We start from the raw sequence: 105,467 nt of genomic DNA on the forward strand, positions 1-105,467 counted from the left end.
GGCCCAATGGGAGCAAGTAAGCTCTATCCTAATGAAGTTTCCTCCCAAACCTCCTTCCTTTCCCCTAGTCAGGACTCACAGAGCCCCATCCTGAGGCCCCGAGACTGGAGGCCACGGGGCTTCTGACTGGGGACAGCTATTCCTGGGGCTGTCATCATTGCCCTGGTTCATGGGTGGACATGGCTGCTAGTTCCACAGAGACTGGGCAGCAGAATGAGTTCTTTGGTTTTGTTTTTCAATATATTTTACTAGAGGCCCAGTGCACGAAATTTGTGCATGGGGGTGTGTGTCCCTCAGCCCAGCCTGCACCCTCTCCAATCTGATACCCCTCGAGGGATGTCCGACTGCCCGTGTAGGCCTGATCCCAGTCGGACATCGCTCTCACAATCTAGGACTGCTGGCTCCCAACTACTCGCCTGCCTGCCTTCCTGATTGCCCCTAACTGCTTCTGCCTGCCAGCCTGATCACCCCTTAACCACTCCCCTGCCAGCCTGATTGATTCCTAACTGCTCTCCTGCCAGCCTGATTGCCCCTAACTGCCCTCCCCTGTAGGCCTGGTCACCCCTAACTGCCCTCCCCTGCTAAATTGATCACCCCCAACTGCCCTCCCTTGCAGGCCTGGTCCCTCCCAACTGTCCTCCCCTGCTGGCCATCTTGTGGCAGCCATCTTGTGTCCCCATGGGGGCAGCCATCTTGTGTGTTGGAGTGACGGTCAATTTGCATATTACTCTTTTATTATATAGGATTGATTTCAGAGAGAGAGAGAGAGAAATATGAATGATGAGAAAGAATCATCAATTTGCTGCCTACTGCATGCACCACACTGGAGATCAAACCCACAACCCAGGCATATGCCCTGACCTGGAATTGAACTGTGACCTCCTGGTTCATAGGTAGACCACTGAACCACAGCTGGGCCAGAATGAAGTTTAAAGTCACAAAGACCCGATTGAAACCCTGGCCCCTCCTTTTCCTAGATCTGTGGTTTTGTGCCAACTCCAACAACCTCAGAATCTCATTCAAAAATGGGAATAGGGAATAGTAAAACGCGGGGGGTGATAGTTCCTGCCTCACAGTGTTTTCTAAGGATTAAGTGAGATTGTGTTAAGCACTCAACCCAGTGCCTGGCACATAACAAGTGCTCAGTAAACGGTAGCCAAGAAATAGGTGAGGTGTTGGTGCTAGATATGCATCTTCCCTGAGTTCCCTGGGTCAGTAGGGAGCACTGGCATCTGTGGAGGTGGAGATCTTGAGGCCTGGGGACAGGCAAACATCCTTTTGGCTTTAAGCTTTGCCACTTCTTGGCTGTGGGCCATTTGGTGACCTTGTGTGTTCTCTCTGTAAGGCCTGTAGTCTTTTGTAAGCCCATTTGTAAGGCTTTAGATTCATATTTCCTACTGGCTCATAAGGACGCTTTTAAAATGTCATAAACATTAAGACACACCTCAGTTAGCGTAAGTGCTCAGAAAACCAATTATTGTCATTGCCTGCGCTGCTCTGCGGCTGAACTCATGGGACGGGGGATGAGCAACTCCTCCTCTCCCGTGTTCCTCCACTAAATGAAGCTGATTTCATTCATGTCGCCCTGAAGAAGGAAAGAAACAAAAACTGGAAAGGAGCAGATCAGACTCTCAGATCAGATACTGTTTGCTGTGGATCAGCCTCTAGGCCCAAATTACTTTAAGAAACTCCCCCTTTCAAACAAGGAAACTCCACTGGAGCAGAAACAGATGCTTCAGGAAGTCAGTGTTTGTGCAAAGCTGTAGCAGAGAGTATCAGTTCCTCTCCTCCCGTAAGCTAAGAAAAGCTTTGGAATCACATAGGAGATGAGCCCATTGACTTCGCAGTCTCTCCAGATCAGAGAATAAGTGCATTCAGGGTTATAGCATCCTCTATCCAAGAGTTGGGAGCAGGAAAGCTGGAGTCTGATCTCGTCCCATCAGTCCTGGGAGCCTCATACCAGAACCTAACCCCAGGTCTCACAGCCTGGCTCACTGGGGGTGAGCTGGTGCCCACATTGGCCCAGTTTCCCAAAGCCACAGGGATGCCAGGCTCACTACTGATCACCAGAATGGGTTTGATCTCCAGCCCCAGTGAGGGCGTGTGCCAGAGGCAACAAATCAATGTGTCTCTGTCACGTCAATGTTTCTCTCCCTCTCTCGGGAAAAAATTGTTTTAATTAATTAAGTTACATTAAATACAACAGCATCAACATTTAACTTAAAAATAACCCATTTGTGTTCATAATCTATTATTTGTCCCATCCACCCACAATCCTTGGGATAGTCTTTGCCTTGCTGGCTCCTTGCAAGTGCTTACTGATTACCAGAACTGGAAATCAGTAAAAATGGATAAGCAACATGTAGTATATAAGTGCATTCCAGTCCCCAAAACAGCAGGTCTAATGTATAAGTTTTTGTCCATTTCTCAGATGAAGACTTATCTTAAGGGTCATCCTTCTCTGATAATTGCTCACCCCTTCCTGGAGTTCCTATCTTCAAAATATGTTGTCTGGGACTGGTGAACTGAGCAGCCAGTTAGGTGTTTGAATGACTTGGCAAGGATAGAAAATGACTCTTTGGAATATGAAATTCCAGGAAAAAATGGAATTCTAGCACACTTAGGAGTCCAAACACAGAAGCTGCTGTACCCTCAAGGTCGCACAGGCTAGCCTGATTAAAAAGGAAAAGAAGCTCAATGGCTGCATGTGTGAAGGGTAGGTTTTGTAGGCTGAGGTCATGTAGGGATTTCCAATGTCTAGACTCAGTCGTCTTCCTTAATTTAATAAATCTTTATTGTTCAGATTATTACAATTGTTTCTCCTTTCCCCCCACCCCCATAGCTCCCCTCCACCCGGTTCCCACCCCACCCTCTGCCCTTACCTACCCCCCACTGTCCTCATCCATAGGTGTACGATTTTTGTGCAGTCTCTTCCTGCACCCCCCATACCCTTTCCCCCTGAGAATTATCAGTCCATTCCCTTTCTATGCCCCTAATTCTATTATATTCACCAGTTTATTTTGTTCCTCAGATTTTTGATTCACTTGATTTTTAGGTTCACTTGTTGATAGATATGTATTTGTTGTTCATAATTTTTATCTTTACTTTTTTCTTCTTCCTCTTCTTAAAGAATACATTTCAGCATTTCATATAATACTGGTTTGGTGGTGATGAACTCCTTTAGCTTTTTCTTATCTGTTAAGCTCTTTATCTGACCTTACATTCTGAATGATAACTTTGCTGGGTAGAGTAATCTTGGTTGTAGGTTCTTGCTTTTCATCACTTTGAATATTTCTTGCCACTCCTGTCTGGCCTGCATAGTTTCTGTTGAGAAATCAGCTGACAATCGTATGGGTGCTCCCTTGTAGGTAATTAACTGTTATTCTCTTGCTGTTTCTAATATTCTCTCTTTGTCTTTTACCCTTGGCATTTTAATTATGATGTGTCTTGGTGTGGTCCTCTTTGGATTCCTCTTGTTTGGGGTTCTGTGCACTTCCTGGACTTCTAAGTCTATTTCTTTCACCAGGTAGGGGAAGTTTTCAGTCATTATTTCTTCAAATAGGTTTTCAGTATCTTGCTCTCTGTCTTCTTCTGGCACTCCCATAATTGGGATGTTGGTACGCTTGAAGTTGTCCCAGAGGCTTCTTACACTGTCATCAACTTTTTGGATTCTTTTTTCTTTTTGCTTTTCCGGTTGAGTGTTTTTTGCTTCTTTGTTTTTCAAATCTTTGACTTGATTCTTGCGTTCCTCTAGTCTGCTGTTGGGTCTCTGTATAATACTTTTTATTTCAGTCAGTGTATGTTTAATTTCTAGTTGGTTCTTTTTCATATCCTCGAGGGTCTTGCTAAATTTATTGGCCTTTTCTAGGATATTCTTGAAAAGCCTTATAACCATGGTTTTGAACTCTATATCCAGTCGTTTGTTTTCCTCCATTTCTTTCGTTTGTGATCTGTTTCTTTGCCTCCACATTTTTGCTTCTTCCCTGAGTTGGTAGGGTAGCTTTGTGTGCTACGTTTCCTATATGGCCCAGTGGGTCGGCCTCCCCAGTTAACCTGAGGTGGACACTCTTGGTGCACCCCTTTGTGGACTGTGTGTACAGCCTTGTTGTAGTTAAGTCTTGATTGTTGTTGGTATCACTGGGAGGAATAGACCTCCAGGCCAGTTGGCTGTGAGGATCAGCTGTGTCCACGCTGGGAGAAGTTCGGTGCTGGAGACAACCTTATAGGATTAGACTTGCAAAATTGCAAAAGCCTTTGTGCTCAGCTTGGATGGGGCGGAGTCTCAGGGTGGAGCAGACAGTCTTGGCTTCCCGTCAGGCCTGCCCTAGTGTGGGCGCCCCCAGACCTCTGCCTTCCGCGACTCCCCTGAGTTTCCGCCTGACAGTCCAGATTCCCCCTGTAAGAGTGTGGGTCCCCAGGGGCTCGCCCGGAACTGGGGTTCAGTGCAGTTGTAACTAGGGTTCAGTGCAGTCAGGAGCTTCCGACTCCCTTCCGCTAGGGAATGCCTGTGGCAACCTCCGCATTCAGCTTTCTCTGCGAGCACTCACGTGTGCGCGCGCACGCAAGCCTCCAGACCCCCGGGTCTCCAAGTCTCCGTGTGCCTTTCTTTCCACCTGACAGTCCAGACTCCCCCTGTATGAGCCTGGGTCCACGGGGTTTTGCCCGGAACTGGGTTTCAGTGCAGTCAGAACTGGGGTTCAGTGCAGTTGGGGGCTTCCTTCCCCCTCTCGCCAGAGAAAGTCAGCCAGGCACTCAGCCGCCCTTCCTCTCTGCACGCGTCTCCGTACCTCAGCCCTCCTTTGCTGCTCCTCTGATTCTCCGTGAGCTTTCCTCTTTCCTTCTAGTTGTAGAATTTCTACTCAGCCAGCCTTCCTGTGGTTCTGGATGATGTCCATTCTGTCTTTTAGTTGTAGTTTTGAAATTGTTGTGCGAGGCAGCAGTTTAGGTGCTTACCTATGCCGCCATCTTGGTTTCTCGAGCTAATGTGTTTTTTATTGTGTTAAAATACACATAACAAAATTTACCATCATAACCATTCTTATTTATTTATTTTTTTAAATATATATTTTTCTTGATTTGAGAGAGGAAGGGAGAAGGAGAGAGAGATAGAAACATCAATGATGAGAGAGAATCATTGATTGGCTGCTTCCTGCACACCCCCTACTGGGAATCATGCCTGCAACCTGGGCCCATCATATTCATTTTTAAGCCTATAGTTCAGTGGTATTAAATTCATTCATGTTGTTGTATAGCCATCACCACCACCCATCCCCATGACCCTTTTCATCTTATAAATCTGAAACTCTATACCTATTAAACAACAACTCCCCATTCTCTCCTCCCCTCCAGCTCCCAGCAACCACCTTTATACTTTCTGTCTCTATGATTTAACCTCTCTAAGTACCTCGTATAAGTGGAACCACACAGTATTTGTCTTTTTTGTGACTGGCTGATTTCACTTAACATGATGTCCTTAAGGTTCACCCATGTTGTGGCATATTGGAGAATGTCCTTCCTTTTTGAGGCTAAATAATATTCCCTTATATTTATATACTACATGTTGCTTATGCATTTATTGGTCAATGGACACTTGGGTTGTTTCCATGTTTAGCTTATGAATAATGCTGCTATAAACATGAGTGTACAAATAGGTCTTTGAGATCCTGCTTCCAAATCTTTGGGGTATATACCCAGAAGTGGAATTGCTGGATTATGTGGTAATTCTATATTTAATTTTTTGAGGAACCTCTCTATTGTTCCTCACTTAATTTTTTTATATATGTCTGATGGTTGCTGCAGACACCTGGATATTATCAAGTAATAATATGTCATGAGAACTTGCCAGACTTCCAATGTTGTGAATGTCACTAGAAATCAACTATTTATGGAGACATTTTGTTTAGCGCTTCACAGAAATACTGGTTTTATCAGGTAGGTGAAGTGTTCCACACTTCCATGTACGTGAAAACATTTGAGGAGCTTTTCTGAACTTCACCATTAGCAGTTCCCCATTGGTGGGTCTGAGATGGGGTCGAAGAGTTTGCAAAACATGGACTTCCTTCATGTCTCAGTCCCTTCATCTGTGACATGTGGTTGCCAATGGAAGCGACCCCACAGCTTATGAGGCTTGGGTGAGATGACAGGTGTGAAGTACAGACCCAGGTGCTGATGTATAATCGCATGCTTAATGAAAGTCAAGTATCATTGTTATGGAAGGGAGGCCTCCTTTGCAACCTTGCAGCTCCCATTCTTGAAATGCAGACGTCAGCGAAACCATTATGGGCCATAACTACCCTTGCTTCATACTGGAAACTCCAAGTGCTAGAGTGGCAAATCCCAGACTATATTTTCATATGTAATTTCCACTCATTAGATTTTTTTCATAACTGTCATGGGAGTTCTTTTCCCTGCATTCCCAACTGGGTTACATCCCAAGGAGAATATGGGAATATACACCTTGAAATATTGCATCAAAAATTTAACTTGGGAAAGCAAGATTGCAAATGCATCAGGTCAGTGTGTGGGAAATCACTGAAGGAGGAAGTGTAAATGGGTGCAGCCTTTTTGGAGGACAATTTGGCAATTATCATCCAACTCTACAGTAAACATATCCTTTGTGTTTCCATGTTTAGGCATCTACTCAGGGAGAAATACTGGCATATATAAACAAAGAAGCATATACAAAGTGTATTATGCATATAACAGCAAATTGCTAATGATACAGAAACCGCCTAAATGTTCAGCAATTGAAATATGTTTAAATAAATTATGAATCATTTATATAATAGAATATTAGATAGCGGTTGTTTTAAAAGGGGCGATACTAACATGGAAATCTCTCCAAGACATAATGTTGAGCCCAGCCAGGGTGGCTCAGTGGTTGAGCATCGACCTATGAACCAAGAGGTCCTGGTTCAATTCCCAGTCAGGGCACATGCCCAGGTTGCCAGCTCAATCCCCAGTAGGGAGCGTGCAGGAGGCAGCTGATCCATGATTCTCTCTCATCATTGATGTATCTGTCTATCACTCCCTCTCCCTTCCTCAGTCAATAAAAAATATATTTAAAAAAGACACAATGTTAAGTGAATAAAGCAAAACAATACTGTACAATATAACTTCATTTCCGCAGCAAAGATACACATTTGCATATACATATGTGTGTATGTAAAGTATAGGAAAGGACTTAGAAAAATACATACCAAACACATGAGAAAAAAATTTTAAAGTTTTTGTTAATTAAGTGATAGTAGTCCTGTCTAAGTCACTTTTAGAGATGGATTAGGGAGTCCTCCCCTTGCCCACAGGGCTCTGGAAGGTTCTCCTGCAAGTTCTTTGGGGCTGTCCACCTTGGCCCCACTCACCAAGGCCATGCTACTCAGCAGTCTGGCACTTGGCCAGACACCTCAGATCTGCATTTGGGCTTGCTCTTTGTTGTGCTCTGTGCTCCTTGGGCAATTGATCTCCACCCTGGACTGGGCTGCCATGTACTCTGGTCCCTCCTTCAGACTGAGGGGTCTTGGGTGCTGTACCCTTTGAACATCCAAAGAGTCTGAAATGCTGGGTGTGAGCTAACTACCTGGGATGGCCGGTCTGAGTCCTCCTCTCTTAGCTCGCTTAGTGTTCCTGTGCTCTTAGAGTGCCTTCTCCAGGCCTCCCCATAGGTGCTCATGAGGTGCTTGTCCCAGATCTGACCACCAAGGACAAAGCAGGCTTTCTTCATTCCTATAGTCATTGGAGTTTTACCTCTATACCCCCTTCTCTGAAATTCTCTAATTGGGATAAGAAAGAGGGCGGGCTTCTTACTCAGGTCTCTGTGCAACTGTTAACGTTCCTTTCCAGTAGTTCAGATCATTGTAGCTCACCCACACAGGCCTCTCTCTAGGGACCTCTTAGTATGGAGCAGGGTAGACTTAGAGACCACCAGCCATCAAGAGTGGACCCTGGCCCTAACCGGTTTGGCTTAGTGGATAGAGCATCGGCCTGGGGACTGAAGGGTCCCAGGTTTGATTCCGGTCAAGGGCATGTACCTTGGTTGTGAGCACATCCCCAGTGGGGAGTGTGCAGGAGGCAGCTGATCGATGTTTATCTCTCATTGATGTTTCTAACTCTCTATCCCGCTCCCTTCCTCTCTGTAAAAAATCAATAAAATGTATTTAAAAAAAAAAAAAAAAAAGAGTGACCCTGTCTCTCAATCCCCAAGGGCCCTGCCTGCTTGTGATCTTTGAACATCCATCTCCTCAGATGAGCGACCTTACTACCCACCTTTGTGATTAAGGGTGGTCCTCATTCCACCCCTACTTAGGGATCTCAGCCCTGGGATGGCTCCAAAGCACAACCCGTTCACCATCTCTCCCAGAAGCACATTGAGTCCTCCTGGAACAGCACCTCCAGGAGGCACCAGATGGGATAACACCTAGCCTTGTAGTTTAAGCTCTTACTCTGCAATTCTAAGTTATACACAGAAAATTCTTTCCTTTGGTCACTTTTTCTAATGACACCAGGGAAACCAGTGCCAAGTTGTGAAGTAGCAATGAACAATCCTGTTTGGATTTGCATCTACAAGAAAACTTAACCTAGTTAGAGAGACATCAGTTATGAAATAGATCATGTTGTACATTTCCTGTTCTACTGCCTCACCCCACACTCCTCTCTGGTCACACTGAGGGTATAAATTGGAGCTGTGCTCAGTGTTGGCATTCACATCAAAGGCCAACATGAAGACAAGTACAGTCTTTGTCCTAGTGGCTTTCATCATCTTGGGGATGGAGATGGCCTTCGCTCAGAGACATCATCATGGAGGTAAGGGTGCTGAGGCAGTCCTACCTGAGAGCAGAGGAGGCTCAGAGCCCAGCTTCTTACCTGGGATGTGTGGCACAAAAACAGGCTGCAGAGTGGAGATTTGGCATTGATCAGACCCACTTTCTTTAACCTTCAGGAGTGATCAACCTGCATTATTCCTTTCTTCTTCTCCTTCTCCTTCTCCTTCTCCTTCTCCTTCTCCTTCTCCTTCTCCTTCTCCTTCTCCTTCTCCTTCTCCTTCTCCTTCTCCTTCTCCTTCTCCTTCTCCTTCTCCTTCTCCTTCTCCTTCTCCTTCTCCTTCTCCTTCTCCTTCTCCTTCTCCTTCTCCTTCTCCTTCTCCTTCTCCTTCTCCTTCTCCTTCTCCTTCTCCTTCTCCTTCTCCTTCTCCTTCTCCTTCTCCTTCTCCTTCTTCTTCTTCTTCTTCTTCTTCTTCTTCTTCTTCTTCTTCTTCTTCTTCTTCTTCTTCTCCTTCTTCTTCTCCTTCATCTTCTACTTCTTCTTCTTCTTCATTCCTTCTTCTTCTTCTTCTTCTTCTTCTTCTTCTTCTTCTTCTTCTTCTTCTTCTTCTTCTTCTTCGCCTCCTCCTCCTCCTCCTCCTACTCATTTTCTTTCTCCTTCTCCTTCTCCTTCTCCTTCTCCTTCTCCTTCTCCTTCTTTCCTCACCTGAGGATATGCTTATTGATTAGAGAGAGAGACAAAGCGAGAGGTGAGAGAGAACATCGATTGGGTACCTACCTACGTGCCCTGAGAGGGGATTGAACCTGCAAACTTTCAGTATATGGGGCGATGCTCTAACCAACAGATCCACACCAGCCATGGCCCCATTCTTCTTATCAGATCAGGTTGGGCCTTATGAAAAGTTGGGGCTCTCTCTAGGTGTGCCTTGGATGTAGGGCTCTAACAGGGAGTAGCCCCGGGATGAACATGGGGTATGTGCGAGGTGGGAAGACGGATGACTGGGATCAGAGATTTTTCTAATATCTTCTAAGGTGGAAAGAAGAGGATTATGACAGAGCAGGTTTCTTGCCTGCGGGACAGGGCAGCCTTTGCAGCAGGGAGAACATTCTCCTAAGGGCCTGACTGTGAAAATGTGGGCTTCAGTGTGAGGGTGGAGCTGCCAAGGCTGAGGGAGGGGTCCAGGAGTACAAAGGAAGAATGGAAGAGGTGGGAGTCCTGCCAGCAGTGAGCCCGTCGACCTCTAACAGCAGTTTTTACACCTGTTTAGTGACTATTCCAGACTCCACAAACACCATTGTATCTTTCAGGGGGCAACAGACCTGGACACTGCCCCAGGGTGCCCAAACATACCTCTGGGATTTGTTCTGAAATGTGCTCAGGAGATAACTCATGTCCCAAGGGAATGAAATGCTGCAGCAATGGATGTGGCCATGAATGCCTACGTGCTATCCATGTGGTGAGTCTAAATCAGTCAAGAGCTGACAAGGGTGTTAACAACTCCCCAGTGGACTTTCCTGGGGCCGATGGATGTTCACATGTCCACTGCACACAGAAGTCTAGGTAACTCCAAGAGAAAGAGGCTGGAAGTGAATAGCAGAAGGACACCTGGCTGCATTATCTAAGACCCTCTCCTCAAAGAGAAGCCCTATCCCTGTCTCTGTCCCTGAGGGGGCTCTCAGTTGAGACAAGTAACCACGATCCTAGATTCACAGTTCATTATTGACCCAGGGTTTGTCACCCTCCTTCCCCTTCCCCACCAAGAGGGCTTAACTCTTCCTGGAAAATGGGTGATCTTGGGAGGCAGAGGGAAAGGAAAGACAACCCCAATTCTGGAGTATCTCCTGTGTCAGTCAGGCATTGTGCTGAAGTTGAGATAAAAAGATAAACGCAGCTAGCTCAGGGACAGACCTATGTAAATAATTACAACGCAGAGTGACCACAGCTTTGTACACATTTCTACTAAGGTCTGTGGAAGCACAGGAGAGAGTTGTTGGTTTTGCCTGGGTGGGTGGATCAGTGGGGGTTGGGAAGGTTGTCAGAGAGTAGAGAACATTTAAGGGAGAGCTTAAAGGAGGCATAAAGTTTGCCACAGTAAGGAAGGGCAGTACAGATGATGGGAAATGTGGGCCCTACGCTGGAGCTGGGAAAGTGATTGAGATTGTGCTCAGTAGAAGTTCATCTCAGTAGAGGATCATCCAAGCCAGGGTCCAGAAAGGAATGGGCTGCCTGCCAAAGAGTTTGGTAGACTGCTGGGGGTTTCTGAGCAGAGGAAATGTCATGACCAAATTTCTATTTTAAAAGGATGATGTTGATCACCATGTTGATGAGCATGCGGAAGAAGAATGGGGGGTGTAATCGAGCCTGGAGACCAGCCCCAGAAGATTTCTCATGAATCCAATGCTTGGCATAACAACACTCTTTAACAAACCATTCCTGGCAGGTGTTTATTTTTTGATGTGCAGTCCCAGAAGATGAAGATCTAAAGTGATGGAGTGGCCGATTCTAAAGAGCTTGTGTCCAAAATAAAACTTATCTGTGGCATTATTGAGACTGTGTCATTCTTCCCATTTAGACATTCTTTCTAGTGGACCCTCTGTGGATGAACAGAACGGACTCTGTGCCCTGTACCGAGTCCATGAATACAAGGCACTCAGGAGAGATGAGAGGCAAGGTGTGCCAGCTAGTTTCTTTCCTCCTTCCATGTCCATGTCTCTAAACAGGGCAAAGGGCATGACAATATTTTCTCAAGCATTCTGTGAATATGATTTTGGTCAAGGAAAAAATGACCTTCTAGCACATAGCAGGCCTATAGTAGCAGCCTTCATTAGGGCAAGACTCAGAAGGAGAAGGAGCAGAAACACCTGTGAAGATACCCTATTCTAAGGCAACACACCGACATGTAGCAGGACTGGATGCCTACCACTAGGAGAGCAAACCTGGCCCTTGGGATGTGGGGCTTTGAGTGGCGTGTGCTGGGATGTACCGGCTGCTGCCCTGGAGTGACTAGGAGTTAGCATAAGTTGGGACATAGGCTCTGTGGGTGGAGTCTTTGATTCAGAGTTTTCCTGAGGGGGAGGATAAGCCTCGGTCTTTCAAAGAAGCCCTGAGAAAAATGATGGTCTGGGCTGACCCTACAAGCTCCATCACCCAGCGCTCTCTGTTCACTTTTCCACCTGGATCGCCCCACTTAGCCTTCTGCCATGGTCTGCCATGCCTGCTTGTCCTTGCCACCTAGCACATCTTATAACCCCAGTGGCCCATGGCCTCACCAGCCTGTGCATTGGAATGAGGGCATGTTAGCTTTGATACCTTCTTTTACTGGCTGGTCATCCACATCCCAAATCCCATCGTGCTTATGTCTCTCTTGGTCATTTATGGGGGTTCATGAGCACACCCATAACATGTTCTCAAACAATTTCACCTACTATCTGCCATTCTGAATGCCAAGGTAGGACCTTCCCCTGCAAAGATACTTGAGGATGGCATCCTACAACGTCCACTTACGTTTCTGCCCTTTAGTTAGTCCTGAAGTCTATAGCGGTTCTGTAGGCATACAGACTTGTCAGACTCTGTGGACACCCAGATTTTGGAGACATATGTTAGGGGAGGATAATTAACACTCACCATGCACAGGCCCTTGCACACGTAGTAGCTCACTTTACACTCACCACAACTCTATAATATCATCTCAGTAGCAGAATTTTTTATAAATTTTACAGATGAAGAGACAGAGGGTCCAAGTAGCTAAATGACTTGCCCAATGTTACACTCTTTTTAAAAATATATACTTTTATTTATTTTAGAGCTAGGAGGGGCAAGGGAGAGAGAGATAGAAACATCAATGATGAGTGAGAACCATTGATGGGTTGCCTCCCGCATGCCCTCCACGGGGACTGAGCCCACAACCTGGGCAAGTGCCCCTATAGGAATCAAGCCATGACTTCCTGGTTCATAGGTTGATGCACAATATCTGAGCCATGCTGATCAGGCCAAAGTTTATTTCTTAATCCCAAATGAGCCCTTGACTTTGAGGAAAAAAATCACAGATCCCACAAAGGGCCTTTCGGTGAAATGAACCAAAAGCCTCATTCTCTTGGAACTCATATGCACTCCTTGCAAAATGATTGAGAAAACAAAAAATGATACCCATAGCACTAATAAGCCAATAAAAACCAGTCCACTCTTGTACTTAACAACTCTCCCAGCCCAGTTTACACAGAAGGTTAGCTTATTTCCACCTTCTTCCTCCAAATAATCATTTAACCAAATCTCAGTGTGTGAGGCATAGGTGCAGCACAAGCTGTTTGGACAGGCTGTGTGGAAATTGTGAGTAGATCAGAATGGGAATGTTGGCTAAGGAGTTGGGAAATGTACTATTTTATTTCACGAGGACTTTCTCACTGAGGTATACACTCTGGGGCACAGTCCCTTCCGGACCTGGGAGAAATTTTTTTAAAAAAATATATTTTATTGATTTTTTACAGAGAGGAAGGGAGAGGGATGGAGAGTTAGAAACATCAATGAGAGAGAAACATCGATCAGCTGCCTCCTGCACACCCCCTACTGGGGATGTGCCCGCAACCAAGGTACATGCCCTTGACCGGAATCGAACCTGGGACCTTTCAGTCCGCAGGCCGACACTCTATCCACTGAGCCAAACCTGTCAGGGCCGGACCTGGGAGAAATTTGACACGTTCTATTTTAATCCAAGATTAATTAATAGAGCTTTGTTTGTAAGGACAAATGGTTTATTTTTAAACTTTTTATTATGGGAAAATGTAAACACATACAAAGCAGACAGAATAGTATAATGATACACCACATGCCCATCACCCAGCTTCAACCACTGTTAATGTGTAATCATTCTTCTTTCATAATCCCATTCATTTCCCCTCATCTCATGCTATTTTGAAGAAAATTGCAGACATTATTGTATTACATACTAGAGGCCTGATGCACAAAATTCGTGCAAGAGTAGGCCTTCCTTCCCTGGCTGCCAGCACCAGCTTCCCTCTGGCACCGGGGACATGGGCTTCCATCGCAGCTCTGGCTTCATCCGGAAGGTCGTCCGGAAGGACATCCGGTCTAATTAGCATATTATGCTTTTATTATTATAGATTATTTCTGTATGTATCTTCAAAAGATAAGAACTGCTTTTAATTGTGATTTATCATATTATTTCCTCTTTATTAGCTAGATGATTTTTCACTGTGTAACCTATTTTATTGGTGTAATCTGTCTGCCTTTGTCTCTCTCTTACTATATGTTTTGTATTTAGAAATGTTTATATTTTTGTTGTAATAGTTATCTTATACTAAGACCTTTAAGTATTACCTTTGCTCCCTTCTTTTTTTTGGATAATTATCTATAAGTGAATACTATGAGTAATTCTACATAAACCTCCCCACTTGGGACCACTTCTTCCTGCTCAGACCCATCTTTTCCTGTTCTCTGAGAGGCCCAATGGGAGCAAGTAAGCTCTATCCTAATGAAGTTTCCTCCCAAACCTCCTTCCTTTCCCCTAGTCAGGACTCACAGACCCCATCCTGAGGCCCCGAGACTGGAGGCCACGGGGCTTCTGACTGGGGACAGCTATTCCTGGGGCTGTCATCATTGCCCTGGTTCATGGGTGGACATGGCTGCTAGTTCCACAGAGACTGGGCAGCAGAAAGAGTTCTTTGGTTTTGTTTTTTAATATATTTTACTAGAGGCCCAGTGCATGAAATTTGTGCATGGGGGTGTGTGTCCCTCAGCCCAGCCTGCACTCTCTCCAATCTGGTACCCCTCGAGGGATGTCCGACTGCCCGTTTAGGCCTGATCCCAGTCGGACATCGCTCTCACAATCCAGGACTGCTGGCTCCCAACTGCTCGCCTGCCTGCCTTTCTGATTGCCCCTAACTGCTTCTGCCTGCCAGCCTGATCACGCCTTAACCACTCCCCTGCCAGCCTGATTGATTCCTAACTGCTCTCCTGCCAGCCTGATTGCCCCTAACTGCCCTCCCCTGTAGGCCTGGTCACCCCTAACTGCCCTCCCCTGCAAAATTAATCACCCCCAACTGCCCTCCCTTGCAGGCCTGGTCCCTCCCAACTGTCCTCCCCTGCTGGCCATCTTGTGGCAGCCATCTTGTGTCCCCATGGGGGCAGCCATCTTGTGTGTTGGAGTGACGATCAATTTGCATATTACCGTTTTATTATATAGGATTGATTTCAGAGACAGAGAGAGAGAAAAATCAATGATGAGAAAGAATCATCAATTTGCTGCCTACTGCATGCGCCACACTGGAGATCAAACCCACAACCCAGGCATATGCCCTGACCTGGAATTGAACTGTGACCTCCTGGTTCATAGGTAGACCACTGAACCACAGCTGGGCCAGAATGAAGTTTAAAGTCACAAAGACCCGATTGAAACCCTGGCCCCTCCTTTTCCTAGATCTGTGGTTTTGTGCAAACTCCAACAACCTCAGAGTCTCATTCAAAAATGGGAATAGTAAAAAGCGGGGGGTGATAGTTCCTGCCTCACAGTGTTTTCTAAGGATTAAGTGAGATTGTGTTAAGCACTCAACCCAGTGCCTGGCACATAACAAGTGCTCAGTAAATGGTAGCCAAGAAATAGGTGAGGTGTTGGTGCTAGATATGCATCTTCCCTGAGTTCCCTGGGTCAGTAGGGAGCACTGGCATCTGTGGAGGTGGAGATCTTGAGGCCTGGGGGCAGGCAAATATCCTTTTGGCTTTAAGCTTTGCCACTTCTTGGCTGTGGGCCATTTGATGACCTTGTGTGTTCTCTCTGTAAGGCCTGTAGTCTTTTGTAAGCCTATTTCTAAGGCTTTAGATTCATATTTCCTACTGGCTCATAAGGACGCTTTTAAAATGTCATAAACATTAAGACACTCCTCAGTTAGCATAAGTGCTCAGAAAACCAATTATTGTCATTGCCTGCGCTGCTCTGCGGCTGAACTCATGGGACGGGGGATGAGCAACTCCTCCTCTCCCGTGTTCCCCCACTAAAAGAAGCTGATTTCATTCATGTCGCCCTGAAGAAGGAAAGAAACAAAAACTGGAAAGGAGCAGATCAGACACTCAGATCAGATACTGTTTGCTGTGGATCAGCCTCTACGCCCAAATTACTTTAAGAAACTCCTCCTTTCAAACAAGGAAACTCCACTGGAGCAGAAACAGACGCTTCAGGAAGTCAGTGTTTGTGCAAAGCTGTAGCAGTGAGTATCAGTTCCTCTCCTCCCCAAAGCTAAGAAAAGCTTTGGAATCACATAGGAGATGAGCCCATTGACTTCGCAGTCTCTCCAGATCAGAGAATAAGTGCATTCAGGGTTATAGCATCCTCTATCCAAGAGTTGGGAGCAGGAAAGCTGGAGTCTGATCTCGTCCCATCAGTCCTGGGAGCCTCATACCAGAACCTAACCCCAGGTCTCACAGCCTGGCTCACTGGGGGTGAGCTGGTGCCCAGATAGGCCCAGTTTCCCAAAGCCACAGGGATGCCAGGCTCACTACTGATCACCAGAATGGGTTTGATCTCCAGCCCCAGTGAGGGCGTGTGCCAGAGGCAACAAATCAATGTGTCTCTCTCACGTCAATGTTTCTCTTCCTCTCGGGAAAAAATTGTTTTAATTAATTAAGTTACATTAAATACAACAGCATCAACATTTAACTTAAAAATAACCCATTTGTGTTCATAATCTATTATTTGTCCCATCCACCCACAATCCTTGGGATAGTCTTTGCCTTGCTGGCTCCTTGCAAGTGCTTACTGATTACCAGAACTGGAAATCAGTAAAAATGGATAAGCAACATGTAGTATATAAGTGCATTCCAGTCCCCAAAACAGCAGGTCTAATATAAAAGTTTTTGTCCATTTCTCAGAGGAAGACTTATCTTAAGGGTCATCCTTCTCTGATAATTGCTCACCCCTTCCTGGAGTTCCTATCTTCAAAATATGTTGTCTGGGACTGGTGAAATGAGCAGCCAGTTAGGTGTTTGAATGACTTGGCAAGGATAGAAAATGACTCTTTGGAATATGAAATTCCAGGAAAAAATGGAATTCTAGCACACTTAGGAGTCCAAACACAGAAGCTGCTGCACCCTCAAGGTCGCACAGGCTAGCCTGATTAAAAAGGAAAAGAAGCTCAATGGCTGCATGTGTGAAGGGTAGGTTTTGTAGGCTGAGGTCATGTAGGGATTTCCAATGTCTAGACTCAGTCGTCTTCCTTAATTTAATAAATCTTTATTGTTCAGATTATTACAATTGTTTCTCCTTTTCCCCCCCATAGCTCCCCTCCACCCGGTTCCCACCCCACCCTCTGCCCTTACCTACCCCCCACTGTCCTCATCCATAGGTGTATGATTTTTGTGTAGTCTCTTCCTGCACCCCCCATACCCTTTCCCCCTGAGAATTATCAGTCCATTCCCTTTCTATGCCCCTAATTCTATTATATTCACCAGTTTATTTTGTTCCTCAGATTTTTGATTCACTTGATTTTTAGGTTCACTTGTTGATAGATATGTATTTGTTGTTCATAATTTTTATCTTTACTTTTTTCTTCTTCCTCTTCTTAAAGAATACATTTCAGCATTTCATATAATACTGGTTTGGTGGTGATGAACTCCTTTAGCTTTTTCTTATCTGTTAAGCTCTTTATCTGACCTTCCATTCTGAATGATAACTTTGCTGGGTAGAGTAATCTTGGTTGTAGGTTCTTGCTTTTCATCACTTGGAATATTTCTTGCCACTCCTGTCTGGCCTGCATAGTTTCTGTTGAGAAATCAGCTGACAATCGTATGGGTGCTCCCTTGTAGGTAATTAACTGTTATTCTCTTGCTGTTTCTAATATTCTCTCTTTGTCTTTTACCCTTGGCATTTTAATTATGATGTGTCTTGGTGTGGTCCTCTTTGGATTCCTCTTGTTTGGGGTTCTGTGCACTTCCTGAACTTGTAAGTCTATTTCTTTCACCAGGTAGGGGAAGTTTTCAGTCATTATTTCTTCAAATAGGTTTTCGGTATCTTGCTCTCTGTCTTCTTCTGGCACTCCCATAATTGGGATGTTGGTACGCTTGAAGTTGTCCCAGAGGCTTCTTACACTGTCATCAACTTTTTGGATTCTTTTTTCTTTTTGCTTTTCCGGTTGAGTGTTTTTTGCTTCTTTGTTTTTCAAATCTTTGACTTGATTCTTGCGTTCCTCTAGTCTGCTGTTGGGTCTCTGTATAATACTTTTTATTTCAGTCAGTGTATGTTTAATTTCTAGTTGGTTCTTTTTCATATCCTCGAGGGTCTTGCTAAATTTATCGGCCTTTTCTAGGATATTCTTGAAAAGCCTTATAACCATGGTTTTGAACTCTATATCCAGTCGTTTGTTTTCCTCCATTTCTTTCGTTTGTGATCTGTTTCTTTGCCTCCACATTTTTGCTTCTTCCCTGAGTTGGTAGGGTAGCTTTGTGTGCTACGTTTCCTATATGGCCCAGTGGGTCGGCCTCCCCAGTTAACCTGAGGTGGACACTCTTGGTGCACCCCTTTGTGGACTGTGTGTACAGCCTTGTTGTAGTTAAGTCTTGATTGTTGTTGGTATCACTGGGAGGAATAGACCTCCAGGCCAGTTGGCTGTGAGGATCAGCTGTGTCCACGCTGGGAGAAGTTCGGTGCTGGAGACAGCCTTATAGGATTAGACTTGCAAAATTGCAAAAGCCTTTGTGCTCAGCTTGGATGGGGCGGAGTCTCAGGGTGGAGCAGACAGTCTTGGCTTCCCGTCAGCCCTGCCCTTGTGTGCGCGCCCCCAGACCTCTGCCTTCCGCGACTCCCCTGAGTTTCCGCCTGACAGTCCAGATTCCCCCTGTAAGAGTGTGGGTCCCCAGGGGCTCGCCCGGAACTGGGGTTCAGTGCAGTTGGAACTAGGGTTCAGTGCAGTCAGGAGCTTCCGACTCCCTTCCGCTAGGGAATGCCTGTGGCAACCTCTGCATTCAGCTTTCTCTGCGAGCACTCACGTGCGCGCGCGCACGCAAGCCTCCAGACCCCCGGGTCTCCAAGTCTCCGTGTGCCTTTCTCTCCACCTGATAGTCCAGACTCCCCCTGTATGAGCCTGGGTCCACGGGGTTTTGCCCGGAACTGGGTTTCAGTGCAGTCAGAACTGGGGTTCAGTGCAGTCGGGGGCTTCCTTCCCCCTCTCGCCAGAGAAAGTCAGCCAGGCACTCAGCCGCCCTTCCTCTCTGCACGCGTCTCCGTACCTCAGCCCTCCTTTGCTGCTCCTCTGATTCTCCGTGAGCTTTCCTCTTTCCTTCTAGTTGTAGAATTTCTACTCAGCCGCCTTCCTGTGGTTCTGGATGATGTCCATTCTGTCTTTTAGTTGTAGTTTTGAAATTGTTGTGCGAGGCAGCAGTTTAGGTGCTTACCTATGCTGCCATCTTGGTTTCTCGAGCTAATGTGTTTTTTATTGTGTTAAAATACACATAACAAAATTTACCATCATAACCATTCTTATTTATTTATTTTTTTAAATATATATTTTTCTTGATTTGAGAGAGGAAGGGAGAAGGAGAGAGAGATAGAAACATCAATGATGAGAGAGAATCATTGATTGGCTGCTTCCTGCACACCCCCTACTGGGAATCATGCCTGCAACCTGGGCCCATCATATTCATTTTTAAGCCTATAGTTCAGTGGTATTAAATTCATTCATGTTGTTGTATAGCCATCACCACCACCCATCCCCATGACTCTTTTCATCTTATAAATCTGAAACTCTATACCTATTAAACAACAACTCCCCATTCTCTCCTCCCCTCCAGCTCCCAGCAACCACCTTTATACTTTCTGTCTCTATGATTTAACCTCTCTAAGTACCTCGTATAAGTGGAACCACACAGTATTTGTCTTTTTTGTGACTGGCTGATTTCACTTAACATGATGTCCTTAAGGTTCACCCATGTTGTGGCATATTGGAGAATGTCCTTCCTTTTTGAGGCTAAATAATATTCCCTTATATTTATATACTACATGTTGCTTATGCATTTATTGGTCAATGGACACTTGGGTTGTTTCCATGTTTAGCTTATGAATAATGCTGCTATAAACATGAGTGTACAAATAGGTCTTTGAGATCCTGCTTCCAAATCTTTGGGGTATATACCCAGAAGTGGAATTGCTGGATTATGTGGTAATTCTATATTTAATTTTTTGAGGAACCTCTCTATTGTTCCTCACTTAATTTTTTTATATATGTCTGATGGTTGCTGCAGACACCTGGATATTATCAAGTAATAATATGTCATGAGAACTTGCCAGACTTCCAATGTTGTGAATGTCACTAGAAATCAACTATTTATGGAGACATTTTGTTTAGCGCTTCACAGAAATAAAGGTTTTATCAGGTAGGTGAAGTGTTCCTCACTTCCATGTACGTGAAAACATTTGAGGAGCTTTTCTGAACTTCACCATTGGCAGTTCCCCATTGGTGGGTCTGAGATGGGGTCGAAGAGTTTGCAAAACATGGACTTCCTTCAAGTCTCAGTCCCTTCATCTGTGACATGTGGTTGCCAATGGAAGCGACCCCACAGCTTATGAGGCTTGGGTGAGATGACAGGTGTGAAGTACAGACCCAGGTGCTGATGTATAATCGCATGCTTAATGAAGTTCAGGTATCATTGTTATGGAAGGGAGGCCTCCTTTGCAACCTTGCAGCTCCCATTCTTGAAATGCAGACTTCAGCGAAACCATTATGGGCCATAACTACCCTTGCTTCATACTGGAAACTCCAAGTGCTAGAGTGGCAAATCCCAGACTATATTTTCATATGTAATTTCCACTCATTAGATTTTTTTCATAACTGTCATGGGAGTTCTTTTCCCTGCATTCCCAACTGGGTTACATCCCAAGGGGAATATGGGAATATACACCTTGAAATATTGCATCAGAAATTTAACTTGGGAAAGCAAGATTGCAAATGCATCAGGTCAGTGTGTGGGAAATCACTGAAGGAGGAAGTGTAAATGGGTGCAGCCTTTTTGGAGGACAATTTGGCAATTATCATCCAACTCTACAGTAAACATATCCTTTGTGTTTCCATGTTTAGGCATCTACTCAGGGAGAAATACTGGCATATATAAACAAAGAAGCATATACAAAGTGTATTATGCATATAACAGCAAATTGCTAATGATACAGAAACCACCTAAATGTTCAGCAATTGAAATATGTTTAAATAAATTATGAGTCATTTATATAATAGAATATTAGATAGCGGTTGTTTTAAAAGGGGCGATACTAACATGGAAATCTCTCCAAGACATAATGTTGAGCCCAGCCAGGGTGGCTCAGTGGTTGAGCATCGACCTATGAACCAAGAGGTCCTGGTTCAATTCCCAGTCAGGGCACATGCCCAGGTTGCCAGCTCAATCCCCAGTAGGGAGCGTGCAGGAGGCAGCTGATCCATGATTCTCTCTCATCATTGATGTATCTGTCTATCTGTCCCTCTCCCTTCCTCAGTCAATAAAAAATATATTTAAAAAAGACACAATGTTAAGTGAATAAAGCAAAACAATACTGTACAATATAACTTCATTTCCGCAGCAAAGATACACATTTGCATATACATATGTGTGTATGTAAAGTATAGGAAAGGACTTAGAAAAATACATACCAAACACATGAGAAAAAAATTTTAAAGTTTTTGTTAATTAAGTGATAGTAGTCCTGTCTAAGTCACTTTTAGAGATGGATTAGGGAGTCCTCCCCTTGCCCACAGGGCTCTGGAAGGTTCTCCTGCAAGTTCTTTGGGGCTGTCCACCTTGGCCCCACTCACCAAGGCCATGCTACTCAGCAGTCTGGCACTTGGCCAGACACCTCGGATCTGCATTTGGGCTTGCTCTTTGTTGTGCTCTGTGCTCCTTGGGCAATTGATCTCCACCCTGGACTGGGCTGCCATGTACTCTGGTCCCTCCTTCAGACTGAGGGGTCTTGGGTGCTGTAGCCTTTGAACATCCAAAGAGTCTGAAATGCTGGGTGTGAGCTAACTACCTGGGATGGCTGGTCTGAGTCCTCCTCTCTTAGCTCGCTTAGTGTTCCTGTGCTCTTAGAGTGCCTTCTCCAGGCCTCCCCATAGGTGCTCATGAGGTGCTTGTCCCAGATCTGACCACCAAGGACAAAGCAGGCTTTCTTCATTCCTATAGTCATTGGAGTTTTACCTCTATACCCCCTTCTCTGAAATTCTCTAATTGGGATAAGAAAGAGGGCGGGCTTCTTACTCAGGTCCCTGTGCAACTGACAACGTTCCTTTCCAGTAGTTCAGATCATTGTAGCTCACCCACACAGGCCTCTCTCTAGGGACCTCTTAGTATGGAGCAGGGTAGGCTCAGAGACCACCAGCCATCAAGAGTGGACCCTGGCCCTAACCGGTTTGGCTTAGTGGATAGAGCATCGGCCTGGGGACTGAAGGGTCCCAGGTTTGATTCCGGTCAAGGGCATGTACCTTGGTTGTGAGCACATCCCCAGTGGGGAGTGTGCAGGAGGCAGCTGATTGATGTTTATCTCTCATTGATGTTTCTAACTCTCTATCCCGCTCCCTTCCTCTCTGTAAAAAATCAATAAAATGTATTTAAAAAAAAAAAAAAAAAGAGTGGACCCTGTCTCTCAATCCCCAAGGGCCCTGCCAGCTTGTGATCTTTGAACATCCATCTCCTCAGATGAGCGACCTTACTACCCACCTTTGTGTTTAAGGGTGGTCCTCATTCCACCCCTACTTAGGGATCTCAGCCCTGGGATGGCTCCAAAGCACAATCCGTTCACCATCTCTCCCAGAAGCACATTGAGTCCTCCTGGAACAGCACCTCCAGGAGGCACCAGATGGAATAACACCTAGCTTCATAGTTTAAGCTCTTACTCTGCAATTCTAAGTTATACACAGAAAATTCTTTTCTTTGGCCACTTTTTTTTTTAAATATATTTTATTGATTTTTTACAAAGAGGAAGAGAGAGGGATAGAGAGCTAGAAACATCGATGAGAGAGAAACATTGATCAGCTGCCTCCTGCACACCCCCCACTGGGGACGTGCCCACAACCAAGGTACATGTCTTTGACCGGAATCGAACCTGGGACCCTTCAGTCTGCAGGCCGACACTCCATCCACTGAGCCAAACCAGTTAGGGCTGGCCACTTTTTTTAATGATACCAGGGAAACCAGTGCCAAGTTGTGAAGTAGCAATGAACAATCCTGTTTGAATTTGCATCTACAAGAATACTTAACCTAGTTAGAGAGACATCAGTTATGAAATAGATCATGTTGTACATTTCCTGTTCTACTGCCTCACCCCACACTCCTCTCTGGTCACACTGAGGGTATAAATTGGAGCTGTGCTCAGTGTTGGCATTCACATCAAAGGCCAACATGAAGACAAGTACAGTCTTTGTCCTAGTGGCTTTCATCATCTTGGGGATGGAGATGGCCTTCGCTCAGAGACATCATCATGGAGGTAAGGGTGCTGAGGCAGTCCTACCTGAGAGTAGAGGAGGCTCAGAGCCCAGCTTCTTACCTGGGATGTGTGGCACAAAAACAGGCTGCAGAGTGGAGATTTGGCATTGATCAGACCCACTTTCTTTAACCTTCAGGAGTGATCAACCTGCATTATTCCTTTCTTCTTCTTCTTCTCCTTCTTCTTCTTCTTCTTCTTCTTCTTCTTCTTCTTCTTCTTCTTCTTCTTCTTCTTCATCTTCTACTTCTTCTTCTTCTTCGTTTCTTCTTCTTCTTCATTTCTTCTTCTTCTTCTTCTTCTTCTTCTTCTTCTTCTTCTTCTTCTTCTTCTTCTTCTTCGCCTACTCCTCCTCCTCCTCCTCATTTTCCTTCTCCTTCTCCTTCTCCTTCTCCTTCTCCTTCTCCTTCTCCTTCTCCTTCTCCTTCTTTCCTCACCTGAGGATATACTTATTGATTAGAGAGAGAGAGAAAGCGAGAGGTGAGAGAGAACATCGATTGGGTACCTACCTACGTGCCCTGAGAGGGGATTGAACCTGCAAACTTTCAGTATATGGGGCAATGCTCTAACCAACAGATCCACACCAGCCAGGGCCCCATTCTTCTTATCAGATCAGGTTGGGCCTTATGAAAAGTTGGGGCTCTCTCTAGATGTGCCTTGGATGTAGGGCTCTAACAGGGAGTAGCCCCGGGATGAACATGGGGTATGTGCGAGGTGGGAAGACGGATGTCTGGGATCAGAGATTTTTCTAATATCTTCTAAGGTGGAAAGAAGAGGATTATGACAGAGCAGGTTTCTTGCCTGCGGGACCGGGCAGCCTTTGCAGCAGGGAGAACATTCTCCTAAGGGCCTGACTGTGAAAATGTGGGCTTCAGTGTGAGGGTGGAGCTGCCAAGGCTGAGGGAGGGGTCCAGGAGTACAAAGGAAGAATGGAAGAGGTGGGAGTCCTGCCAGCAGTGAGCCCGTCGACCTCTAACAGCAGTTTTTACACCTGTTTAGTGACTATTCCAGACTCCACAAACACCATTGTATCTTTCAGGAGGCAACAGACCTGGACACTGCTCCAGGGTGCCCAAACATACCTCTGGGATTTGTACTGAAATGTGCTCAGGAGATAACTCATGTCCCAGGGGAATGAAATGCTGCAGCAATGGATGTGGCCATGAATGCCTACGTGCTATCCATGTGGTGAGTCTAAATCAGTCAAGAGCTGACAAGGGTGTTAACAACTCCCCAGTGGACTTTCCTGGGGCCGATGGATGTTCACATGTCCACTGCACACAGAAGTCTGGGTAACTCCAAGAGAAAGAGGCTGGAAGTGAATGGCAGAAGGACACCTGGCTGCATTATCTAAGACCCTCTCCTCAAAGAGAAGCCCTATCCCTGTCTCTGTCCCTGAGGGGGCTCTCAGTTGAGACAAGTAACCACGATCCTAGATTCACAGTTCATTATTGACCCAGGGTTTGTCACCCTCCTTCCCCTTCCCCACCAAGAGGGCTTAACTCTTCCTGGAAAATGGGTGATCTTGGGAGGCAGAGGGAAAGGAAAGACAACCCCAATTCTGGAGTATCTCCTGTGTCAGTCAGGCATTGTGCTGAAGTTGAGATAAAAAGATAAACGCAGCTAGCTCAGGGACAGAACTATGTAAATAATTACAACGCAGGGTGACCACAGCTTTGTACACATTTCTACTAAGGTCTGTGGAAGCACAGGAGAGAGTTGTTGGTTTTGCCTGGGTGGGTGGATCAGTGGGGGTTGGGAAGGTTGTCAGAGAGTAGAGAACATTTAAGGGAGAGCTTAAAGGAGGCATAAAGTTTGCCACAGTAAGGAAGGGCAGTACAGATGATGGGAAATGTGGGCCCTATGCTGGAGCTGGAAAAGTGATTGAGATTGTGCTCAGTAGAAGTTCATCTCAGTAGAGGATCATCCAAGCCAGGGTCCAGAAAGGAATGGGCTGCCTGCCAAAGAGTTTGGTAGACTGCTGGGGGTTTCTGAGCAGAGGAAATGTCATGACCAAATTTCTATTTTAAAAGGATGATGTTGATCACCATGTTGATGAGCATGCGGAAGAAGAATGGGGGGTGTAATCGAGCCTGGAGACCAGCCCCAGAAGATTTCTCATGAATCCAATGCTTGGCATAACAACACTCTTTAACAAACCATTCCTGGCAGGTGTTTATTTTTTGATGTGCAGTCCCAGAAGATGAAGATCTAAAGTGATGGAGTGGCCGATTCTAAAGAGCTTGTGTCCAAAATAAAACTTATCTGTGGCATTATTGAGACTGTGTCATTCTTCCCATTTAGACATTCTTTCTAGTGGACCCTCTGTGGATGAACAGAACGGACTCTGTGCCCTGTACTGAGTCCATGGATACAAGGCACTCAGGAGAGATGAGAGGCAAGGTGTGCCAGCTAGTTTCTTTCCTCCTTCCATGTCCATGTCTCTAAACAGGGCAAAGGGCATGACAATATTTTCTCAAGCATTCTGTGAATATGATTTTGGTCAAGGAAAAAATGACCTTCCAGCACATAGCAGGCCTATAGTAGCAGCCTTCATTAGGGCAAGACTCAGAAGAAGTAGGAGCAGAAACACCTGTGAAGATACCCTATTCTAAGGCAACACACCGACATGTAGCAGGACTGGATGCCTACCACTAGGAGAGCAAACCTGGCCCTTGGGATGTGGGGCTTTGAGTGTCGTGTGCTGGGATGTACTGGCTGCTGCCCTGGAGTGACTAGGAGTTAGGATAAGTTGGGACATAGGCTCTGTGGGTGGAGTCTTTGATTCAGAGTTTTCCTGAGGGGGAGGATAAGCCTCGGTCTCCCTAAGAAGCCCTGACAAAAACAATGGTCTGGGCTGACCCTACAAGCTCCATCACCCAGCGCTCTCTGTTCACTTTTCCACCTGGATCGCCCCACTTAGCCTTCTGCTATGGACTGCCATGCCTGCTTGTCCTTGCCACCTAGCACATCTTATAACCCCAGTGTCCCATGGCCTTACCAGCCTGTGCATTGGAATGACGGCATGTTAGCTTTGATATCTTCTTTTACTGGCTGGTCATCCACATCCCAAATCCCATCGTGCTTATGTCTCTCTTGGTCATTTATGGGGGTTCATGAGCACACCCATAACATGTTCTCAAACAATTTCACCTACTATCTGCCATTCTGTATAAGGATTCTCTCTTTTACCGTGTCCACCACGGCTAGAGAGCAGACCATGAATCCTGAGTGGGGGCGGCTGGGGATTGAGAAAATGAAAGAAAGAGACAGACACAGAGACAGAAGGGAAAAGCTGGGGCCTGGTGGGACAGCAAGCCCTCTGATGGAGAGACAGTGACCCAGAGCCGGCACAGTGCATTTATTTTATACAGTATGATACCAGGAAGTTTGACTAAAGTTTAAGATAAAGGAAAATATGGGAAATCATGGTTAAAAAATCAAGCTGTAATTCTTCATTCTTGTGGCTTCTTTGTAAAGGTCACTTCTGGCTGGGCCCAGATAATTGCGTCCGTTCCTGGCGCCTAGTTGAACTTAGATAATGAAACCCACCCCTGGCGCCTGAGCTAAAGGTCAGGCTGAAAACACACCTGCCTCTGGCAAGGTATGTTTCCAGGGCATGGCTCTGCCAGAGGCCACTGGATTCAGATGACAATCAGCTCAGGGGCCTTTCCCAGGCGCTCTCTACAATTCTGAATTCCAAGGTATGCCCTTCCCGTGCAAAGATACTTGAGGATGGCATCCTACAACGTCCACTTACGTTTCTGCCCTTTAGTTAGTCCTGAAGTCTATAGAGGTTCTGTAGGCATACAGACTTGTCAGACTCTGTGGTCACCCAGATTTTGGAGACATATGTTAGGGAAGGATAATTAACACTCACCATGCACAGGCCCTTTCACACGTAGTAGCTCACTTTACACTCACCACAACTCTATAATATCATCTCAGTAGCAGAATTTTTTATAAATTTTACAGATGAAGAGACAGAGGGTCCAAGTAGCTAAATGACCTGCCCAATATTACACTCCTTTTTTTAAAAAAAAAAAATTGGTTTCAGAAAGAAGAGGAGAGAGGGAGAGAGAGATAGAAACATCAATGATGAGAGAGAACCATTGATTGGCTGCCTCCTGCATGCCCCCCACTGGGGACTGAGCCCACAACCTGGGCATGTGCCCCTACTGGAATCGAATCATGACCTCCTGGTTCATAGGTCAATGTTCAACCACTGAGCAAAACCAGCCAAGCCCAACACTCTTACTGGTAGAGGGGCCAGTCTCCTCCTCCATGTCTGTTTGGCTTTCGGTCAATGCTCCGTGCCTTGTACCATGCTGACCTTCTCTCTCAAAGAGGGAAGATGTTCACTGGCAGGGCTCTGTTACAGTCTCAATAGAAAGACATGTATGGATTATCTATGCTTCATATTTAACGCCAGGACAGGGAGGGTGGAGCAGAAGGGCATTGACTGGGTCTTTTCTCTTTCCACACTGCCATCTGCAATGGGCTTTATAAGCTTTAAAGGAAAGTTTGCTCAGAACCCTTTGGGATTCCCCTGCCCACCCATATTTTTAAAAATGAAGAATTATATATTTTTGGTAGGCATTATTCAATCAGTCAAAGCTCTTTATCACCTCTGGGCTGGCTGCCTCTCCCGTGTACAGCCTATGTGGCCTCTTGACCACCCACCATAAAACTAACTGTACCCCTGAACCTACCTAAGGGCACTAACAATTTATGAGGTCAATAGTTTGCCCAAAGGACCTCCAACTAGTGGCATTTCAGAAACTGGGACAAATGAAGCATAATTGGAAGAGTTTCTTCATGCAGCCCCACAATTTGGAACCAGGGCCCCTGGTGAAACATCAAGTACTCCACATTCTAAAGAGAAGCCAAACCCTAGCTGGTTTAACTCAGTAGATAGAGCATCAGTCTGTGAACTGGAGTGTTCTGGGCTCGATTCCAGTCAAAGGCACGTACCTTGGTTGGGGGCTCGGTCCCCAGTGGTGGGCATGCAGGAGGCAGCTGGTCAATGTCTCTCTCATAATTAATGTTTCTACCTCCTTCTCCCTTCCTTTCTGAAATCAATAAAAAATATTTTTTTAAATAAAATAAAGAGAAGTCAACTGTCACCCCAGGGCCTTATTAAGAGGCTGCAAACTGGTCCTGCCATTCCTAATCAGCCCAGTCATCCTTATCTCCCATTAAGACATTTTATTGGACATAGTGTTCATGGCCAAAAGATATCCATGCCTCCCACCCATCCCCACTACCATTGGGGAGGGAAGAGGGCATATTTTCCCCCCAAAATGAAGTGTGCTTCAGAAAATCACTCATCTAGATTAGAAGTGCCTATAAGAAGTGGGGGGAGGGGGAATGAAATCTCACTCCCCAGCTGATTGGTTACTGCAGCCCTACCCCTCCTCCACTCCAATGCTGCCTGATGACAGACGTCCTGGAATAGTTTAACATCAGGAGTTTGGATTGTCAGAAATAAAAGACAGACAAGATAAGGTGGAAGTCTATGCTAGGAAAATTACATATATCAAATGGGCAAAGATACCACACCTGCCTAGGTACCCAGCAGTGGAGAGAACCAGGCCAAACCAGGAGACGAAGGTCACCTCCTTACCACCTGCAGCTGACTTAGGACCACCCCTGCCTGCTCTTTTACTGCCTCTCTCTGCCATCAATCTCAGAGGCTCGAGAGCTCGGAACATCAAGAGGAGACAGGAAAGAATGGACTGTACCCTCACTAGCTAGCACCCAGTTTCTAGGTTGTAATTTCCATAGGGATATATTCCTCATTCCTAGCCTGTGCTTGGCCCAGAGAAGACATTTGGTAATTGTGTTAAAAAATGAATTTGTGAATGAAAGTACATAATAAAAGTTAGTGCCCACCTTCCACCCCCTTTCTCAGTCACTCATGTCTTTCCTAGTTTAGGAGTTTTATTTGTCAATCAGAGGAGGATGTCCTGTTGGCTCAGAGACTTGCTTAGGTAACAATGTGGTATGATCCAGGGTGCACGAGGTGTGTGTTCTGAAGGACTATCAGTCTGGGCCGGGCTTAGGCTCCCACAGTCCTTAGTCCCACCCTTAACCTTGCATTTCAGCTCAGTGGGCAAAAGGGAATACTTTTCAGCTGTTCTCACTCAGCTCAGCTGCTGCATTTTTACCACAGACTTCCAACAGCACCATGAAGTTGGTGGGCTTCCTCCTCCTTGTGACCGTCGTCACCCTCAGCCCAGAGGTACAGGAGCTTCAGGCTTCGGTGATACCATTGAAACTGTTGGGTGAGTCCAGGCAGAACGCAGCCCTGTTTTTTTTTGTGTGTGTGTTTTTTTTTAATGAGGGAGCCAGGAAGTTGGACATCATGGCCCAGTGTGTGCAGGAGCGGGGTGGGGGAGAAATAAGAGAAGGATGAATATTCTAGTCAAGGAGACATTGCAGGGACCCACTTTGACTGCAGAATCTTTCTTCTTCTGCCTCCACTTTCTCCCCCTCCTTTCCCTGGTCACCCCTCCACCTGGACTCTCCTTCACTCCCTCTCTCTCCCTACCAGTTTCTTCATCTCTTGCTACAAATAAATTGGATTGTCTAGAGAAAATATGCTCTTAATTATGTTAAACACTAATCACCTCATTCTCTTCCTTTCACCATCGACATTCTCAAAGAAGTAATCTTAATTCTCCACCCATACTTCATCCCTTAAACCCCTTGAAGCCTGACTATAGTCTCCATTGCTGCCCCCATCACTGCTGAAACGTCTCTCTTGGATCCTGTTGACAAATCTCTTTACTCTCTTTAGTAGCCAAAGTCTTTAGCCTCTGCCGCATCTGACAATTTTTGCCACTCCACCAACTCGCAAACTGTATTTCTTTCTGCCCCCTAAAAACTATTAGATTCCACTCTTACCCCTCTCTCTTCTTTGCTCTCCTCCCCCTCCATGCAACTGGTTGCCTATTAGTGTCCATTTTTTGAAATTGTCTCTTGCATATGTTCCTTCCTTTCCACTCCCCACTGCCACGCTGTATTTCCAGCCCTGATTACCCCATGCTTGAGCTTGTGCCATAGTTTCTCAGCAGCTCTTCCTGCTCCCCTCTTCCTCCTGAAGTTTAATTGCTTGTTGAATCCTGGTTCACTCTGTGCTGTGACACTAGAATGACCTTCATAAGCAAACAGCAATCACGTTTCCCTCTTGGCTTGCCAAATGAAATCCAAATTCCTCAGGTATTCAAGATCCATTCTCTGTAACTTTGTGCCCTGCCTACTTTTCCTGCTTAACTTCCAACAGTTTTCTAATGCTTATCCACCTTCCATTTGCCATTCCTCCTGTATTCCTTGTATTTCAGAGTGAGAAATGAGGCAGATGAGGCACCTAGGGCACAACGTTTAAGAAGCTACGCATTCTCAGAGTTGTGCAAATGCCTCCTTAAATATTGTGCCCATGGCACCTTACCTGCCTGTTCGCTTTTCCCTTTGTGGACTTTTGCTGGTAATTATTTTCTCTTCTCACAATACGCTATTGCCCCTCTCAATTCTGCCTTTAAAAAATCCTCACCTTTTTCTGGTTAATCTAATTGGAAATAAATGTCTTCTCTCTTCGGAGCCCCTTTAGTCCTTTGGATATACTTTTCTCAGGACATTTGTCACAAGGTGCTTTGTCTTTAGTGCTTTAAACGTGTCTTATTTTCATTGTTAGACTCTAAACTGTAGGTAATGACCCTACCTTACATCTTTGTATTTCCTGAGTGACTTACCTCTATGATTTATACATAGTAAGAAATCAGATATGAGTGTTCAAACTCCATGACCACGGACAAGAAGTTTTTAATCCTCTCATCTAAATCAACAACAGCTAATAGAAACATGGAAGGATAGTACTGATTTGCTCTGAAATCTGCAAGTACATTGTAGACATCCCACCAGGTCCCCTTCATACACATCTTTAAAGTAGTCCTTGTTTTATTGTGATTATGTGAATGTATTATTTTTAACTAAAATATATAAGATGTTGCCTGGCCAGTGTTGCTCAGTGGCTAAGCATTGACCTATGAACCAGGAGGTCCCAGTTCGATTCCTGGTCAGGGTACATGCCCAGGGTTTGTGCTCAATCCCCACGGGGGTGGAGGGGTTTTGCAGGAGGCAGCCAACCGATGATTCTCTCTCATCGTTGATGTTTTTAGCTCTCTCTCCCTCTACTTTCCTCTCTCTGAAATCAATAACATATTTTTTTAAAAACTTAAAAATAAAATATATAAGATATTAATGAATATTATTGTGAAAGTAATCATTTAAATTACATTATGTATTAAATTAAAAGAAAAAAAAAGGTGTAACTGACTCCTTAAACAAGGGCTGTCCTCTCTAGCCCCTGTGCCTAATGGTATTCAGCTGGTCTGTTCTAATGTAGGCACCTGTGTTGAGCTCTGCAGCGATGACTGGGACTGTGACGTAGGGGAGCACTGCATCAGCAATGGGTGTGGCCACACCTGTGCTGCAGACTAAGGACAGGTAAACACATCAGGCCCTTGCTTTCTGCCTTCAAACCGTGTCCAGGCAGGCTGTACACTTGGCCATGATGGGACTTTCCAGAAATGGATGGGACAGAAGCCTGTCTCTCTGTGGTCTCTCCCCCTTCACCAATACTCTCCCCCCACCAAAGAAGCATCTATCATAGAATAGCGGTTTCCAATTTAAAATAATTTAATTACCCAGTATATCCTGGAAAGAAATCTGACTATTTGATCAAAAAAGAGATAAAAATCACCCAGAATCCCAAAAATGGCACCTGCTTAACACTTTGGTGAATACTTTAAACACATACAATTATATAATGTTTATGTAAAAATAAGATAATCTTTTGATTTCTTGGTTATTTCACTTAGAAATAGCTCATGAACAACTCTTCATGTCAACACCAATGCTTTTCTATACCATCAACTTTAATAGCCTTATAGAAGTCCATCATATATGCTCATATATTTAGCAACCTCCATTAATACAAATTTATATATTTCTTATTTTTATATTATTAATATGGCTGTAATGAATAGTAAATTAATGTACATGCCCTTACTCATTTTTGTTGAGATAAATTCTAAGTATAATTAATGACCAAAGAATATGCTAATTTTAAGCTTTTAATGTGCAGTTCTATATCAACCTATGAAAACCCCCTTCCTCTAAAAATATTTCAGGGTCCTCATGGGATAGTGTTTTTCATTTTTTTATTTGCAGTAGCCATTACATGAAAACAAATCATAATTAAAAGCTACTGTGATTCAGTTTTGATTACAAATTAAGTTGAATTGGTCCTTTGGGACAGAGCTGAATAAGCTGGAACTTCTTTCTCTCCCCTCCCTCCCTAGCCTTCCCTGCTAGCAGAAGTGGCAAACCTCAGCCTTGCTCTTTCTTATTTTACCCCCTTCTTCTTCCTTTTAAAAAAATTTTTCCCTGCCCTGACCGGTTTGGCTCAGTGGATAGAGCATCGGCCTGCGGACTCAAGGGTCCCTGGTTCGATTCCGATCAAGGGCATGTACCTTGGTTGTGGGCACATACCAGGTGGGAGTGTGCAGGAGGCAGTTGATCGATGTTTCTCTCTCATGGATGTTTCTAACTCTCTATCCCTTTCCCCTCCTCTCTGTAAAATATCAATAAAATATATTTAAAAAAAATTTTTTTCCCCTTCCTCCCTTTCACCATTTCCCCTTGGAAAAATTTTTTAATTAATTAAGTTGTATTAAATACAACAGAATCAACATATAATTTTAAAATAACCTATTTGGGTTCATAATCTATTATTTGTCCAATCCACCTATAATCCTTGGGATGTTTTTTGCCTTGCTGGCTCCCAATTGTATAAGTGTATTTGGGTCCCCAAAACAGCAGATCTAACACAAAATTTTTTGTCCATTTCTCAGATGAAGACTTATCTTCAGGGTCATCCTTCTCTGATAATTGATTACCTCTCCCTAGAGTTCCTATCTTCAAAAAATGTGGCTGTTTGGAGCTCCTTGCCCAGGAAGACAGATGAAAATGGGGGCCTGTGGATGAAGATTACAAGGGATGTGGTGGAGAAGAAAAAGAAATCTATTCCTCTTAATAAATCAGCATTGTAAAAAAGTACCCACACTACCTGACTTATTTGGGCAGGGGTGATGAAGAGAAGGAGAAGGTGGGGGCTGGATAACATTTGTTGAACACTTGTTATACAACAAGGACTGTATTATATTCTCCACAAGCACATCCAATTTATCCTTACAACAGCCTTGTGACTATGCTTATTATCATTGCCATCTATAATAATAAAAGCATAATATGCTAATTAGACCAGACGTCCTTCCAGATGACCTTCCCGATGAAGCCGGGGCTGTGAGGGAAGCCCGGGTCCCAGGTGCCAGAGGGAACCTGGTGCTGGCAGTTGGGGGAAGGAAGGCCTACTCTTGCACAAATTTCATGCATCGGGCCTCTAGTTTTATGTAAGGATACTGAGGTTTGGAGAAATTAAGTAATTTGTTCAAAGTCATATGTATCAGGGTCTTAACTATGATCCCATGCAGCCTAAGATGAGCTACGCCAAACCTAAATCCTTTTCACAGTCTCTTTTATGCCACTTCCACTGTGATGATAAACAGGCCTCCCATCCTTCTAGCCCAGTATTTTGGACATCTCTTATACACTACTTCAAATACTCTTCCCCTTATATTCCTACTAGTGGCCCAGTGCACAAAATTCGTGCATGGGGGGCACTGTTTCTCAGCCCAGCCTGCACTCTCTCCAATCTGGGACCCCTCAAAGGATGTCCTACTGCTGGTTTACAGGGATCGGGCCTAAACCAGCAGTCAGACATCTCTCTCACAATCTAGGACTGCTGACTCCAGCTGCTCACCTGCCTGCCTGCCTGCCTGCCTGATTGCCCCTAACCACTCTGCCTGCCGGCCTGCTCGCCCCCAAATGCCCCCCCAGCCTGATCACCCCCAACTGCCCCCCATGCCAGCCTGCTCACCACCAACTGCCCCCCCTGCTGACCTGCTCGCCCCCACTTTTCCTCCCCACTGGCCTGCTCACCCCCAACTGCCCCCCTGCTGGCCTTCTCACTCCAAACTTCCCCCCATCGCTGTCCTGATCTCCTTCAACTGACCCCCACTGATGGCCTGCTCACCCCCAACTGGCCCCCCTGCTGGTCTGCTTACCCCCAACAGCCCCGCCCCCCAACAGCCTGATCACCCACAACTGCCGTCCCATCCTGGCCTGATCACCCCCTGGCAACCCAAGCTCCCAGCCCCTCCTTTTTTTCTTTTCTTTCTTTTTTTTTTTTCAGCACCTCCCGCACCGAGATCCACCGGCTGGAAGCAAATATCTAGGATTTATTTATCTTCTATAATTGAAACTTTGTAGCCTTGAGAGGAGGCCAAGGCCAGCAAGGGTGGGCGGGAAGCTTGGTTTCCTCCATCACTGGGGCAACCCAAGCCTCCTGCTCTTACCAGCTCCGTGGCCACTGCCATCTTGATTGGGTTAATTTGCATACTCGCTCCTGATTGGCTGGTGGGCATGGCTTGTGGGCGTAGTGGAGGTAAGGTCAATTTGCAGGTTTCTCTTTTATTAGTGTAGAATAGATTGTAATCATTGCTACAGTAATCAGTTTATCTCAGTCATCTATCAGCTTAGCATAAAATAACTATGGAGCCTTGCCTTGAACTTGTACTCTAGTACACCACACCTCTAACTTTTGCCTCGGGGCTTCTTTGACTATACAATAAGAGATTCCTGCAGGAGCCATCACATACTGATGATTGCTCAACTCAGAAGCACTGGAGAATTCATGCTTGATGGGGCAACATTTGGCAATAGAGGTCAAACACTTACAAATATGTGGTTACCCCTTCCATTCCTGGGGTGGCGGGGGGTGGTGGATTCTGAGCACATTCTGAAAGGCTTTTCAGAAAATCCTGAGGATTGGGGAATCACTCACCCCATGCAATGGCCAACTCAATAGCATATATTTGTATTGATTCTTCTTTCTTCCATGTTCATTCCTGAATAATTCACTCACATAATAACCTTAACTGAGGCTCTGCTTTTTGAGAACTCAAACTAAAACATCAGTGACTAGATATCAATTCCTGATCTTCTCTGAGCAAATGCTTAAATATCACAAATACATATACATACATCACATACATATGCACACATCCCAAAATAATAATAGCAAGCAAAGTGAAATCTAAATTCAAACAAAAAATAAATATTTCTCCCCAAAGAAACCCAGTCTTCAGAGAATTAGCTCTTCCAGAACATACGCCCAGTTTTCATTGCTAAACAGAAGTGCTTTATTCTCAGGATAAAACATGTACATTCAGGTGACTTCAAGGTTTCCCTTCAAGAGCCATGGGTGAAAATTTGCTTTATATTTGCATAACTCAAAGGTTTTCCCAGTCTACCCAAATGTAAATTCCAAGGCTTCACCTCTTGGGTGACTGAAAACTGTTCACAGCTTTAAAAATGGCTCTTTTCTTTTCCAGCATTTTCCTTTTAAGGTTTCAGGAAACCTTGAGGGTGTCCAATCTCAACGGGTTATATTTTACACGGTTCCGTTTGAACTCCTGAATTACTTGTGTGGTGAGATGTCTCAAAATCCACAGCAGGGGCTTCCCAACCAGCCGCAAGGAATACTGGGGAATGTAACCTTATTCAGGGTGGTGTTGTGCCTGGGAAAATGTCAGGGGTTGTGATAAGATGTAAGTAGAGGAATGTAGTAGAACTAGCAGTTTCTCCCACTGCCATCCACAAGGGCCCCGCCCTCTCCAATTCTAGCCCGAATCTGAAACTCTGGTACTAAACAGGAATGTCATTCCTGCTCAGAAACAAACTTTCTGGGAGAACAAATACAGTCTCCACCTTTCAGTCAGGGCTCAGGGAGAGGTGAGCGGGGGAAAAGTCTCCGAGCTAAATGTGACAGGTATTTATTTGCAGAGCACGTCTCAGGGTCTGTTCCCCCAAGTCTTGGAACCCTAAGGCTTTGGGTTCTGCTCTAAATAAGGTGTTTCCGGAAGTGGAGCGCGGAGCCCAGGATGCCCCGGAAGTATTTCCCCACGTTTTACGTAGGAAACATGGCGACCGTGCAAGTGGCCTGCTCCCCTTTGGGCGGGCCGCCGCGAGAGGCGCCGCGCGAGCTGCCCCGAGAGCAGGGCGCTGGGTTCCGCCGCCTGTCGGCCAGGCTGCGCGCCCTGCGGCCGGATGACAGCAGCGCCTCCCGCACCGAGATCCACCTGCTCTTAGACCAGCTCATCTCCGAGAACTACAGCGCGGGCGGCGGCGTGGACCCGGAGGTAGGCGGGGTGCCGGCGGAGAGGACTCCGGGAGTCTGCTGGCCCCGGCCCCACCCCTCGGGGACCCTAGCCCGTAGCTCCCGGCTGCCTGTCCGGGCTTCCCATAACCCCCACCCCCTCCCACTTCGCATTCCTTAATTCCAGGCTGGTTTGCCCCTTCCGAGCATGGCTCATTGTCGTTCCTCTGCCTGGAAGACCCTGCAGTGCTTGCCACACTTGCATCTTTCAAAGCCCGACTGGATGACTTCTGCTCTGATACCAACGAAGATGTCATCTCTGGTTTCACCTTCCCGGCCCCCCCGCGCTCCCCTTCCCGCTCCACTCCCTGCACCCAGAATACTTTGTATATAAAATTCACTGCTGCTATTTATTGAGCGCATGGCGCAGGGGCCACGTACTGTGCTTTTCCGTGTACGGTTCCGGGAACTTGAGAGCGTGGATAGTATTAAGTCTGTTTTACTGATAAAAACACCGAGGCTCATAAAGATCCAGTGTCATATTGCTGGCAAAGGCAGAGCTAGAATTGGAACCTAAGTCTGTCACGAAGTCCCTGCCTTTTCCTGTTCCTTCATGCTAGCTCTGCCTCTCTCTGCCACCCCTTTAGAAGCACTTTGAGTAATGTTATTCACACACATCAGGCCTTGGATACTATCAGCAGCATTCCCTGAACACTTGACCCAGTCGCACTGGTGTTCACAGGCAACTCAGGCTTGACAGTTCCTCACAGTGAGTCCACATGCCATGCCCCACACACCAGCACAGGCACAGTCTGCCAAGTTACACGGGTACAAACCGGTTCTTCCCCTTTCCTTCCTTCCAGAGCCTATCCAATCCGGATTCTTTACAGTCTGTCTCCTAATAGTTCTCTGTCCATCCCCTCCTCTCTATACCAAATGCCAATGCCGTCGGCCCGCAGGCCAGGGGGCTCTTTCTTGGACTATTCCACTTGTCCCCTCTAACTTATCTAAGCCTGCCTCCAGTCCAGCCCTTCTACAGCCCATTCTTTGCTTGGCTGACAGAGTGATCTTTTCTTTAGTGGAAGAAAATCTGACTGGAGAAGTAAAACTTTTGATTTGGGAAGGTCTTCAATACTAATATATATATTAGTAAGTGCTCAAAGCAAATTACAGAACAGTTCATACCGTGTGTGACCAATATAGGGTGGGGAGATTTAAAAGTGTATGTACATTTTATAGATACAAAGAGTTCACAACAAAATAAGAGTTTGGCCGAAACCGGTTTGACTCAGTGGATAGAGCGTGGGCCTGCGGACTGAAGGGTCCCAGGTTCGATTCCGGTCAAGGGCATGTACCCTGGTTGCGGGCACATCCCCAGTGGGGGGTGTGCAGGGGACTGCTGATCGATGTTTCTCTCTCATTGATGTTTCTAGCTCTCTATCCCTCTCCCTTCCTCTCTGTAAAATATCAATAAAATATGTTTTTTTTTTTAAATAAGAGTTTGTGTTACTGGGGAGCAGAGTGGAATTAAGGGAATAGATGGGGACTTTTGTTTTATTTGTATGATTTGATATTTTTGTACCAAAAATATGTGCCTTTCCAGTTTCCTGTTCTGTAACTCCTCTTCCTGTGCCCTGCGTGCGCAGTCATTTACAACTTACTGTTCCTCAAGCACCTATTGGTATTTCACTCCCACTAGTATTTCCAAGTCTTTACACTCCATTCCCTTTGCTTCCAATGTCTCTCAAGCCCTGTCTGTCTACAGATTTTTACTCATCCTTCAAATCATTCCACATTCTGCTTAAAACTCACTTCCACAAGACCTCCCTAATTACCATTATCCCGGAGTTTGTACTTAATTCTTTCAGCGCTTAGGTCACTTTAAGTATTTGTATTTCATCTCCCTCATTAGATTGTGAGCTTTTTAGGGCTCAGAAATATGTTTGTTTATGTTTGGAGCACAAAGACCTGGCACATAGTAGGTGCTCAGAGCCTTTTTATTCAATAAACATCAATGAATGAATGGTGCAATTTTTTTTTGTTTGTTTTTCAGAATTCCCTAATTTTACATTAAATTCATGCAAGCGTCATTTCTGATTTTCCCAGTGGCAATGAAAATCTGGTTTGCTGCCCAACTGGCATGGCTCAGGGTTGAGCATCAACCTATGAACCAGAAGGTCACAGTCTGATTCCTGGTCAGGGCACATGCCCAGGTTGTAAGCTCGATCCCCATTGGGGGGTGTGCAGGAGGCAGCCCAGTGATTCTCTCTCATCATTGATGTTTCTCTCTCTCTGTCTTCCTCTCCTTTTCTCTCTGAACTGTATAAAAATACTTTTAAAAAGGAAAATCTGGTTTGCTACTTCTTGGTATTTTTTACTTCAGTGTGTGCTTTTATATTATGGAAGCCTTTCTTTAGTTATTAATTATACTTATGTGGAGACTCTGGAATCTTTAACCTGACAGAAACCATATGAATTACTTCCAGCACACCCTGGTTTTGTGCTGTCATCTCCTACTTTCTGCCTCAATTTTGAGTGTAAACCATTCACTTTCATTTTGCCGTTTGCCTTTTGCAGAGGGGGCTCTTCACTTGGCTCTGTCACCTTTCATTGTGTTTTGTTTTGTTTTGTTTTGGTTTTGGTAGGATGTCAGCACTCTTCTTGTCCAAGCTTGCCGCCTGGTGCCTCTGAATCAGAATCATCTTGTCAGCAAAGTGTCTCAGCTTACCCACCATTTACTTAACACATTACAGGTAATCACTCATGGAACTTTAGAATTCAGATTGTGCGCTTTGAGAATAAGTAAGTACCTTTGAAACACTACATCTGTGGTAGGTATGATAGGCTGGTCTTTTGAGAAGCTAAAGAGAAAGGAAATGCCTGCTAAGAATGATATTAAAACAAATATAACTGATTTTTTTTAATTCTGTACAATTCTAGAAGTTTCTCCAGATATCCTGTATAATTCTAGAAGTTCCTAAAGAAACCAATTTCATTCAGGCCCCCAGGTCTTAAATTTTTTCATGAAGGTATATTTGATCAACATATATCTTAGAATAAATTGGAATAATACCCTACACCTTTCCTATCAATTTTTTTTTCCTTTTTCCAAAAACTGTCATTTTTTGTGGTCTACTTTTAGTATTTTTTAAACATGAGAAGTAGCTTAGAGGTAAGAGGATGCTAGATAAAAACACCCCTTTTTATATCAAGATCTATACTATAGCTCCCTTTCTAGAACCATTTCCAACTTGCTAAACAAATTTATTATTTTTTTACGAATGGTTAAAATATTAAAGTTATTACTATAAGATACTACATGAGTATATGAATGTAGTTCACACACAACTTATTAATTTAGGGTGCTGTTGGCTTCAAGAAACAGAAAAGCCAGCCCAGGGTAGCTAAACAACTTTTTTTTAATTATGCCCCAAGGGAGGCAGCTCTAGGGGCACTTAAAATAAGAGGGTTAGCCCTGACCAGTTTGGCTCAGCGGATAGAGCATCAGCCTGGGGACTGAAGGGCCCCAGGTTCGATTCTGGTCAGGGGCATGTGCCTTGGTTGCAGGTACATCCCCAGTGGGGGGTGTGCAGGAGGCAGCTGGTTGATGTTTCTCTCTCATCAATGTTTCTGACTCTCTCTCCCTCTCCCTTCCTCTCTGTAAAAAAAAAATAAATAAAATAAATAAGTAAATAAATAAAATAAGAGGGTTACTAGTATCTTTCAATTTTGCCACCTGCAGTATATGGGTTATCTCTCACAGTCATAAGAAGACTGGTAACTGCTTCAATTCCAGGCATCAATGCAAAATAAAGAACACCCAGCAGAAGCAAAAGAAGTGTTTATTTTATGTCTTTTTTTTTTTTAAGAGTGAGGAAATTTGGCCCACAGGTTCTCCAGTAGACCTCCCTTAATATTTGGCTGGGGAGACGTAGGTCATATGAAAACTTCTCTGCAGCAGTTTGATCAGGGAATGGTATGACCCCGTAAGTGGCTTAAATCAGGAGTTTCAACCTTGACTGCCCATTAGAATCACCTGGAGGGCTTAAGCTCCCTAGATCAGCGGTAGCCAACCTTCCCGACCTCATGGACCACCAGTGGTCCATGGACCACCGGTTGGCGATTGCTGCCATAGATGACTGATTACAATGTGAAGTTGAAACCTAACATCACGGTTTCTCGACCTCAGCACTATTGATTTTGGATTGGATAATTCTGTCCTGTGCATTATAGTATATTTAGCAGAATCCTTGCCCTCTACCCACTAGATGCGTGTAGCATCCCTCCAGTTGTGACAAGTCATAAATGTATACAAACATTGCCAAATGTTCCCTGGTGGACAAAATTGACCCTGGTAGAGAACCACTGTCTTAGGTTAATTAGGATTTACCCTCAGGTCTCATGTAGAAGAGGTGGGCACCCAAACAAAATCTAAAAAAGAGGAAGTAAATGGTGGTAAGTTACCAACAGTGTCTGCTGCATGTGATTTCATAAATGGAATAAGGCTGGAGGTTTTCAAGTTTAGAATTTTTCAGACTGGTGTGATAGCTTCTGAATGTTTGCTGTTCTTAGATATGTCATCTTTGTCACACTGGCAGTTGGCATCATTTCTAATCACCTATGGCATCTACCCTTAACCAACTCTCTAGCATTTAATGATAGTTTATCTCAGTTGTCTGTGAGTTGGTATTTGGGTTAGCCCGCTTTTCCCCAACAAGATTATAAACAACTGGAGGGCAGGGATATGCCATCTCTTCCTGTTGTATTCACCACTTTATGGTGGAGACCTTGTAGCTATTTAGTAAACATTTATTCACAATGTTTCTGTTGAGCATTTACTTACTATGTATAAGGCAATTTAGTTGAATTAAGAAATTTCAATGGTTTGAGCCTTACATATCTGTATATTTACAGCTGCCAATGTCTGGTTAGTTCAAGGAAAAGTTACAAGGACTTTGCCAGATTCTACTTTGAGTAGAGGGAGTAAAGGGGAAGAAATAAACAAGATTCTGAGGCAAAGAGAAGGCCCAGTCTTGATCAAACTTTTAAGGCCTATAGAGCTGATCTTTTTGACACAAAAAAGATGGACACACCACACCCTCTCTCTTACACAGCTTAATTCAGATGAGCATATGTGTCTGAAAAAGATGAAAAAATTTTTTGAAGTAGATCATACATATTTTTTTCTCTATCTATAGGTGATAGTTGATGAGCGAAACCTGGATTTTCTGTTGGCGTATACAATTTCTGCAATTCAACAGTGCAGTTCCTGGACACATGTGAAAATTCTTCAAGCCCTGGCAGCTCTGGTTTACGGCAATGGCTCAAGATGTCAAAAGGTAATTTAAACTGTGTTCTGTTTGTTTTTTTATTTTTGTTTTTTGAAGGGTTATGAGCACAGGTTCTGAACCAACAGGCCTTTTTTCAGGTGTCTGTCCTGCCATTAATTAGATGTGTCTTAGCAACCCTTGACTACTCTGAGGCTCATTTCCTCTTGTGTAAAATAGTTCCTCGGGGATGAAGTGAGACAATACTTGTAAAATGCTTGGCACTTGGTAAATGTTAACCATTATTATTTATTACCATTACGCAGCCAAGACTAAATACTTTGGCAACTACCTAGGCTGGGAGTGATGATCCTTACTGATGTCTTTGGGCATATCTTTGCATCCCCATCTAAAAGATATCTAGCCCTAGCTGGTTTGGCTCGGTGGATAGAGTGTCGGCCTGCAGACTGAAAGGTCCCAGGTTCGATTCTGGTCAAGGGCACATGCCAGGGTTGTGGGCTTGGTCCCCAGTGGGGGGCGTACAGGAGGCAGCTGATCAATGATTCTCTCGCATCATTGATGTTTCTATCTCTCTCTCTCTCCCTCTCCCTTCTTCTCTGAAATCAATAAAAATATATTTTAAATAAATAAATAAAAGATTTAGCTAGCAGCTAGTCTCTTGGTATTTACCTGCCCTTTAATTTAAAAAATGAAATCTGTCTAAAGAGTAATATTTTTCAGAAGCTGTTCTTTGACCAACACCGGCTGTCATTTTGTTTCAGTATCTTCCAGACTTATTAGGCAAGAGTGGACTCTTGATGAAGTTGAGTGACTTGGCTCAGTCTGACCCTGAAGTTAGGAGAGCTGCAGTGCATTGTATGGCAAATTTATGTCTCAGGTACGTGGGTCCCATCAGATTTCCCAGTTGTAATAATATAGGGCCTCTCGTGGGCTCCTTGTAGGTGATTCAGTCTGTCTGAAGCCAGAGCCAACTTAGAAAATCAACCTACTTTGCATTTCCTATGCTCTTGGCTAATAATATATTGCTTATTTTTAATTTTCATATTGTTTGTAAAGAAAGCTTGTAAAGAAATGGAGGAAAATAGACTAGGACCTTATTCCTAAAATATAGTAAAAGTGATATATGTGCAGTATGTCAAGTTTTTGTTTTCTACTGGTATAAATTCTAATCTTATTCATGTTTTAGAAGGATCTAGTCATATGGATTTAAGCTTTGGTGAGATTTGTCTGTCAAGGCCAATTTCTTCTAAGAAAATTGAACCAATCCCAGAGGCCCATTTCTAGAGTTACGCAGAAGGAAGTGAGCAGCACAAACTTGAACTGTCTAGGATATTTTGTCTCTACATTGCAGTGTTGTCCAGGGACTAGGAAGGCACGTTCAGCTGTGTGATTCCGACTTGACAGGACCTGTCGGCATGATTTCCCTTGCAGGATTAAATAAGATTTCTCTCTCCAGACTTCTTCCACTACAAACTTCTGTAACTTTTCCCTATGGAACCATTCTTCCTTCTTCCAATTCATTTCAGTCTTGGGCCTGTACCCAAGTGCACCGTCTTCCATAGTACAGTTTCATTAGAGAGTACATTCCAACTCCGTTGTTCTATTATTGCTACTTTTAATTCTTATTCTTTTGCAAGACCCATTTTGAAGGAGACTGACTTGCTTTCTGTGTGTGTGTTTTAGTGTGCCAGGACAGCCGCACTTGGAGGAGCCCTACCAGAATATCTGCTTCCAAGCTTTCTTGACCATTTTACAGTCTCCAAAATCATCTGATATGGATGATATCACATTTTGCATGGTAGGTGGGACCATCACTAACCTTGTGACTGTAACAGGCGAGACTAGAAGCAGCAGTGGAACCAAAGCCGTTACCAAAGATTTTAATTTGGTTGCTACTAGTATATTAGTTTTGTCTGGAGATCTAGGCATAAGTGGAATGTGGATAACCTAAAAAGACTGACATCATATCTTTCAAGTTTAAATTACAAGAAACTTTTTGTTTGTTTTGTTTTGCTGTTGTTTTTGTTTTGCAATTCTAGGTTTTTAAAGAACACTATTTTTCCCCCTCCTGACTATAAAAGTAATATAGTTTCAGACTAGTGACTTTTTTATTTGTTTTTACTTACTTATTTTTAATTTAATTCTCACCTGAGGTTATGTGTATTGATTTTTTTTTTATAGAGGAGCAAAATGGGGGTGGGGGGAGAGTTAGCTTTTTATATAATCATTGTCATAATTTATGGAAATTGAAGTTTTTTCAATGTTTCCACTATTTCAAAAAGACTACAGTTTACATCCTCTCCATGTGAGTAGCATTTCTTAAGGATAGAATTCTGGAAATGAGATTACTGAGTCAAAAAATCAGTCTTGATCAGAATTGCTCTCCAGAAACCTGCTCCCACATTCATTTCTTTGCCTTGGGGAGCTGCTGAGGTTGTTGTATTATAGATTCCCTGCTTCTTATCTCTGCTGCCACTTTTTATTCTTATCACATCCTTCCCACTGAATGTCTCCTTTTTTTTTTCTTACCATTTGTACATGCTGATTTGTAAACATGTATGATAAGACCACTCTTATTCAATAAAAACACTCTGTTCTGGAAAATAAATAGTAGTTCATCAGATGTCTTCCCTGGATCTTCATGGGGTATTTTTGTTTTTGTGTTTTTTCCCCTCCCTCCTTAAAGGTTTTTTCATCATCTAAAGACATTTTCTCTTCCATCTTAAGTGGTGCTAGAAAGTTGATCGCTGTGCAACCAAATTTCATTTACCTTTTAACTTGGTCTTTTTCCCCCCTAGTTGTTACAAAATGCATTAAAAGGTATACAGTCTCTTCTGAATGGTGGGAAAATGAAGTTGACACAGACTGATGAACTTGGAGCTCTCCTAGCTGTGCTCAAGGTAAGGCATTGTCTGTTTAAACCCACATCCTCATTATGGTTAATATCTTTCCTATTGAAACCCCAGGCATAAGGGCCGTCACTCCAAGGCTAGTTTTAGCGTATTATGTTTTAAGAGAGAAGAATAAAACGTTCATCTTCAAGCTTACTTAAAATTAAGAACTGAAGACCATAAACCTTGCTTTATTGAGTACATGTCTCAAAATTCTAAAATTTTATCTATCTTCACTTAGGAAGGGACTATGTATGATCTGGAAATAATTTAATTTTAGTTGATCTTGAAACTGTATTTGAAAGAAGAACCAGGTCTTCTCCTTACCTCTTGCCCCCCTATAATAGATAGGCCAATCAAGATGTGTGTCAGGCCCTAGCTGGTTTGGCTCAGTGGATAGAGCGTCGGTCTGTGGACTGAAGCGTCCCAGGTTCAATTCCAGTCAAGGGCACATGCCCAGGTTGCAGACTTGATCCCCAGTAGGGGGTATGCAGGAGGCAGCCAATCAATGATTCTCATCATTGATGTTTCTGTCTCTCTCCCTTCCTCTATGAAATCAATAAAAAAATGTTAAAGAAAAAGAAAAAAAGATGTGTGTCAGTAGGCTGCCAGGACATCCTTTGGCTTCTGAACCTGCCAGTCAGTGGGAAAATCAGGTCAGCCTCTCTGGGGACCCAACCGTCATCAGTAAGTCAGAAAATAGTAAGAAGCTTTGTGCTAGCCTCAGATTAAAGCCATGTATGATAACAGCTTTATCAGGACTAAAATTTTAATGTTTTCCCTGTGCCATCTCCCCTACTCCCAAATAGATAGGCAGACAGATATCTACATGTGGACATGGATAAGCTAAATTAAAAATTTATATTTAGATAAAATAATTACATAAACCTGGATAAATTTTATAACTTAATAAATAAAATAATAAGTAAATGAATAAACTAAAATCAGATCTAATCTGATCAAATCAGATCTTGCTGGATGTGATTAAACTCTTCATTAAGTCGTATAAGCTATCTTCTGTCCCATTTTTATTTCCTTAATAAGCTTCTAAACATTAATTTGTTGTCTTTGTGATCCAGAACATAATGAATAATTCTGGTTCTTTATTTATGTTTTTTTGTGTGTGCTTTCTTAATCGTCATCATTAGAAATCCATGTTTCATGGACTCCCCGGAATAAACATAGAGATGCCCACTGTATTATACCCCACCCCACTTCCTCAGTATGATGGACGACCACCGGTCAAATTGCAACTACCAGAATCCAGTGCTTCTCGACCAACTATGGTACATTTATGTCTATTTAGATTTAAGTTGCCGATTGTTTTTATTGCTTGCTGTGTGTATTCTATGATTTGCATCACTATTGTGCCAAAGGCTCACTTTGAATTTGATCCAGTTTAGGGATTTTAAAATAATAAATTTAAATTCAACACACTGCTGAAATACCATTTTTTAAAAATATTTTATTGATTTTTTACAGAGAGGAAAGGAGAGGGATAGAGAGTTAGAAACATCAATGAGAAAGAAACATCGATCAGCTGCCTCCTGCACACCCCCTACTGGGGATGTACCCGCAACCAAGGTACATGCCCTTAACTGGAATCGAACCTGGGGCCTTTCAGTCCGCAGACCGACGCTCTATCCCAGGGGTGGGCAAACTTTTTGACTCGAGGGCCACAATGGGTTCTTAAACTGGACCGGAGGGCCGGAACAAAAGCATGGATGGAGTGTTTGTGTGAACTAATATAAATTCAAAGTAAAGGAGCGGAGGGGAGAGCAAGAGAACCCTCCGCTCTTTCAGCTCCACGGGCTGGATAGAACAGCCGAACGGGCTGGATCCGGCCCGCGGGCCGTAGTTTGCCCACGGCTGCTCTATCCATTGAGCCAAACCAGTCAGGGCTGAAATACCATTTAGAGCATCTTATACTTCTAAGTTATCTAGTCAGTGTAACAGCAGTAAAAATGAGCATTCACTTTACACCCAAAGCCCAGCATCCTCACCCCTCAAATGCTCAAGAGTCAGCAAACTTTTTGTGAAGGGTTTACTGGTATGTATTTGCAACTGCCAATTCTGATGTCCTAGTGCAGCGGTTGGCAAACTGCGGCTTGCGAGCCACATGTGGCTCTTTGGCCCCTTGAGTGTGGTTCTTCCATAAAATACCACGGCCTAGGCGAGTCTATTTTGAAGAAGTGGCGTTAGAAGAAGTTTAAGTTTAAAAAATTTGGCTCTCAAAAGAAATTTCAATCGTTGTACTGTTGATATTTGGCTCTGTTGACTAATGAGTTTGCCGACCACTGTCCTAGTGCAAAAGCAGCCACTATTTTAATGAATGGGTGTGGCTGTATTCCAATAAACTTTATTTATAGAAACAGGCTGTGTGTGCTAGGCTGGATTTGACCTTTGGACCAGCCGTGGGCAAACTACGGCCCGCGGGCCGGATCCGGCCCGTTCGGCTGTTCTGTCCGGCCCGCGGAGCCGAAAGAGCGGAGGGTTCTCTTGCCCTCCCCTCCGCTCCTTTACTTTGAATTTATATTAGTTCACACAAACACTCCATCCATGCTTTTGTTCTGGCCCTCCAGTCCAGTTTAAGAACCCATTGTGGCCCTCGAGTCAAAAAGTTTGCCCACCCCTGCTTTGGACTGTAATTTTCCCTCTCTAGACCATTAGAACTCAATTACCAGTCAGCGGGTGGGTTAATACTTCCCAGGCAAGATCTTTTAACGTGTCTTTAACTGGTTTTGAAGTGTGTGATGGTGCATCATCATGAAGCAAAATTACTTGCCGTGTCTTCTGGCCCATTCTGGTGGTTTTATGATCAACGCGTGGTTCAAATTGATTATTTGTTGTTGGTAGTGATCAGTATTAATGGTTTCACCTGGTTTTAGAAGCTCATAATACCACACCTTCCTGATCCCACCAAATGCAGAGCATTGTCTTCTTTCCAAAGCGATTTGGCCTTGCAGTCAGTGTTGATGGTTGACCTGGATCAACCCATGATTTTGTGCGTTTGGGATTCTCAAAATAAATCCACTTTTCATCTCCAGTCACAATTCGAAGCAAAAAGAACTTTCTTTTGTGCTGTTGAAGCAACATTTTACTGATGACTTTTCGGTTTTCCATTTGTCTTTCATTCAGTTGATGTGGCACCCATTTTCCTTCCTTTAAAATCTTTCCCATTGCTTGTAAATGATCGGAAATTGTTTGCTGAGCAACGTTTAATCTTTCTGCAAGTTGTTTTTGAGTTTGACACTCATCTTCACCCAATAATGCTTGTAATTGTTGGTCTTCAAACTTTTTTGGTTGACCTGGACGTTCTTTGTCTTTCACATCAAAATCATCACTTTTAAAGTATTTAAACCAGCGTTCACAAGTATCTTGAGATGAAGCATGTTCACTATAAGCTTCCCGAAGTATACGCTAACTTTCAGCAGCACTTTTCTTCAAAATAAAGTAATGAATTAAAACTTCCCACAAATGCTTTTTTTTTGGCCTGAAATTTGACATTTTTAAGTGTAAAAATATCTATAATGTTAACACCTTCAGAAAATTTGACATATGAAGTTTTGAAGCTTGTTGTCAATACAGCAAAATAGCATGCATATCAAATTGCATATATATCAACATATGTGTAACTCCATCTAGTGAAAAAAATCCGCATTATTAACTGGTACACATAGTAGACTGTTTGAAGGGAAAGGTGAAGATGGATAAACAAACAACTGCAATGCAGTATTGGGATTTCTTTCACCAGCATATTCACAGAATACTTTGGGAACACATTCAGGGCATCCAAACAAATTGAGGAGTCAGAGACTTTTTAAAAGATGTGGCTAAACTGAGACTCCAGAATGAGTATTAGTACAGAAAAGGAACATTGTTATTTTGAAGGAACAAAAGATGCAAAAATATAGAAAATAAAAGTGCATATAGCCCATTGTTAACCAGTAGATGTAGAGTGTCAGGTGTGCAGAAGGGAGGGGTCGGGCAAGTATGTAGCAGAGGCCAAGTCATAAGAGTCTTGTATAGTATGCTAAGGAATTTGGACTTTTATCATATAGGGGGTAGAGATTCAAAGAATCTTTTAGAGCAGAGTGAGATAAGATTTGCATTTTAGAAAAATAACTGGTAGCAAGTAAAAGGTTATGAGTCTCGAACCACATCTAAGATAGGAGTGATGAGGACCTTCTTCCCCAAGGTCATGGATTTTGAGAATGCAGAGGAGCACGGATTCCAAAGATTTTTGGATGTCAACAAGCAGTAGGAGAAAAGTAACTGGCTTTTACTTAATATCTACACCTACAAAGCCCTAATACTCTAAAACATGCATTGTGCCTAATGGGTTAATGTCTCTCCTATACATCTAGAGTGGTATTAATGATGTGTTTTGTTTGGGAGAACTGAGAAAATAGTCACTCGTCATTTTCTATAGAACTCGATTCTCTTGCAGAACCCCAGTTGAGAAGGCTGAATGCTTTCACAACAACTGTGCAAGGTAGGTGCTGTTAGCCTTATACTTAAATGATGAAGGTCAGGCTCACAGAGGCTAAATGATTTGCCCAGGATCACAGAGGTGGAATATACCTGGTAACCCAGGCCACAAGTTTTGCTGTCCCACATTTTTCATACCTTGCTTCTTTAATCCCACTAGAGGCCCAATGCACAAAGATTCGTGCAAGAATGGGCCTTCCTTCCCCTGGTTGCCGGCACCGCCTTCGCTCTGGCCCAGAGCTGCCTTTCAGCCTTCCCACGCTGCCCAGAGGCCCGGAGTGGCTGGGGCAGTGTGGAACGCTTGCATCATTGCCATGGCGATAACGCAAGCGTCCCGCCCTGCCCCCCAGCCACATGGTGCCTGCGTTTGCAAATTAACCCATCATCTTTATTGGGTTAATTTGCATACTTCTGATTGTCTGGTGGGTGTGGTGAAGGTTCGGTCAATTTGCATCTTTTTCTTTTATTAGTGTAGATAGGGTATGTGTAAGCACTTAGCATAGTGACTGACACATGGGGTGTTAAGTGTCACTTTTTTTTACTTTTTTCAACTACATGTTGGGGACATATTTGGTAATTAACAAATGAGACAGGACCAGTGACTCAGTTAGAAGCTGTTTTGAAATCACTATTTTTTTCTCTCTCTATATATATGTATATGTATGTATGTGTATATATATATGTATATAATGTATATGTATATATATGTATATATATGTATATGTATGTATATGTATATATATGTATATGTATATATGTGTGTGTGTGTTTTCATTTGCTCTTATCATCAGAATAGAAAGAAAAAATCTAAAATAAAACCAAAGAAAATCCAGCAAGAAGAGGAAGAGGAGGAGGAAGAGTCCAGTGGTGAAAGAGAAGCAGCCCCAGTTACTGGCTTGGGCAGAGCGAACTTGCATGAAGGGAACACCCAGTCTCCCTCCTCCTTGGCTGTCCAGAGTTTGCGATTAGATGGAAGTGGAGCTGCAGGAAAAGATCGAGTCTCCTCACCCTTCAGTTCTTCCAGTTGGAAAAGGATCAGCAGTAGTGAGTCAGACTATTCTGATGCTGAAGGAGGCATGCAGAGTAAAATGAGGTAGTAGTATTTTGTTATATTTTTATATTCTAAATTGCATGTAAGTTTTTATAACTTTGCTTAAAACACTGACTGCTGCATGTGATTCAACTTAAATATTCTAATTTATGTGGGACTTCGCATTTCTCTGCATTTTGCCCATTCTCTTGATTTGCCTTTGTGCATGAGGTTTCTCTGCCTAGAACATTCTTTCTCTCACTTTTTTTTTTTACTTTTTGTCTTGTTAACCATTACTCAGCAGTCATGTCCTCTAAGAAGCCTTTTCTGAGCTTCCCCGCCCCCATTCTGGCTTAGGTACCTCTGCTGTGTGACCTTTTTACTGTTCCTTAGTGTCAACATAATGTGTTGTAGTTATCTCTTCAACTCTGTGCCATTAATAAGCCAGTCAGTGGCAGGGGGCTGGTTTATGTCTGCCAACCTCAGCACAATGTCTGGCACATCCATGAGGATACTCAGGACATGTTTGTTGGATGAATGGATGCTCTGCAGTTTCCTAACATCAAAATGCTGCCCTTTTATTCTCTATCTAGTTGTGTGTTTTTTAATTGTCAATTTTATTAATACATTATATAAACAAATTGCTTTAACATGTTTTCATTGTATTTTGAAAAATACTTTTTTAATATTGTATTAGCATCTTTAGGACTTAGAATGTTGAATTTCTCAATGTATCATTTGAGTTGGCTGAAATAAATTTTATTTCATGCTTATACTTTTAAGAATATTAGAAGAACCGAAACCGGTTTGGCTCAGTGTATAGAGCGTCGGCCTGCGGACTGAGGGGTCCCGGGTTCGATTCCGGTCAAGGGCATGTACCTTGGTTGCGGGCACATCCCCAGTGGGAGGTGTGCAGGAGGCAGCTGATCGATGTTTCTCTCTCATCGATGTTTCTAACTCTCTATCATTCTTCCTTCCTCTCTGTAAAATATCAACAAAATATAAAAAAAAAAAAAATTTTAAATAGCTGTTCTTTGAAAAAAAATAAATAAACTCTGTTTCCTGTACTTACAACTATAAACCTATTTAAAAAAAAAAAAGAATATTAAAAGACTTTTTTCCTTTTTTCTCTTTGTTATTAAAGGTCTTACCAAGCCAAAGTTCGCCAAGGAGCATTAGCTTGTTTTCTTTCTACTATAAAATCAATAGAAAAGAAAGTTCTTTATGGCTACTGGTCAGCCTTTGTTTCTGATACACCTGAGCTTGGAAGTCCACAGTCTGTTTCCTTGATGACTCTTACATTAAAAGATCCTTCCCCAAAGGTAAGAGCATTTAGATTCTCAGTGTTACGCTAGGAAGAAAAACTTTACAAGTCTTTGTTGTTTTCTCTGCCCTGTCCAATCTTACATGAACACAGCTCTTACTAATACCAACCCAGGTGTGGGGTGCAAGGGCCTAGCTCATGGCTACTTCTAGGACCTGGTAGATAATCCCATTGCCTTTATTCCAATTAAAATTATCCTAAACATTTTGAAAATGAAAAATGTATATAGGAAGAAGGGGATCTGACTCCTGATTTTTAACGAACTGACGTGAATCATCCTGAAATTTCAGACACGTGCCTGCGCTCTGCAAGCTTTGTCTGCCATCTTGGAAGGCTCAAAGCAGTTTCTTTCTGTTGCTGAAGATACCAGTGACCACAGAAGGGCTTTTACTCCCTTCTCTGTCATGATCGCTTCCAGCATCAGAGAGTTGCACAGATGTCTTTTGTTAGCATTGGTGGCTGAGTCATCCTCACAGACCCTTACTCAGATCATTAAGGTAAATGTGCCAAGTTATCTGTTTCAATTTTGTATAATGTTTTGCAATGCTGAAAAATAACTTGACTTAAGAATATAACTAAGGGGTCATTTTATTTGAAGATATCCTATTTGTACCTACTTGTTTGATCTTACCTACCACCCCTGTATGTCCAAATAAATGATTTACTGAAAAAAAACAACACTCCTTTATTCTTAGTTTTAAGTTGTACCAATGAGAAAACAAGCGCTATCTCCCTCCCACCCCCAAAGACAGAAAAGAAAATGAGTGATTTTCAAATAAATGTAAAGACTTCTTTTTAAATTAAATGCTGTAAAATTTTGTTTCTGTGTTATGGCTCAATCACGTCTGTTGAGCAGCTATTCTTGTGCTTTGCAGTGCCTTGCAAATTTAGTATCAAATTCGCCTTATAACCGTCTGAAGCTCAGCCTGCTGACCAAAGTCTGGAACCAAATAAAGCCTTATGTCCGCCACAAAGGTTGGTGGTAATTTAAAATTATTTGTTTCTTTATATCAGTCAAATCTACATTATTAATTTAAAAATATTCACAGCAATTGTATAGCTCTAAGATAGCTCTACTTACTCTCCCCAAGTTTTCAGGAAAATCCAATTGCTAGAATTCCACTTTTGACCTCTGAAGTACCACTGGGTGGAAGTGAGCTGGAAAATTGTAAAGTTGAATGTCTCTTTGCTACTGCAGTGCAGTAATCAAGGGATCCCTTTAGCCAAGTGCAAGGGAGCCCCTCCCGTATGTAATAGTTTATATCCTTTAGTCATAAGTAGAGGATGGATGGACAGTCAAATAGACAGACATCATCTTTTTAAAAAGAAAAACTGGAATATAAAACCTAACTTCTTTAACTTCATTTCCTCTGAAGATCAGTTAAAATTCCAGAACCTCAAATCCCCACTAACTGCAGTCTTATTTCTTGGTATTTCCTGACTTCTTCCACACATAATATGCAGGGGTAGGCAAAACTAGGGTTACAGTTGTGAGTACGTGAAACATCTTCTTGTATTATTTATTAATTAATTATTGTATTATTTTCCACATGAACAGCTGTAAAGCTACTTTTGCCAACCCCTGTATATGTACTGTAAACACTTGCCTTTAAAACATTTCTTTTTCTTTTGTTTGCAAGCTTTATGATCTGACCACATTCTGAAAAGTTTAGTTTTTTATTCAAAATTACAGAACTTCATGGAGGTGTGGATTTTTTTTGTGACATCGTGGGAGGGGTCCTGGACCTGAAGTCAGTCGGACTCCCATTTCTGCCCTCTCTGAAGTCTAATTTCCTCCTAACAGGAAGCATTATACCTATCTCATAAGACTTATAAGGCTTAACTGAAATAGTGACGTGTAAACTGAGTCCAATTCACTCCTCTTACCAATGTGTAAAATGGGACCCCAGCCAGAACCGGTTTGGCTCAGTGGATAGAGCGTCAGCCTGCGGACTGAAGGGTCCCAGGTTCGATTCCGGTCAAGGGCATGTAACTTGGTTGCGGGCACATCCCCGGTGGGAGGTGTGAAGGAGGCAACTGATCGATGTTTCTCTCTCATCGATGTTTCTCACTATCTATCCCTCTTCCTTCCTCTCTGTAAAAAATCAATAAAATATATTTAAAAAAAAATAAATAAAAAAAAAATAAAATGGGACCCCAAAAGATAAATCTTGCCTTAAGGTGTCTCATCACATTAGTGGCAGAAGTAAGATTAAAACAACCCAGGTCTTGTGGCTCAGTCCTCCGCTTGTTCCACTACATCTGTAAACTGAGGGGAGTGGACCACGTCTCAGAGGTCCCTTTCAAGTGTCTGACTCTATCCTCCATCGACTTTTTATTATTAAAATTTTCAAATCCACAAAATTTTCAAATTTGAACGAGTAGTACGTTCTATTGCTGAACATCTCTCTACCTAGATTTAACAATTGTTAATTTTTGTCATATTTGCTTTCTGTGTTCCTTTCTATGTGTGTGTGTGTGTGTGTGTGTGTGTGTGTGTGTGTGTGTAAATATGTGTGTGTATATGTGTATTTGTGTGTATATATTTATATTGACTTTTTTCCTTAAACCATTTGAAAGTAAATTATAGATATGATATTTTACCCTAAATACCTCAGCATGCATATCTTAAGAATAAAGATAACCTAAAAAACACAAAACCAATTTTCCACTTAAGAAATTTATATTGATTCCATAATATTATCTACTATCTTGTCCACATTTAAATTTCCCCATATGTCCCCAAAAGTCTTTTATAGCTTTAAAAAAAAAAAACATCTATGTGCTCGCTTCAGCAGCACATATACTAAAATTGGAACGATACAGAGATTAGCATGGCCCCTACGCAAGGATGACACGCAAATTTGTAAAAAAAAACAAACACACCTATGTTCATTCAAGGTTTATGTATTGCATTTAGTTTTTATGTCACTTTAGCCTTTTTAAATCTAGACTATCCCCCAACCCTTTCTTCTTTCTTTCATGATACTGAGTTTAGGAAAAGTCCAAGCCAATTGCCCTATGGAATATCTCACATTCTCAGTTTATTTGATAGTTTCTTCATAGTGTTAACTTACATTTCTGTCCCCTGTATTTCCTATAAGCTAGTAAATAGGTCTGGTTTAATTAAATTCAGATTAAACAAGGAGGCCATAATTCTGTGTCCTTCTAACAGCTGTTCCCATAGTGATAGATTCTTACTGTTTCCTTTGACAGATGTTAATGTTCGTGTGTCAAGTCTTACACTCTTGGGAGCCATAGTATCCACTCACGCACCTTTACCTGAAGTTCAGCTACTTCTACAACAGCCCTGTTCTTCTGGACTCAGCAATAGCGATTCAGCAACTCCTCACCTCAGCCCCCTTGATTGGTGGAAGAAAGCCCCCTCAGGACCCTTTCTGGAAGAAGCATCAATTAGCTCACCAACGGGGTCTTCAGAGCCCTGCTGGCTCATTCGACTTTGCATTTCCACTGTTGTGCTGCCCAAGGAGGACTCCTGTTCAGGTAGCGATGCTGGCTGTGCAGCAGGAAGCACCTATATGCCGTCCCCCATGCGACTGGAGGCCTTACAGGTAGGAGGTGTCATTTCCTTGTCTCTGAAACGGAAGTTAATTATTCTTCCTTCACAGGGTGTGGGTGAGGAGTGAGTGAAAATATGTAAAGCTGAGCCGCGTGTCAGCTGTGTCAGTGGGAGTTGTATTGTAGATGTGAGTGCCTTGTTTATTGTTGCTTGTTTGTTAAGGTTGTTGGTGGCTTTGGCTGTGAAATGTCAGGTTCATTCATTTTCATTGCAAGCCATTTTAGTCACCTCAGGTATTATATGACAGATAGATATAATAATTATATAGTAATTCTGAAATAAATTATGTAGTTAATCTGTTTTTAAATATATCTTTATTGATTTCAAAGAGGAAGGGAGATGGAGAGATAGAAACATCATGATGAGAGAGAATCATTGATGGGCTGCCTCCTACACACCCCCTACTGGGGATCAAGCCCACAACCCAGGGATGTGCCCTTGACCGGAATCTAACCTGGGACCCTTCAGTCCACAGGCTGACACTCTATCCACTGAGCCAAACTGGCTGTGTAGTTAATCTTCTATCTGCTTAGAGACAACAAAATATAATTGCTCCCTCAAAGGAAGAAAACAACTCTAGATTAAAGTATTTGCTTTTTCTGTATTCAAGTATGATCTAAGACAGGTTTGGTCCTGGGGTCTTTATCTGCTTAATATTAAACATGTTTATTAATCTCTTTAACCTTTAACTTTTTTAGCCTTAGTTTCTTCAGCTGAAGTGTTAAATTAAGACCTACCTCAAAAAATTATACCCAGGCTTACTTAAATGCAATAATATTGATAACCTTAATGAAACATATTTTGTAAATTATAAAGCACTACAAAATTATATGATATAGTTCATTGATTTTAGCCATAAAATAAAGATTATGGTTGTTCTGCATTTCATTCAACACCATATTTCAACACTTGGTTAAGAGTGAGTGGTTTCTGAAATACTGAAATACTTTTCTGGGTATTGCAGCCCTGCATTCAGGGCTTGGAGTTCATGCTCTGTTCCCTTTGCAGGTGTTGGCTCATCTGGCAAAGGGCTACTTTTCAGTGGCTCAGGGCTACTTGATGGAGCTTGGAGAGGTGATTTGCAAGTGCATGGGGGAAGCAGATCCTTCTATTCAGCTTCATGGAGCAAAGGTGATTTTCATTAAAAGCCACATGCTCTTTTTCTTTTTTTCCGTTTATATTCTTCCTTCTGTTGCATGTTCATCAGAGGTTTCTTCAAGAGGTTTCTGGTAGGAAAGTCATACATTCCTCTATTTTCAGCTCACTCTATAAACCCAAAGAATTGATTTGGGAAGAAATTAACAATACAGTATATAGCTGGTGATTTTGCTTTGGAAAGAATGCCTCTGACATAGAAGTTACATAGAAAAGAAAGAAAATCAGTTGGAAATTATTTTTCCCCTTGATTTGAGGTAATCTTCACATGGAAGTAGTCTTTTACCTCCACAGTTCTAATACTTTGCTTTGATAACCTATTTCTTTTTTCTTTTCTTTTTTTAAATATATTTTATTGATTTTTTTACAGAGAGGAAGGGAGAGGGATAGAGAGTTAGAAACATCGATGAGAGAGAAACATCGGTCAGCTGCCTCCTGCACACTCCCCACTGGGTATGTGCCTGCAACCAAGGTACATGCCCTTGACTGGAATCGAACCTGGGACCCTTGAGTCCGCAGGCCGACGCTCTATCCACTGAGCCAAACCGGTTAGGGCAATAACCTATTTCTTTTATCTTCATAGCTTCTGGAAGAACTGGGTACAGGCTTAATACAACAGTACAAACCAGATTCTACCCTAGCACCTGAACAGAGAGTGCCCGTCACCTTGGTAAGTAGATGTCAATTCATAGATTCCTCTTTTCTTAGTGCTTCAGTCAGTTTACTTTTTAGGTTCAATTATAAAGTGGAGTGGATGTTTCTTCCGATGTCAAAACTTACGGTTTATTATCTTGGATAATGAGATACTAGGATAAATGGGTTTTATTTGCGTTTCAGTTTATTTGCAGTCCAGGATGTGGTAAGATTATGTGTAACCGCCCTACCCGGTTTGGCTCAGTGGATAGAGAGCGGCCTGAGGACTGAAGGGTCCCAGGTTCGATTCCGGTCAAGGGCATGTACCTTGGTTGTGGGCACATCCCCAGTAGGGGGTGTGCAGGAGGCAGCTGATCCATGTTTCTCTCTCATCGATGTTTCTCTCTATCCCTCTCCCTTCCTCTTTGTAAAAAATCAATAAAATATATTTTTAAAAAAAAAAGATTATGTGTAACCAATTATTAGCTGTGCAAAAACCAGTTATTTCTTTTGCACAAAATCTAGTTTGGTTACTCAGCCTGCCCAAGAGGCAGACTAGAATGGTGAGGAGAGCCTAGAATTTAGACTCAGAAGGCAAGAGATCAAATCTAGGGAGCACCACCTAATTATGTGCTTGTGAATATAGTTTCTTCATTTTATTTATTTTTTTAAAATATATTTTATTGATTTTTTACAGAGAGGAAGGGAGAGGGATAGAGAGTCAGAAACATCGATGAGAGAGAAACATCAATCAGCTGCCTCCCGCACACCTCCTACTGGGGATATGCCCGCAACCAAGGTACATGCCCTTGACCGGAATCGAACCTGGGACCCTTCAGTCCGCAGGCTGACGCTCTATCCACTGAGCCAAACCAGTTAGGGCTAGTTTCTTCATTTTAAAGAGGAACAAAAATCCTTAACTCATCGGGCTGTTGGAAGATTGAATGAAAGGCAAAGATGCTGACAAATAGTGGTGCTCAATGAATGCTAATCCCTCCCTGCCGCAGTCCCCTTCCTCACTCCAATTAAATTCTGGAGATCTTAGGTTGTGTCTGTTGCACCCACACTGTGCCAGTCAGTTCTTCTTTGGAGAAGGAACATGTGACCTCACAAAGAAAAAGGCTCCTACTTAGTGCCCAAAGCAAACTCAATGCAACAGTTTTCTCCCTCTACCCTCCTCATCCCGTTTATCCTTTTCCTTCACCGTTTCCATCATCCTTGCAGGGAATTAAGAATGTCTAGCCCTAGTCCCTTCCTTAGTCTGCTACTAAAGCTGAAATGTCACCATTTGCAGAGAGATCAGTTGAGTTTTGCTATCAGAGAGACCTGGGTTGGAATCTAAACTTCTCCCCTTGTTTGTCAAGTCACTGGGCAAGACTCTTAAGCTGTTCACATTCAAGTATTGTTTCATCTTTAAAAATGGGATATACTTTCTGTGTTATCTATTGTTGAGTAAGAAATTATCCTAAACTTGGCTTAAAACAGTATACATTTATTCCCTCGCATAGTTTCTCTGGGTCAGGAATTGAGAGCAGCTTAGCTCTGGGTGGTTGTGGCTCAGGTCTCTCTTGAGGTTGTTAATCAGGATGATGGCGGGGGTGCAGTCAACTGAGCTTGACAGGCGTGGAGGATCTTCCAAGGAGACGCACTCACTCACATGCCTAGCAAGTTAGTGCTGGCTATTGGGAGCAGGCTTCTCCCTTCCCCGCCACGAGGACCTCTCCAGAGGGCTGCTTGAGTGTTCTCTTCACTTAGAAGCTGGCTTTCCCCACAGCAAGTGAACAGAGAAGGAGACAGAGACAGAACTGCAGGTTTTTTATGACCCAGCCTCAGAAATTTCAGCGTCATTACCACACCATCCTATTGGTTACACAGGTCAGCCCCAGTCAGTGTGGGAGGGGACTGCCTTTTAATCGTTAGGCGGCGAGGATCACCGTGGGCCATCTTGGAGGTTGGCAACCACAGCTGTCCACATTCTCCTGGTTTGGGCTGGGGAAGGCCCACACTGGGTTTCCAGGAGCTAGGATTGTGGGGAGGACAGAACTGGTGCACAGGATACATGGCAACACTTAGGACTAAATCTGTGGGGCAGAAAGTGAGACACCGAAACTCCAGACAGATGTGCAAAGTGAAAGCCAGGGTTTTTATAAAGCATGGGAAGGAAATTGGAAAGGTACTCTTCAGATGCCTACCTTGAGGGACTTTGAAATGAAATGATTCTGCAAAATGCTTAAACAGAGCCTACTGCTCAATTGCAGAGTCCACCATGCACCAAGCACTATGCTAGGAATTTTGTACATGGTATCATATTTTCTTTTCTTTCTTTTTTAAAAAAAAATATTTTTTTATTGATTTCAGAGAGGAAGGGAGAGGGAGAGAGAGATAGAAACATCAATGATGAGAGAGACTCATTGATGGGCTGCCTCCTGCACGCCCCCTACTGGGGATCGAGCCCGCAACCCGGGCATGTGCCCTTGACCAGAATCGAACCCGGGACCCTTTAGTCCACAGGCCGATGCTCTGTCCACTGAGCCAAACTGGCTAGGGCCACAGTATCATTTTCTTACCACACAAACTCTGCCAGGTAGATGTCTTTGCCCTGCTTTACTGTTGAGGAACCAGAGTGTAGGTTTAGTGACTCGCCCAAGGTTGCAGAGACAGGAAGCCGTGGCTGAAGGACTCGACCGCAGCTCTGCCTCTGGCTTACGGTCCAGAGGCGACTCTGGGACCCTGATCTCTGTGCCCCTGAGGAATCTGGTTGAAAGAGCTCTACCTGGGTGTCAGTGATCTGGATTTTAGTCCAGCTCTGCTGCCCTCTATCAAGGTACATTATTTCTTTGTGCCTAAGTTTCCTTGTGCGAATATGGAGATAATGATATATACTCCATTTAGTTGTGCTGAGGGTTAAAATGAGTTGATATATGTAAAGTACTTAGAACAGTGCCTGGCACATCATAAACTCTCTGAAGAACATTCGCTGGTACTGCTACTGTTGTTACTGTCACCGTCATCTTCACCCTTCTCATTATTATCTCTGTGCTGCTTAACTCTAGCAAACTGTAGTTTCCTAGTTATTAAAGTTGATGATTCAATTCATTGGTTTTTAAAGTTCTAATGAAAGCATTTGTAAACAGCTACCATGGGAAGGAAAAACGTTTCAGTACTAAGGTCACTGGTGGTAGTCTTGGTGGCGAGCTGGTCCCACTGTTGCGCTTGGGCTGCGGTTCTAACTGTGCCCTGTTCCAGGTGGTGCTCTTCTGGACTATGATGCTGAGCGGCCCTTTACCCAGAGCCTTGCAGAATGCAGAGCACCCGACTCTGCAGGCGAGCGCCTGCGATGCCCTGTCTTCCATCCTGCCAGAAGCCTTCAGCAATCTGCGGGTAACGTCAGGAGTGGGTTCTCATCCTTAAATGGTGCCATCACAGCTCCAGTTTGATTTTGACTCTTTCTCATTTTGAAGCAGTTTTCCACATTATCTCTGAGGAAACGTGCTAATTCTACTTGAGTGTGGGGCGAGGGCAATGGGAAAACTTAAAACCTTCATGTCTCGGGAAAGCTTTTCCTCTCCGTGCTTAGAAGGCAGGGGTAGAAGTCATGTTGGTAGAGGCTTTGAGGCAGAGATTTCAGAACCATTTCAAATCCAAAAGTTAGAAAGACCTGGGTTTAAATTCTAGCTCTTCCATTTTCTGGCTCTTTGATTATCTTAACTTCTCTAAAACTGACTTTATCACCTATAAAATGGGAATTATGTGAGTAATAACATGAAGTATGTGAAAATACTTAGCTGGTGCCCAACCCACATGGTATTCAAACCATTCCTTTCCTTTAGTTCTCAATGGCATTTGCATCTGTTTTTACTTATATAAATTAACTTTAAAAATATATATATTTTTTTATTCAGAAAGGAAGGGAGAGGGAGAGAGAGATAGAAACATCAGTGATGAGAGAGAATCATTGATCAACTGCCTCCTGCATGCCCCCTACTGGGGATCGAGCCCACAACCCGGACATGTGCCTGCCCTTGACCGGAATCAAACTCAGGACCCTTAAGTCCACAGGCTGACGCTCTATCCACTGAGCCAAACTGGCTAGGGCTAAATTAGCTTTATAAAGAAGGCAGCTTTAATGAAGTAGGAGAATAAAATGACCTAATTCACAGAGTTGTAAAGGTTAAATGAGCACAGATGCTGTGTGTGCCCTGCACCCAGTCAGTGCTCAGATAATAACTGGATCTGACGTGAACCTTTGCTCTCTACCAAGGTAGCCTCAAGGTCTCGGTTGTGTTTAACTCCTGAATGTAAACTCAAACATAGATATATCACGGTCACTTGTCAAAGACCCGCTCCTGGTTATTTCATTCTCGATTTTCCTTTGCAGAGTGACTGGCAGATCCTGTGCATCACCGTGCTGCTTGGGCTGAACGACAGCAAGAACCGTTTAGTGAAAGCTGCAGCCTCGCGGGCCCTCGGAGTCTACGTGCTTTTTCCCTGTCTCAGGCAGGTCAGAGTGAGCCTGCATAGCTCTTCGGTGCCTCTTTTATAGTCCATATCAGTCCCTTTTTGTTGGTGGCTGTAGAGCTCTTAAGTTGGACAGTAAAGGAGATTAAACTGCTTTGTAATCCGGTTTCCTTAATCGCTACTAAAATCTGTTAATACCTATAGTTCATTTATTTTTAATTAGCACACTGACCAGGACCCTAGATGCCCAGTAAATGTCTAATGAATAATTGAAAAACAAATGAGATGAGGCATTACCATGTGATAGTAATAATTTAGAAGGCTGATGGAGTTTTTACTAAGAAGGAAATAAATTTCTCTTACTTGTGACATCTCACTAAATAAATAGGATGTGTTTTGGAAATCTATTCATTGTCAACATCATTTCTCAAGGTGGAAACCTATCCAGGCACAGAATTCATAGGTAACTCATAGGCCAGGGAATAAGATATTTGTGCTTAGGCTTCTCAGATGTGTGTGGCACATAGCAAAATCATGGGAGACCTTCCCCAGGGATTTTAATGAGTGTCCACATTGTAATATATACAAAGAACAGTAAATGGATTGAGTAAATGAATTTTGATTTCCAAATAGAAATTTGTGGTAAAGGTTTATTACTTTATCTGAAAATAAAATGAGAATTTCCAAGGTAGTAGTGTGAACTTCTAAAGTAACTACATCATTTTGTTTTGTTTATCTTATAGGATGTCATATTTGTTGCAGACACAGCAAATGCAATATTGATGTCACTTCAAGACAAGTCTCTGAATGTCCGGGCCAAAGCAGCCTGGTCCCTGGGCAACCTGACAGACACTCTGATTGTCAACATGTAGGTGACTCAGCTCATTTCCCCTGGGTAACTTCTGAGGCTGAGGTCCCTACTATAAAAACAATTAGCCACAATTTCTCCATATTATGTAGTCAGTCTTCCTGGCTTGTTTGTTTTATATTCCTTCAAGTAATGAGATTAGTAAGCTTAATATCTCTATATGTAAAAGCCTAAGCAACCATTGGACCATTGGACCATTCGACCGGTAGCTGTGATGCACACTGACCACCAGGGGGCAGATGCTCAACACATAGGCATGGAAACATGGAACAAACTGATGAATCTCAGAGGGAAGGGGGAAGGGGGAAGGGGGAAGGGAAGAGGGAGAAGCGGGAAGGGTGGGAAGAGATTAACCAAAGATCTTATATGCATACTAGAGGCCAGGTGCATGGATTTGTACACCAGTGTGGTCCCTCAGCCTGGCCTGTGGGGATCAGGCCGAAACCCACAGTCCAACATCCCCTGAGGGGTTCTAGATTGTGAAAGGGTGCAGGCCAGGCCGAGGGACCCCACCGGTGCACAAATCCATGCACCAGGCCTCTAGTATATGTATAAAAATACTATATGCTGGTAAGAAATATATCCAACATTACAGAAAATGTGGAAACACAAAACCTTTGTAATGGTTGCCCTACTTTTTAAACATCACATTTGCATGTTTTTTAAGTAATATAATCACAGGTTAAAAAATATCAAACAGTACAAAGGGATAGTCAGTGTGAGCCTTTCTCCTACCTTATCTCCTAGTTTCCCTCCCCAGAGGCAACTCGTTCCTCATACAATCATATACAAATTTAAAGTGTCCTGCTTTTTGTCGCTTAACTTTAACATATGTAAGCATTCTCCTGACTTCTGCTGATTTTTTATAGATCATTACTTACTATTGCACAGTCATCACCGTACAATGATTATTTAACCATTTCCCTATTTTGGACATTTACATTGTGTTAGGCTTTTGCATGAAATCTCCATTTAAGTTATTTCTACTGGTTACATTCCTAAATGTGGACCTTCTAGGTCAAAAGGTATAAACTATAAGTTCTCCGTATAAGCTGGACAGGTTTGTTAAGCTGTTTTCCGAAAGTTTTTATCGTTATACTAAGTGAATATATTTCAGTGGGTTTTCCTTTTTAACATGTTTTGCCTGCTTTGGGAGGAACAGGGAAACACCAGACCCCAGTTTCCAGGAAGAGTTCTCTGGCCTCCTGCTCTTGAAGATGTTGCGGTCAGCTATAGAAGCTTCCAAGGATAAAGACAAGGTAGACTCACAACAAAATCTAGTGTTTATCAGGTGGATACTTAGTGTATTATAGCTTCATTCCAACAGATAGACCCCTGTGTAAAGGAGAGTAAGCGTGTGTTCAGGGTATAAAGTGGCCCACTCCATACTTGTACAGTTTGTTTCTTATCTCCCATCTCATAAAAAACATCAGTGGCAAACAAAAAAACAAAAAGCATCAGTGCCATTTGTAATGCTACTCCATGATACGTCCATGTTTTAATCTAAGTCCATTTTTTCAAAAAATCTTTAAGTAGAATGGACAAGTCAGAAAGGTGAGCAGCCTTGGTTTTTAATATCCACTGTTTCTCTAATAAGTTTAAAAAGCATAATCCTGGGCTTTAGGATCAGGCAGACATGGTTCAAACCCTGGCTTGCCCTTTAGTGGCGGGTGGCCTTTGGTGCATTATTTAACTTCTGTGAAGGTCAGTTTCCTCATTCCTAACATGGAAATTGTTACGTATACCTCATTGGACTCTGAGATATCTAATCTTCAAGCACCTAGCACAGTACCTGGCCCATATCAAGTACTTAATTTAGTACAGTGGTTCTAAAAACCTGGGAAGCCCTACCTCAGACTAACTCAGTCCGAATTTCTGGTGTTAGGGCCTGGGAATTGGTTTTAAAAAAGAAAGCCCCAGATGATTCTAGTATGCTACAAAGAAAAAACTACTTTTCTCCAGTAGGAAAGTGTGGACTGGGATCATGAAACCAGCTTCTCCCCCAGCTCTGCTGCAAACCAGCAGTGTCCTCCTGCCCCAGGGCTCTCCCTATCATCTCTAACTCAAGGGAGATGGATATCTCTGAAGTGCAGTCTAACACTAAAAATGTCAGGGTGAGGAACCTCTGTAGAACCTCACATTTCTGATGGCTCCGAGTGTGAGCCATGCAAGACTCTGCAGAATTTTGAGAACTCTCACCTTTACGGGCTGCGTTTTCCATTGGCTCTCTTGCTTCAAGATGTCTAGGGCCTCCTGTGTTTTTTAAAGCTGAAATTATCCTTTCTGCAATACTATTTCTTTGGCAAAACAGGTTTCTAATGCTTTTACGTTTTATTCTAGGTAAAAAGTAATGCAGTCCGGGCCCTTGGAAATTTGCTTCATTTTCTACAACCATCTCATATAGAAAAACCCCAATTTGTTGAAATCATTGAGGAGTCTATCCAGGCCTTGATCTCTACTGTTCTGATTGAGGCTGCCATGAAAGTCCGATGGAATGCTTGTTATGCAATGGGAAATGTGTTTAAAAATCCTGCTCTTCCCTTAGGTAAGGAAGTTTTCCTCTGCTCTCTGGTGGAGGGCCTCTTGGGCCAGCATACACCATCTATATTGTTATTAAAGATGTTCATACATCACAGTATTAGAAAAAAATGGAAACATACTAAACATCCAAGTTTAGGGGAATTGTCTGAGATCAACCATGGTATAGTATATATTCATTGGGGTATTTTGTTGCCATATAAAATTATGTGTACAGCCTGGCTGGTGTGGCTCACTTGTTTCGGCATCATCCTGTGCACTGAAAGGTTGCCTGTTCAGTTCCTGGTTAGGGCACAAGTGCAAGTTGCAGCCTTGATCCTCAGTAGGGGGTGTGCAGAAGGCAGCCCACTGATGTTTCTCTTCCCCCTTCCCCTCTTTCTAAAAAATCAATTAAAAATATATATGTATAATATATATATTTTTATTAATCCTCACCCAAGGATATTTTTCCCCATTGATTTAGAGAGAATGGAAGGGAGGGAGAGAGACAGAAAGAGAAACATCAATATGAGAGAGAAACAACGATTGGTTGCCTCCCGCATGCACCCAAACCCGGGCCTGGGACCTAGCCTGCAACCCAGGTACATGCTCGTGACTGGAATCAAACTCAAGACCCTTCGGTCCCCAGACCAATGCTCTGACCACTGAGAAAAAATCACTAGGGCCAATTAAAACGCTTTTTTTTTTTAAGTACCAAAAAATGTGGCAGTAATTCTTAAAAAAAACACCCATAAACTGACAACTTGAGCACTAATGTATATGTTTCCTTCTGCACACCCCTCTCCCTCTCCCCCTATTGATTTCTTTTTTTTTTTTTTTTAATGTATTTTACTGATATTTTACAGAGAGGAAGGGAAAGGGATAGAGAATTAGAAACATCGATGAGAGAGAAACATCGATCAGCTGCCTCCTGCACACCTCTTACTGGGGATGTGCCCGCAACCAAGGTATGTGCCCTTGACCGGAATCGAACCTGGGACCTTTCAGTCCGCAGGCTGACGCTCTATCCACCGAGCCAAACCGGTTTCGGCCCCCTATTGATTTCTAAATCATCATTCCTTTTAATGACTGGGTTCTTCTAGGAACAGCTCCATGGACCTCTCAGGCCTACAATGCCCTGACATCGGTTGTGACATCATGCAAGAATTTCAAAGTGCGCATCAGATCTGCCACCGCCCTTTCCATCCCGGGCAAGAGAGAGCACTATGGGTCTGTTGACCAATACGCTCAGATCTGGAATGCATTGGTCACTGCCTTGCAGAAGAGTGAAGACACCACAGACTTCTTGGAATTCAAGTACTGTGCCAGCTTACGGACCCAAATCTGTCAGGCACTGGTTCACCTCTTGAGCTTGGCCAGTGCCTCAGACCTGCCTTGCATCAAAGAAACCCTTGAATTGAATGGAGACATGGTCCAGTCCTATTTCCTTCAGTTTTTAAAATCAGGAGCAGAGGGAGATGACACTGGAGCACCCCAAAGCCCACAGGAAAGAGACCAGATGGTCAGAACGGCCCTGCAGCACATCAGCAGTGTCCAGGCAGTGGCTGGCGACATAGCCAAAAGGGCCATCGTGGCCTTTTTAGACAATATCCTGACTGTTTATTTGGACTCATCTGGATCATAAGTAGCGCTCCTAGGATGAACGAATCGGTGAATATTCTACCATACTTTTCAGGGGTCAAGTGGTAACAGGAAGACCCGAGCTTGAGCATCAGATAGTCAGGATGTAATCTTGGGGGCGAAAGTAATCCATCCACTGTTTATTTAGAATGAGTTAGCAGCTAGTTAAATTTTTCTAGCCCTGGCCAAGTAGCTCAGTTGGTTAGAGCATCGTCCCCTTAAACCAGGGTTGCAGGTTCGGTCCTTGATTAGGGCACAAACAAGAAGCAACCAATGAATGCATAAATAAGTGGAACAACAAATCGATGTTTCTCTGTCTCTCCTTCCCTCCCTCTCCCTCTTTTCCTTCCTCTATAAAATCAATAAATTAAAAAAAAATTTTTTTTAATGTTTTCTAACAGGGCTCAGCCACTTTAGAGGCTGCATTGGCCATGGTCTGGGATATTGGAACCTCTGTCCCATGCAACCAGGAGCCAAGGAGTTGGGTTGTAGTGTGGGCTGAGCAAATTGGGGGTTGTGAAGGGTGTTAACGTCTCAGAAGTTTAACAACAACAAAAAAAAGCAAAAGGATTTAGAAATTTTATCTGTGGGAATTGTCTTCCTTTTGTAATAAACCAATGAAAAATGGTGTGTCTATAATCTTTTTTTTTCAAGTTGCACTTATAGAAAGCTGCACCGAACTCCCCAAGGGCCCACCCCAGAAGCCCCCTCCAAGCCTCCTGGAGGAAGAGGCTTGTTTTCTTGTCATTTTCATAAAAGTGAAAATGTGTCATGTATAGCTTATTCCTGGTTTTTTGGGCTTTCGCTGGTGGGTTTCTTGATAAAATATTGTAAAATATTTTATCAAGAAATATTTGGATGGTTTCATTTGATAAGTCACTCTAATATTCTGCTTATCCTGAATAAAATCGAATATTTTTCCTTTTAAGCCTTTTGTTTCTGTGAAGATTTCCAAGTCTGTGAAAACAGATGTTAGTGTTCGTATGCAGGGAAAGAGCAAAGGTAAGCACTTCTAGAAATTCCAATAGAAATTCCCCGAGTCTGGGTACGAGCTTCTGTCCTGATGGAATGCTGTCTGTCTTCTCACTGCACGTGGTGTGTGTGCACCAGGGACGGAGCTCCTCGCGGACACCGGGGCTTGTGCCTGAGGAAAGCTGCCATCGTTAAAGGAAGCCACGTAGAGAATAAAGAGATCCTATTTGATGAGAATCAGTAAAAAGTCTGGCTCTGATTCAGAATTCTAACTCAAGAATGCCAAATTCTAAACTTTTTTTGTATTTATAATCTTTTTTAACCCTAACCTAAGGATATGTTTTTATTGACTTTTTCGAGAGAGAGGGAGAGAGGGAAACATTGATGTTAGATAGAAATATTCATCAGTTGCCTCCTATACTCGCCTCTAAGTGGTATCAAACCCGAAACCTAGGTATGTGCCCTGACTGGGAATCAAACCCGCAACCTTTTGGTGTATGGGATGACACTCCAACCAGCAGAGCCACCCAGGTAGGGTTCTTTTTTTTTTTTTTTTTAAATTTAATAAATCTTTATTGTTCATATTATTACAATTGTTTCTCCTTTTTCCCCCCATAGCTCCCCTCCACCCGGTTCCCACCCCACCCTTTGCCCTTACCTCCACCCACACTGTCCTTATCCATAGGTGTACGATTTTTGTCCAGTCTCTTCTTGCACCCCCCATACCCCTTTCCCCCTGAGAATTATCGGTCCATTCCCTTTCTATGCCCCTGATTTTATTATATTCACCAGATTATTCTGTTCCTCAAATTTTTAATTCACTTGATTTTTAGGTTCACTTGTTGATAGATATGTATTTGTTGTTCATAATTTTTATCTTTACTTTTTTCTTCTTCCTCCTCTTAAAGAATACCTTTCAGCATTTCATATAATACTGGTTTGGTGGTGATGAACTCCTTCAGCTTTTTCTTATCTGTGAAGCTCTTTATCTGCCCTTCAATTCTGAATGATAGCTTTGCTGGGTAGAGTAATCTTGGTTGTAGGTTCTTGCTATTCATCACTTTGAAAATTTCTTGCCACTCCCTTCTGGGCTGCATAGTTTCTGTTGAGAAATCAGCTGACAGTCGTATGGGTGCTCCCTTGTAGGTAATTAACTGTTTTTCTCTTGCTGCTTTTAATATTCTCTCTTTGTCTTTTGCTCTTGGCATTTTAATTATGATGTGTCTTGGTGTGGTCCTCTTTGGATTCCTTTTGTTTGGGGTTCTGTGCGCTTCCTGGACTTGTAAGTCTATTTCTTTCACCAGGTGGGGGAAGTTTTCAGTCATTATTTCTTCCAATAGGTTTTCAGTATCTTGCTCTCTCTCTTCTTCTGGCACCCCCATAATTCTGATGTTGGTATGCTTAAAGTTGTCCCAGAGGCTTCTTACACTATCTTCAACTTTTTGAATTCTTTTTTCTTTTTTTTGCTTTTCCGGTTGAGTGTTTTTTGCTTCTTTGTATTTCAAATCTTTGACTTGATTCTCACGTTCCTCTAGTTTGCTGTTGGGTCTCTGTATAATATTTTTTATTTCAGTCAGTGTATGTTTAATTTCTAGTTGGTCCTTTTTCATATCTTCGAGGGTCTCGTTATATTTATCGGCCTTTTCTAGGATATTCTTGAAGAGCCTTATAACCGTGGTTTTGAATTCTATATCCAGTCGTTTGTTTTCCTCCATTTCTTTCGTTTGTGATGTGATTCTTTGATGCCGCATTTTCACTGCTTTGCTGAGTTGGTAGAGTAGCTTTGTGTGCTAGGTTTCCTATATGGCCCAGTGGGTCTGCCTCCCCAGTTAACCTGAGGTGGACACTCTTGGTGCACCCCTTTGTGGACTGTGAGTACAGCCTTGTTGTAGTTAAGTCTTGATTGTTGTTGGTATCACGGGGAGGAATTGACCTGCAGGCTAGTTGGCTGTGAGGATCAGCTGTGTCTACACTGGGAGATTTTCGGTGCTGGAGACAGCCTTATAGGATTAGCCTTGCCAGATTGCAAAAGCCTTTGTGCTCAGCTTGGAAAGGGGTGGAGTCTCAGGGCGGGGCAGACAGTCTTGGCTTCCTGTCAGCCCTGCCCTTGGGCGGGTCTCCAGACCTCTGCCTTCCGAGGTTCCCGAGTTTCCGCCTTACAGTCCAGATTTCCCCAGTAAGAGCGTGGGTCCCCAGGGGCTCGCCCGGATCTGCGGTTCAGTGCAGTCGGAACTGGGGTTCAGTGCAGTCAGGAGCCTCTGACTCCCCTCCACCAGGGATAGCCCGTGGCAACCTCCACAGTCAGTCTTTGTGTGCACTCACGCCTCCAGACCCCTGCCCCTGCCGCCGCGGCTCCCCTGAGTCTCCGAGTCTCCGTGTGCCTTTCTCTCTACCTGACAGTCCAAACTCCCCCTGTATGAGCCTGGGTCCACAGGGTTTCGCCTGGAACTGAGGTTCACTGCAGTCGGAACTGGGGTTCAGTGCAGTCGGGGGCTTCTTTCCCCCTTCTGCCAGAGAAAGCCAGCCAGGCACTCCGCCGCCCTTCCTCTCTGTGCGCGCGTGTCTCCATACCTCAGCTCTTTGCTGCTCCTTCTCCCTGAGATTTCCTCTTTCCTTCTAGTTGTAGAATTTCCACTCAGCCAGCTTTCCTGTGGTTCTGGATGGTGTCCGTTCTGTCTTTTAGTTGTAGTTTTGAAATTGTTGTGCGGGGCAGCAGTTTAGGTGCTTACCTATGCCGCCATCTTGGTTTCTCCCTCTAGGGTTCTTTTGATATTTTATTGTTTTTTAAATATATCTTTATTGATTTCAGAAAGGAAGGAAGAGAGAGAGAGGGATAGAAACATCAGTGATAGAATGATTGATTGGCTGCTTCCTGCATGCCCTCTACTGGGGATCAAGCCCACAACCCGGGCAGTGCCCTGACCAGGAATCGAACCATGACTTCCTGGTTCATAGGTCAGTGCTCAACCAGTGAGCCACACCAGCTGGGCAATTTCTAATCACTTTTAGAACTTGAGGAGGGCACACATTGTAACTCTTGTGGTATTAACCATGAAGCAGTTGTCCTAAGGTTATTACAAGGCAGACAGAAACTTCCCATAGAACACTGTGTAAGACTTCCTTGATTTTTATATTTGTACATGAATGCAGACCTGGAGCAGAACCTCACCATCTTTCCAACATCAGAGCTAAGTGAGTTATAGTTATTCACCCAGACTTCAGTTCATTAATACAGTGTAGGGCAGTGGTCGGCAAACTGCGGCTCGCGAACCACATGCGGCTCTTTGGCCCCTTGAGTGTGGCTCTTCCACAAAATGCCACGGCCTGGGCGAGTCTATTTTGAAGAAGTGGCGTTAGAAGAAGTTTAAATTTAAAAAATTTGGCTCTCAAAAGAAATTTTAATCATTGTACTGTTGATATTTGGCTCTGTTGACTAATGAGTTTACCGACCACTGGTGTAGGGGTTAAGAGCCTAGGCTTAAATCCTGGCTCTGCTGCTTTATGTGAAACGTCACTTAACCTCTCTTGTGCCTTAGTTTTCTCATCTGTAAAATGGGGATAATAGTTCTTACCTTATATGGATGTTATAACTATTAAATTTCATAGTACATAGAAAGTTCTTAGAACAGCTTCTGATACTCAATAAATGTTAAGATATTTATTTTCCTTGAATTTTCAGAACACTAGGCAGAAATACTGTCAGCACACTTCCTTGGTGACAAACAGCTGGATTCTCCTGACCACTTTTACGTGAGATGTTAGCTTGGAGGCCTCAGGAACCTGGATGCAGCAGTGTGGGAAAGGCGCCACCTCTTACCCTGCGGGAAACAGGCAAGGGAAAGGACTAGAAATGGGGGAGGCCACATGCTCAACAGGGAACAGTAACCACTTTCCTGGTTCTGCCCCATGCCCCATCCTTGAGGGCCAATCTCCAGAAAGTACAGGTCAAGTTTACACATGCTTTGGAATTATATCCGTTTTTAAAGGGCAGCTCTGCTGCTTGGTAACTATGTCCTTGGGCAAGTTATTTGACCTCTGATCTGTAAAGTGGGGATATGTACCTCATAGAGTTTCGGGAGGGCACAGAATATGTGGAAAGCATCTGGCTGGAAGCTGGCACAGATCAGGTGCTCAATAATAAATGGTGCCCTTGTTATACTTCTTGTTGGTATCCTCCCTGGGCTTGAATGTCTCCTCTTTATTTTTTTTAAGACATTTCATTGATTTTTTACAGAGAGAAAGAGAGTTAGAAACATCGATCAGCTGCCTCCTGCACACCTCCTACTGGGGATGTGCCCGCAACCAAACATGCTCTTGATCCGAATCGAACCTGGGACCTTTCAGTCCACAGGCCTGTACCCCCTGAGCCAAACCGGGTAGGGCGAATGTCTCCTTGTTAGAATAAGATCATTGGAGTGGATGTTGGGGAAGGAGCATCTGTCTGCTTCCAGTGCAGAAAGGGATCCTCGGCTCCAGGACACGAGGTCGTTATCTTAGGGTTGAGAGGCAGGAAGGAGGCCCTGCTGAGTTCGGCTCTGTCGGGGGCTCCGCCGACAGAGTCGGCTCCCCGGAGGCTTTCTATGCCTTGGATGCCGGGCACTTAGCGAAAGGCAGCGCCCCTAGATCGCGCCAACTGTGGCTGGGGTCCAGCCGGGCCGCGCGGGGGCGCCCCGGGCTTCCCACCCCTTCAGGGCTCCCCCTAGTGGCCGCCGGGGGCCTCGCTCCGTCTCAGGCTCGGCGGCGGCGCAGCTCACGTGACCGCGCTCGGGGCCTGCAGCCGCTGTCACTCAAAGAGAGAGAAACAAGATGGCGGCTGGGGCAATCCGCTGAGGGCCCAGTAATTCGGTGGGCGTTCTCCCTCCGTCGCCCCACCCCGCCCGACCGGGCCCGGGTGCCTTTCCACCCGCCCCGGCGCCCCCACCGCCACCTCTCTGCCCTCCGCTTCCCCTTCTCCCCGCCTCGGCTCCGGTGGGGCGGGCAGCACTAGCCCCCGCGGTCCCGCCCACGTTCAGACACGACTCCTCAGAAGGTTCCGCTCGCGGCACCGCGGCGGCAGCCGGGGCAGGTGGGCCGCTGCCCAGGCTGAGGTGAGGCCCAATGAAGTCGCCGCCGCGGCCCTCCCCCGCGGCCTTAAAAGGGAATTGAGGATTTAGACAGGTACACACCCCTGCTCTTCCACCCTCGCCCCGGTTTTAAAATTGCGGTGAGGACGTGGGTCAGTTTGGTTGCAGGGGAGCCTTTTCGGGTTCTGGGTTTGTTTTTATTCTTGAGCGCTGTTGGGCTCCTGCCACAGTTGCAGGTGAATGGCTGATTAAAAAGCAGAGGAAACCAAACAAAACCAAAACAAACGTGGTAATTCACCCGATTCGAAGTCATTGTGGTAAAACCCAAAACAAAAGTAAGAAATCGTAGGCACAGGCGTCTATTTGATCCCATTGCTTTGCCTGAGAAACGCGGTTTCGTGTCACCCGTTCCAGGAGATAGCGTGCAGTTAGTTGATCATGCAGACGCACTTTTTAAAATGAACTAAGTCACACGGCAAAATATTGGGGGGACTTATTAGAAAATGACTTTTCTTTTTATCCAATTTCAAAGGATAAAAGTCCTTCCTGGATCTGTAATAAATTTCTCCGTGGTGACTCCCCTCCAGTTTACTCGCAGAAGTTTCTCTAGGCTGGTGCTGAGGTGCATTTTTTTAACCACACAATTACTGTTTTGTGTTAATATGGTAGTTGCATGTTACTAAATTGTGCAAAAAGCATAACTTGTAGCAATACTCTACAAGAGTTTTTTTCTTTATGTGTTTTTTAAAAATATTTTTTTATTGATTTCAGAGAGAGAGAAACATAAATAAATGATGAAAGAGAATCATTGACCCTATTGGGGATCAAGCCAGCAACCAGGGCATGTGGCCTGACCAGGACTCCAGTGGTGACCTCTTGGTTCATGGGTCCACGCTCAACTACTGAGCTCTTTATATGCTTGTTAATCTGGATTAACTAAGAATCTCGTTTTAAGAGTACTTATATTTGAGAAAATGGGATCTATAAAAACTAAGGTGTGTCATTTGTTTTTTTAAAAAGAGACTAGGGTAGCCCTGGCCCTATACTTATTAGAGAAGTATCAGTATTAAGGCAAGTGTAACCCCACTTAGACTGTCCTAACAGCAAATGAAAAAAGTCACTTCTTATTCCCAGAATGAAAGACCCATAGAGACTGATTCACACTATCCCAGGGCATTTTGGCAGGGCAGTTCAGCTAACATTAACTTCTCTTTGAAGGCCTAGCAAATAATATTTAGGATTGTTAGCTGTGTATATGCTGAGTTAAATTACAATTTGTGGTTGGGTTTCCTTTTTTGTTTTATTTATTTACTAGAGGACCAATGCACGAAATATCAAATTTGTGCAAGGGGCTCGGCCCTCGCAGCCCCGGCTTTCTCTGGAAGGTCGTTCGGCGGTCCGGTCTAATTAGCATATTATGCTTTTATTATTATAGATCAGGGGTCCTCAAACTTTTTAAACAGGGGGCCAGTTCACTGTCCCTCAGACTGCTGGAGGGCCGGACTATAGTTTAAAAAAAAACTATGAACAAATTCCTATGCGCACTGCGGGCCCGGGACGAGTCGGCTGCTAAGCAGGACAGGCAGTGGCACCCGGCGGGCCAGATAAATGTCCTTGGCGGGTCGCAGTTTGAGGACACCTGTTATAGATTGTAATATATATTTTTTTATTGATTTCAGAGAGGGAGGAAGAGAGAGAGAGAGAGAGAGAGAGAAACACCAACAATGAGAGTGAATCATTGGTCACCTTCCTCCTGCATGCCTCCTAATGGGGATTGAGCCCACAGCCCGGGCATGTGCCCTGACTGGGAATCGAATTGTGACCTCCTGGTTCACAGGTCGACGCTCAACCACTGAGCTGCTCCACAGTTTAAAAAAAAAAAAACACATTGCATATTTATGTACTTACATGACATTTTGTTTTTCTTAACACTCAGTCGACCTTGTATATACTTGTCCTATCTTTATATGAAATTAAAGATTATATATGCTTATATTAATCTTATATAACCTGCATCTCCTAGCAAAGTGTCTTGCATGTAGCAGTAGCAGATGCCCATCAAAGATTGGTTGGATAAATGATTGTTAGTAGGTGAGAACTTGTAATAGAGCAGTGGTCGGCAAACTCATTAGTCAACAGAGCCAAATATCAACAGTACAACGATTGAAATTTCTTTTGAGAGCCAATTTTTTTAAACTTAAACTTCTTCTAAGAAACCCGTTTGGCTCAGTGGATAGAGCATCAGCCTGCAGACTGAAGGATCCCAGGTTCGATTCCGGTCAAGGGCATGTACCTTGGTTGCGGGCACATCCCTAATGGGAGGTGTGCAGGAGGCAGCTGATGGATGTTTCTCTCTCATTGATGTTTCTAACTCTCTATCTCTCTCCCTTCCTCTCTGTAAAAAATCAATAAAATATATTTAAAAAACAAAAAAAAACAAAAAACTTCTTCTAACGCCACTTCTTCAAAATAGACTCGCCCAGGCCGTGGTATTTTGTGGAAGAGCCACACTCAAGGGGCCAAAGAGCCACATGTGGCTCACGAGCCGCAGTTTGCTGACCACTGTAATAGATGAAGGTTTGATAATCTTCAGTGGGTGTTATAACTCTAAATATTTTGGATTTGGGAAACTAAAAATTGTTCTAATTACATTTTGATAGGCAATTTGACCAGTGAAAGTTTTTAGTAGCAGAGTGAGTGTGTTTTGAGCTGCTATTTCATATTGCTTCCCAGGCATTTTCCTTTCTTTATTGGATGTGGTGTTAACTTGTTGGATGCTTTACTTTTCAAACACATTATTTCTCAAGATTATGGTAAAAGTGCACGTCATAGTGACCGGTTATTTGGTTGGTTGGTTGTTCTGCCGTTTGGTCTATTTGCATATTAGGGTTTTATATATATATAGATAGAATAAACTTGCTTAATTAGACCTGCTTTCTGATTTAGCTAAACTTTTTCCAGCCCAGTGAAGCACCCCAACTTCTCTTTCAGGTAATTGTCAACAACACAGCAGTAAATATCAACACAAAGCAGATTATTATTGCAGGGAGAACAAAGGATAAAATATTTAACTGCAGCAGTGTTTGACTATATTCTGTGCAGTGACAAAACCTGAAGTCATTTTCAAGTTCCACCATTTCTTCTTTTCAGTTGGGTCAAGTTTCTAAACTTTCTAATGAAAAAAAAATAGGATTCTACCGAGTCTCCTATCTACCTACTCCAGAACTGTGAGGATCAAATAGGATGAGGCATGTGAAAATGCTTCACAAACATTTGGTTAAAGTGTAAAATGTTTGCACCTGGCTATAAAGCAAGTCATGTTCCTGGGCTGAAGAAACTCCAAGGAGGCTAGTTGCTAGGGAGAGGAAGCCAGGCATTGCTATGTGACTTCATTACCTGGCACCCACAGCGACCGTTTCCTGGCTGAACTGGGCTGTGGGTCACATTTTGCGCCATGGGGTTTTGGCACATTGGCTGCAATTTGGTGGGGTATCACTCCAGGGTGGTGGCAGGGCCTGTGTCCCACTTGGGGGAAGCTGAGTGTTGGTTTGTGGGTGCCAGGTCCGCGGTGCCGTTTCTTTTTAAATGGCCAGTGTGTGTCATGGCAGCTCCTGCGTTCAGCGTCTGCCCACTGGTGGTCAGTGTGCGTCATAGCTACCAGTTGGATGGTCGGATGGACACTTAGGGTTTTACGTATATAGATGCTGGCTTTAACACCTTATGTGTCTTCTCCTTCTTCTTCTTTATAAAGAGAGGAAGGGAGAGAGACCGAGAGAGAGAGAGAGAGAGAGAGAGAGAGAGAGAGAGAGAGAGAGAAACATCGATCTGACCAGCTGTCTTCACATAAGCCCCAACTAGGAACCAAACCCACAACCCCGGGCAGGCACCCTGACTGGGAATTGAACCTGCCACCTTTTGGTGAATTTTCCCATACCATTGTAAAGGGTGATTCACTTGGTTTCAGACCCTTTTCCCGAAATGAATTGCTCACCCTCCAAAACCCCACCTACAGAAATTTTGGAGACATCACTGATTCAGTGGTAGCCCCTGTCTAATAGAGTGGTAAATTAAGAATCAGACATGGATCCTAAGAATTTTGAGGAAATGGCAACATTTTAGAACTGTAAAGTGTCCTCCTCTCCACCACCCTAACTGCTGTTCATTGTAGGTCAGCTACTTTTCTTGGAAGCAGTATGGCCCAGAGGAGGAAGAATGTCTCTCGTATTTCAGCTTTGAGGAGTTCAGGTTGCTAGAACTGGACTAGCATTTCTGAATTTCCTGGGATGCCAGGCTCTGTGGATTCCTTGGGAAGCTCTGCAGCACCTCCCATCTTCCCACCTCATTTAAAACCCCTGCCCCCATCCCTGGGCTGCTGGAGTCTGGAGCCACCAAGGTCTACAGCTCAAATCCGGCCTCACTGTGAGGGGGAAGGGGAGGCTTAGTGGGAGGCTGTTATCCCCTCTGTAAGTGAAAAGAACTGCTTGGACCCTGGTGATTCTGGGAAAAGGCTCACTCTTCTGCAGTCACTCTCAGCCCAAGAGTGACAAAGGTTGTCTAAATAAAGGTTGGAACCTGAGGCGGGGGAGGGGTGTTTGGTTGCTAAGGGGCACATGCATGACACAGCTGTCAACTGTGACAAGGCTGCCAATTGTTCAGCTTCCGTCCAGTGCCTGGGTCACTCACTGTGCCCCACTCATCTGGATCACTCGTTGTGCCCTTACTCAGCTGGGTTGCACACTGTGACCCACTTCCCTGAGTCCCTCGTTGTGACCCACTCGCCTGGGTCGCTCGCTATGCCCTGGACCTCTGCTTGTCATGTCTGGGCTGCACCTCTGGGCCCCATGGCCCCTGTTTATGTGGCAGCTGTTGTGGCTGCTGGTCCAGGCAGCTCAGCCTTCAGAGTTGGCCCTGGACCCTGTCCTGCTGACCTCCATCCCCTCGGGCCCGACCGAGCCCTGGCCTTTGGATCAGCAAAACCCCCCACCTGAGCCTTCAAATGCCTTTAAAGAGGTTAAATCTCTATTACTCCAACAAGAAAACTTGGCTCTGCCTACAGAGGCCCCTGAGGAAGTGAAACATCCTCCAACCCTTCAGGAGGCCCCAGCTCAGCAAGCAGAAGCCACTTCAACCCAGGAGGAGACTTCAGCTCAGTTTCCACCCCAACAAGAGGCCTCAGCTCAGTCTGCAGTGTCCTCTGAGCCATTGAAACCTTTGTCAGTCCACCAGGGAATTCCAGGTCAGCATCCCATCCCCGCTGAAAATGTTGAATCTTCGATCCAGTGGAAGAGCTCACGTCTGCCTCAAGTGCCTCTTGCTGGTGTAGAACCTTCTCCAGTCCATCAGAAGGGTGGAGCTCAGCCTCCAAAATCCTCCATAGATGTTGTAGCTCAACCTTCTGTACATCATGAGGTGACAATCTCACCTCTAGGTTCGGGTGAAGCTCAGCATCCAGTGTTGTCCCATATTAATGTTAAAGATGTCGGTCTGGGGGTTTTGGTATCTCCAGAGTCCGCTAAGGAGATTGAACTATTTGTAACTGGGCAGGAGGTCTCAGATCATCCTCCAAAGTCCGCTGAGGAAGTCAAAGCTCCAACCCAGCAGGAGATCCCTCCAATGCCCCCTGAGAAGATAGACTCATCTCCATTGCAGCAGGAGACCCCAGCTCAGCCTACTTTGGATGCTACAGCCCTGCAGCAGACTACAGCTCCTCCAAAGCACCCTGAGGTGACACTTCCACATCCAGAGACTGTTCAGGCTCTGCAGCCAACCTTGACTGAAAGCACTGTTCTACCTTTGGACCTGGAAGTTCTAATAACTCAGCAACCAGAGTCATCTGAGACAGTTCCTCCAAACACTGAACAGAGTGCCACCATGAACATATGTGAGCTCTGTGCCTGCAATAATGGGACGCTGTCCTGTATTGGTCTCCGCCCAAATGAGAGGCTCCGCAGAGTGCCTGTGCCAGAGCCCAACACCTACAAGGGCACCTTCTCTGTCTTGTAAGAATTGCCTTTCCTCTTTTGTTCTCCGCATCCTACCTGACATGGCAGCCTTTTCCCTGAGGTCTTCCTTGGCTTTCCTCATCTTCTCCAACCCACATTGACTGACTTTCTGTTTTTATCTTTCTTTTGTCAACTATTTCCTATCTTCATTCTCCTTCTTACTGTTGTTTCCTCCTTCACCAGTCTTTTATTTTTTTTTTAAATATATTTTATTGATTTTTTTACAGAGAGGAAGAGAGAGGGATAGAGAGTTAGAAACATCGATGAGAGAGAAACATCGATCAGCTGCCTCCTGCACACCTCCCACTGGGTATGTGCCCGCAACCAAGGTACGTGCCCTTGACCGGAATCGAACCTGGGACCCTTCAGTCCACAGGCCAACGCTCTATCCACTGAGCCAAACCAGCTTCGGCCTTCACCAGTCTTTTAATTGCCATTTAATGGATATTTTTCCTTATCGATTTTTTAGTCCCATTATTTTATTCCTTATCCTCTACTTACCTCCCGCTTTTGCTCCATCCTCTTTACAGCAACATGGCTCTCTCCCCATCTCACTGGTAGTGATACAACAAAGCGGTTACGAGTAGAGATTCTAGAGCCAGAGTGACTAGATTTGAGCCCAGGTATGTCATTTATTAGTGTTGGGACTCAGTTTCCTCATCTGTAAAATGAAGATCATGATAGTTGCCATCTCATAGGATTGTTGTAAGAGTTAGATGAATTAATATATGTAAAGTACTTGTATCAGTGCCTAACATATATGTGTTAGCTATTATTATTATTAAATCCCTCAGTTATATCCAGAATTCATCTTTGCCTCCTGGCTTTCTATATATATACTATATACATATCACCCATTTTGTATCCAACCCAGGGCTAAGTACTGTGGGAGCCACAGAAGTGTGACATTGTCTATAGATGGTAGGTGGGAAGAAAGAGAATATGCATAAAAAAGGAGGTAACATATAATTAAGTACTAAAAGAGATACAGACCAGAGGTGCAATACTTCAGCAGAATCTATAGTCACTGGGGTGTGCAAGTCAGGAAAAGCTGTATGGATAAGTTAGAACATTAGCTGGGATTTCAAGGATGGCTCTGGTTTGTTAAATAGGGAAAAACTAATGAGTACAGTCTAGGCGGAGGCATGGCTGGAGGAATGATTAGGACTTAATAGACCAGTCTGGTTGTAAAGAATTGGTTTAGGCCGAAACCGGTTTGGCTCAGTGGATAGAGCGTCGGCTTGCGGACTGAAGGGTCCCGGGTTCGATTCCGGTCAAGGGCGTGTACCTTGGTTGCGGGCACATCCCCGGTGGGAGGTGTGCAGGAGGCAGCTGATCGATGTTTCTCTCTCATCGATGTTTCTAGCTCTCTATCCCTCTCCCTTCCTCTCTGTAAAATATCAATAAAATATATTTAAAAAAAAAAAGAATTGGTTTAGGAAGCAGTGAAAACTATGATTATGAAAAACCTTGGCTATCAGCTATAGGGGTTTGGAAGTTACACTGAGATAGGGAGAGCCACTGAAAGTTTTCAAGTGAGAGAGACAGATGATTAAAATAGGATTATTTTAGATTCCATGCGTAGAGCTATCTAGAAAGGAAAGCTTGATTCAGGGAGACCAAATAGAATGCGCTAGCAAATTCTAGGAGTAAAGTGGGAAGGCGCTGAATCAGAGTAGTTGTGATAGGAGTAAAAGGAGAATCCTGGGAACACTTTCAAGGAACAACTGAGCCAAAACCGGTTTGGCTCAGTGGATAGAGCGTCGGCCTGCGGACTGAAGGGTCCCAGGTTTGATTCCGGTCAAGGGCACGTACCTTGGTTGCGGGCACATCCTCAGTGGGAGGTGTGCAGGAGGCAGCTGATCGATGTTACTCTCTCATCGATGTTTCTAGCTCTCTATCCCTCTCCCTTCCTCTCTGTGAAATATCAATAAAATATATTTTAAAAAAATAAAAATAAAAATAATAATTTAATAAATGAATCGTTTAAAAAAAAATAAAGGAACAACTGATAAGATTTAGTGATTGACTGGAGATGGGAGTTGGAATGTACAGGAAAGAGAAAAGTCAAATATGACCCTATAAAATTTCTGCCCTGGATGATGAGGCGAATGATGGTGATATGACAGGTGGACATACAGCAGTTGGGAAGGAGAGCCTGTTTGAGGGAGATGAGTTCAGTTTGGTCATCTTTTATTGGTGAGCATGAAGTAACCAGAAGGCTTCCGGTGGAGTGGAAATGTCCCCTAGGCAGAGGGCAGATAGGTAGGTGTTTGACTTTTTCTGACCTTCCTGGAAAATGTGTCTGTAAACTGAATAGGTAAGTTGTTGCTGAGGGAAGAGGACAAAGCTAAAGATTCAAAGTCATCCACAGGTTGAAACTGAACCTCAGGAATTGAACAGCTTCTTTTAAACACTTGTAATTCATAGACATATTCTCACTGTGTGTTTTTAAATGTCACAGAAGTATATAGTATAAAATGTGAAAATCCCACCCTCTACCGCCCTAGCTGGTTTGGCTCAGTGGATAGAGCGTCGGCCTGCGAACTGAAGGGTCCCAGGTTCGATTCCAGTCGGGGGCACATGCCCAGGTTGTGGGCTTGATCCCCAGTGGGGGACTTGCAGGAGGCAGCCGATCCATGATTCTTTCTCATCATGGATGTTTCTTTCTCTCTCTCCCTCTTCCTTCTTCTCTGAAATCAATAAAAATATATTTTGTTAAAAAATCCTACCCTCTGCCACTCCTGTTACCATTTTGGTGTGTGTCTATCCTTCCATCCAATCTCCCTCCCTCCCTCCCTCCCTTCCTTCCTTTCTTCCTTCCTTCCTTTTTGCATTTTCCCCTAAAATATTAATACTTTACTCCTTGCTCAGTGATTTGTGCTTTTCCCTGTCAAATATGTCTATGAGAGCTTTCCATATTAGTCCTCTCATTTCTAACTGCCCTTATCCTTCTAACACCTGGAGAGATGTCCACAGAGGCACTGAGCCAAAGCTGTGCTGTGGCCTGGCATAAAGTTTCTTTATATTTATTTACTGATAATGATAAATTTCTGCCATTTTTCTGTTGAATTATTCTTTTCTCATTGATTTGTAGAAGTCATTTTAGATCTTAGAAAGAATGCATTCAAAGTATTAACTGGCATTACCTATTTAAGAGAAGTTCAGGTTCTGAGGAGCTGCCTCATTGTCTGTGCCAGTGGCCCCACATATTGTCTTTATTAATTGTGCAAACTGGGAAGCTGATAGCTGTGGAAATTAGAAAACTCGTATTTTCTGCATTTGAATATTCCCCACACGGTTGCCATGATGTTTTACTTATTCTGTTTATTCTTTTCCTACTTATTCAATGATATTAACTGTTTCTTCACAGAAACTTGCAAGGAAACTCAATTTCTTACATCAATAAAGATACATGGAAGTCATACCATTTGGTTGCAAAACTGTGAGTATATTCTCTCCAAAAATGAATACAACAAATAACTAACTGCATTGTAAGATCCTTCTTGGTCCAGAATTTTGAGGTCAATAACTCTGATAAATGGTATTTCCCCTTCCATGTCCCAAATCAATCACTATTGATTGCATTTCTGTTCGTTTTAAAAACTAAATTTGGCAGTCTCTCTTTTTTAAAAATATATTTTTATTGACTTCAGAGATGAAGGGAGAGGGAGAGAGAGATAGAAACATCAAAGATGAGAGAGAATCATTGATTGGCTGCCTCCTGCACACCCCCTACTGGGGATCAAGCCCGCAACTCAGAAATCCAACCCTGACCTCCTGGTTTATAGTTCGACGCTCAACCACTAGGCAGGGCTGATATATTTTAATTGCCCTCAAAGAAGTTGTGCCAACTTACACTCCAATCAATGGGCCACGACAGCATCTATTTCCCTCTACCTTTTCACCACTGGATAATCTCCATTTTTTGGCTGATCTAATGGGTGAATAAAAGGGGTCCCATCTGAATTTGAATTTTTCTGATTAATTGTGAACTTAAATACTTTTATATATTTACTAGAGGCCCGGTGCACGAAATTCGTGCACAGGGGAGGGGTGTCCCTCAGCCCAGCCTGCACCCTCTCCAATCTGGGAGCCCTTGAGGTATGTCCGACTGCCCATTTAGGCCCGATCCCAATCGGGCCTAAATGGGCAGTCGGACATCCCTATTGGGATCGGGCCTAAATGGGCAGTCGGACATCCCTCTCACAATCCAGGACTGCAGGCTCCCAACTGCTTGCCTGCCTGCCTGCCTGATTGCCCCTAACCGCTTCTGTCTGCCAGCCTGATCACCCCCTAACCACTCCCCTGCCAGCCTGATCGACGGCCTAACTGCTCCCCTGTGGTCTGAATGCCCCTAAATGCCCTCCCCTGATGGCCTGGTCACCCCTAAATGCCCTCCCCTGCCAGCCTGGTCACCCCCAACTGCCCTCCCCTGCAGGCCTGGTCACCCCTAACTGCCCTCCCCTATAGACCTGGTCTCCCCCAACTGCCCTCCCCTATAGGCCTGGGTCCCCCCAAACAGTCCTCCCCTGCAAGCCCGATCACCCCCAACTGCCTTCCCCTGCAGGCCTGATCCCTCCCAACTGCCCTCCTCTGCCGGCCCGGTCACCCCTAACTGCCCTCCCCTGCAGGCTTGGGTCCCCCCCAACTCTCCTCCCCTGCAGGCCCGATCGCCCCCAACTGCCCTCCCTTGCAGGCCTGGTCCCTCCCAACTGCCCTCCCCTGCCAGCCATCTTGTGGTGACCATCTTGTGTACACATGGGGTGGCCATCTTTGACCACATGGGGGCGGCCATCTTGTGTGTTGGAGTGATGGTCAATTTGCATATTACCTCTTCATTATATAGGATTGAACATTTGTATTTCTTCTCTGAATTTGCCCTGTCCTTTTTTGCCCATTTTTTTTTAAATGTTGATTTATAAAAAAGTCCATTTAGGCACATAAGTGATTTGGGGGAAAATATTTACATTCAAAGTGCCTGGTATTTTTCGTGACAGTTTGCGTGTCATATTATTAGTTCAACTTGAACAGATCGTCATAAATGACTTCTGAATTATTAATAAAGGACATAATAATGGCACCATTACCCAGGTTTCCCCATACATATTTCTGTGCAGTAAATAGTTGTAGTTATTTTGCATTTTGATCCAGAAATAACATTTTCATTTTTCAGAAATCTCAGTGGAAATAATTTGAGAGAATTACATAAGGATTCATTTGAAGGCCTGCTGTTCCTCCAGTATTTGTAAGTTAATTATATTTATTTGAGTTTTGTTTTCGTTTCTTGTTTCTATTTGAGTTTTTAGTTATGTTATTGATAAAATAAGTGTTTCAAAACAGATTATCTCTACAATTTCTCCCATCAATAAAATTCTACAATTCTGTAAATTTGTGTAGGGCTCCAGCCCATCTCTAGCACTTAATATCTCCTATGCATTTTCATTTTTTTAATCATATGAACAAGATATAGATGGAAAAACTCTACAGTTATAGAGGAAAAGTGGTAATATGGTGTAATTATACACACATATGAGCCTTGTTATATAAGTGTTCATATACCATCTGCTTATGTTTATATTTAGTTTAGGGCCCATGATCAAATTGGACCTATGGTGTGTGTGTTTTTACAACCCATAAGTTAAGAATGATTTTTACACTTTTAAAGGGCTGTAAAAGAAAAGAAACAAAGAAGGTAGGTATTCAAGACAGACTGCCCGTGGTCTGCAAAATTTAAAATATTTACCACCTGGTCTTTAGAGAAAAGGTTTTTGTTTATTTGTTTGTTTGTTTAATATATATTTTAATTGATTTCAGAGAGGAAGGGGAAGGGAGAGAGAGATGGAAACATCAATGATGAGAGAGAATCATTGATCCGCTGCCTCCTGCACACCCCACACTAAGGATGGAGCCCGCAACCTGGGCATGTGCACTGACTGGGAAACGAACCATGACCTCCTGGTTTATAGGTCGATGCTCAACCACTGAGCCACATGGCCAGGCTACAGAAAAGGTTTTTAAATGTTGATTTAGTAAAATGAGAGGAATTCAGGTTAACCTCAAATTGTTTCCTGTAGGACAAGAAAATGTAAAGCTCTTGCATTAATTTGAATGCCATTAATCTGGAATTTTTTGATAATTTAATCTTAATTAGATTAATATTTACACATTTAATGTTTAAGCAGATGAATTATGTAAACATAGTATTATTAAGAATATAGTAAGTTACCAAGAGAGCAGACTGGTGGTAAGGATTTCAATACAGGAATTGTTATACCAATATTAAAAAATAAATGCTTAAAATGATGGTTAAATGGTATAATTAGAAATGTCTACACTAAATAAGCATATCAGAAATACCCACCTCCATTAATAAAAGAAATATGCAAATTGACCATACCTCCACGATGCCCATCAGCTGATCAGGAGTGAGTATGCAAATTAACCCAACAAAGATGGTGGGTTAATTTGCATACACAGGCACGAAGCAGCCGGGCGGGGCAGGATGCCTGCTATGAGGGGGAGGGCAGGGGGCGGAGGGAGCTACAGGAGCGATGCTCCACCGGGAGCGAGTACTTGCAGGCTCCCAGGTGGCCGAGAGTGAAGCCAGGGGAAGGAAGGCCAATTCTTGCATGAATCTTCGTGCAGTGGGCCTCTAGTTACAAAATAAAAATCTCTCCAGCCTCCTTGTCAAGGAAGAAATGTTTGCCTAGTAATTCTGTTTACTTATAAGGAGTTATTTTTTGCTCTAAAACTCATTTATGATCCTTTGTCCATGGCATCCAGAGCTGTGTATGTCATTAATCTTTATTAAGCAAATGAATGATGCTCTTTAGCAAATAGATTCTTTTGTCAAATGTAGAAGGCTTAAGGGAAGTGGGTATAAAGAGTCTCATATGACACTAAAAATAGTTCTTTGGATTACCAAACATTTCAAGCCTCAGGAGGACAACCACTTTTGTATTAGACTTGGGTATCTGCCATCTGGGTTTCAAACCTTACAGTTTGGAGAAAAGCAAATGAGGTAACTGCTCAATAGATTAGGTTATTGATTACTTCTACTGTGAAATACCTTGTAAGCTAATAATTTCATGCTATCATAAGTATTCCCATTCATTTAAAAATGCCAATCAATAAATAAGCTAGTAAAGAATATGCGAAGCATTATACCTAGAATTGTAGGCACAAAGATGGGTAAGACAGGGTTTCTACCCTTCTAGTAACTCATGATCTCATAGGGAAAATAAACATAAGCTCAAACAGTGCACAAGTACTAAATGGAAGACAACATGCTGCGGAGGCACACAAGAGGGAGCCATGAAGTGATAAAACTGGAAATCATTTTTCTCTCTCTACTTCCCAGCTATTTGTTTATTTCATAAACTAGAGGCCAGTGCACAAAATTTGTGCACGGGTAGGGTCTCTAGGCCTGGCCGGCGATCAGGGCCAGTCAGGGCCTTCTGGCTGCCAGCCAGGGCCTTCCTTTGTTTTGCACCACCCCCTGGTGGTCAGCGCAGGTCATAGCGAGCAATCGAACTCCCGGTCTCCCGGTCAAATTCCCGAGGGGACACTTTGCACATTAGCCTTTTATATATATACTAGTAGCCCTGTGCATGAATTCGTGAGCCAGTAGCTCTCTGCGGGGCCTGGCCACCCTGCGCCTGCTGCCCAGAGGCTCTCCGTGGCCCAGAGGCCCATCCGCGGCTGGGCGCAGAACGCTTGCCTCATGGCTCTGGTGACAACATAAGTGTTCCCTCCCCCGGCCGCTCCGTGCCCACTGCCCAGAGGCCCTCCGTGGCCAGGGTGGAATGCTTGCCTCATTGCCGTGGCGATGAAGCAAGCATTCTGCCAGGCCGCTCATGCTGCCCGCTCTCAGTGGCCGCCCCACTGGGACTGGGGGACTCGGGCGGGGCTGAAAGGACTGGGTGCCGCCATCTTGTGGCTATGGGTGATACTTGATTTGCATATTACCCTTTTATTAGATCGTATATAGATATTTGAATTTTCATATGTTCACATGTCTGTTTTTAACATAGTAGACAATGCAAATGAGCAAGACCAAGTGCATACTTTCAAGGAGTTATTCTCAGAGGAAATAGGATGCAAAAATAACTTTTAAAACGAGGAAATAGATATGGGCAATAAGAGCTATAAATTTTTTGGTTACAGCAGAGGGAAAAGAGACTTCAAGTTGGATTAGCAAAGATGTTACTAGAGTAGCTTTTTGAACAGGACCTTGAAGGGCCCTTGGGGATCATCAGACAGACATGTTGGGTAGAATAAGCTTACAGAAGGAGCACATGGAAAGGCAAGACGCAGGAAAAATACATTGTAGAGTACAAGTAGAGAGAGTAGGAATTTAGAATCAGATCATCTAAAGCTTTGAATGCCAAGCTACCATGTTATCACACCAGTGCTCGAGGACAAACTTGAGCCTACAACAGAATCGCTTGGAGGGCTTGTTAAAACTCAAGCTGCACCTCACAGTTACTGATTCAGTGGGTCCAGGGAAGGACTGAGAATTTGCATCTTCCGAAGTTCCCAAATGATGCTGGCTGGTATTTGAGAGTCACTTCTGGAGAGCTAATCTGTTGGCTGTGTGCAGGAGGATATTATAGAGGGAAACACCAGTCAGACAACAGTTATACTCATCCGGGTGAAAAGTGAGGGACTAAAGTGGAATCAATGGAAATAAGAGAGCCAACTATAGACAACAGTGGTGTGTTCAAGTAAAAATTCAGCAACATGTTGTTTTCTGTTGTCCCACCACTGAAGCAGTTACATTCATGGGTTATTAAAGTGATGTAAAATTAACATGAATTTCTATTAATATAATAGAAAGTATCATTCTGAATTAGTTCAAAGTTCTGTATTATTAGAGAAGTAACTTCCTTTCAAGTTATGTGAAAAGGCATCTTTTATTTCATCTGATATTGAATTGGCTTAGACAAACAGAACTAAACCAGGAAGGTGTGTAAATGTGAGACTATTTCTTTTAATATTATACATTTATAATTATATATGAAAATACAACCTTTGAGCAATCTAAATTTGATGGGACGATATAAGGTCATCTAGTTGATTCTTCTGCTCTTAGGAAAGATTACACTTAAAGTCTATCAAGATCTATAGTTGCATATTTTATTTATGAAGATCATGAAAGTGAGAGAGGTGAGGGCAGGGTTAGGGGCTCTGAAAGGTTCAAATCACAATTCCTAAGATTTCAAGTTTAGACTAAAGCTACATTTTCAATATTATCATTCTAACCTCTACCAATTATTCCTACTAAATAGATATCTAGTAGCTAATTGAGGCACTATTTTTCTTTTACTTTTTCTAGAGATTTATCCTGCAATAAAATACAATTTATTGAAAGGAATACATTTGCATCACTACCTTTTTTGCAGTATATGTAAGTTATAAATATAACTTCGTTATTTTTATAATTTTTATAAAACTTAATTGTAAACCTCATTGTTATTCACTGTTTTGTGTCTAATGTACCACATATATAGACATGAAAGCATAAATCATAAGCAAATCTCTCCTACAGTGAGATTTATTTAGTGTGTGGAGGGAGTATTGAGGTTGTTTATTATATATAAATTAGAATCACTGCCAAAAGATAAATGATCAGAAATAATATTTTTTGTCTTCTTTTGCTTGTATCTTTTTGTAGAAATCTTGGCTGCAATTTAATCACAAAAGTGAGCTTTGGAACATTTCAGGCCTGGCATGGAATGAAGTTTTTACACAAGTTGTAAGTGAAATAGAAGATAAACATATGTAAAAAGCTATGTGTAAAAACATCATACAGTGATTGGTTAGTTGGATGTAAGCCCAGTTTGAATTCTGAAAAGCATGGCTTAAGAGCCATTCATTTTTTACTCAAATGAGGAAAGTAAGGTACAGAGACACCAAGAGACTTGTCTAACTAATATATGACACTGTCTGCTTTCCCTGGTACTGACCTTTGGCATGGGCAATAGAAGGCCCCAAGCACATAGCATTCAATGTAGCATCATCATGGGAATCCCAGTGGTGCTGCTGCTCCGATGTATGAATGGTCCTTGAAATTCCACATCTGAATTTAACTTTGATTCCTGTTCATGTGCAAAGTTCCTAACTGCTTAAATGTATGCAACATAGAACTGAAATAATTAAGTTTAGCTCAGAGTTCTCCAGGGAGCAAAAGGTGTAGGTGTTTCCTCAGCCATGAGTCTCTTTTAAGTGGTAAAGCAGAAAGAATTCCTAAAAATCTGCCACAGGGTACTTCTCTCCCCAATCACCCAGAACATTATTTTTCAGAAAGCATATGCCTCTGAAGTGAATTATCTGTGGCAAGGGGAACCTTTGAGAGGGAGAATATGGCTGTTTATGCTAAGGTGTGGTGTGAAAAAATATCAAGAAAAAAATAAATAGCTGTAGCCTCATTCCAATTTCTTTCCCGACTCTCGAAAGGAAACCATCCCACTGCTCTGCATTGCTCTAGGAAGTCCTGGCTCTTCACAGCTGTAGGAGTGAAGGGGTGGGCAAACTTTTTGACTCGAGGGCCACAGTGGGTTCTTAAACTGGACCGGAGGGCCGGAACAAAAGCATGGATGGAGTGTTTGTGTGAACTAATATAAATTCAAAGTAAAGGAGCGGAGGGGAGAGCAAGAGAACCGGATAGAACAGCCGGATCCGGCCCGAGGGCCGTAGTTTGCCCAAGGCTGGAGTAGAGGCAAAAAACATTAATTTTTGGTGTTGACTTCAAAGAGTCTAGTGTCAAGAAAACAGAAATCACAAAACTGACCCCAAAATTTGGTTTTGAAACCAGGATGTGTGAGTCCTCCCATGTTGTTCCTCTTTATCAAGATAGTTTGGGCTATTCTGGGTCCCTTGAATTGCCATACGATTTTAGCATTAGTTTGTCACTTTCTGGAAAGAAGTCATTTGGGATTTTGAGAGGGATTGCTTGAAACCACACATCATTTGGAGGAGTACGGCCATTTTAACGGTATTATCTTCTGATTCGTGAACAAAGCATGTCTTTCCATTTATTTAGATCTTCTTGAATTTCTTTGAACAGCATTTTGTAATTTTTAGTGTATGGGTCATGCACTTCTTTGGTTAATTTTTTTCCTAAGTATTTCATTCTTTTTGATGCTGTTATACATGGAATTGTTTTCTTCATTTTATTTTTCTATTACTCATTGTGTATAGAAATATAGTTAATTTTTGCATATTGGTCTTGTACCTTGCAACCCGGCTGAACTCATTTATTAGCGCTATCGTTTTTTTCTAGATTCCTAGGAATATGTCTCATGGTTTTCCAGTTTTCCAGACATAGGTTAGAGAACTTCAGAGTCTCTATGGACACCCCATGTCTCAGCTTTTACTTTTAAGATTTTTGGTTAGGCTATTTTTTGTGTTTTTGTGCTGTTATCCATTGCTTCAGCAGCTGCCATGTTAAAACATTTACCTGTAATTGTTTTCAAAAATATTCCCCCTGGGGGAGGTGAGGGAGGAAGAAAAAAAGAAAAAAAATTCCCCCTGAGGAGAGAGGCTTTTGGCACCAGGCAGCTAGCTCTCAGTCAGGTCAAAGACAAGTCTTTCAAGTGAGGTCTTCCAGGGAACCACGAGACAGTTCTTTGGGAGTGAGATTTTGTTTCAGCCTGTATTGGGGATGTGGACTATTTTCCAGGGTTACCCTTGGGATGGAGAGCAAAGGTCTAGGATGAGTTCAAGCAATACAGATATCACTGTTCTTAGGATTAATTTAATTTTTCTTGAATAAATGTCCCCAGAATGCCTGCAAGCCTATTGGTTAAATTTCCAGAGTTTGAAAAAGTTGATTCTATTTTTGCCAGCTGTTTTTTGTTGCCTTTTTAGGGATGAATTTTCAGGTGCCTTGCTCCACCATTTTCACTGATTTACCTACACACGATTTTAAATCTCTAAAGTCTCAATGACTACAAGCTAGTTAAATATTTAATCATGGGAGGTGATTAGGAAACAGAAAAAAAAGAGAAAATGTAATTTTCTCTCCCAGATGGGTACATGACATTTGAAAAGGTATTTCTATGTTCAGTAGTCTCAAAATTAAGGTTGAACTAACAACTGTTTAAAACCCCTTTTCTTCATACAGACAAACACAGGCTTTTGAGTCAGAACTGAATTCAAATTCCAGCTCTGCTTTTTACTAGTTTGACAACCTAGGGCAACTTACATAACCTCTCTGTGCCGCAGTTTCCTCATTTGTAAAATAGGGTAATAATATTTATCAATAAGGTTATTGTGAGGATTAAGTGTGAAATGCCCATCACAGAGGCCCAGCAGCCTAACTGATATTAGCTGTGATCATTATATTTGTAATATTCTGTAAAAGTACACTAATGATTCTTTTTTCTTGTTGTTAAGCCTCAACTGAGGATATTTTTCCATTGATTTTTAGAGAGACTAGAAGGGAGGGGGAGAGACAGAGAGAAACATCAGTGTGAGACAAACACACCGATTTGTTGCCTCCTGCACGGCGGGGATGGAGCCTGCAACCCACGTATGTGCCCTTGACCAGAATCAAACCCTCCACACTTCAGTCTGCAGCTGACGCTCTATCCACTGAGCCAAACCAGCTAAGGCCACTAATAATTCTTGAGTAGAGTTAACCTAAAGACAGGTTTTCTGTTCTTCCTGTTTCTTTTTGTTTTATTTTTTATTTGTTTAGTTTTAAAGAATTGAGAAAATTTATTCCACCATTTGGAATAAAAATTTGTGTCAAAAATGAATTTGTTCATTGTATTGATATATAAACAAAATGTTATTTATTTATTAAACAAACATTTATTAAATACCTGTAAATGTCAGGCACTATGTCAGACACTTAGTGGTCCCTGCCCTCAAGGGACTAACAGTCCAGGAAACTTACAAGTAAACAGGTGATTACATACAATGCAAGCCTGTGATACAAGAATAAACATGGGAGTATGTGATGGGAGCATGACTTTCACCAGTTCCTCTTAGATTTATCCCTTCTTTAGCTCTAAAACCAAGGAATTAGTCCTATTTTTGTTTTTAACTGGGTGGTTTAAACTATAGAATTATTTTAATTTCTGGAGATGAAAGAAAAGTCCCTTAAATTATGAAGGACATTAGAAAAAGTATTTCCTATAGAGCATAGTCACTTCTAGGGTTTTCTTTTTTTTTTTTTTTTTTAAATATATTTTATTGATTTTTTACAGAGAGGAAGGGAGAGGGATAGAGAGCTAGAAACATCGATGAGAGAGAAACATCGATCAGCTGCCTCCTGCACACCTCCCACTGGGGATGTGCCCGCAACCAAGGTACATGCCCTTGACCGGAATCGAACCCGGGACCCTTCAGTCCGCAGGCTGACGCTCTATCCACTGAGCCAAACCGGTTTTGGCCACTTCTAGGGTTTTCATTCTGAAAAGTTCTTCAGCAGTTTTTCCCCTATGCTGTCTACTTTTCTCCCTCCTCCTCCCCCTCCTCCTCTTCCTCCTCCTCCCCTTCTTACTTTCTCTTCTTCACTTTATCATTAGAAACCTGGGTAATTCCCTGAAAAAGAGTGCTGTATGGATTCTAAGGGTGATCTATATGGATAAAGACAAAAAGTTATTTTTTTAATCTTCAAGTTTTGTACCAACAAAATGAATATAAACTTTCATGGAAATTATTGAAAATGCAGATAATTTTAATTCCATTGCATTTTTCAGAATTCTCAATCGGAATCCTCTGACAACTGTTCAAGATCCATATCTTTTTAAATTGCCAGCATTAAAATATTTGTAAGTATTACAACAATCTCATGGCTCATGAGATGATTTCTGCTTTCTTACTTTCATCAGTGATTAAGTATTTTGGGTTTTGGCTAAAAGGTCATAATTTACATTTTAACTGGGTTATTGGATAAGAGTTATTGGCACAGAAAAGTGATTAAGAAAGAATGCATATGAACAAGACAGCCAACAGAGGAAGGGAGCGGTGTTGAAGAACACATACAGATACGGAACATGCAGGTGCATGTAGAAATACTATTGACCTCCGAAAGAAACAAGAAACAAGTTGTACATTATGTATTAAAAGAGTAATCAAGTGGTCGGCGCAATAGAGAATGAGAAGTAGGATAACGGTTTTAATCAAAGAAAAAAGATTGTTTCACCAAGGTCATTCATTTGATGACACAAATAAATTTAAATTTCTTCAAGAAGAGCTCTCTGAAATTATCACCTATGGCAAGTAAGCTCTTAAGCTGGCTTGGCAGAAGCCAGAACTGAAGTATTCACATGTTGCTAAGTGTCTTTTTAAGTGTACAGTTTTCGTCTTTGGGTTTATATCATGCATGTTTGGGCTTTCTCCTTCAGAGACATGGGAAGGACACAAGTGTCACTTATAACAGTTGGGAGCGTCCTCATGATGACCCCTCAATTGGAAAAATTGTAAGTTGATTTTTCTTATATTTATTTTCACGTAGTCATTCTTTTAGGCTTCTTTTCTTATTTTCTTAAGTCAGGCTTCTGAGGCCAGGTACCCACATAAAGTTTTTTATGCCCAGAGTAATTTCTAATATATGTACCGTTCACAACTAGGAATTGAGAACGGGACTCCATAAGATGGGGATTTATCCAGAGTCTTCTCAGAAGTGTTCCCTCTTCCTGTGTATTCTTAACCCAAAGTGAGACCTTTGGGTTGGGAAAAGGAGATACTTCTGAATTAAACTACACATTAGTGTCACCCAGTTCCAATGCCTATCACCTTTATTCTAGCTAGGCATGCCATACCCACTGCCATTCTTATCCTTCTGTTGGGCACTTCTGACCTTCGCTCTATTTATTTGCTGTATTCAAGAGTAGCAAATGACCAACTCATCCCAACCAAACTGCTCAGGCGATATGCCCAAACAACTCTTTTGTTGTTGTTAATCCTCGCCCAAGGATATTTTTTTCCATTGATTTCAAAAAAAATTTTTTTAATCCTCACCTGAGGATATTTTTCCCATTGATTTTCAGACAGTGGAAGGGAGGACGGAAGGAAGAAAAAAGAGAGAGAGAGAGAGAGAGAAACATTGACATGAGAGAGACACATTGATTGGTTGCCTCCAGCACATGCCCCAACCCGCCAGGGATTGAACGCACAACAGAGGTATGTGCCCTTGACCAGGAATCGAACCTGAGACCCTTCTGTTCCCAGGCCAGTGCTGTAACCACTGAGCAACTTGCCAGGACTCCATTGATTTTATAGAGAGGGAGAGAGAGGGAGGGAGGGAAGAGGAGAAAGAGAGAGAGAAACATCGATGTGAGAGAGACACATCAATCCGTTGCCTCCAGTACTTGCCCTGACTGGGGCTGGATCCAATCCAAGACCCTTCATTGTGTAGGCCGATGCTCTAACCATGGAGCAACTCTGGCCAGGGCAGCCCCAACAATTCTTTTCTTCACAGCTCTGTGGTAGCCTTGGCCTACCAACTCATGTAACTCCTTTGCCACTAATTGACTCTGCATTTCCATTTATAGGATCTTACCTAGCCATTTGACCTGCTGCCTCTGCCAATTTAAAAATAATATTGAGACTGTTGCCAAGACAGTCAAACTACATTGTGATACTGAATGTCTGAAAAATATACCTTGTGGTGAGTCTGAATTGCCAAATGATAAACTTTTACATTTTTATTTATGTTTTAATTTTTTATTTTTAAGCGATGATAATAAATTTTTAAACAAATAATGCAACTGCATTGTTTTTATTCATTCATTCAGAGTTCAACTGCCTAGATTTCTAAGAACTACCCCTTGCTGAAAGTCAGATAAAGAACAAGAGAGGAATAGAAGGGGAAGAATGGAGAGGGAAGGGAGTTAACATTAACGGCCACACAATGTGTGTTGTGCTCTCTGCTTGGTGCTTTACTTCCAAATGAGAACTTGTTCATTAGTGTGTCAGTTTGTAAACCGGTTTTGTATGCATTAGGTTTCAATTGCCCTTTGCCTTGTAGACAGGTACAGATATATTTTTATTTCATTTATTTTTGCAATTTTATAAAAAGAGTACAAATGATGCTGTTTTATGGAAGTTTTATTTGGAATTTGAGAGTTTCTGGATCCATCTCCAGAAACTGCTACCCAGCCCTTCTAATGGATGGAAGGGCTCTTGCATACTTAGACCAGCAGTCAACAACCTGTGGTCCGCGGACCACTGGGGGTCCCTGAGGTCTGAAAGGTTGGCGACTGCTGCCTTAGACCATTCAGCTCTGAACTTGCTCTGAAACACAAGGTTTTCTACCCACCAAACACTCAGGTGCTTTTAAGTATTTTTCTACATATTAAGCTATTTTCTACATATTAAGCTACTTGATAACTTCCAAAATGTGCTTTCATGCCCAGATAGCTTGAATATGGGTCTCTGTCAGTGATCTGGGCCACATCATAAATAATAATGCTGCTGCTTATTTTTCAAAACAATGTTTTGACCAATTATATTATTCCCTTTACCTCAAGGGTGGGCAGAACAGGCATTTTAATCTCCTTTCACAGGTGAGTGAAATCAGGGTCAGAGAGTGCTACGTGCTGTCACTGAGTGCCAGGTCTCCGCCTCTCAGTTTGGGGCTCTCGCAAGCCCATGCTCCTCCTTTCTCAGGGCACTTACCTCCTTCTCTGGCCCTCACCACCACCAGCAATACTTGTAATTTTTCTGGAAAAGAAAACCCAGCTGCCCAATGGTACATTTGACCTTCATGCAGTCAGAAGCTTTGGATGGTTCCCCACATGAAACTGAAAATATAAGAAATGACATGAAATGAAAGCAAAGTAGGCAGCTGACAAAAGTTGCTCTTTCCACCCTAGCCAGTTTTGCTCAGTGGATAGAGCATCGGCCTGGGGCCTGAAGGGTCCCAGGTTCGATTACAGTCAAGGGCACATGCCCGGATTGCAGGCTCGATCCCCAGTAGGGGGCGTGCAGGAGGCAGCCGATCAATGATTCTCTCATCATTGATGTTTCTGTCTCTCCCTCTCCCTTTTTCTCTGAAATCAATAAAAATATATTTTTTTTAAAAGTTGCTCTCTCCCCAAGTATTATTCCATAGATTTATTGAACATTCCACAGTGGCACACAACCTTGCAAATCTCTTAATCTACATCCCAGATGCCTGCCTAAAGCCTAAATTTAAGCAAAGAGCAAGAGTGGACATAGTGTTTTTTTCTGTATAGAGCCTTCTGTTATGGGGGCTGGGATATGTGGGAGCAGGGACCAAGCTAAGGAATCGGTGGGTAAGTGGAGAAGGGCGTGTCCAGATGAGGACTTGTTAGCAGTGGGCGTTAATCGTGGTCATCTGTGATAGTAGCAAGAACAGGAGCTCCCTGAAGAGTGGAGAGAGGAAGCCTCTGGCTCCCTCTGCATCTCAGGCAAGACAGGATGGGGTACCCGAATGTGGGGAGTCACAGTAGGTCTTCAGGTTCTCAGTGAATGGGTCTTTCAGACTTGGCTTTTCTTCAGTAACCAGCAATTGGCCCTTGGGGACCAATGGAATAATCCTAAATATAATTACTATATTCCACACTATGGGATGTTCTCAATAAATAACCACTTTTTAAAACGACACCTTTTCTCTTTTTGTTGTGTTGACAATAATAAGTTTAAGTTGGGATTTATTTTTCTCCTCTCTAAATGGCACTCAGATATTTGCTGATTCCCAACTTATTTGACTGGGATGGATGGCTGTAGATGGACAAAGAGCTGTCCCATGAGTCTTTCAGCATCAAAAGCGGTCTCTTCTTTTTTGACAGATGAAGAACTACTTATAGAAGGACCATTCATGAAAGTACTGCAAGGCCGGAAGAACACCAGCATTGAGCTGACTATTAAGTCAGAGAGGGCATCCTCAGACAAAAATGGAGAGAGTTCATCATCCCTAATGCGTGAGCAGCTAGACTCTAATGATAAAAGTGATGTCATGCATGCACCAAATTACATATTGCGCTATTTCTTGGAGGAAAATCTAGAAAATCTAGAACCAATGTTATTACCATTCATTAAATTCCTTTTGCAAATGTACAAGATGGAGACATGTCCCTGAGTCATTTGATAAACAACAGAGGGAATCTTTCTCTTAAACCCAAGTTTTACCGTTAAAGTTACAAAAATAAATTGAGGAAGCTATTTTCTGGAACAGGCCCCCTGAAGAAGCCGCTCAGTAAACAGCAAGAAGAAAACGTTTCCAAGGCAGAGCAGGCTACGGATCAATGGAAAAAGCAGAGGCTGGAAGCTCAGGGTGAACAGGAAGAGGAGGAGCCCAATGAGGTGAGGACAGCTCTCCCCAAACATAAGACCTGGACTTCTAGTCAGTTTAGGACACGCCATGAGAGCACCCAGGCAGGAAGGCCAGGGCGCCTGGTCTGAATCTTGGCTTGGCCATGTGACTTTGGCTAAGACAGTGATCCCCCGCTTTGTTCATTTAGAGAACAGCGCCACTGTTCCTAGGGTAGACTAGAAAAGATAGATAAATTGTATAAGAAAATGCTAATTCTCAGATGACATAGCACATTAGATTTGGTATGTTCTTTAAGAACCTATAAGCTGCCCTAACCGGTTTGGCTCAGTGGATAGAGCGTCAGCCTGCGGACTCAAGGGTCCCAGGTTCGATTCTGGTCAAGGGCATGTACCTTGGTTGCGGGCACATCCCCAGTAGGGGGTGTGCAGGAAGCAGCTGATCGATGTTTCTCTCTTATCGATGTTTCTAACTCTATCCCTCTCCCTTCCTCTCTGTAAAAAATCAATAAAATATATTATTAAAAAAAGAATCTATAAGCTATTCACCTGAAAGAATGGGGTTTTAGAGTAGTAGTTAAGAATAGTTAGCCCTGGCCAGTATTGTTCTATGGTTAGAGCATCAGCCCATGCATAGAAGGGTCAAGGGCACATACTCCGATTCCTGATCCCCTGCCCTAGTCGGGGCTTTTGGGAGGCAACCAATAGATCTCTCTCTATCTCTGTCTCTATCTGTATCTATCTCTCGCTTTCTCTCTTTTTCTCTCTCCCTCCCCTCCCCTTTCCCCTTTCCTCCTCCTCTCCTTTCTACTCTCTCTAAAAATCAATGAAAAAAAAATCCTCAGGTGAGGATTGACAACAACAAAAAGAATAGTTAGAATAGGCTAGAGAATAGTTTGTTTTTATCCTTTCCATCTTTGTTTTTTTTCTTTTAATGCGTTCTTTGTTTTTGTTTTTTAGCTCACAAAAGAAGTGCCAGGATATGACTATAACAACAATCTCATCGTGGCAATAATTGTGACTATAGTAACAATAATTTTTATTGTAATTTTCTGTCTCATTGCGGTAAGACAATAGTCGATTCAATTTCCAAAATATATTCTGTCTTTAGAATAGATTCAGAACCCACAATCTGAAAATCAAGGCCATTTTCCTACCGACTCCTATTTGATATTCCTCTTTAGTCATGAGCACTGAGATATGCTTTGTTCTTTTACTACAAATTATATTCCAGGGATTTTTAAAGGAAGCCCACCCTACTCCCAGAGATCTCTGTGGAAGTGAAATCAAGATAACAAGCCCCCCCGCCCCCCGCCACCGGTTTTGCTTAGTGGATAGAGCGTCGGCCTGCGGACTGAAGGGTCCCAGGTTCGATTCCAGTCAAGGGCATGTACCTTGGTTGCGGGCACATCCCCAGTAGGAGGTGTGCAGGAGGCGGCTGATGGATGCTTCTCTCTCATCGATGTTTCTAACTCTATCCCTCTCCCTTCCTCTCTGTAAAAATCAATAAAAAATATATTTTAAAAAAAAGATAACAAGCCCCTAGAATAGTTTGAAAAATTAAGTTTAATAAGCCAGAGCTGACATAGCAAAATTTCTTCAATTCAAAATGGATGGTGTTAATTTGATGTACTCACCAATTACTCTCTTTCTATCACTGATTTCTTTCCTTGTTGGCTGAAGTGAGGAGAGAGAGAATCTCCACCTCATGGAGCTCTGTCACCCTGGAAGAAAGGGCACAGCTAAAGAATAAAAGTGTGATCTTGTCAATTCATAAGATTTACTCAGCAGCTTTCTTCTCCAGTGTGTAAGATATGGTGTAAATAGGTTCAGTTAAAACACAGCAACCTAAATCCTGCATCAGGCTTCTTTAAAACATGTCATAAAAGAGTCACCTGTTCCTGGAGCTTGCCTATGTACCTTTTGTTCAATTACATGATGGTGTATTTTCCCTACAGGCAGGTTGCTAACATTAAAAAGTGACTTACTAAGCTGGGGATCTTGACTCTACCCTACTATCCAACCGAATTTACCTTTTCAACAGTCATGGCAGCCCTCCATTCAGCCAAGGCAGCCCCTCCCACAACCCAGCCACACCATGCCCATTCCCACTTTGGTTTGTGCCTTGCCCATCTAAAATCCCCTTGTTTTGCTCTGTCTGCAGAAGTCCTATGAATCTCTCAAAAGCCAGTTCAAGTTCATCTTTCTTCAGGAAATCTTCCCTGAGTACTCCAGCCCCACTGGTCTTACTCCTTTCTCTAAGTTTTGTCACCATTTTTTTTTTCAGGGAAATAGTGAGGCATTCCCCTTCCCTGAGAACCTAAAAATATGGTAAACAATTTTTTACTCCCCATCCTAGCCAATTTGGTTCAGTGGATAGAGCGTCGGCCTGTGGACTGAAGGGTCCTTGGTTCGATTCCGGTCAAGGGCACATGCCTGGGTTGCAGGCCAGATCCCTAGTGTGGGGCATGCAGGAGGCAGCCAATCAATGATTCTCTCTCATCATTGATGTTTCTATCTCTCCCTCTCCCTTCCTCTCTGAAATCAATAAAAATACATTAAAAAGAAAAAATGTGGCTCCCCAAGAGAGAAATACTAAGGTCAACATGTCATAGAGCAGAGTCGAGTTGTGTAAGGATCAAATGGCTTCCTGGTCTATCAGACGTGAGTAAAACCTGATGGCATGTATTGACTGCTAAGGAGAAACATGTCTATCTGCAGTTGGTCAGCAAAAAGCAGAGAAAAGGTGAAGAAGAGACCAACATGAGCATTGCCCACCCTACCATTGCTTAAGTGTAGAGATGGCATCTCAGGCAGCAATTGTGGAGAGTCAGGCCCACTAGCCAGGCTGTGCCTGTTGGGGAGACAGATGGATCCTGCTCAGTCCTTTCCATTAAACACTGGATTCAGCTGATTCCTTTTGTTCTAATTCTGTTCTCACCAGTAGCCTTCTGATTGTGCTTTAGTGTGCCATGGTGGCCTATCTCTACAGAATGTATTTCCCTGATCATGTAGAGACAGATGCTGTCTGTGGAACAGATGTAGTTCTCATCGTCAGGTCATAATCTGGCATTCTGGGGTTTTTGAAATTTATTTTTTATTTTTAAAATATATTTTATTGATTTTTTACAGAGAGGAAAGGAGAGGAATAGAGTTAGAAACATTGATGAGAGAGAAACATCGATCAGCTTCCTCCTGCACGCCTCCTACTGGGGATGTGCCCACAACCAAGGTACATGCCCTTGACCAGAATCGAACCCCGGATCCTTCAGTCCGCAGGCCAGCGCTCTATCCACTGAGCCAAACCGGTTAGGGCCTGATTTTTTTTTTTTTTTTTATTAATCCTGTGGTATTGATAAGGTGAGACTTCCCCTGAAGGGAGAAGTGAGTTCTCTCTTGGTGAGGACAGAGTCTGATTTCTAAGCTAGGAGGCTGGGGACTAGCATGGGGATCAGTTTGCCAAGGCGTCTGGGAAGAAAGTACCTGGCCATTGCCCAGACAGTACCCTCTACATCTCCAGGTGGCATATGGCCCTTTGCTTTTTTGGAATTTCTATAAACTCCTATACTGCATTTAATGTCTATGTAGTTTAACTTTACATTTATATATATGGTTTCATTATTGCCTCTCCCACTTAAGCTCTTTGAGGATGTGGACCATGTCTTGCTTTGTTTTGGAGTGGACAGTAATAGTGTTCAAAGGCAGAAAGATGAGGCATTTGGTCAATTTCACAATGAGGACTAATGCAACTTAATATTTATTTGAAGTAGCGTACAGAGTCCAGCAATAAACAGACCCATGTGTTCCTAAGACTTTTGAAATGTCATCTTTCAATATTCTAATCAGTGAAATATAATTAAATGGTAATCAAATAGCTACTTAACTATTTGAGGGAGAAATAACAGCAGATCTCTGTTTCTCACCTTAAACCAATGTATTTACGTAAATGTAAAACAAACAAACAAACAAACAAAAAACTCATAAAAGTACTAGAAGAAAAGAGAAGCAATACTTTTGTAAACTGGCGGTGGGAAAGAGCCTTTTGAGCCTGATACCACAGGCAGAATCCTTGGATAGATTTGACCACTGTGACACCATTAGCAAACTTAGCACTAGTTTATGCCAAGCATAGAATGAAGAATTTTCCATGTAATGTCTGATTCAATCCCTACAGTCCTGTGAGGGTGACAGCAACACCCTCTTCCACAGATGGAGATCAGCTTAAGGCCCCCGTGGTAGAACCAAACGCAGACCCCCATTTTGCCCAACTGCAGAGCCTGTGCTTCTGACTCCACTGTTCTGTCTCCTCAAACACACAGACACCGGGGCGTCTTTGAAACGCTGACATTCAGAAAGCTACTGAAAGGAGTAAGATAAACGAACAGGAAGGTGCTACACAGTCAAGGGGAGAAGAGGGCAAGGGCTGTGAGGAGCAGGCTTTGTGCTGACCGTCTGTCACCGTATCTGTCAGTCCTCTCATGGCTCATGGGGGGTAGGTTTTGTGAACAAGGCCTTTGTCACCTCCTGGTATGAAAGTAGTCTCCGGTATTTTCAAGTGCTTTTTATGACATTTCTTGTTATTTATAAGTTTTTAAAATCTGTCTGTCATTCATTTTGTTTTTAGTCTGGTTGACTGTTTATCCCCCACACAAAGATGCAATTGTTTTAGAATCTTTTATTGAATGACTCATTCTTTCTTCTCTGATCTAAAATGCTCTCTTTGTCTGGCTTCTATTCTGTTGATCCAGTTATTTTTTTCCTGTACCAGTAGCAGTATCACCATATAGTTCCAATTCTTTTTCATATATTTTGATATCTAGTAGGATAAGTTCCTGCTTTTTTATCTTGTTTTCCATACGTTTCATAGCTGTTCTTGCATATGTTTCCTATTAAATGTCAGCTGGCCAGTTTTGGTCTTTTTTTGCGGCGGGGGGGGGGGGGGGGGCTGTTTTTGTTTAAAAGCTCTCTTGGAATTTGAATAGGATTGAACTGCATTTGAAAGTTAATTTGTGGAAGATTGACATGTTTACAACATTCCAGGAGCATGGTCATCATTCTTCCTAATGTCCTTCAGAAGAGTTTTGTTTTGTTTTAAAATATATTTTATTGATATTTTTACAGAGAGGAAGGGGGAGGGATAGAGAGTTAGAAACATCAGATGAGAGAGAAACATCAATCAGCTGCCTCCTGCACACCCCCTATTGGGGATGTGCCTGCAACCAAGGTACATGCCTTTGACTGGAATCGAACCTGGGACCCTTCAGTCTGCAGGCCAACGCTCTATCCACTGAGCCAAACAGGTTAGGGCCTTCAAAAGAGTTTTAATGTTTTTTATCACATAGGTCTTACACATTTCTTTTTTTTTTTAAAATATATATTTTTTTGATTTTTTTTACAGAGAGGAAGGGAGAGGGAGAGAGAGCTAGAAACATCAATGAGAGAGAAACATCAATCAGCTGCCTCCTACACACCCCCCACCGGGGATGTGCCCACAACCAAGGTACATGCCCTTGACCGGAATCAAACGAACTTTTCAGTCCACAGGCCGAAGCTCTATCCACTGAGCCAAACCAGTCAGGCACACATTTCTTGTTAAGTTTATTCCTACGTACTTTATGTACTTTCATTGATATTGTAAATGGACTCTTTCTTTTTTTTAACCAGTTATTTGTGGGATATAGGAAAGCTATTGAGGTTTACATGTTGATCTCTTGATCATAGATTTAGCCATCTTACTGAATTGTTGTAGTACTGCCAATAAAATTTTAATAGATGCTTTTGGGCTTTTTAGGTTATACATCATCTCATGTGCAAATATGTTTTATCTTTTTTCAGTACTTCATTTTTTAAAATTAAATTGATTAGGACCTCCTAAAAAATGATGAATAGTAACAGTAATAATAGGCACCCTACTCTTATTCTTGACCTTAAAACAAAGCTGCTATGTAGGTTTCTGGTAGATACTTTTATTTTCCTACTTCTAAGAATTTTTTGTTAGGAATTATCTGCTGAATGTTCTCTAAAACAGCCAATAAAATATATTGCCAGCTGCATGCAAAATCCTAAATTAGGAACTATGGAACAAGAGTCAAAGGACTCCTCAACAGAGTTCCTGTCAAAAAAGTTATCATCTCACTTAAAAGGGAACAAATAAAGATTTAGAGAGAGTGGTCATTGTGATGAATAATCATGATGTTGTTTTCTTTCAAAACAGATTTATTGTCATAGAACACCATCAGAGGAAAGTAAAGAAGGAAGCTCAAGGTAAATAAGAGTCTGGCAATTTTTAAAGTAGAATTTTAGAAGTAGAGGAGCTTCTTCTTCCCATAAGTAGCCTGAGGTGACCTCTGAAAATGGTTCCTTATTCACTTGACCCAGAAACCCCCCCCCAAATCAGGCAAATCAATAGGTTTAAATCTTCATGTTCACTTTAAGAACACTAGGGAAACCCAACCACCATGGCTCAGTGTTGAGCATCGACCTATGAACCAGGAGGTCACAGTTCAATTCCCAGTCAGGGCACATGTCCGGGTTGATGCCTCAGTCCCCAGTGTGGGGTGTGCAGGAGACAGCCAATCGATGATTCTCTCTCATCATTGATGTTTCCATCTTTTTCTCCCTCTCTGAAATCAATTTTTTTAAAAATATATTTTATTGATATTTTATCAGAGAGGAAGGGAGAGGGATAGAGAGCTAGAAACATCGATGAGAGAGAAACATCGATCAGCTGCCTCCTGCACACCTCCCACTGAGGATGTGCCCGCAACCAAGGTACATGCCCTTGACCGGAATCGAACCCGGGACCCTTCAGTCCGCAGGCTGACGCTCTATCCACTGAGCCAAACCGGTTTCGGCTGAAATCAATTTTTTTAAAAAGCCACCAGACATCTAAAGGATGTCACTTTATAGAAGTAATGTGTGCCATTCTGTTGTTAAAATGGTGGAGTTAGTAGATACGCCCAGGCCAAAGAGTAGGGCCAGATGCAGGGTTGGTGGCCCAAAAAGAATGCTCAATTTTTGCAGATAGGGATGTAGATGTAGAGTCTCTGGTCATTTAGCACATCTAGGTGAACAAAGCTCCCAGGATGCGGCACAGAACTTACAGAGCTCATGGGTGGGTTGACCCATGGATATGTCCCCTGCCACGTGGAGCTGATCCTTACTGAAAAAGAGCACATTGTTCCTAACCCAGAAAAGGAGGCTGCACAGAAAAAGAAAGAAAAAAAAAAGATATCCCAGAAGAAACTTAAGAAACAAAAGCGTATGGCTTGGGAGTAAATTCATCATAAAATAAATACTAATAAAAGAAAAAAAAAAGAAAAGAAAGAAAAAACTAGAGAACTTAGAACTTAACAATTTCAATATCCTCTTTTTCAATGAGGAAACCACCAAATTTGGAAAATTTGGTGCTGGTTATGACCTTTAATCTGATTTCACAACTCACTCATCAGTCACAGCCTGCAGTATGAAAGTCAGCAAGCTAGATAACCTGGCCAGTTGGACTCGGACATTTAGTTGGGGTGATTTAACGTATGGGATAAAGCAGCTAGCAAAATAAAAGCACCCCCCGCCTCCGCACTCTGCCCCAGCAAATGATGCATGTGAGACACGATCAAAGGGGCCTATGTAAAATGTTCTGCCCAGTGTGGTTGTGCTTTTTTGCTTTCACTGCATGAGGGCACTTGGTCAAGGGCCAAGAAAGTGAGTGGGGCTGAAAATCCTGCCTATCCTCTATGCCAAGCCCCATACAGAGGTCTCCCCAGAGACATTGTGGGGCCACTTTAAACACAGAGAGCTTCTGGAAGTCCAGCATGCAAGGAATCATTTTCAAGGTCCCAGGTCTATGGTGATTTTGCTCGTGAGTATGGACCCAGGTACCCATTTAGTCCTCATAAGACCAGAGCTATACGTGTGAGAGACATGGAAATGGCATGAATCACTAATTGTCAGTATGCGTTTTTCCTCCAAGGGGCTTTTTTCCATTTTTCCAGCGTAGGAGATGGTCACCGGAACACAAGATGGAGGTAAATTTGAGGAGGATAAAGTACTGTGGGGGGACAAAGTAGGAGGAGCACAGAGTTCATATTCCCCTGTCTGCTCTCTAGGAAGGCGGTTTCTGGAAGAGGCAGCCGCTTTGGCTGAGGGATCTATATAGACCTCTCAGTGCCACACGCGCGGAAAACATGGCTCGGGAGCTACACGACAAGGATTCTGCTACTGAGGATGAACTGTTCCACAAAATGTAAATGATTGCTAACAATTTCGAATCCTTGTCAAAAATGAGGAAATAACGAATAGTTTAATTGTTCCTTTCAGGAGTAAAAGCCTTGGCCTTCTTCTCGCTCCAGGTTGCGTGGAGAGTTCTCAGTGAAGAGGGTTGCTGCTACAGACCCTGCGGCCAACAGCCCAGCGAATGAGCACATGACCCTGCCACCCAGCGAACCCCATCCTCAGGCTCCCTGAAAATTCTGTTGACCTATGTGTACAATAAATATTACTCTTTTTTTTTCGTTCATTTTCTTGTGATTTTTTTCTAGCTTTATTGAGGTATAGTTGACAAATAATAAAAAAAAAAAACTTTTAAATCCTTTTTTTTTCTTTTTTCTTGAGGAGGGTGGGAATAATCAGCTTCCTACAGCAGAACCCAGAAGACTGGCTATTCCAGTATGGAGAGAGATGCATGAATACTAGTCTGATGTTCCAATCTGATGGCAAATAAGGATTCAAACCAGAAAGGATCTAGCTCCAGTGCTCAGAAGAGCAGTGAAAGGCAGGAACGTGACTGGCTTGGAA

At 43.1% G+C, this 105,467-nt stretch overlaps 2 protein-coding genes and 1 long non-coding RNA gene across 10 annotated transcripts; all 3 read left to right on the top strand.

The window, feature by feature from the left end:
• The first annotated feature begins 29,271 nt into the window (after nt 1-29,271).
• Nucleotides 29,272-33,337, top strand: LOC308253382. Of its 2 annotated transcripts, none has more exons than XR_013961126.1 (3): nt 29,272-29,511; nt 31,632-31,732; nt 33,142-33,337. It is a non-coding gene; the product is annotated as an uncharacterized lncRNA (long non-coding RNA). The 2 variants fall into 2 exon arrangements; XR_013961127.1 differs by having other exon boundaries at nt 33,197-33,337.
• A 2,954-nt stretch (nt 33,338-36,291) lies between these two features.
• Nucleotides 36,292-67,302, top strand: HEATR6 (HEAT repeat containing 6; the record flags this gene model as incomplete). Of its 3 annotated transcripts, none has more annotated exons than XM_080681488.1 (20): nt 36,292-36,549; nt 39,152-39,259; nt 41,705-41,845; nt 42,556-42,671; nt 43,478-43,592; nt 44,593-44,694; nt 45,834-45,971; nt 49,968-50,269; nt 51,351-51,528; nt 51,821-52,027; nt 52,406-52,505; nt 54,747-55,102; nt 56,119-56,241; nt 56,849-56,935; nt 60,145-60,279; nt 61,277-61,399; nt 62,100-62,224; nt 63,387-63,483; nt 64,565-64,769; nt 65,845-67,302. In XM_080681488.1, the coding sequence occupies 20 exons, from the start codon at nt 36,292-36,294 to the stop codon at nt 66,384-66,386; spliced, it is 3,558 nt and encodes a 1,185-aa protein (XP_080537614.1). In that variant the 3' UTR covers nt 66,387-67,302. The 3 variants fall into 3 exon arrangements, with proteins under 3 accessions (XP_080537614.1, XP_080537615.1, XP_080537616.1); XM_080681489.1 differs by having other exon boundaries at nt 36,319-36,549; nt 65,851-67,302; XM_080681490.1 differs by lacking the exon at nt 45,834-45,971 and having other exon boundaries at nt 36,319-36,549.
• Nucleotides 67,303-72,136: 4,834 nt separating this feature from the next.
• Nucleotides 72,137-105,189, top strand: LRRC37A (leucine rich repeat containing 37A). Of its 5 annotated transcripts, none has more exons than XM_080681492.1 (15): nt 72,137-72,441; nt 81,793-81,864; nt 83,596-83,667; nt 87,760-87,831; nt 88,099-88,179; nt 92,135-92,206; nt 92,783-92,857; nt 93,932-94,047; nt 96,194-96,325; nt 96,580-96,707; nt 97,635-97,739; nt 102,889-102,938; nt 104,644-104,698; nt 104,780-104,916; nt 105,023-105,189. In XM_080681492.1, the coding sequence occupies exons 5-15, from the start codon at nt 88,160-88,162 to the stop codon at nt 105,135-105,137; spliced, it is 1,005 nt and encodes a 334-aa protein (XP_080537618.1). In that variant the 5' UTR covers nt 72,137-72,441; nt 81,793-81,864; nt 83,596-83,667; nt 87,760-87,831; nt 88,099-88,159; the 3' UTR covers nt 105,138-105,189. The 5 variants fall into 5 exon arrangements, with proteins under 5 accessions (XP_080537618.1, XP_080537620.1, XP_080537619.1 ...); XM_080681493.1 differs by having other exon boundaries at nt 72,140-72,511; XM_080681494.1 differs by lacking the exon at nt 87,760-87,831.
• The last annotated feature ends 278 nt before the right edge of the window (nt 105,190-105,467 follow it).

The sequence above is a fragment of the Plecotus auritus genome (assembly GCF_963455305.1).
Source record: "Plecotus auritus genome assembly, chromosome: 7".
Lineage (NCBI taxonomy): Eukaryota > Metazoa > Chordata > Mammalia > Chiroptera > Vespertilionidae > Plecotus > Plecotus auritus.

Bases quoted from the DNA above. Each gene is read 5' to 3' on its own strand.
- LRRC37A (XM_080681491.1), top strand. From the start codon at position 78,289: ATGAACATATGTGAGCTCTGTGCCTGCAATAATGGGACGCTGTCCTGT. The intron at 96,708-97,634 runs GTGAGGACAGCT...TTTGTTTTTTAG, and splicing joins AAGAGGAGGAGCCCAATGAG to CTCACAAAAGAAGTGCCAGG. The intron at 102,939-104,643 runs GTAAATAAGAGT...TTTTCCTCCAAG, and splicing joins AGTAAAGAAGGAAGCTCAAG to GGGCTTTTTTCCATTTTTCC.